The sequence below is a fragment of the Lepidochelys olivacea genome (assembly GCF_965140295.1).
Source record: "Lepidochelys olivacea isolate rLepOli2 genome assembly, chromosome: 10".
NCBI lineage: Eukaryota > Metazoa > Chordata > Testudines > Cheloniidae > Lepidochelys > Lepidochelys olivacea.
In genome coordinates this window covers 67,279,109-67,423,287 of record NC_140420.1, presented here as the reverse complement: position 1 = coordinate 67,423,287, position 144,179 = coordinate 67,279,109, and the positions used below count along the sequence as shown (strand labels likewise).

The following is a 144,179-nucleotide window of genomic DNA, read 5'->3' as shown; positions in this document are numbered from 1 at the left end:
CAGGAAAACTACAGTATAGCCAAGCTTTAAGTTTGAACAGCTTATCTGCTTAGAGGACAGCGTTGTTGGTTTTTTGGTTTTTTTGTTTTTTTGGGGGGGGGGGAGGACTAAATAGTGTCTGATGTCTAGTAGGTGTAGTTGTGACAAAGTGTGCACTCTAATATACACAGGAGTATACTGCAAAAGGCCTTTCTGGAGTAAGTGGGCCTGATCCCCTGTTGGTGTAGACTGATGTAGTTCCACTGAAGTTACCCCAAGGATTCAGCCCAGCCGTACTACTTTATGTACTATGACAAGAACTGCAGCAAACCTCAGGCCACTGAGGATGGATTTATGGTGGATTTATCTTTCCTGAGTCTTCAATGCAGTTACAGTGATGTAAAACTGGTTGCGTGGTGTGGAGTGGAGAAGCGGGCCCTGAAGCAGGGGCATACCGAGAACTTTCCTAAGGAGGAGACCCAGATTCAGGGGACCTGGAACAATGTGTATGGGGGAAAGGTGCTGAGAGCCATTGAACCAAACTGTAAGCCCTGCATATGATGGAAACCACTTCAAGACGGGATTTGGCAGCACCCCCAGTTCCAGCACCTATGCCCAGATTACCTGCCAAATAGCAGAGGTGTATGAGGAGATTAGTCCCAGCTGAAGTGGTGACCTGGGGGTAGTAGGGGAGCTGGAAGGAAAATAAGTGCAGTGGAGGAGCTAGGTTCTCTGCCTCCCCCCATCATGCCCCTGCCTATTAGCCTCCTTGCATTGATGTAAGAGCCTAAAAAACACTTAAAATTGCATCAGCAGGGCCATGTAAATGTACTAAGAGACCTTCAAAATCTGGGTTGGTTCACAGTTAACTCCTGTCCCACCAGTAGGAATGGCCTGAATTGCAAAATTAGTTTCAACGCAGCCTACCCCCATTTGAGGTGTACACATTCAGAGTTGTAATTTGATCTACTAAAGAGGGAAGCACTGTTTGCAACAATCAAATGTGGGTTTGGGTCTGAAAATCAGAGAGAAGCCAACAGTTTAAGAGGGGAAGGGAGGCTGGATCAAGGAGTTTGTGGAGAAAAGCAAGACAAAGGCTATGTTTGGAGGCATACTAGGGGAAGAGTCCGTTTGGGAGGGAGAGTTCGCAGGTATGATTATGGAGGTTGGGGGATGGGGCAGTGATGTAAAGTGTGGTGACTTTCAGTTCCGTTAGTCCCAGCTTTAGTCTTTGAAGATACTGTAAACTCTTTCAAATGGTCCATTGTTGCACTCAGGTTTCTCTAACCTAATGGCAGTCCAATGGCAGACTTCGGCTTTTAATTCTTCTTTTGCCATTTCCTTTTCCTTAGACTAGTAGATTTGCTAACTTGCAGAAGTGCCTTTAAAACCCCATCTTTGTTGAGCTCTAAGCGTGTCAGCCCAGTAAAGTCCTTACAAGTTTGTTTGTTCTTTAAAGCCGATGGCTTGTTTAAAACAATCTGTATTCCTGGCGGGCAATGCTGATTCAGTAAAGATCTTAGCTAACTAATTCTGCATCAATTTATGGCCCTGGAGATGCACACAGACAGGTGAGAATTGGTTACAGTGTGCCTCAGTAGACAAACAGACTGTGGTCTGAATGATACCGCTTTCTGAAGAAGCGTGTATGCTCTTCAGCTGCTGCAGGCAGCTACATAGGTGTGTGTCACTTGCATAGTACTTGATCCTGTCCCCAGGGCTGGCCCTAAGTGTTTTATTGCAAAGGGCACAGGGGGAACAATATAGCTCCTCCCAAGATGTTGATTTGGCACCAGTGGCTGCCACCCAGATCGCTGGCCCTGCCTGCCCCCCACTGATACATTAATAACAAAATTCTCTTACTGGCTTCAGTGGGAGCAGGTTGGTCCATACTATGCCATTAATATCTGTCCGCAATTCTTATTTAGCTTCTCATTTGTAATAAATTAAGTCCCCATCCTGCTTCCACTCACATCATGTCAAATGGGAGCAAGGTCTTTAGATGGGAACTCTTAAATGTTAAGTCAGTTATCTCCTCATTTTATGGCTTCTACTTTTGTCTCCTGTGTAGTTTCTGTTACTATTGCTCCCAGCCCTCATTATCATCCTTTATTTTTAACTTCACAAATGTAGGTACATTTTTTAAATGTCCAATTGAGCAACATAGAGCAACAGTCCAATGGCCGTACAAAGTGTCAGGGCGGGGTTACAGCACTGAGTCACAACTCTGAGTAAGTAATTGCATGTTAGTACATTGCCTGAGCAGGAAACCCAGGAGGCATTGTGCTTTAGAGAGAACTCCTCAGGGCAGTGGGGGGAGGGAGTAAATTACTTCAGGCCGAATCTAAAGTACATTTGAGTCAATAGGAGTCTTTGACTATAGTGAGCTATGGAGGCCTTACATCCTTTTTGGGGTGGACCATGCTTCCTGCCCTTATCTCAACATCTAGTCAGCCATATCCCTTCCAAATCACTTCCAGGCCTTTGCTCTCCCTCCTGTGCTCAGAGTCACAATCCAGGTAACAGTAATGCTACCGTGTTGCGGGGTGGGAGACTTAGCCCCCTTCCCCCACTTCTCTATGCAGCCACTTTGGATCAGGGCACAAGCTAGTCCAAACTAATTAATTAACCTACAGAATTGCTGGGCAGTAGGTATTAGCCTAACTTTCCATACGAGACAGAGGTTCATAAGCTGTACCTGGAGTACGGTATGGCTAGTGCCTACCAAACAGCCCATATTGTACACCTTCACTTCCTGTGGGTTAGTAAAACTCTGCTTAGCGTTCTGGCTGTGACTTGCCACCTATATCTCAAAATGATGATGATGATTTTTAAATGATAGCTATTCAAATAAAACAATTAAAGCTTTATAATTTTTTTTCCTTTTTTCTGTTCCTTTGGGACCAAAGTTATTTTGTTAGGGTTTTAACTGAAATTGTCAGCTTTTATAAATGATAGCATTGTTCCACACTAGAAATTAGTTTCATGTTTATGCCCAGTATCTATATATGTGCATATATTACACAAATATTCACAAGATTTTTAGCACATAGATTTACTACAGATATGAATGGCTGGTTACACACATTGAGCTCCATTCTGCTCTCTGTTACACTGGTGTAAATTAAGAGTAACTATTCTGAAGTCAGTAGAGTCATACTTGTGTTTTTGTTTGTTTTTGTTTTTTAAACAAAGGGCAAATGTGATCAGAAGCAGGCCTCTGGGGATTGTTTAGTTTCTCACTCTAAATAGAAGAATGTTCATACTAGCCCAAAACACTAGCCCAGTCAAGCGGGTGACAAATAACATTTTGAAAGTGCAATTAAGTTCTACTGTGATATCTTTTTTTCCCACATATAAAAGCTGGTTTAGGGCTAGATCTTCCCATGGCCCATGCACTAAAATGCCTAGCAACTGCCACTACTACAAGAAATGGCTTGAGATCCTGAACAAAAGCCAAAACCACCCTTCTGACAGGATGTCATGGGGTAGATTAGGTATTAGTGGGCATAGCGGCTGTGAATTCAACAAAGCTGTGCCAGTTTACACCAGCTAGAGATCTGGCCCCATTTTTCTTATATTAAAATGGTCTCCAGCCAAAGATCTTCAAAACAATCCTCACAGAGTACAAGCCTGAGAGTGTAGGGCCTGTGGAAATATAGGAGAATTGGCAGCTGCCAAAATGACTTCAGAGGAGACTGTAGGAAAACAACATAACTTACTAGAGAAGAGACAAGTTATTGCTGCTCTGGGAAGCAGACATCTGCTTGGCAAGGGATGATCTAAACCTTACCATGGATTCCTGAGCATAGAGGGGTCATCTGCAAACAACGGGTGTGTATAGACCTGTCATACAGCAAGCAGCTTGGATGAGCCCTCTCCAGTGTTACAGGTATCCTTGCCCCTACATAGCCTGGCGCAGGACTCCATAACTGCGTCCGCAAACTTTCTTCTCTCTCCTCAGTGGATGCTTAAACCAGGCTGACAACTCTAGGGGGTTTCCTATATTGTGGTTTTCACACCCTACTATAGGTCTGAGGGAAGAACCTGTGGAAATCACCCTCCAGTTCACTCCCTTCCCCACTCCCCAGCCTCCTGGCAAGGGGCAGCCAGTCAGAGCTGCTCCATATGCTGAAGGCATTTCTTCCTCTTTCAGCATACGAAGCAGGCCGAGCTGCTTCTCCTAAAGGCTACTAGAGCTACAGGAGTAGTTCAGCCCTGTTCCTCTGTTGGCTCTGCAGCTCCTCCTCTCCTGCAGCTCCCAGCACTGGGCCTCCTGACTCCTCCCAGGAGCATGTGTTTGAAGAAACTCCAGACTGGCCCCACTTCTCCTCAGCCTAGTCCAGTACCAGCAGGGGAGTGAGGAAGAGGAGCCACAGCTGGAGATGAAGTTGAGGCCCAGCATTCTGGGGAACAGCAGCAGTTGAAGGCTTGTGTGGGGCACACAGGTATTAATAGGGGAGTGGGATCTGTGTGGAAATCTGTGTGAGAGTGGCACCAGCAAAACTGGGTGGGGGGTGGGGATTTGTGTGTGCAGGGGTAGTATTAATTAGTCAGTCATAGCATATCAGGGTTGTAAGGGACCTCAGGAGGTCATCTAGTCCAACCCCCTGCTCAAAGCAGGACTAATCCCCAATTTTTGCCCCAGATCCCTAAATGTGGTGCTTTCAGGGGAAATTACTCTACTGGGAAAACTAAAAGCAAGAGTGAATGTTTGATCTTAGCTTCCCATCCCATCCCATCCCACCATAGAGTGATTGGGGGGCAAAGCAATCATTGTTAAACTTACATTTAAATAGTTTTGTCATGTCACATTTTTACTAGCCAGGAATTGGTACAGTTTGTTAATCTTTCTTCTGTGTCTACAATAGTGTAATGATCTGGGCACGTGTGTGTTTGTGCGCGTGCTGCCCTCTATTGGGTAGTATCAGAGCTGGCCACATCAGGCTGTACATTGCTTAACTAATAGAGATTCTCTTTTCCATGACCGTGTTCTTGGAGAAGAAAGATCTAAATTCTATTACCATGTTGAGGTGAAGTTCATATGAAAGACCCCTGTGTAGTGCCTACACGGCTATGGATTTGTTACAGTACAGTGTGTTTTCTGTTACTGGATTTGTTGGTCATTTTTAAACAAACCAACCCAAACATGCAGCACAGATGAATGTAGCTTAGAGCTGCATCAGGAAAATAAATAAATAAATGTGCAATGTACTGATTAGCAGTGTGTTACAGAGTTCAAGTATTGCACATCTGGTACAACCCAGACAAAGACAATACTCATACAAGATAAAGGAAAGTGGAATCATTTCCAGGTCAGTAATAACAACTGTTAACAACACCCAGGGGCAATCAGGCATGTGCGTTTGCATTCAAATACATACTGCAAACCTCAAGCAGTCTGCATAGCCTTTTACTAAAACATGCCAAAGTCAATTTGAAATGCTGTGTTTTAATAACATTGTAAATACGTATTGAAGATAGCTGCTAAGGGTAAAAGCTCACGAGCACATACACCATTAACAACTTGTGCCTTCTCTAACATAGAACCAGTGTGCGTACAAGTGCCCATCTGAACCTTTACAGCACATGCCTGAGCAGAACAGACCATTACAATTGTCTAGTCTGGTATCCAGCTGATAATCACAGATTCTTTAAAGGAAAATCAAACACCCTACAATGCACCTGGCCATTGCACAGGGGGAGAGCAAGAGAATCCTATTCTGATCTTCAGTCAGCTTCCCCTTTTGTACTTACAATCTAAATTCTAATAGTCAATAAATTGCAGTCATTAGCCACAGGTATTTCTCAAGTGCAAAAATTATTTGTATTGCAGCTGCTGTCATTCCTCTAAAAAAATTAGCTCCACAAACTTATAAAGAGAGTGAGCAAGAGTGCACTCATGACAACATGAAAGGAGAGTCTCAAGGCATTTCAAATAAAGATAAAAGTGTTTAATCCAATATACAAAAAGTATCCTCAAGTGAAACAAGCATACTAAAGAGAAAACTCCCCAATGTTCCGGCCCAGCAGCCTCTCAAAGGCCAGAGTGCTGAGCACTGGGTCACAAATAGAATTGATAGTACCTTCTTGAATCTTATTTTACTGGTCCAAAATGATTGTCTGCTGCCCTGTTAAGTGGGAACATTACTGTATGGAAGACACACCCAGAGATAGTCAGATATACAAGGCACGTGAATGTTTCAATACATGAATCAACACTCATTATTAGATCAGAAGAAATGTTCAGATCAGTATGTTTCCCTCTAAATAATAAAATGACTGACTCCTATACTCCTTCTTTCTCCTCTTCACCAGCCCTCTCTAGCTACAGTCAGTATAAGTGACCTCACATGAACACGCATGAACAAAGCAAGACGGATACATTTCAGGCCTTAATTCCAAATGGTGGAAGAGAGTTTTCCCAGAGCATTGCGCCCTGGGCAGTTATCTTCCTTTGCCTCATCTTTGTTTTTCTATACATAAGTACATTCTTATCTGTTACAAATGGCCGTATTTTAGACTCCCTTTATTACTGTATTTTGCAATCAGATACCATAGTGATGAGCGTGGTATGAAAATCAGATAGATAATAATATAATTCATTGTGATTATATGGTCCCATTACCATGGTATCTGATCCCTCTTGCAGAGAATCCCAGACATTTACCTTCATCATAAAGGTTTACACTGCCCTGAAAATCTCTGTATTTCCTATCCACGACCTCTGTAATCTTCAGTAAATTCGACGCTCTTCAGGAGGAAGCTCCAGCTTTTCTCTCAAAGCTGAAAAAATAATGTCTCACAGCAATGGTGATTAATTTTGGACTGAATTCTCTGAAAAGAAATACTTTTAAGTCCGAATAAAGGTGCTGCCATTGTCTGTGGAAAAATACCTACCAGTTAGGCACAGCTCTCCAGCTTGTGTCACGTCACAGTTCCATTGACTTCTGATGATTTACACCAGAGGAGGATCTGCCCCAAACACTTTTAATAAAATAGCATGTCTAATTCCAGGGTCTCAGAGTACTTTACAAAGGTGGGGAGCCTGAGGAATAAATTTCTGGGTATTCATATATGAAAGTGGAGTCTGCACAATGAGTATAAACAAACACATAAAGTAAGAGTCAAAGGCAAAGTAAGAAACGGAACTCGGGTCTTATGACTTCCGGAGGCCTACCTGAACCATCGTAAATAGAAATTTTATCTTAAACTCCAGACTCTTTTTTTCAGGGGATCCCCACATTTTTCTCCATTTGTTTACTATCCCTTTTTATTTTGATTTACTTATTGCTGTAAAGAGCAACAGAAATCCACCTAATGACCCCGTGCTGGTGACCCTGGGAGCAGCCCACGTGAATAAACATTTACAGGCAAATCCTGCCCTGTCTTCCCTGCACCAGCTAGTGAAGTTGAGCACATCTTCCCTGCAGATTAGGGAGTACCTCGAAACATTGTGTCTCTCAGAGCACTCCCACTAGGGTGTTGTGGGGTGGCTCAGCATTACACACACACACACACCCCGGTTGTACCTAAAGGTAAGATCTGTCCTAAATAAGGCAGCCACTACTGATGCTAAGTTTCAGAGTAACAGCCGTGTTAGTCTGTATTCGCAAAAAGAAAAAGGAGTACTTGTGGCACCTTAGAGACTAACCAATTTATTTGAGCATAAGCTCACGAAAGTTTATGCTCAAATAAATTGGTTAGTCTCTAAGGTGCCACAAGTACTCCTTTTTCTTTTTACTAATGCTAAGGGATCGTGTTGATTCCCAATAAGACAAAGTGGGCAAATGAGAGGATACTTTGGTTTCTCCAGGGCTGTGTGGCGTTTAGTGGCCTGTGATATACAGGAAGTCAAACAAGATGATCCAGTGGTTTCTTCTGGCCATAAACTTTCTCACTCTAATGCCCACATTCCCCAGAGCATATACTATGTATTCATAGGGCTGTCTGAGTGTCACTTTATGGAGGGATGATGCAGTCATGTGACACCCATATGGTTTGAATTAGCTGGCTTTTTTTCAGTTTGCATCTCAGCTTTTAAAGGTATCAACAAATAGGCTAATCCTATTGGATCGTACCGTGGAAACTATCAGGGTAGATATATTCATTCAGGAAAATGTTTTATGAATTGTTCTATTGTGTAAAGAAATTATCTATCTATAGATATATCTGGGGATTTTTAAAGTGTGTATCTTCTCAATTTGCTGTATATGACCATTGCAAACAGGTATTGTCTCTTAAATTAATCCTGCTCTCATGCACATGCACCAAATTAGCAAGCAAAAAATTTTTCAGCAGGAAAACGGTTTCTTTTTTTTTTTCCTCATTCTGTGTTGCAGATTTTCAGTTTAAAAGAAAAATTGCTGGCCAGAGGTTTTAGAAGTAGATAAAAGCATTTAAACCCGAAATTGGAGTTGCAGCCACTTACACTGGGTATCATCTTAGATCTGCTTTAGCATGTGTATAGCACCTTAGCACCTTTTATTTAAGAATCACAAAGTACTCAAACATTAATAGGAAGCAATATAACTATCTTTATACTTATTTTCTAGCTAGGTCAACTAAAGAAGCGAGAGGCTGGATGAGTTGTCCAAGGTCACAAAGAGAGTACACAGAATAGAACCCAGGAGTCCGGGGGCATGATTTTTAAAGAGATTTAAATGTTTAAAGTTGCAGATAAGCACCTAATGGGCTTTTCAAAAGCAGCCTAAATCAATGGGAGTTAGGCATCTGGACATCTTGAAAACCCCATTGGGCGTTTATCTGCATCTTTAGGCACCTAAATCTGATCCCTGTAACTAGTCCTATGTTCTAATTAGTAGCCATTACTACCTCTCTACCCCAATGTGTATTTTCTGAACTATAATTTGCTTAAAAGGAAAGAGAAAATTATCCTGCTCTTCGTATGTCACATTTCAAAGGTTCGTAGGTTCCAAGCCAGAAGGGACCATTGTGATCATCCAGTCTGATCTCTATAGCACAGACTAGTGAACTTCCCCAAAATAATTTTGTGAGCGGAGCTTTTAGAAAACATCCAATCTTGATTTAAAACTGGCCAGTATTGAGAATCCACCACAACCCTTGGTAAATTGTTCCAAAGGTTAATTACTCTCAATGTTAAAAATGTACACATTATTTCTGGTCTCAATTTATCTAGCTTCAACTTCCAGCCATGGTATACCTTTGTCTGGTAGACTGAAGAGCCCATTATTAAATATTTGTTCCCCAAGTAAGTACTTAGAGACTGAAATCAAGTTTCCCCTTAGCCTTCTCTTTTTTAGGCTGAATAAATTGCACTACTTGTGTTTATCACTATAGGACATGTTTTCTAACCCTTTACTCATTCTTGTGGCTCTTCTCTGAAATCTCTCCACTTTATTCCTCTTGAAGCGTGGACCTCAGAAGTGGACACAGTATTCCAGCAGTGGTCGCACCAGTGAAAGTATGAGAACTTTTCCAGAGCCTGCTGTAAAGGGGGATTCAAAGTGAGGAAACTGACACACCCAAAGCAATGTTAGTGTGACTGGCACCCTCGCAATATTTACAGTGCAGAGTGTTACCATATCACATACATAATTTAAGCAAATAGGCTTGCAAGGACTACAATATGCCGCGTAATATTCCTCCACCCCAAAATTTGATTACACTGAAAAATTCAAATAATTATCATTACATTTGCTATTAATGTTGTTTAGAAACTATTGACTTTGACCAAGCATTCATAGTGCCAAAACCTGGCCAGGTGTGGCAAACTCTTCCCGATGCATGGGATCCTTAGTCAAGCCAAGTAGACTACGGTATGGATAAAGATACTCACAAGTGCAGGATCAAGCCCTATAAATTTTCCATAAGCCCCTTGCTCTGAAAATCTAACTGTCCTATTTTTAAAGTATTAATTTTGAGTAGCTTTAGAGACATAAAAATAAAACTATCTGTGCAACTTTATCCATGCACAAAATTACAGTGACTGCTGGTATGATACCATCTAATCTGTTGCAAACCATGAATACACACCTGCATGTAACTGAATTAATCTCACTCACAGATTTGTAAAACAGCTAAGTAATAGCAGGATTACAACAAATCTGTGACAGGTGCAAAACAGAAAGGCCTTCTTTCCCTACAAGTTTTGAAGTACTGAAAAGCTTTAATGTCCATAGCTCTAAAAATTCTGACCAGGGGATTATCTTGACTCATGACTTACCCCTTTCTCCACATTGGTCGGCAACGTTCCTCTGAGAGTTTGGCTTTTTGTAATGTACAGTTTAATATTCAGGATCACATTCCAAACTCAAAAGTCAGGATCCTGTATGACTGGGAATTTCTGCTTCTGAATCCTTTCAGTGCCAGCTTCTCCTCTCACATAACTCCTGCAGCCCTGCTGACATCATTTCCTAGGGAGAATCCAATTTTCAGAGATTTTTTTTCCAGCCAATAGGGAGCCCTATTATCGATAGAAGAGCCCTCTTGCCCCAACACGACTATACAGTGGCTGTTAAGTAACAGTCCACCTTTTCAGAGAAGGGCTACACACTAATGCTTGGGATCATTCTAATTGCATGCCAGAACTGCTCCAGGGAAGCTAGGAGAGCCCAGGCCAGAACAGGACCTGCACCTCCCTTTTACAGGGCGTTTCATGCTTTCCCCTTCTTAAGGCTATTATAGAGAGGACCCTGCCTCACCCATTCCCCATGGTGAGTCTAGTGCTGCTGGTGGGGTGTACCTCTCCCAGTTTGAGCACAAAGACAGTAACTGTGATTAAGCCCTCCATAGGGACAAAAGAGAAAGGGTCTTTATACTTCCATCCCTCTCCTGGTCCGGTCCAAAGGTAGGTTGGCATAGGCAAGTGGTCTGGACAGTGGGTGTTACCATATCTGCCTTCTCATGAGAATTTTTTTCTCTTGCCCCCATCTTTCTGTAGCACCCTGCATGCTCTCTACTCCTGTTTTCACCCTTTCTTTCCCTTCCTGTGTCCTGTCTCCTCTTTTCTTCATCTGTTCTGTGGATCACAAACCAATAGTGTTTCTGTTCAAGCCAAACCTTCAAACCACAATACTGTGTTGAGATTGAAATCAGACAGAACAAATTTAACTGTAGAAATGCAAGCAAAGAAAGGCCAAACGTGACAACGGTACCTTTGACTTAGAAGCACAAGGACATTTTCCCTGCCCCTTCTTGAACCTTTGCAAAGTGTGAGCCTACTGAGCAAGCGTGACCTCAGCCTCTTGAGTCATCTTGTCCTTTGGGAAGACACAGGGTCATGCAGAAAGATTCTTTTGAAACGATAAGAACCTCAGCCTAGCAAGCAGGAAGGATCAGATGAGCAAATGTATCTACAGATGTTTCTATGGTGCTCACAAGAGTTGATGAAATAGCCCTCACAACACCCCTGCCAGCTACTGTTATGCTGGGGGTTGGCCAAAACCTCCTTGAAGCTGGTGGGTGTCACAGCTGCACTTCATTCAAGATAAATGTAAAAAGCTCCTTGATGGACCAAAGAGCTGCAACAATAGGAGTCTCCACCCAAAACACAGGCCCCATGCAAGGCTGGAGAAGGAGCTGGGGCATGTGACCCAAAGAGTTCCCACCCTGGGTCTAATAAATGCAGGGGGATTGAACGGTTTGCAGCCGTGTAGGAGAGAGAGCAAAACACCAGAGACAGACACAGAGAAGGCCGCAAACAACCAAGGACAGCCAGGGAAGAATTTGTAGATAGAGCTGGTCATAAATTTTTGGACAAAAAATAAGGTTTTTCTGGTCATAAAATGGTGATTCACTGAACCTGAAATGTTTTATGAAAACAATTTGGGTCCAAATGCTGGCAGGGAACTGCCCTAAGTTGGGACCCCAGGCTTCTAGAGTTACTTACTATGGAGCCGGAAGCCCTGACTTTAGTTGGGTCTTTCTGGGTTTTTCCCATGGTCCCTGTTAGGGAGCTGGGGTCTGGAAGCTCTGGGAGCACTGGATCCCAGATTCCTGGCTCAGCCCTGAAAGCTGTGTGGCAGGGAACCTGGCATCCCTGAAAGCTGAGAGCCCCAACGTGATCTGGGGATCTCAGGGTTTCCAGGTTCCTTGCACCTAGAAGACTCCTGTACCAGCTGGCTCTTTGGGTTGCTGGTTCCCCATACTGTGGGAGTCACCACACCAGACTGCAGCCAAGTGTACATAGCCAGCAAAGGGCTTGGCACTGAGAGAATAAATCTCTTTCCGTGGGGGAGGGGAAAGGTCTCTACCCGACCCTACAGACGTTATCTGAGCTGTCAGTGATGAAGGTAGAAGCCTCCATTTCAAAGTTATTAAGGTTTCTCAGCAGATCAGGATAGGATCAGACAGAGAGGAATAACTGTGTAATAATCTGTGTTTTCAGAGTCCCTCCCAATCACTCTGTGAAGTAGATTAATAAATAGAATTTTATAGATGGGTAAACTGAGGCACAAATCAAATCATTTGCTCATAGCCAGACAACAAGCCAGGATTAGAATTAAGGAGTTCACCCTCCCACCTTGCAGGGTCCCAGAGCCCGGGATCCAGACAGAGCCCCAAGGTCAACACAGCAATGAAACAGTCCAAACCCTGCAAGCCCAAATTGTCTGGCACGGGCCAGCTGCAGGTGTCTAGTTGCTGTGTAGACATACCTTCATGTCACTGTTTCTCAGCAGCTGCCTCCAATCCCAGTTGTGGGGTTTTGCTTCTACTCTGAGAAGGAGGGAATAGTTTATTTTCCTTTGAAGAAAAGAACCTGTTTGCTTTACAGCAAGGAGGAGTGTGCTCTTTACAATTTAACCCTTTCTGGAACCTAAAAATAGCTACCACAAGAGTGCTTTTAAACCCCAGCCTGCTTGTTGTGTATTGTTTTCTGCAGATGCGATAGCACCTGTGCCCTAACTCCTTGCCCAAACCTAGACACACAGTCATTCTGAAATGCGTCTATCCCGAATGAGGGATGTCACAGTAGATGTGACATGGAACTGTTAATTATCTCCTAGCAGGATGGCTTCTGGCTTTAAACTACTAGCATCTACAGTCATGGAATCATGTTTTTACTTCTCCCAGTAAATTATGTTCAGCTCACAGAAGCTGCTTAACCTGGTCAGAGGGACTAAGTGTGATTTAACAGGATTTTTGCCCATCTTGTGCGTGCTGTTTCCAACTAGTCTTTAATTCTTAGTAGGCAGAGACCTCTGCTGGAAACAGTGAGGTACTACAAGAAACTTTAGATACCTGTTAACAATTACAGTGGAGCTGTGAAAAGAACAGGAGTACTTGTGACACCTTAGAGACTAACGAATTTATTTGAGCATAAGCTTTCATGAGCTACAGCTCACTTCATCGGATGCATGCAGTGGGGAGACTTTATATACACAGAGAACATGAAACAATGGGTGTTACCATATACACTGTAACGAGAGTGATCAGGTAAGGTGAGCTATTACCAGCAGGCGAGAAAAAAAACCTTTTGTAGTGATAATCAAGGTGGGCCATTTCTAGCAGTTGACAAGAACGTGTGAGGAACCGTGTGGGGAGGGAAATAAACATGGGGAAATAGTTTTACTTTGTGTAATGACACATCTACTCCCAGTCTTTATTCAAGCCTAAGTTAATTGTGTCCTGTTTGCAAATTAATTCCAATTCAGCAGTCTCTCATTACAGTCTGTTTTTGAAGTTTTTTTGTTGAAGAATTGCCACTTTTAGGTCTGTAATTGAGTGGAGCTGTAAGGGCTTGGAACCCCACCTGGGGAGCAAGGGCACAAGCCTAGGGAGGGTTACATTAAAGACAATAGAGACTGTCTTCATGTGGCTTTCTCTGTCTCTCTGCTGTCAGGGTTCAAGCTGCACTTTTCAGAGAGTAAATACTCCAGTTTGGACTGGATTGACTTTATCTTTTGCATTTCACTGTTACCCTACACTTGAATCAACCAATGGCAATAGAAACCACATACCTGCCTCTGGGCAAAAACTCACACATCACAAGCCAGTGGTGTGCTAGTGAGCCACCCTGTGTGTGTGGCATACATCCCCCCATAGCACATAATAGTACCAGGGAAGTAAGGCTGGCCACTGCTCTAGAGGACAGAGCATAGCCCCCAGGGCACGTGGTTAACTGGGAGAAGGGTGAGTCCAGCCCTCCAGCTGGCTAGTACATTACGTTGCTATCAGCAGAATGTGCTAGGTGGTTTCAGAACTATGAATGGCAGTAACTAGTGATTAATATGCTGCAATCACCCTCTCTGAGCCATTGTGCACTGCAAAGCAGGATGCCTCCTTATTCTTATTTCTGATTCTGTTTGCTAGTTCATTCAGTGCCTTTTGTTTCAGATGCATGACTGGCAACGTGCCACCAGCCTCTCATCAGTGCAAGCTGTGTCAGGTGAGAGCAGGGTTTGGCCTGTTGGGTTTTCCCATTGGGTTACAAAACAGGGGAACTACTGCATTGTTTTAAAATCTCTTTCTGAAGTAGTCCTTGCTCATAAGAGAGAAGCACGTTCTGCTCCTGGGCAGCAGCATCAGGAGCTCCTGGGGTTTATTTAATGTTCAGTAGGTATAGTCTTAAAGAGTCTTATATTTGTCTCATGACAATAGGATTCAGGTGGCTCCACTTGGAAGTAATGATGGGTGCATTTCATTATTTTCCCCAAATGTTCATGATAATTGAGGTGTCTGGATCAGACCCAAACAGCATCACCAGTGGCTGTAGTAAAGTAAGACTTCCCAAATAATTTTCAGCCCATATAGTAAATGACATTTTAACACATTCTCCCAATCTGGGCATCACATCTACTCATTACCCCAGAGCAGCTCTCCACAGTGTTAAATGAACCATAAGCAGAACATGCTGGTGGCTATGTGTATAAAGAATAATCATTAGAGTTTCAGTGAGATTGATAGAGTGGGACAGACTTCTTTTGAAGTGGGGATGTTAGCCTTAAAGCAAAGTTTGGTTGGTTGGTTAATCTGTCTATGATAGTTTGAAACATGTACATAATGAAAGAGGCGGAAAGCAGTACGCTGATGGACAGTGATGATCCAGTATCACAGCAGTGGTTAGAAACATGCTCATTTTATTTATATGCAACAGGAAATAACATTTGTGGAATGCTAAATGTATTAGACTGATCAGTTTTGGCACATGACGGAAACTGATCTCTGTGAGCGGTATTGTACTTTTAAAATAGTCCCCTGTCCTATGGCCATAAATTCCGGTTCGTCCAGAATAATCATGATCTTAGTCTTCATCCAGAAAAATCAGAGTCAGGACATTGGGAAGGAGGATTCTATGCAGGATAGGAATTTTTCCACTCCCATGTGTGTCTATATGAGCACTAACTGAAAGGAGAATTAGTATAGCCACAAAATACTACTGAGCAAGGACTTAAAAATAAGGCTTCTGGTTTGGGGATTAACTAGAACTTTTTGGAATCATAGAAATGTAGAGAGGTCATCTAGCCCAGCCGCCTGTGCTTGGAGACTCTGCCACTTCATTACTCTTGGAAATGAAAATTAAATGAAATTGTCTGTGGTTTGCACATTTAGGGGCCATCCTCTAAACAAGAAACAGAGGAACTGCCAGTCTGGATCAGGCCAGTGGTTCATCAAATCTAGTATTCTGGCTCTAACAATGGTCAGTATGACATGCTTGTCAGGGGAAGTTGCCAGAAACACCATAGTTTTCAATTATGGAATAATCAGCCTTCAGGGGAAGTTTCTTCCTCACCCCCATCAGTTAGTGGCTGGCTTGTACCCTGAAGCATGAGGGTTTATATTCCTTTTTTTAAAATGTGACTGCTCTTTCCTGAAGCTGTGGATATTCCTATTATCCAGATCAATGGCTAATCCTTTTTTGCATCCTTGTAAATTCTTGTTTTCAGTGATGTACTGGGACAGTGAGTTCCATAGGTTAATTGTGCATTATGTAAAAGTACCCCAGAAGGAAATGCTAATGTGGAGAGAGGCCACATGTATGCAAGCAATATAAACCAACTCAACTACTTGCACGTACACAACTTACAAGATGTGTGAGACTTGTCTTTCAAAAGGATGTAAAGTGGGCATATTTTCTGCTGCTGACAGGTGCATAGAGCAGTTTTTGCTTCAAGGTGCCAGAGAAGTCCTAGGCTGTACTAGACTCACCCCTCTGCTCAAACTGGAAGCAGATGAGGTGGGATAATTCATTTGTATGGGTGACACATTAATAGGTGCAGCATTTGTTATCTCTGTGCTACACCTCCAGTTCCTGTTACTCACCCCAGTAGAAATTTGCAGTGGACCCTTTTGCACTGTGCGTAACCAAAACCTCTGTTCTGTTCTGTGTGGGCAGCATGTGGCGCATGTCAATAGGAGTTGCATTCCTATGGAAGAGAGACCATCAGCTTCTATTTTAGCCTGCATAGGATCAGATTCTGCAAGGTGTTTCAACTCCCATGGACTTGCAGGTGCAGGACAGTAAATAACAAATTAAGATGTGTACTGGAATAGCATGCAGTAGGCTTAAGATACCTACAAATATTGAACCGAATCCTGAACTCTTTACTCAGTGTCTAGCTTGGCAAAATTCTCACTGAAGACTTCAATGGGAGTTTTGCCTAAGTAAGGCCTACAGGATTCGGTCCAATAGGAAGGTGCAGTTTATAGATGCCAGCCTAGTACAGGCCTGTCATTGCCAATTCTATCTGACTTTTCATCTCATAATATTCTCTTTGACGTTCTTAATACTAACCAGACTAAATATTTTATATACATTCCTTGCAGCCTCTTGCTAAGCCCTTTGCTCCCACTCACTGTGAAGATGGGTATTGCATTGCTGCTTATTCTGAAACATTACAGCCCTGTGAACTTTTTTTGTAAAGGTTTGAGCTGATATTTATTTTTGATAAGCAAGGATCCACTTAATCAGAAACAAAACCACCACCAAGGAAGAAAAAAGAAGCCAAACAAGTGATCCACAGCTAACAACAAGCTGTGTCCTCATCAACTCATTATAGTCTAATTAAAAAGTAATGCCATCACTTCTCTGGTAACGTCTACAATTCCTGCTTGTAATAGTGTGTCTGAAAAATTTATTCAAATGTGTATGTATTATTTAGTAACATTTTTATTCTAACAGCTCAATAAGTTACAAAAGTGGTTTTAGGGGGTTGTTTCACTTCACACTGATGTAAATCAGGAGTAACTTCATTGTGTCCAAAGGAGTTAAACTGATGTAACCAAGAAGAGCATTGGGCTCATTAGCCTCCCAGGGCTTGGTGTATATTGGCTGTTTGTTCGTAAGTGCAGTGACCCTGATTTATTATTATTACTGTTATTTATTATTTATGATTGTGTAACTTTCCAAACATCAACAAAAAAACAATCACTGCCCTGAAGAGTGTACAAGTGTAGAAAGACAATGTCAGATTCTGGGTGAGGGAAAGGGATTCAGCATACAGAAAAGTGATCAGGGAGCTGATAGATACATATCATATTAGTTATATGTTTGTAGTAATTGTTATTAGCAATATGCACTAATTTCCCCTCCTTCCATCCACCATTGCCCATTCATCACCCTTGTCTCCCTGCCCCATTATCCTCCAGCTCTCATTCCAGTCTCCTTACGCCCCTTACCTACCAACACTTAAACCCTGGATAAGTAGACAACTTAGCCATCTCTTATGGGTGTCATGAAAGAACCATGTCTTTGAGAGGGATTTAAGAGACGATAAGGTGATGATTTTGAGGAGCAGCTCAAGAAGGACATTCTATGAGTAGAGGGGTGATGGTGTGGAAGAAAATACTGAGATGGTTCTGGGAGAAATGGATAAATAGGATGTTGAGTCTGTCATTGCTGGTGAAGAGGAAAACACCATGCGGCTGCAACATGATAAGAGACAAGGTTAGATAAGCAGGAAGTGGTGAAGATATGTAGGGCCTTGCAAAGCATCACAAGAAGCTTGACTTTGATGTAGTGGTTATGGGGGAGCTAGGGGAGGGATTCCAAGAAGACTATCATGGTCAGAACAATGGGCGATGATCTCAGCAACCGTGGTTTGTGTGAACTACAGAGAGGCCATGTGAATATTAGAGAGGAGGAGGTTATAGTACTCACAATGGGGAATAAGGGCCAGATGGAGAAAAAGGTTGGATCTCTAAAATGTTTTGAGAGAAAGAGAAGCAAGATTTGGGCAAGGCCTGGATGTGTGAGGCCAGGGGGAGGGAGGAATGGAGGATGACATCCTGGTGACAGGCTTGAGTTACTGAAAGGTGGGATGGTGTTCTTGTCTGCAACAATAGAGAATAGGGGCTTGGAGAAGATTTGAAAGGAAAGATTGGGATGAAATCCAAGCCCTACTGAAGTCAAGGGGGCCAGGATTTCACTCCAGGAGTTCAGTTTTGGCCATGTTAAAATTTTGCTTATGACATGAGATTAAGGAGCAGGTAGCAGATAGGATTATTATTAATAATAATATAATTTAGCATTTATATTGTGGCAGTTCCTGAAGTCCATAACTAGCTTGAATTAGGTGCTGTACAAATGATGAGATGCAGAACTGGATGAAGGATGCTGCAGATCTAGGAATGGATGTAGGTAAACTAGATTCAAATCCCAGACCATTATTTCTGAACATGGTATTATGGTCTAAGTGAGACAAAGACAATCCAAGGGGCTACCTGTGTAACCCTTCTGCCCGTCAGAGTTGGCAGCAACAAGGGCCGGGTTCAATATCTAGGGGTTCCATTCCAATAACACAATGCAAACCGGCTCGAGCCCCCACCCAGTGACCTGGGACAAATATATACCACCCCCGCTGGGCGCCTCCAAGAGGCAATACTTCCCCTCTCGCAAGCACATAGTTTGAGTGTAGCAAAAGTCTTTTAATAACAGAGAGAAACAATGTGGCATTATGTTGGGGAAACACCACCAACCGGATTCATAACACAACCCATGAGCAAAAACAACCCCACCCCAGGCAAATTGGGGCATGCCCTTTTCCCTTTGGTTCTTGAGTCCAGCAACCCCAAAAGTCCAATGCCCCAAAAGTCTCTGTCCCTGGTCAGGGCAGCCCCAGAGTTCGAAAGTTTATCGGCGGAGCTTTACCTCCCAACCTGGGTGGAAATGGGACAGGGGTAAGAGGCACCTTACGTGATCTGAAGCTGACCGCCCCATAGCTCCATAGCGGCGCTCCGCTCCGCCAGCCGCCCCACAAAACTCCTTCGCGCAGCTGCACTCCGCTCCACCAGCCGCCCCACGAACTCCTTCGCTCAGCTGCGCTCCGCTCCGCCAGCCGCCCCACGAACTCCTTCGCTCAGCTGCGCTCCGCTCCGCCAGCCGCCCCACGAACTCCTTCACTCAGCTCCACGGCCCACAAGCAGCTCCTGCCATCCACACACTGCTCCATGTCGAACTGCTTCACCAGCCGTCCCGCAAACTGCTCCACAATATATCTTCAGGCTCCCCCACTACTTAACACAACACTCAGTGATTTCAGCTCTTAGGTGAATTCAGCTTATAGTAGGGGAGCCCCAGTGCTGGTGCACTGTCAGCCCAAAGTGAGCTCAGCAGCCTATAACTAGACTTCTAATGAAATCAAAATTAGCTCTGATATTTCACAGTGGAGAGAGGAGGAAGTGCAATCAGCATGTAAGGCCCTCACCAAGGGGCCCATGCCACCAAGTATTAATACTTGTCCCCAGCCTCTCTCCCTTCACACAGTTTTGGAACCCATGACCCTTGCCTAGCGAGTGCTACTTAGATGATGGTGAATCCCTCCATCGTAACAAAAGGCCACGTACAGTTCCAAGCACAGTTCCCATAATCAGGGTAATAACAATTTATTCTTCCTGCCCCAATAACAGAGACACTGGGGATCCCACAGCAGCCAAAGTGACCATTTGGGCAGCTATGGTCTCATTCTAGGCGTGGTGGGTGTGCCTATGCAAATGAGATCGGCCCCTGAAGTTCTTTTCCACAACTTGCCACACCTCACCACCAGATGTCAGGGTGGAGCTCATCCTGACACTGCTTACATCCTCCCCCCAGCCGAGACTTTGTCGTCCCGACAAATCACACTCCCTTTATACCAACTCATTGGTTTCCTCCAAAGGGCCTCAGGAAGCCCACTTTAGCTTCCACAAGCCTGTGTGCTAAATGTATTGGCTCCTCACTAGTCACCCCAGGTGCATCATAAGTTAACCGTTTCACTGGTCTTATCACCCTGTCTCGTCTATTGAGAATCTCTGTTGCCGAAGTAAGGGGAACATCCTCTTGAGTGACGGATGGAGAGGCTTCCCTGGAGGGTCCCTCGGCTACTGGCGTAGGCCCCTGCACTCCTAGTTCTAACGCTGGAGGGTCCAAGGTGCCCAGGACATCCTCTACCTGTCTGTCCCCATTGTCCAATAACCTGTGTGTGTCATCACAGGGGGGTCTCATCAGCAGCACCGGGGTATCAGAAAGGGGCCTAAATAGTTCCGCCATTGGGTTTAGGGCGGAAGAGGGAAAACTCTCGTTTGGTTCAGCTGATCGAGACTGAAATCTTGTCTCCATCCCAGGATACACCAGGGTTGTGTCTTCCTCCTCAGACTCACTCTCAGATGTGCAGAATAGGGGTAAGTTAGCTGCAGGGGGCCCACTGTCTGTGTTGGATGGCGGCTTTGGTCTAGCACCTCTGTTCTGCCCGGCGGCCCTGCCGTGGCCCATCTCACAAGGGGTGCTTACCAATTCCCCCCCAGGGAGCAAAAGGTTTCTATGCACCGTCTTTATTTGCCCTGGACCGTCTTCAGGTTTGATCTTGTAGACCGGCAGATCTCCCAGCTTTTCCATCACCAGGTAAGGTATTGCCTTCCATCTGTCAGCTATCTTGTGTTTGCCAGCAATACCCAAATTTCGCAGCAGGACTCTGTCCCCCAGCTGGAGCTCCTGCGAACGCACTCTAGCATCATATCGATGTTTGTTGCGGTCTGCGTTCTTCCGAGCCGCAGCGGTAGCTAAGCGATAAGCATCCCGCAGCTTTTCTCTTAGTCGGGATACATATTGCTGATGAGTTTCATAGCTATCTCCATCCTCTGATACACCAAAGCACAAGTCTATGGGTAATCTTGGTTCTCGCCCAAACATCAAGAGATATGGGGTGACTCCCGTAGCATCGTTCTTTGTGGCATTGTAGGCATGCACCAGAAATGCGACATGCTGGCTCCAGGTTGCCTTCTGCTCTGGTCGCAAAGTTCCCAACATATCTAATAGGGTTCGATTGAACCTCTCTGGCTGAGGATCACCTTGGGGGTGATAAGGCGTTGTCCTAGACTTTTTAATTCCTGCTATCTTCAGCACCTCCTTCAGAAGGTGACTCTCAAAATCCCGCCCCTGATCAGAGTGTATCCGAGCCGGGAATCCATAGACTGAGAAATATTTGTCCCACAATACTCGAGCAACGGTGGTGGCCCTCTGATCACGTGTGGGATATGCTTGTGCATACCGTGTAAAATGGTCAGTCACTACTAGAATGTTTCCAACATTCCTCTTGTCTACCTCTACAGACAAGAAATCAATGCATACCAACTCCAAAGGTTTGTTGCTGGTGATGTTCTTGAGATATGCAGCCCTCGTGGGCAGAGTTTTCCTTTGAACACATCGAGCGCAAGTCTCACATTTCCTGCGAACATCTTCAGCCATTCGGGGCCAATAGAACCTACTACGAATAAGTTCCAGGGTCCTCTCCATCCCTAAATGCCCAAAGTCATCATGCAGGGCCCTCATGGCCAGGGCTCTGTACTTTTTTGGCAGTACTAGTTGTGCTCGTTGTTTTTGTAAAGGGTCAGTGGTCATTCGGTGTAGCACTCCCTGAATCAGTTTTAGTTTGGTCCATTCTCTCAATAGTAGTTTACCCTCCGGGTTAGGTGGGACAACCGCAGTTGGGCTTCGCCCCTCCCTTTTGGCAAGTAGTGTATCACGAATGTCAATATCTTGCCGCTGGGCTTCTTGCCAGTCAGCCGCATTGAGCATGGGCAAAGGAGATTGATCTAATGCAATATAGTTCACCGAAGCAGAAGGCATGCATTCAGGGGGCAGGCCCAAAGCTTCTGCAACACATCCCTGAAAGTCTTCACGGGCCTCTGGCTCTCGGCGACTCACACTGCAAATAGCTCTCACTCCATCTGTGGGTATCACAGCAACTTCTGGAGCCTGCGGACGCCTGGACAATGCATCTGCATCTACATTGCTTCTCCCTGATCGGTACTGAATGCTGAACTCATAGCTAGCCAAGGCGGCCACCCATCTCTGCCCTGTAGCATCCAGCTTAGCACTTGTTAACACATAAGTCAGTGGATTGTTGTCTGTCCACACCTGGAACTGAGCACCATACAAGTAGTCTCGAAATTTCTCAGTGATGGCCCATTTCAAGGCCAAAAACTCCAGCTTGTGGGTGGGATAGCGAGTTTCACTATCAGACAATCCTCGGCTGGCAAAGGCTACAGGTTTACATTTGCCTTCCACTTCCTGGTACAGGACTGCTCCCAGACCCTCCAAACTGGCATCAGTATGCAGGATAAATGGTTTGCTTGGGTCAGCAAAAACTAGGACTGGAGCATGAGTTAGGCAAGTAATGATTTCTTGAAAAGCCCTTTCACATCTCTCATCCCACCGTGGCCCAAATGGTGCAAAGGGGCCATTGTGTCTCTGCACAGGAGGCTTTGGGGACCTCCCCTTATTCTTGGACTTAGATTTGTTCTTGCTGGACTGATGTCCCCTGGTAAGATCATTCAGAGGCTTTACAATCGTAGCATAGTTTTTCACAAATCTGCGGTAGTAGCCACTAAATCCAAGGAAGGTCTTGAGTTCTCTGTAGTTACTTGGACGTGGCCATGTAGTGAGTGCTTCTATTTTATCAGGATCAGTACTCACACCTTCTTGGGACACAATGTGACCCACATACTTCACTGAGGTTCTGCAGAACTGGCATTTGTCAATTGAAAGCTTCAGACCATAATCCTCCAACCTATCAAGCACTTTAAGAAGTCTTTCTTCATGCTCCTCTAAGGTTCTTCCAAACACAATCAGGTCATCCAAATAAACTAACACTTGCAGTAAATTCATGTCTCCCACAACTTTCTCCATGAGACGTTGAAAGGTGGCAGGTGCTCCAGAAATCCCTTGGGGCATGCGTTCGAACTGATAAAACCCTAATGGGCAGATGAAGGCTGTCTTCTCCTTATCTTCTTCTCCCAGAGGGATCTGGTAGTATCCACTTCGAAGATCCAACACAGAGAACCACTGGCTTCCCAGCAAACAGTCTAAGGCGTCTTGCACTCGAGGCATAGTGTACTGGTCGACCACCGTACGGCTGTTTAGGGTGCGGTAGTCAATACACATCCGGATTTTCCCATTCTTTTTGCGGACTACCACAATGGGTGAGGCGTATGGGCTGCGGGACTCTGTAATGATGCCATTCGCAGCCAGCTCCTGAAGATGATGTCGCACATCTTCCATCTCAGAGAGAGCAATCTTCCTAGATCTCTCCCTGAAAGGTCGAGAGTCATGTAGTCTGATATTGTGCTCTACTCCTTTTGCACATCCCACATCCCACTCATGCAGTGAGAACACCTTGGATCTTTCACAAAGTTTCTTCCTCAGGCGATCTTTCCAGTCCTCGGACACTGGTGAATCTCCAAAGTCAAACTTTGCTGGGTCTATTGCCGGAACTGGAGTTTCATACTGGGGTTTTACAATCGACTCAGGCTCAAAGAGGTCTGCTATCTTTTGTCCTTGCTTCACAAAATTATCACGACTCGTTTCATTAACAATCAGTATAGTCACCCTTTCCTGGGCTTCAGCAGGTAGGGTTATGACTCCACTGGGGACCAGCACTCCTTCAGGGAGCTCTCCTCCCATCGGCTGCTCTATCATTGCTAACGTCCCTTTACTGCCTTTCAGACAGGTACTCATGACAAGCACTTCTTGCTCCGTCCTTGCAGGCACTACTAAGGGGGTTGTGCCCGCGTACTTCAGTGCCCCAAGCGGTAGCTCAGATGTGTCCCTTTTAGCGCTCTCAATTTTCCTATAGGCTTCAGCACAAAGCGTATGGATCATCAGGGTATTCAGGTACTGGTCCCCAGCCCGCCTTCTGCAGTAATCCGCGAGTACCTTGAAGAGACTGGAGTTGGTCCCTATCAGCACAGACACATCAGAAGTCCCTTTAGGGTCAGGGCATATTAAGGCAGCTGTGTCTACCTCTTCTCTTACCCCAGCAACCTCCTCTGGGAATTCCAGGTGCACTATGACATACCCTTGATAGGGGTATTCATCCATGCTGAGGCCACATAGGCCAAGGCCAGTCAGTGGCTGTATAGGCAGGTGCCTAAGCATCTGTTGGTAGAATGACTGAAATATAATAGTCACTTGAGATCCAGTGTCAAGCACTGCTTTACACTCCACCCCTTCGATCCTCACCATGACCTCTGCTCGAGGCCCTATCAGTCCTGCAGGGATCCCAGCTGGACAGTCTTTTCTGGGGGAATCTTCAAATCCTGCAGACCTGGGGGGTCCCCGTCCCCAGACCCTCTGGCAGCTACCGGATCTCTCCCAACTGATCCTCAGCTTTCCATACACTAAGGAGGGGTTTTCTTCATTACGGCACTTGGCAGCACTGTGTCCATCCTGACCACATCGGTAGCAGAAGAATTGACCTTTCCCCCTTCGCCTGGGGGGGATGGTGGCTCTAAGTGCGGGCTTCTCAATCGCCACAGTTTGAGGCTTCTTATTCCTAGAAGTCTTAACTCGGTCAACGGTACTTTGCAGCTCAGCTATCCGTTCCGTCAGGACCTGCATTTGTTGGGCAAGTTCCTCTCTGGTGCTCACCATCAGTACACTGGCCATTTGCAGTGGTGTTGTGCTGGCTGGCTCCGATGTTTGGGCTTCCCAAAACTCACTGGCAGCCTGCCTTTCTTCCTCCTCTCGGACCTCTTTTATCAGCTGGGAGTAACTTGGGGGATGTTCCCGTCGTTCTCTTAGCCGGAGATGAAGTAGAATCGGGTTCTGATACTGAGTTCCTCTTACAATTTGAGCCAGTCTGGTCTGATCCATCTGCTCAGCAGTCACTGCTCCCCTCATGACAGCTCTCTGAAGCAGTCTCTCCAGTCTCTGTATGTAGGCTGAAGCCTTCTCGCCCTTTTGTTGTCAGGAATTAAGGAACTTACAGTAGCTGTCTTCAGGGCCCTCTACGCTCCCAAAGTTGTGTTCAAGGGCCTCTAGGCAGTCCTTCACACTGACCCCAGGGTCAATGAGCTTCAGGGTGCGAATCACATCTAATGCTGGGCCGCCAAGGCTCTCTATAAGGCATCTTCGCTTTTCTGCATCTGGTACGGCCCACTCTTGCAGCATTTCAGTGGTATGCTCTAACCAGGGTTCAAACTCCTCCTCCCCAGCAAATAATCTTAACTTACGACAAGAGTCTGACTCAGCATGGGGCAGCACAACCTTTTCCAATATTTGCCCCAGAGCTTTTGTCCAATCATCAGCCGAGGCTGCAGCCTCCGAGCTAGAAGCTGCTGAGCCAGGGTCCAACAAACCTGACATATTAGCCATTATACAAACAGTAATTTCCTCAAAATATAAGCACAAACAAAAAAATATATAAATTGTTTCCCAATGTAGTGGATCACTCAACAGGTGCTTGCGAGGGGTACTGACCCAGGCAAATCCCGGACAAGCCCCCAAAAATGTAACCCTTCTGCCCGTCAGAGTTGGCAGCAACAAGGGCCGGGTTCAATATCTAGGGGTTCCATTCCAATAACACAATGCAAACCGGCTCGAGCCCCCACCCAGTGACCTGGGACAAATATATACCACCCCCGCTGGGCGCCTCCAAGAGGCAATACTTCCCCTCTCGCAAGCACATAGTTTGAGTGTAGCAAAAGTCTTTTAATAACAGAGAGAAACAATGTGGCATTATGTTGGGGAAACACCACCAACCGGATTCATAACACAACCCATGAGCAAAAACAACCCCACCCCAGGCAAATTGGGGCATGCCCTTTTCCCTTTGGTTCTTGAGTCCAGCAACCCCAAAAGTCCAATGCCCCAAAAGTCTCTGTCCCTGGTCAGGGCAGCCCCAGAGTTCGAAAGTTTATCGGCGGAGCTTTACCTCCCAACCTGGGTGGAAATGGGACAGGGGTAAGAGGCACCTTACGTGATCTGAAGCTGACCGCCCCATAGCTCCATAGCGGCGCTCCGCTCCGCCAGCCGCCCCACAAAACTCCTTCGCGCAGCTGCACTCCGCTCCACCAGCCGCCCCACGAACTCCTTCGCTCAGCTGCGCTCCGCTCCGCCAGCCGCCCCACGAACTCCTTCGCTCAGCTGCGCTCCGCTCCGCCAGCCGCCCCACGAACTCCTTCACTCAGCTCCACGGCCCACAAGCAGCTCCTGCCATCCACACACTGCTCCATGTCGAACTGCTTCACCAGCCGTCCCGCAAACTGCTCCACAATATATCTTCAGGCTCCCCCACTACTTAACACAACACTCAGTGATTTCAGCTCTTAGGTGAATTCAGCTTATAGTAGGGGAGCCCCAGTGCTGGTGCACTGTCAGCCCAAAGTGAGCTCAGCAGCCTATAACTAGATTTCTAATGAAATCAAAATTAGCTCTGATATTTCACAGTGGAGAGAGGAGGAAGTGCAATCAGCATGTAAGGCCCTCACCAAGGGGCCCATGCCACCAAGTATTAATACTTGTCCCCAGCCTCTCTCCCTTCACACAGTTTTGGAACCCATGACCCTTGCCTAGCGAGTGCTACTTAGATGATGGTGAATCCCTCCATCGTAACAAAAGGCCACGTACAGTTCCAAGCACAGTTCCCATAATCAGGGTAATAACAATTTATTCTTCCTGCCCCAATAACAGAGACACTGGGGATCCCACAGCAGCCAAAGTGACCATTTGGGCAGCTATGGTCTCATTCTAGGCGTGGTGGGTGTGCCTATGCAAATGAGATCGGCCCCTGAAGTTCTTTTCCACAACTTGCCACACCTCACCACCAGATGTCAGGGTGGAGCTCATCCTGACACTGCTTACACCTGCAAATCACATAATTTCTTCCTATTCCCCATCTTCTGGTATGATCATTCAGGTGACATAAAAGTAAAGTTACAGCACTTCTTAAATATGTACTGCTGTCCACTTCAGGACATAATTACTGTACTCATTAAGTCACATTTAAAAAAGCACCTTGATGAATTTACCATAGGATGTGTAGAGGAATGCTTTCCTCCAGTATTTATGAGAGGAACATATGATGGGGTGAGAGTCATTAATGTGGTACTAAATTACTGTTCCCATCAGCTCTCAATGTATTTCTCACCCAGTACATTTCCATAGCTTTAGATGACACATTTAAAAAATTCTTCTTCTGAAGAGAAACATCTATTGCAGTTTTTCTTTCCTAGGCACTATGTCTTTGTAACTTTAGGGGTGGAGTGTCACATGGCTGTAAGTGGGACTGCTTTAAGAGCCATATAACCGTGCCTCCGTGGGTCACAACTGAGAAGACCAAATTCAGGACAAACTGCTGATAAACAGGGCAGACACACTGCAAAACTGGTGGTTATTCTCCCATAAGGTATACCAAAACAGCAACAAAGGTAAACTTCTGTTTCACCATGCTGGCTAACAAGAAGTCAGAAAAGCAGTCTCCTTAGGCTTTCCAGTCTGGATTCAACACCCAGACACTAGACTTAATGATGAGTGGTTATTTAAAACCAATTTCATCAAACAAAAGGTTCTTCTGATTCCAAAGGACCAGCCACACACCCAGGTCAATATATAACTCAGATCTTACCCAATAATCATGCTGTTGCCAGTCCTTTAGTATCTAAAATCTAAAGGTTTATTTGTAAAAAGAAAGGTGAGAGTTAAAATTGGTTAAAGGAATCAAAAACATACAGTAATTGCAAAGTTCTTGGATCAGGCTTGTAGCAGTGATGGAATAAACTGCTGGCTTGTTAAGTCTCTGGTTGTTTCCAAATTATTGGACAGTCCTCAGTCCCTTGGTTAGAATGCTCCCATTAGTGTAATTCATAGAGGTTTGAGCAGGAAAGAGGCAAAATGGAGATGTTTCCAGAGCCTTTTATAGCTTCTGCCGTGTGGAGGGAAATCCATGGTTTCAAACTAAGTCCTCAGCACACCTAGTGGAAAATTACAGGTTGCAAGATGGTGTTTGGAGTCATATGGGCAAGTCACATGTCCATACATGATTTCGCTTAGTCACAGCAGAGGTCATTACCTATACTTCAAATGGAACATTCATAGGGAAAGTCCATTCAGTGTAGATGGGTGTCTTCCATTGTGAGTTAAGAGTTCTTTTGATGGGCCACTTAACTTGAAGAGTCCCTTCAAGATGTGCAGGCTAAATACTTTGTGGGCATTACCACAGGAGCAAACATTTGAAATACAGGTTTAGAGCCAATGCTCACTACTTCAAATACAAAAATTGATACATGCATACAGATAGCATAATCATATTCAGCAAATCATAACCTTTCATAGACACCTTACGTGACATAATTTGTACACGATTTGTTGCAATTATATAACAGTGGTAGCAACAATGATCTACATGGTCATATTTTATCAGATAATGTCACAAGGCGTTTTATAGATTGGCATAGCAAAGGATGAGAATCCTTAATTTAATGAACAATGCTTCTACCAAACAGAAAGTTAAAAGCAAGGGAGCAGGGATGTTAAAGGAAATGGCTGTACAAAATCTATCCTACAAGATAATCCCAGTAGCACAGGTGACTACATTTAGGGTATGTTAGCGGAAGCTACCAGTTTGTGATATGTGCTTCTCAACATATTTATAGTGATAATGACATACTGAAATCTATTGCATTCAGAAAAAATTGCATTAAAAGAACATTAACTTCACAAAGTCAAGTACTCAGAAGTTATGAAATGCTAGAATTAATGTTGGCTCTGCAACTTTAATTCAGTCCCTTTGTGCATATGCATTATGATGCATAATTTAATTACATGATCACATACTGCTTTTTCCACAGAACCCTTGCCTCAGTCAGTACGGAGACGGTTGTTTAGGACCCCTGTTCATTTGTTGCAGATGTTGGAACGTGTGTAACGAATAAGGCATGGGACTGCAGGGAGAGAAAGATCATGGTCTCATGATTAAGGTAGTGGAATACTGCCCTGGAGAACTGGATTCTATCCCTGCCACAGAGTTCTTATGTGGTGCTGGCCAAGTCACTTAAACCAAACTTTTCACAGGTGTCACTAATTGTGTGTTCCTCATGTTCTGAGTGCCCTAACTTGAGACCCTGGGTCTGATTTGCAGACATGCTGAGCACGCACAGCTGAAAATGAATTCAGTGGGAGCTGTGCTTTGAACATAATGCTAAATACTCTGAAAAAATCAAGCCATAGGCATTGCAAATTGAGCATCCAAAATTAGTGGACACTTTTGACCTTAATCTCTGTGTGCCTCAGTTTGCCATCTGTAAAATGGGGATAATACCCCCTCACCTCACAGAGGTATTGTGAAGATACATTTGTGAAGAGTAAGAAGCACTTGGCTATGATCGTGATAAGCATAATAGAAAAGCCCATGAGGAAATTCTGAATTCAGTGCAGGGTTTGGAGTGTGTGCAGTAAATAATGCATGGGGGCCACATGCTGACTGATGAGGATAAAAAGAGCTATGGAATACCTGCTCATTCAGTGAGCACTCAGCCATCTTGTGCTCTGAATGAGGAAGGGGGTGTGTGTGGACAAAATCAGGCATAATCATGTAATTAAAGACTGCACCATATGCATGCTCACAAGGGGATGACGTAATGTTGTGTAGGCAACCTTCATCCAGGCATTTCCTAACTTCTGAGTGCTTGACTTTGCTACCTTAACATTCTCTTCACATAGCTTTTTTTCAATGTATTTTCCTAGGTTTTAAAAAAAGCGAATTGGGAAACCCAGAAATTCCCTTGTGTGTAGCCATACTGATTCCCACACGAGTCATAGGCAGGACTGGAACCTTTAGATCCACTGCCACTTGAGCTAATGGATAAGTCTAAGCAGAATAGTAGGCAGCTATCCTCTGTGCAAAGCAGCCACTAAACAAGAATGAGATGTGCACTTTGCCAGTGGGCTTCACAGATATTTGCTAGACAGCAAAGAAATGTTTAGACCTAGGAATCCTGGATTGTATTCTAGGTTCTGAAAGACAGTGTGTTGCTGTAGTTACAGCCCCTTCTGCTTCTATCTACCCTTTCCTGCCCCTGTCCCCTAGCCTGATCCTCTCTGCCTGTCCTCTTCTGTTCCGATTCCCCCTGTTCCTATCCCGCTCTGCTCTTGTCCCCCCGATGGTACCACGGGCAATGGAAAGCCGTGGCACGTGCTAGCCAAGCCGAGCACAACCTGCCAGAACCCCCAGGGTATAGACATGGCATAGCTAGCGCATGCCACCACTGTGATGTTACTGGGGCTGTACTACTATTTTTAGTGCACTAGCCCTCATTGAATAGCATGAATATGGGAATCCTGTCCCCAGCTCCTAGTGCAGACATAGCCACACACACACAATTTGTAACATGCAACGTAACCACTATCATCAACCTGTAGGGTACCTAGTAGATTGCATTAGTAACATAAGGAGGTGCCTGAGTCTATGTAGTTTGCACCTGCTGTGATATGCACCCTCTTCACTCCCAAGCTTATGAAAGAGAATATTTGAGATCCCCTGGCGAACTTCCTCTCCCCAGTAATTAAGGGTATCCTAATGGGTATGGTAAGTGCCTTTCTGGGCATGTTGGGATGGACATATAACATCATGAACTCTTTCTGCCTGACAGGAAGTAGTTCTGTAATTGCAAATAGTGCTTTCAGACTTGCCTCGCACAAGGGAATGCTACAATTGTGGTCCAGAACAATTTCCTATTAAAATATTTATCAGACAATCAGTAACTTATTGTGGACATAAGCAAAATACTAAACATTGCAATCTGTGTCATTGCAGACATATATTTTCCTGCAGGAAAAGGAGGTGCAGAGGTTAATTAAACCTGGTCCCTGCCCTACAGTTTACAGCATAATTTCAGAAAGGATTCAAGGGGGAAACAGAAAAGTGGTAGCAAACCACTAGAGATGGCTAAAGACAGAATTTCAGGGAAGAATATAACAATAATTTTTATAACTTTTTAGTCCTGGGGGAATTCTGTATCACTGCATGTGTGCAGAATTCATGTCCCCTGCAGATTTTTTTGCTTCCCTGCAGAAAAATGACTTCTGATGGGGAAGCAAAGGGAAGACACAAGAGTGGTCATGTGCCCCTCCCCAGCAGTGCAAGCAGGTCAGTTCAGGTGCCCAGAGCAGCCAGTAGAGACATAAATCACCACCAGGAGGAGGAGACTGGGCAGTGGTGTGTGAGAGAGAGACACTCTGTTCCTCTCACTCGCTATTGCAGCACACTCGGCATGGAGGGGCAAGGCTTCAGGGTGTTTCTGAAGAGGTAGACGTGGGGCAGGCCTTGTCCCCTCAGGCTGAGGAGAATGTAGCAGCCTGCCTGCATAGTGAATTGTTCCCATTGTCTTTGTGAATTCCCCCAGGAATATAAAAAAAGTGTAAAGTTTTAAGGCTTCTTTATATTGCCAGAGTGGTGTAAAGGACAGTATGGCCTTATAAATACTTATAGTGCTTTAGTGATTAGAATTAGTCTAAATTTTTGGACTGAAAACATTTCCTATCAAAATGTGCTCCATGAACTGTTCGCTACTGACCTTTTTGGAGATGGTCAGTAGCCAATATAAATTGTGAGTTTGATTTCCCAGCCCTCAGTTGCTCTTCAGTTGACTATGAAGTAACACTGAGCATATGGCTGTATATATTTGTTGACTAATAACTAGAAATAAAGGGTCAAACCTAGCTACATTACTATTAGACAGAGGGGGGCTTTGGCATTTCCTCCAATGCTCTCCACTTCCATTCTCCATCCATTGTATGGTAGTTTAAATAAATTACCAAAATAATTGAAACCAGCATGATTATATTGCATTACTTTGACAAATAAAATATGCGGAATTTTGCAGAATTTTAAAATATCATGTTCAGAATTTTTAATTTTTGGTGCAGAATTTCCCCAGGAGTTGCTACTCACCAACTTTCACAAAATGATCATATTTACTGACATGCTTATGCTATATTGGAACTTGGGCTCCCAGGTTATGTAGTTCCATGTCACAATAGCAGCCACCTAGTTTGTATGCAGTATCCAAGTTGTATGTGATAAAACTTGATCATCGAATGTTTCATGCACAAAAAATCTGTGTGCTTAAAGCTACAGTCATGACTTCAGACACTGCTTTTGATAGGCCTTTTATGTCCATACACTTTTCTCTTAAGGTTGATCCAAAGCCTACCGAAGTCAACTGGAGTCTTTCTTAATGAAAATGTCGACCCAGCTATAGGGCCAAATTCTCTGCAGGTGCAAATGGGTGAGGCTCCATTAACTTCAAAGGACTTGAGGTCATGCTAGAGCATTAGCACGTGCACCTTCCTAGCACACTTATGATCCTACCCTGCTCCTTACACCCTTCACTCTCCTTCCCACTCTTGCTTGTGCACTGGCAGGAGCAAATAAAGTCCCCTTAGTAACAGCATAAGAGAAATAAATTCAATATATGATATAGCAGCAGAATTGTCTCTAAGCAGAATGTTTTGCAAATTTCTCTAGGTGGTGTCAGTGGCCTACGATACATCTTATGTTATTATACAAACTAAGGAGTTGCTAAACACACAGAGCTTCTTTTCTGTTTATGCTGGGTTTTCCATGCATCAGCAGAAATATTTGTGCTGATGCATGGTTATTACTGAATATTACTGAATGGTTTGTCTGTTTTTTTGTTATCAGAAGTGCCTTCCTTCCTTTTCTTCCTATCCTAACCCACATTCTTAATAATGTGTTGAAAGAGGCCTTGCTTACGAAGATAGGTTTTCAAAGTTTTTAGAATTGTTCTGAGTTAATTAAGGTTAGTAGAGTTCTTAAATTGGTGGCAATTCCACCTGTTTCAGTAAATATGAAAGCAGATCAGGGCTACATCTTCTCATCAGATCCAAATAGCTCAAATAAAGGATTATCGTCACTCCACTGCAGAAACATTTATCCACCTGATGCTTCCTATACCTCCTGCACACACCTGCAGTGGCACGCATGGATCTCCAAAAGGGGTGTATTTTGGTGAGAGATGTTTGTCAAATATTTCAGATTCTGCTGTCCTAACACTGGCTGCACAATAAGGCATTGCAGGCAAAATACACCTGTATATTTAGATTTTCCTCCTTGTGGGAAACTGACATGCATCCTCGTCCGCCTCTGATATGGGATCACTAGACAGGACTGCACAGATGTATAAACAATTGTCATTGCAAATAGGCTAGTCCCAGGGCAAAGAACATAAAATACAATGTGGGCCACTTGGGGCAGTTATGATCCAGCATGTATTTGTTTCACATTACCTCAAAGCAAACTGTACTCATTCTCCTCAGACTGACTCACTAAGCTATCAGTGATAATAGCTACTGTAATTGTCCAGCAAGCATAAACTCAGAAATCTAGAACAAAATCCATTTGGCCTCAGCTGGTGAAATTGCAGGCTTGTAGGATAAGCCTAATGGGCACAGCTTTTGTATTTTTGATAGCCAGAGGTGAGAGTCACTCCGAGTCTGCGATAACGTCCTGTCCCAGGTCCCTCAGCAGCAGGTGCCCACCTGGAAGGGGATCTGCAGTAGTTTCTGTAAACCTCCCTGCCTGGGTTCTGGGAGACCCAAGAATGTGTGAAGCTGGCTAGTCAGGAAGGAGGTGTGACAGGAGCAGCCAGGGATGTGATAATTCAGTGCTTCCCTTGGTAGCCTCCACAAGCAGGACTCCTGCGTAGACCTTATCTGAGATGAAATCCACTCTCCCCTAACAGAAATGCTACAAAAAGGCAGATGGTGAGACCACTGCCTGCCCTCCCTTGGGTGAATGCCCTATAAGGCACAGTGGGCCGGACCGGCACAAGGAGGTGCAATTCCCATTCCACTGCTTCAGAAGAGTGAGTCTGGCCCTTTGTATGACACGAAACTGCAGAAGAGGGAAAAAGTCATCAATACAGTGTGTGAGAAGGCTTCAGCCTTTTGTGCCATGGTTCATGCATGTCTGGGAACTGACAGGCATGTCACACATCTGCTTCTTGGCTGTGCTATGTCACAAGACAGCAGTGACACAGCCCAGCCTAGGAAACATGTCACAGTCAAAGAGCAGGTGTGTGGCCTTCACTCAGTCACATGCATGCAACATGACACACAATGCTGCAGACCTTTTTGCTTTCTCTGGGATCACAGTGAGCATGGCTCTATGAAGGGTCCAGGATAGGAAGTATACAGTCTTTGGCCTGCTGTGATACAAAGCATTTGGGGTGGGGAGGAGTATTTTCTGGTGTCATCCAGCAGCTTAATCCCAATTCAGTAGCAGAATATATGTGTAGACATGATAAACACAACTACTTTCAAAAAAGAACTAGATAAATTCATGGAAGATAGCTCCATCAGTGGCTATTAGCCAGGATGGCAGGGATGGTGTCCCTAGCCTCTGTTTGCTAGAAGCTAGGAATGGGCGACAGGGGATGGATCACTTGATGATTACCTGTTCGGTTCATTCCCTCTGGGGCACCTGGCATTGGCCACTGTCAGAAGACCGGATACTGGGCTAGATCAGTGGTTCCCAAACTAGAAGCGCCACTCGTTCAGGGAAAGCCCCTGGTGGGCCGGGCCGGTTTGTTTACCTGCCGCGTCTGCAGGTTCAGCTGATCGTGGCTCCCACTGGCCACGGTTCACCGTTCTCGGCCAATGGGGTCTGTGGGAAGCTGCGCGGGGCAAGGGATGTGCTGGCCGCCCTTCCCGCAGCCCCCATTGGCTTGGAGCGGTGAACCGCGGCCAGTGGGAGCTGCAGTCAGCTGAACCTGCGGACACAGCAGGTAAACAAACCAGCCCAGCCCACCAGGGGCTTTCCCTGAACAAGCGGCGCCCCTAGTTTGGGAACCACTGAGCTAAATGGACCTTTGGTCTGACCCAGCATTGCCATTCTTATGTACTACTGCACACCTTTCCTATAAAGCTTTATAACAGTGGTTATTATACCTGTTCTATAGATGGAAAAAGGAAGCAGCAAGAGACTAAAATGAGTTGGCAGGTGTCATGCTGTCAGGAGTAACTCACAACTGTGAGTACCTAACTCAGACAGCATGACAGTTGGCATAGTTGTGACAGGATTCAAACGCCACAGGTCAATTGAGATTAAAGATCATAACCCAATGCTGTCAAAAGTTTAAATTTGATATTGAGAGTCTTAAGGGTTAACCATTAGTCACAATGAGTGTCTCACAGTCATATGAGGATCTTGACACACAAGACCTTGAAAAATTATGTAAAAATAGAGGACTATCCCGTAAAAAGAAAGCCCAAGATCAGGAACTGAGAGCTTTGCTCATAGACTTTGACCAAAGAGCAGGATCTGAGCATCCCCATACCCAAGGTGCCACAAAGACCACTGCATCAAAACTAGTTCATCTGAGGCTCCTGGAAGGCAAGAAAGAACGTGAGCATGAAAAAAGGATGGTGGAATTCTGGAACAAGGAGAAGAAAGAAGCTGAGGTGAGAGCATACCAAAGACACAAAGCCGACGCTAAAACTGAGGAGAAATTCCACCAAAGATGCATGGAGCAGCTCAGGAGAGAACTCATGTATAGCAGCTTAAGGTCTTGGAGCAGCAAAAGGAACCGCCTCAGACTGTGAGTACATCTCCTCTCAACAGCCAGGAGTGGGAGAAAGCCTGCCCAATTTATAAACAGACTGACTGCATTGAGGAGTTCCTGTCCAATTTTGAAAGACAGTGTGGGATCCATAAGATTCCAGAGGATAAATGGATGCCTATCCTCAGAACCAGGCTGATTGGGAAAGCCAGACAAGTTTTTGATGATCTGGAGGTGGATGAAGCTATGGTGTATAAGAAATGTAAAGAATATATATTGGAGAGGTTTAAGATCACCCCTGGTCCTATTGAAGTACAGAAATCTTAAAATGTTTGGCAATGTCACTCATGTGGAATTGGTGCATAAAATGTAAAATTATATGAAAAATAAGTAGTGGGGCAGGGGCTGAAAGTACCTATGACAAGCTGTTTGATTTGGTGGCACAGGAGCAGTTATTGTGAACGGTCACTGATGAGGTAAAAGCGGCCACCTGTGACAAAAAACCTTCCATAGCTTTGGAGGCAGCAGAAATTGCTGATGAATATATTGTGTCAAGAGCTCATGATGGACACAAACCCCAGTGGAAAGATAATCCCTCTGCTCTCCAGGTTAAAAGAGATGAGGAGGTCTAGGAATAAACCTAACCCCAACTTTGTTTAAAAACCTCAAGGAAGCCTGAGATTTTAAAACCTCTTACCCGGAAGGAAGACAGGCAGTCTGCCATCACTGTGGGGCTCCTGCTCATAAAAAACCAAATTGCCCAAAACTTAAGGTCACCCCACAATCTACACCCACAACCCCCACCATGAGTATCAGTGCTACCGCCTTGATTCCAGAGGAAATTGTGGAGGAGGAGAATGGCCTCCTAAACAATTTTAGGATTGAGTCTTGGGAAGTAGTGAAGAATTTATCAAGACTGTGAGAGTGAATGGCATTGAATGTACAGAGTGGAGAGAGTGCATCACTTTAGTTACAGAAAGTTTGGTAAGGGAAGAGGACAGACTTCCTGGCAAAAGTCTAAATGTTTTAGCTTTTGCTGAATTTTCTGTCACTGTACCTCTAGCTAAAGTCCACCTTAAGTGGGAAGGTTTTAAGGGTGATGTTATGGTTGGCATCAGGAATTTACTGCCTGCTGATCTTTTACTAGGTAATAACATTTTAGCCATGACTAGGCATATTGTTATAACTAGGTCCCAGGGAGAGTATGGATCTGATTCACCTGCTTGGTCTGTGGTCAGCAGGGAAGGCTGTGAAGGGGAGGGGAAATGCCCTTCAGTAGCAGCTTGCCTTCTGGGGAGGAATTTGCAAAGTCTTCTGTCATGCCAGAGTCTGCTCTGAGCTTAAGTGAAATGCAAAAGGAGTTTGTGACTGCCCCAGAAGCTGACTGTCTTCTCTGGAGCAAGAGAGGGTTGCAGCTGAGAATAATGCCCCAGCTGGGGAAGGAAAGGGTAGATTTATTTATTTATTTATTTTTGTAGAAGGATTGTTGTATAGAGAGGCTCCTAGAGGTGTCCTCATGAGGTTTGCAAGCAGGTAGCTGTGCCTGAGAAATACAGGAGAGAATTGTTCCAAGTAGCTCATGATTGTCCATTTGCAGGGCATTTAAGAGTGGGAAAAAAACTGTAACAGAGTGAAACAGAATTTCTATTGGCCTTGCACGTTTGAGACAGTAAAAGATTACTGGAAGAGTTGTGACTTTTGTCAGAAGCATAAGGGATTAAAGGGACCTTGCAAAGCACCATTGAAGCCTTTGCTCATTATTAAAGAGGCATTTGCCAGAGTGTCTGTACATATTATGGGACCTCTCACTAAATCTTTCAGGACTGGAAAGAGAGATATGCTTGCCTCCAGGTACCCTGAAGCCACAGCCTGGTCTAATATTGAAGATGAGACCATGGCTACAGCTTTATTCACCATTTTCAGCAGAGCAGGTTTTCCCAGAGAAATCTTGACAGACTGTGGTGCAAATTTCATCTGTAGTCTTTAAAAAGTTATGGGAATTATCTGGAGTGAAGTATATAAAGGCTGCTCCCCGTCACCCATGGGCTTGTGGAAAGATTTAATGGAACTTTAAAGGCTATTGTAAGAATATATGTCTCTAGGCGTGTGAATGACTGGGACATGTTACTCCCTTATTTTCTATGTGTGTACAGAAGTATTCCCTAATAGTCTACTGGCTTTCCCCCCTTTGATCTGTCGTATGGGAGACAAGAGAGGGGACCCCTAGATTTGATCTGAGACTCTTGGGTGGGCAGTACTGAGGAAGCAGGACAGCTGGAAGGGCAGTATGTCATTCATATTAAGTTTGGTATGATCAGCATACTGAAGAAAGATCATTTGATATTGGTGTTAGTTCTGATCCGTGTAAGGAAAAACAAAATGCAGGATTATTGGGAAGGACCTTTTGAGGTGATTGAAAGAGTGAATAAAGTTACACGATGTAAGGAAGCCCAATAGCACAGGAGCTGTGCAAACCATGCAAATCAATAGATTAAAAGCTTACCATGAAAGGGAGATGGCAGAAAACATTTGTTATCCTGATGAGGAAACATTCTCCACCCTTTTAATTGATTTGGTCAAAGAGAGCAGGGAAGAAACTTGTCTGGGAATCATTGAGTTTGGGGAGGGTTTAAATCCTACCCAAAAGCAAGAAATGCTGGCCCTTTTAAAGCACCACAAACAGGTATTTTACAACTGGCCAGGTTTAACTAACAAGATTGTAGACTCCATTCAAACTTCCCCCCAGCTCCTAGCAGAGCATACTGGGCTAAAGGGGAAATGCAGAAGCAAATCCAGGAGGAGGTAGAGAGCATGCTTGAAATGGAGGTAATCACTAAGTCAAAAAGCCCCTTGGCATCTCCTGTTATAACGGTAGCCAGAAAGTACAAAACCATGAGATTTTGTTGGATTACAGGAAACTAAATGCTATCACCCAGTCTGGCCCGTACTCCACACCCCGACTAGAGGACTTATTGGACCTTACTGGATGCTAAGGGAACCAATTCTAAATTACTTTGTTGGAATCTAGCCCTACAAGAATTTGACAGAAATAATTCATATCAAGGGAAAGGAGAATGTAGTGGCTGATGCCTTATAGAGAAAAATGTCAGTAACACTCCTTCATACACCAGTTTTGCATTGTGGGTGTGACACTGGCAGACCAGGTGCCAGCTCATGCCAAAGCCCCAGGCTAATTCACTTGTGTATTAATATAGATCAAAATGATTGTTAAATGTATAAGAATGTAGTTGGTGTTTAAACTTCATGAAAACTAATGGGATGTTACCTGAATTGTTTTCACTTATCTGTATCTTGTTACAATGTAGTAGCAAACATTTACATTGTGTATACCCTTGTAACTAAATAACCCATCAAAGGAGAAAGAAGCCGTGTGGAATGCAAATGAAGAACTTTAACAAAAGCATGCAAACTTCAAAGCAAGTGGTCATTGTGTGTGATGATCAGAGGTCAAAGACTCAAAATGCATTCCTCACTCTGTCCTCAAAGGAAAAGCCCATGTGGGTAGTGACACTCTCCGCTTGTTTTCTTTGAGAAGAAGCTATAAGTATGGATTGAAGGAAGGATTCTGGCTCTCTGGACTGTTTGGACTCTCACAGGGAAGTGTACCAGATGCAAAGCGGAGATCCCCAGAGACAATCTGGGTAGCTGAAAAGACTTTTTTGGGAAACTAGCAGTTTATTACATCACTTGCCACCATTTAGAATTACAAACTGTGACTCACCTGCACATATATTTTACTTGCTTTAACTTCTCAATATCTCTCACTTCCTTTTCTTAGCTAATAAACATTTACTTAGTTTACTATAATATTGGCTATCAGCATTGTCTCTGGTGTAAGATCTAGAGTACCAGTTGGTCAGGGATAAGTGACTGGTCTCTTGGGACTGGGAGCAATCTGATGTTGTGTGATTTTTGGTTTGTGACCTTTTATCACAAAGTCCGGGTGGCAAGATAGAGTGGAGAGTCTACGGGGACTCTGTGAGACCATGGTAGTGATCCAGGAGTTCACATTTGTCACTGGCTCGGTGAAATCCAATGATAGTACATACCACCAGTGTGGGGTGTCTGCCCTTTTTTCTGACAGTCTGCCCTTAGGTTGGTCTTCACAGTTGTGAGCCCTACAGTGTGTCAGCAGGGTCAGTCAGGAAGCCAATAGCAGAGCCTGGAGAAGAACCTGGTGTGACATTGCACCCCCTAAGGCTTTATGGAAATATGCTTAGAAATGTATATATGACATAACTGGAATATGTTTTATGCTACATATGCCATGTAACATATCTCTGTAAAGGTTATGATCCACTGAATCTATTCCTCTTATATGTATGCATGTATCATTTTTGTGTTCGAAGTTATGAATATTGGCTGTGTACTTGCTTGATTTCTAAATAGCTTTAGTAAAGCATTTGGTCAGCTTCTTGAGAAAGGAATGTGCAAGTTAATTGCCCAATCAAGAAATACTTAATGGACAATGGATCTTGGAAGGCTCCAATCCACATAAGAAGTCTACTTGAGGATGTGCAAGGTAGCATGTGAACCATGGCTGCTACCTGTAAATTCTGAGTCAGGCATGGACATGTGACTTCCCCATGTGACTCCAAAACTCCATCTTGTAGCTGGGATTCTACGCAGGGGGAGGGAGGGGTGTCCACCCACAAGAGAAAGTCTATTTAAACCCTAGGGAGACCCCTCCATTTTGTCTTCAGCTGGCTCAAGACATAGCCTCTCCACCCCAAAGGATACCTGAAAGAAACTGGAACAAAGGATAGTAGCCACAGGGGGTGAGTGATTGCTGGACCCAGACTAGAAGGAGACTAGTCTGTAAAAGGAAGCTTACTGGAACACCCCTGAGGGTGAGGTTTTATCTGTATTTAGTTTTCTTACTGTATTAGGCAGAGACTTGCGTGTTTTATTTTATTTTGCTTGGTAATTCACTTTGTTCTGCTACTACTTGGAACCACTTAAATCCTACTTTCTGTATTTAATAAAATCACTTTTTACTTATTATTCAACCCAGAGTATGTATTAATACTGGGGGGAGGGGGGGGAACAGCTGTGCATATCTCTTTATCAGTGTTATAGAGCGTGAACAATTTATGAGTTTACTCTGCATAAGCTTTATACAGGGCAAAATGGATTTATTTGGGGTTTGGACCCCATTGGGAGTTGGCCATCTGAGTGTTAAAGACAGGAACACTTCTTAAGCTGCTTTCAGTTAAGCTTGCAGTTTGTGGGACGTGGTTCAGACCTGGGTCTGTGTTTGTGGTCGGCAAGCGTGTCTGGCACGACCAGGCAGTGCTCTGGAGTCCCAAGCCGACGGGAAAGCAGGGGCTTGGCACATCAGTTGGCAACACCAAGGGGGTTTCTGTGATCCAACCCGTCACAGTGGCATAATCGGCAGGATCTGTGCACAGCTGATTGCTTTGAGATACCGGTAGTGATTTTAACTGAGTTTTGGGTGTGGTGGCTGGTGAACAGACAAAGTGGTTACTGGTTTGTTATTTTCTGTTTGCTTATTTTGGGGAAGGGAATAGAGGCAGGAAAATCAGCAACATGAGTGAGAGCAAGGCTCAGAAAAAGCTAGAACTGCACAGGTTGCAAATGGCAGAGAAAGAAAATTAACATAAAAGACTGATGCAATTAAAACAAATGGAAATTAATGCAGAAACAGCCAGGGAGGAGGCTGCCCACAAGAGAGCTATGGAGGCAGAAGCAGCCAGGGGCAAAAGAGCCCTGGAGTTAAGATACAAAGAACTACAGGCCCAGATTGAAGCCCAGAAGCATGAACTGGCTGTTATGGAGTGGAAGAGACAAACCCCCCCCATCTGCTGGCTCCACTTCCTCAGAAATCCACAAATGGGAGAGACTGTATCCACAGTATGATGAATCCAGCGATATTGCTGAGTATTTCATCACCTTTGAGAGACTGTACACCCTCGATGCAATTCCTGAAGATCAAAAGATGACCACATTGATAGCAAAATTGACTGGCAGAGCTCTGGACATATTCAATAAGATGTCTATTGATGCTTCAAACTATGGTACATTTAAGGAACTGGTTTTGATACAGTTTCAGATTACACCTGAAATTTACAGGGTTAAATTCGGGAGTTTTAAGAGGGGATCTGGATTCAGTAATGTGGCTTATGTAATGAAATGAGAGATTTGGTAGATAAGGGGGTGAGGGGGAAAGGCATTACAAGCTTGGAAGAAATGTGTGATTTGGTTACTCAGGAATTATCCCTGAATATGTGCAGTGATGATGTAAAACCGTATTTGTGGGACAAAAAGGTGAATGCAGTGGGTGAATTAGCTGGGTTTGCAGACTCTTATGAGCAAGCACAAGCTGCAATTAAACATAAACCATTGGAAGAGGGGTACGGGGTTGGGGGAAAGCAAAATCACCGTTTTACCCCTGGGAAAAAGGAGGTGGGGCATTCGTCTCCCCATTCCCCTGTTACTCGTCCCAAATCTCCTGTACAAGCAGGGGAGCCCAAGAGGTGCTATAATTGTAAGTCCACTGGGCACCAGAGGAATAAGTGTCCCTTGCTGAGTGGAAACAGGCAGCAAGTAACACATGAAGCTGCTGCTTCTCAGAGGCCAGCTGCTGCCTCTTTCCACTCAGCAAGGGACATTTATTCCTCAGGTACCCAGTGGACTTCCCAGAATCCTATCAAACAATCTGTGCTTGTCATAAATCTAAAGGGAAGGGTAAATACCTTTAAATCCCTCCTGGCCAGAGGAAAATCCCTTTCACCTGTAAAGGGTTAAGAAGCTAAGATAACCTTGCTGGCACCTGACCAAAATGACCAATGAGGAGACAAGATATTTTCAAAGCTGGAGGGGGGGGGACAAAGTGTTCTCTCTGTCTGTGTTGCTTTTGCCGGGACCAGAGCAGGAATGCAGGTCAGAACTCCTGTAAAAAGTCAGTAAGCAATCTAGTTAGATATGTGTTAGATTCTGTTTTGTTTCAGTGGCTGATAAAATAAGTTGTGCTGAATGGAATGTATATTCCTGTTTTTGTGTCTTTTTGTAACTTAAGGTTTTGCCTGGAGGGATTCTCTATGTTTTGAATCTGATTACCCTGTAAGGTATTTACCATCCTGATTTTAAAGAGGTGATACTTTTACTTTAATTAAAATTCTTCTTTTAAGAACCTGATTACTTTTTCATTGTTCTTAAGATCCAAGGGTTGGGGTCTGTGTTCACCTACGCAAATTGATGAGGATTTTTATCAAGCCTTCCCCAGGAAAGGGGGTGTAGGTTTTGGGGGGATTTTGGGGGAAAGACTTTTCCAAGTGGGCTCTTTCCCTGTTATATTTGTTAGATGCTTGGTGGTGGCAGCAATAAGGTCCAGGGACAAAAGGTAAAATAGTTTGTACCCTGGGGAAGTTTTAACCTAAAGCTGGTAAAAATAAGCTTAGTGGGGTTTTCATGCAGGTCCCCACATCTGTACCCTAGAGTTCAGAGTGAGGAAGGAACCTTGACATGGTGGCAGAGCAGTGGGATTAACTTGAAATCATTTTGAGATTTTTTTGAACCAGAAGCACAGATTTTAAAAGGAATTTTTTTTTCCCTTTGGGCTGCTGGAAAGCAGGTTTTAAGCTGAAAGCAGTTAGAGGGGTTTTTTTTGTCTCTGCTTGGGGGCCAGAGCAGAAACAAAAGGGAATTGTCTTTTGTGAGCTGGAGTTTTCTCTACCTAAAGGCAGGATAGTTAACCTCCTGCAGGGAAATTTACAAGTCTTCACAGACTTGAAGAGGTGGGTTGTTTTTTTTTAGCTAAGAGCAACTAGAGGATTTTTCTGTCTATTTGCCTGGAGACAGAGGTGTTAGGGGTTTTCTTAAAGGATTTTTCTGTAGGCTGACAATCACTATCAGAGAACATAGGTATCCGTTTACAGCACAATCTGTTTTTGGGGTTTTTTTTGGACAAGCCAAGTTGTTTGTTTGTTTTGTTTTTATTTCTAACTCTCGGGTGTAAGGTTAGTTAAAAACAGAGAGGCAAACATGACAGAAACCAAGGAAAAAGCCCAAGAGGCTGCCCACAGGAGAGCTGTTGAGGCAAAGGAAAAAGAATGGAAGCCATGCTCAGGAGGAAAGGAAGGCTGATCACAGGAGAGCTATGGAGGCAAGGGAAAAAGAAATGGAGGAAAAGGAAAAAAGAGGAAGCATGCTGAGGTGAAGAGGGAAAAGGCAAAGGCTGAGCGGAATCTACTGGATAACCCTAACCATCCTTCCCCAACAATCCACAAATGGGAGCGACTATGTCCACAGTATGACGAATCCAGTGATATTGCTGAATATTTTCTCACCTTTGAGAGACTGTGCACTCTCCATAAAATTCCTGAAGCTCACAGGATGACCACATTGGTCGCAAAATTAACTGGAAGAGCTCTGGACATATTCAATGAGATGCCTATTGATGAGGCTTCTGACTATAATAAGTTCAAGGATTTGGTTTTAAAGCAATTTCAAATTACATCTGAAAAGTACAGAGTAAAATTTCCAACCCTTAAGAGAGCGCCTGGACTAAGTAATGTGGCTTATCTAAACCAGATGAAGGATCTGTTAGATAAATGGGTCCAAAGAAGGGGTGTCACTAGCTTTGATGGAATGTGTGATTTGATAGCTCAGGAGCAATTCCTGAATATGTCCAAGGAGGAAATAAAACAGTGCTTATGGGATAAGGAAATGGACTCAGCAGAAAGTCTTGCTTCTTATGCTGATCGATACGAGCAGTCCCAGACCCCCAGAGAGGCGGGGCAAGCCGGAACAAAACGGGTGGAGAGAGGAGAAAGGAACAACCCTGGTCGCAGTTGGAGCGCATACCAGAAGGGACACCCTCAGATCACACCCCACTACCGGGGGCAGCCCAAGGCCCCAACTACACACCAAGGAATACTCCAGACACCTTATCGTCCTGCCACACCATTCTCCAGCAACCCACCTCGCCCCAGTGACCCGTCAGCTGGATGATGTTTTAAATGTAACAAGCCGGGGCATGTAAAGGCCAACTGCCCCAAGAACCCCAACCGATTACAGTTCATTGTACCGGAATCACAGCAGAGGTCCTCACGCCCAGATACCTCCCAGATACTCTCGGAGAGGAAGGAAACTGTGAGTGTGAGCGGGAAGAAGGTCACCACATGGAGGGACACTGGAGCACAAGTGTTGGCTATCCATGCTTCCTTAGTGGACCCCAATTTAATCAACTCAGAGATCCAAGTGATGATTCAACCCTTCAAGTCCAACTCTTTCAATTTGCCTACAGCCAAGTTGCCTGTCCAGTACAAGGGCTGGTCAGGAACGTGGACTTTTGCAGTATATGATGATTATCTCATCCCCATGCTGTTGGGAGAAGACTTGGCCAATCATGTGAAGCTAGCCAAGAGGGTGGGAATGGTCACCTGCAGCCAGACTAAGCAAGCCGTCGTGCCCAGCTCTGTTCCGGAAACTTCTACCAGGACCCGGTCAGAGGTGATGGACCCGGACCCCATGCCAACGTCTGCAACAGCAGTAGTGGATCCAGTCCCAGAGACCCAGACAGAGCCAGTCCCAGAACTGGAACCAGCGGAACAACCAGCACCAGACCCATTGCCAGCACTGAATCCAGTACTTGCAACCCCAACACCAGAGGCCCCACCAAACCTGAACCGGCAGCAGCTGATAACCCTATGCAAGAGGTTCAGCTGGAGCCTAAACCCCAACATAGTGCACCAGTGGAGAGCGGTTCACAGCCAACGGAAACAGCCCCATCCCCTACATCACTTCCAGAGGGACCAAGCCTAGGTCCACAATCCAATAAGGAACTGATGTCTCCAGCATCAAGGGAACAGTTCCAGATCGAACAGGAAGCAGATGAAAGCCTCCAGAGAGCTTGGACAGTGGCACGGAGCAACCCACCACTTCTCAGCTCTTCTAATCGATCCAGGTTTGTTGTAGAAAGAAGACTTTTATACAAGGAAACTCTTTCTGGTGGACACCTGGAAGACTGGCATCCTCAGAGACAGTTGGTAGTTCCAACTCAGTACTGGGTAAAGCTCTTGAACTTAGCCCACGATCATCCTAGTGACCATGCTGTGGTGAACAGGACCAAAGACCGTTTGGGGAGGTCATTCTACTGGGAGGGAATGGGCAAGGATGTTCTACCTATGTCCGGTCTTGTGAGGTATGCCGAAGAGTGGGAAAACCCCAAGACCAGGTCAAAGCCCCTCTCCAGCCACTCCCCATCATTGAGGTTCCATTTCAGCGAGTAGCTGTGGATATTCTGGGTCCTTTTCCGAAAAAGACAGCCAGAGGAAAGCAGTACATACTGACTTTCATGGATTTTGCCACCCGATGGCCGGAAGCAGTAGCTCTAAGCAACACCAGGGCTAAAAGTGTGTGCCAGGCACTAGCAGACATTTTTGCCAGGGTAGGTTGGCCCTCCGACATCCTCACAGATGCAGGAACCAATTTCCTGGCAGGAACTATGGAATGCCTTTGGGAAGCTCATGGGGTGAATCACTTGGTTGCCACCCCTTACCATCATCAAACAAATGGCCTGGTGGAGAAATTTAATGGAACTTTGGGGGCCATGATATGTAAATTCATAAATGAGCACTCCAATGATTGGGACCTAGTGTTGCAGCAGTTGCTTTTTGCCTACAGAGCTGTACCACACTCCCGTTTAGGGTTTTCACCATTTGAACTTGTATATGGCCGCGAGGTTAAGGGGCCATTACAGTTGGTAAAGCAGCAATGGGAGGGATTTATACCTTCTCCAGGAACTAACATTCTGGACTTCGTAACCAACCTACAAAACACCCTCCAAACCTCTTTAGCCCTTGCTAAAGAAAACCTAAAGGATGCTCAAAAAAGCAAAAAGCCTGGTATGATAAACATGCCAGAGAGCGTTCCTTCAAAGTAGGGGACCAGGTCATGGTCTTAAAGGCGCTCCAGGCCCATAAAATGGAAGCGTCGTGGGAAGGGCCATTCGCGGTCCAGGAGCGCGTGGGAGCTATTAATTATCTCATAGCATTCCCCACCTCCAACTGAAAGCCTAAGGTGTACCATATTAATTCTCTAAAGCCCTTTTATTCCAGAGAATTAAAGGTTTGTCAGTTTACAGCCCAGGGAGGAGATGACACTGAGTGGCTTGAAGGTGTCTACTACGAAGGGAAAAGTGCTGGTGTCATGGAAGAGGTGAACCTCTCCATGACCCTTGGGCGTACGCGGCGACAGGAGATCAAGAAGCTGTGCACTAGCTACGCGCTGACGTTCTCTGCCACCCCAGGACTGACTGAACGAGCATACCACTCCATTGACACAGGTAATGCTCACCCAATTTAAAGTCCAACCTTACTGGGTGTCTCCTCAAGCTAAAACTGCTATAGAATGGAAGATCCAGGATATGCTACAGATGGGTGTAATCCACCCCTCTGGCAGTGCATGGGCATCTCCAGTGGTTCTAGTTCCCAAACCAGATGGGGAGATACGTTTTTGCGTGGACTACCGTAAGCTAAATGCTGTAACTCGCCCAGACAAATATCCAATGCCACGCACAGATGAACTATTAGAGAAACTGGGATGGGCCCAGTTCATCTCTACCTTGGACTTAACCAAGGGGTACTGGCAGGTACCACTAGATGAATCCGCCAAGGAAAGGTCAGCCTTCACCACACATGTCGGGCTGTACGAACTTAATGTACTCCCTTTCGGGCTTCGGAATGCACCCGCCACTTTCCAAAGACTTGTAGATGGTCTCGTAGCGGGATTAGGAGAATATGCAGTCACCTACCTTGACGATGTGGCCATATTTTTGGATTCCTGGGCAGAACACCTGGAACATCTAAAAAAAGTCTTCGAGCGCATAAGGGAGGCAGGACTAATGGTTAAGGTTAAGAAGTGTCAAATAGGCCTAAACAGAGTGACTTACCTTGGACACAAGGTGGGTCAAGGAACTATCAACCCCCTACAGGCCAAAGTGGATGCTATCCAAAAGTGGCCTGTCCCAAGGTCAAAGAAACAGGTTCAATCCTTCTTAGGCTTGGCCGGATATTACAGGCGATTTGTACCACAATACAGACAAATCGCCGCCCCACTGACAGACCTAACCAAAAAGAAACTGCCAAATGCCATTCAGTGAACCGAAGAGCGTCATGGAATCATAGAATATCAGGGTTGGAAGGGACCTCAGGAGGTCATCTAGTCCAACCCCCTGCTCAAAGCAGGACCGATCCCCAATTAAATCATCCCAGCCAGGGCTTTGCCAAGCCTGATCTTAAAAACTTCTAAGGAAGGAGATTCCACCACCTCCCTAGGTAACGCATTCCAGTGTTTCACCAACCTCTTCGTGAAAAAGTTTTTCCTAATATCCAACCTAAATCTCCCCCACTGCAACTTGAGACCATTACTCCTTGTTCTGTCATCTGCTACCACTGAGAACAGTCTAGAGCCATCCTCTTTGGAAACCCCTTTCAGGTAGTTGAAAGCAGCTATCAAATCCCCCCTCATTCTTCTCTTCCACAGACTAAATATTCCCAGTTCCCTCAGCCTCTCCTCATAAGTCATGTGTTCCAGTCCCCTAATCATTTTTGTTGCCCTCCGCTGGACTCTTTCCAATTTTTCCACATCCTTCTTGTAGTGTGGGGCCCAAAACTGGACACAGTACTCCAGATGAGGCCTCACCAGTGTTGAATAGAGGGGAACGATCACATCCCTCGATCTGCTGGCAATGCCCCTATGTATACATCCCAAAATGCCATTGGCCTTCTTGGCAACAAGGGCACACTGTTGACTCATATCCAGCTTCTCGTCCACTGTAACCCCTAGGTACTTTTCTGCAGAACTGCTGCCGAGCCATTCGGTCCCTAGTCTGTAGTGGTGCATTGAATTCTTCCATCCTAAGTGCAGGACTCTGCCCTTGTCCTTGTTGAACCTCATCAGATTTCTTTTGGCCCAATCCTCCAATTTGTCTAGGGCCCTCTGTATCCTATCCCTACCCTCCAGCGTATCAACCTCTCCTCCCAGTTTAGTGTCATCTGCAAACTTGCTGAGGGTGGAATCCACACCATCCTCCAGATCATTTATGAAGATATTGAACAAAACCGGCCCCAGGACCGACCCTTGGGGCACTCCACTTGATACAGGCTGCCAACTAGACATGAAGCCATTGATCACTACCCGTTGAGCCCGACAATCTAGCCAGCTTTCTATCCATCTTATAGTCCATTCATCCAGCCCATTCTTTAACTTGCTGGCAAGAATACTGTGGGCGACAGTGTCAAAAGCTTTGCTAAAGTCAAGGAACAACACATCCACGCCTTGTGAGAAGGCCTTTAACCAGCTTAAAGCGACACTCATGTCTGACCCTGTGCTAAGGGCCCCAGACTTAGACAAACTGTTCCTAGTGACCACAGATGCGTCCGAGTGTGGTGTGGGAGCAGTTTTAATGCAGGAAGGACCGGATCAAGAATTCCACCCTGTAGTGTTTCTCAGCGAGCTGTCTGAGAGGGAAAGCAACTGGTCAATCAGTGAAAAAGAATGTTACGCCATTGTCTAAGCTCTGGAAAAGCTACGCCCATATGTTTGGGGACGGCGTTTCCACCTGCAAACCGGCCATGCTGCGCTACAGTGGCTTCATACCGCCATGGGAAATAACAAAAAACTTCTTCGGTGGAGTTTAGCGCTCCAAGATTTTGATTTCGACATCCGACACATCTCAGGAGCTTCTAACAAAGTGGCTGATGCACTCTCCCGTGAAAGTTTCCCAGAATCAACTGGTTAAAATCATCCTTGAGATGTGAAAAATATTGTTAGTCTTTTTATATACTTGGTAGTATATTTAGAGGTGCATGTGTCTTATTAACTCGGTTTTCTCCTAGAGTTCCAGGAAGAAATCACAGCCAGCGTTTCACCCTATCTGTGATTTGGGGGGGGGCATGTCATAAATATAAAGGGAAGGGTAAACACCTTTAAATCCCTCCTGGCCAGAGGAAAAACCCTTTCACCTGTAAAGGGTTAAGAAGCTAAGATAACCTCGCTGGCACCTGACCAAAATGACCAATGAGGAGATTAGATACTTTCAAAGCTGGAGGGGGCGGGGAAACAAAGGGTTCTCTTTGTCTGTGTTGCTTTTGTCAGGACCAGAGCAGGAATGCAGGTCAGAACTCCTGTAAAAAGTCAGTAAGCAATCTAGCTAGATATGCGTTAGATTCTGTTTTGTTTCAGTGGCTGATAATATAAGCTGTGCTGAATGGAATGTATAGTCCTGTTTTTGTGTCTTTTTGTAACTTAAGGTTTTGCCTAGAGAGAGTCTCTATGTTTTGAATCTGATTACCCTGTAAGGTATTTACCATCCTGATTTTAAAGAGGTGATACTTTTACTTTAATTAAAATTCTTCTTTTAAGAATCTGATTGCTTTTTCATTGTTCTTAAGATCCAAGGGTTGGGGTCTGTGTTCACCTATGCAAATTGGTGAGGATTTTTATCAAGCCTTCCCCAGGAAAGGGGGTGTAGGTTTTGGGGGGATTTTGGGGGGAAAGACGTTTCCAAGTGGGTTCTTTCCCTGTTATATTTGTTGGACGTTTGGTGGTGGCAGCAATAAGGTCCAGGGACAAAAGGTAAAATAGTTTGTACCTTGGGGGAGTTTTAACCTAAGCTGGTAAAAATAAGCTTAGTGGGGTTTTCATGCAGGTCCCCACATCTGTACCCTAGAGTTCAGAGTGGGGAAGGAACCTTGACATGTATCAAACAATCTGTGCTATAACCACTAGTCAGCATTACTGCCTCCCCTACCACATCCTCACCCATAGCTTGGAGAAGGCTGACCAAGATGTAAGCATGCACAGCTTCTGATGGATAAAATATTCTCCATATCACAACCGTAACACTACCCCCTAGAGATGCCAGTCGCCCATTGTCCTCTTTAACTGCCGTCCTGCAGGTACCCCTTTAACAAATTATTTTTCCCCAACACTTGTAGTTGTAATTTAGCAAACGGGTTTGTGCAAATGGGTGAAAGGGTGCAGAGTTTATATTGTGGTGAGGTTTGTGGTGTATGGTAGTTGCAATAATGATAAGGGGTGGGCTCATAGATGGAATAGTAGAGGATACGCTTTGTTGCGTGGCTTAACTTTTCACTTTCCATGCTTTTCTGGGTTTGTGTTGGGAAGATTTTGTATAAAATCATCGAAATGTAAGGCTGGAAGGGACCTCAAGAGATCATCTAGTCCTTCCCCCTGCACTGAGGCATCTATGTAGCAACCTTCACTGCTTCACAGTGAAGATTTCTGCATATTAGTTTCCATGGGTTTTTAAGGCTTAATTAGTCCTGGAGTTGGCCAAGTGGGGTATAGAAATTCAAGTGCTGATGGACAATAGTTTAGGGTGAACAATGACTTTCAATTACCCTACCTCTAATATTTAAAAACAACCCGAAACTACTTGTTGCACCAGCTCTACTCAAGCTCACCTCTCTACCAAGTGTTGCGTAGTCATTAGACAATGATTTTTAGGAGACACTGGACTTCAGTAACTCAGTCAGAGGTTAGGGGTCTATTATAGAAGTGCGTGGGTGAGGTTCTGTGGCCTGCCATGTGTAGGAGGTTAGACTAGATGATCATGATGATCCCTTCTGATTTTAAAGTTTAGGAGTCTATAAAGAAAAGTGGTACTGCCAAGAACAAATTCCAGCCCGAGGCCAAATTCAGAGACTTCCTGTTAAATAGTTTTGAAGAGAAATGACACAAAAAACATGTAGAAAATTCAAAGGGCCTAAAAACAAAGGTTGTGTGAAACTTTGCACTGACTGGCCACCTATTTTTAGAAGGCCAGCAATTCATGCCCATTTTAAGCTCATTTAATGCAACATCTTACTGTAGATTCTCAAGCAGGCACCATCACAATATAAATAATAATCAAGTGGAAGTGGAATTTCTGCAAATTGCTACTTAGCTCATAGACTTTTGGGGTAAAAAAAAACTTGCAGGATCCAGGTGCTGGATTGGTGATCTTGGGATACTGCCATGTCAGTTTGCAATAGGGTCTGGAATTTTTTTAGTGTTAGGAGCTGGTGCATTGTGCATCTATTTATAGAGCAGAATGTAGGATATTGCAGTTAAAAATTAGCAGGATCCATCAGGATCCATGTCCCAATCTGGGTCGTTGCATCACTAGGACATGCTGGTGTCCAGAACTTCATAGTGAAGTAGGAGCAGCTGGTTTGTTCTGTATTCAGACAGTAGAATTTGGGGGTCTGAGCACAAAAATCTGCAAGATCCAGCAGGATCCCAGAGCAGGTCTCTGTAGCATCAAGATGCTAGACAGTTAGAATAATCTATTCTAGAATTTTTGTGTGTGCCCTAATAGGGGTTGGATGTGTTTTGTAGTAAGGTTATGGGGCTTTGGGGGCTTTGGTGCAAATGGGGAAGAATCCACCAAGACTCCATGTCCCAGATCTAGGCCTGGGTAGTGCTATTGTGCTGGGACATCTGGGGGTCTGGAATTTTTTGGTGCACTAGAATGGGTTGGATTTCTTGTGAATGTCGGCTGTTGTTTTGGGGAGCAGGAGTGCCATACTCCATGTTCTGGATCCAGGCTTTTGCAGCGCTGAGATGCGCTGCAGTCGTGACATTTTGGTGCAGTAGGAGTGTGGCTGCATGTGTTCTATACTTGGGAGGTGGAATTTGGGGGTTCAGGCCCAACCACCAACAAGCTCCATTTCCTAGATCCAGGTCTTTGTGGCAGGAGGGCACACGGGGGGGGAGGGGGTCCAGATTATTTTAGTGCAGTAGGAAAGGCTTGGACGTGTTTTGTATTTAAGTGGTGGAATTTGGGGAGGAGGAGGGTTGGCTGCAAGGATCCGGCAGGATCCACTTAGATCCGGCTTTTCCCTTTTTCCTCAACCCCCCGTGGAAACGGTGCATAAAGAGAGAGCCCCGCGCCTCAACCGGGGAGGCCACCAGCGAGCAGACTGAGCCGCTCTGAACTCTGCTGTTTTTCCTAGAAACGGATCCGTGCACCTAGAAAATAACAGGAAGGGAAAGCAGGGAAAAAAAAAATCACCACCCGAAGATCCTGTTGTTTTCGGTCGCTGCCCGAGGAATAATTTGGAGGAGAAGGATCCATATTTCTGCGGCTGCCGAGGCTGCGGCGCCGGGGATGGAGCGCGGGGCGCGGGCCGTGTAGCGGGCTCGCCCGGGGGCTGCCTTTCGGCCAGGCTCGCTCCGCCCGCAGGGCGATTCCAGCCTCGGCCCGGGCCCTGCCGCGGCGGCAGCGGGATCCCAGCCATTGGGGGCCGGTGGGGTTGAGTCCAAGGCCTCCCCCCTCCCCCGCTACACACACACACACACGCCCCCCCACCTCTGCCGCCGCCGGGGACAGAGGCTGGTGCCGGGGGCCCGACCCTGCTGCGGCTGCCGCTGCCTGGGCGGATCGCACCCCGCGAGGGGCGGCCGGGTGCAGGGGGGCGCGGGGCGGGCGGCGGAGGGAAGCTCCCGATGGCGCGTCCGAGGCCCCGCGAGTACAAGGCGGGAGACCTGGTGTTCGCCAAGATGAAAGGTTACCCGCACTGGCCGGCCAGGGTGAGTGAGGGCCGGGGCCGCGGCCCGGGGGCTGGGTGGGGGGCAATGCAGGGAGCCCGATCCCCCTCCCCTCCTCCCAGCGCAGCGCCCGGCCCGGCCCCACCATTTCCCCGCTGCTTCTCCTCTGCCTCTCCCGGGGCGTGTGGCGGCGGCGGCTGCTGGGTCCATTGCAAGCCCAGCCGCAGACACAGACCACCCCCCCCCAGCCCCAGCCCTCCATGCCTGCCGCGGCGGGGAGCGACAGGGGAGCGGGTGTCTGTTCCCCGCTGGATTATTGTGCATCTTTGCTTGAATGTGCAGATTTCTCCGCACCCCAGTCCCGGGAGAAGGGGAGGGGGCGTGTGGGGATTGTACCTAAATTATTATTATGGGGAGTTGGCAGCTCTGCATGATAATGATGCCATTTATTATACGCCCTCCCCTCTCACAGTTCCCCCCCTCCCCACTAGTGAGGGCTCCCGCCAGCCTTCCCACATGCACATTTCCAGGCAGTTGCAGAAAAGCTGCCTTTGCCCACAATATGAAGCCACAGAGGGAGAGAGAAAGAGACAAACAGGCATAGCCATCAGGAGGCCAGATCTGTCTCTCTCTCAGCCCAGGAAGTGTCCACTGCATGGGAAACACACATGGGAGGAGAGCAAGGCCTAGAATTTAGGCAACAACTCTTTGCAGGGTGCTTGATGCACGGAATACACCATATTTGGGGCTGCAGGGGGCGGAGGAGGCATGGTCTACTACAAAGAGATTAGTGGTAAACATGGACACAATCCGGAAGGATGCAACTTATTAATTGAGAGGAGGAGTTGCTCTACATGGCCTCCATTTTTTCCACGCACCCCTCCAAATGCAGGCTCATTGGGGAGCTGATCATGTGGAGAAGTTCTGGGCTTGTGAGGCAGTGGCTGGTTTTATTTTGTGAAAAGAAAAGGAGGACTTGTGGCACCTTAGAGACTAACCAATTTATTTGAGCATAAGCTTTCCTGAGCTACAGCTCACTTCATTGGATGCATTCAGTGGAAAATACAGTGAGGAGCTTATGCTCAAATAATCAATCTCTTTGGTCACTCGATTTCTGACCTAAAAGTGGCTATTCTTCAACAAAAAGACTTCAGAAACAGACTCCAACGAGAGACTGCTGAATTGGAATTAATTTGCAAATTGGATACAACTAACTTAGGCTTGAATAGAGACTGGGAGTGGTTGAGTCATTACACAAAGTAAAACTATTTCCCCTTGTTTATTCTCTCCGCCACCCCCCCCCCCCCCCGCCCTCCTCAGATGTTCTTGTTAACTGCTGGAAATGGCCCATCTTGATTATCACTACAAAGGGTTTTCTCTCCCCCCCCCCTCCCGCTGGTAATGGCTCATCTTAAGTGATCAGTCTCCTTACAGTGTGCATGATAAACACCCATTTTTTCATGTTCTGTGTGAAAATAAATAGGGGGAGGGATCGCTCAGTGGTTTGAGCATTGGCCTGCTAAACCCAGGGTTGTGAGTTCAATACTTGAGGGGGCCATTTAGGGATTGGGGCAAAAATTGGGGATTGGTCCTGCTTTGAGCAGGGGATTGGACTAGATGACCTCCTGAGGTCCCTTCCAACCCTGATATTCTATGATTCTATGAAATCTCCTCACTGTATTTTCCACTGAATGCATTCGATGAAGTGAGCTATAGCTCACAAAAGCTTATGCTCAAATAAATTGGTTAGTCTCTAAGGTGCCACAAGTACTCGTTTTCTTTTTGGGATTACAGACTAACACGGCTGCTACTCTGAAACCTTTTATTTTGTGGTGGTTTGGGGTTGTGAATTTTTTATTTTATTATTCCTTTCCCATCTTTGATTATAAACTGGTTTGAAATAACTGAGTTGGAAAAGCATCATGGGCATTTGGCAACCAAATAAGCATCCCACTGTATATTTAATGTCCATATTCAGGAGAGCCACAAAACAGAGCAGGGCATTCCCAGGGGCGATCTGATACTATGGCATACTTACAGCCTTCTCTTCCCCCTTTTTTGGTCACCATGGTGTACTTTGTTATGTTAGCTGCATTCTGTTTTCATTCACAAGTAAAAGAAAGTTGTTGGTGTTTATGATCTGCAAGAGCTTGAACTTTATAAAAGGTTAAGCATCAGAGGGGTAGCCGTGTGAGTCTGGATCTGTAAAAGCGGCAAAGAGTCCTGTGGCACCTTATAGACTAACAGACGTATTGGAGCAAAAGCTTTCGTGGGTAAATACCCACTTTGTAGGATGCATTATAAAGGGTTGTACACATCGTGCAGGAAAGTACAGGAGAGTAGGGTCAAGGTAGCATGGACTTTACCAATGCCCTTGAGAAAACATGGTGAAAAGTGAAGCAAGGGTCATTATGAGTGTGACTGAGAGTGCGAGTTGAGTGTAGACACAGTACAAGGAGGGAAAACCAGTATCGGAGGCTTAAATGAAGGTTGATAGAGAAGGGAAAAATCAGAGGATGCTAAATGTTAAAGGGAACAGAAATAAGGAAGCACACCCAATTGCTTTGGCAGAGCGGGCTGAAATTCATTCGTGAATAGGCATAATAACATAGAACTTAAGAATGGCCATACTGGGTCAGAGTAAAGGTCCATCTAGCCCAATATCCTGTCTTCAGATAGTGGCCGGTGCAGGTGCTTCAGAGGGAATGGACAGAACAGGTAATTATCAAGTGATCCGTGTCTAAACTTCACATTGTATTTGTAATTAATGTCTCTGATCAGCATTTATATTCTTATATCTGCTTGTGATGGCCAACAGCATGCTAACGGTGATGGAGTCTATTTTAAATCAATTTCTTTCTTACTTCAATAATGGTTTAATTTAATCTGAAAATGGAGTAGCAAGTGACTTTAACAACTCAGATAATTCCAGCTTTGGGTTTGATCCTGCTCCCATTGCAGTCAATGGCAAAACTCCCATTGACTTTACTAAGAAAAGCTGTAGTCTTCTCCTCACTTGAATGCAACAACATTCTCCTTGGAGTACAGTGAAGACTAGCCCTGTGGCCTTGTCCTCATGTGTAAAGAGGGTGTGTTGTTAACTTGTGTTAGCTAACAAATGGTAACTAATTGAAGTAAATGGAAAACAGGATAGGGCTCTTTGTTGCAGCAAACTTTTCTTTATTTTTTTATCATACACTGAGCACAGATGGGCACATCTTTGATTGTGTGTCCAGCAGGCTAGTCAAAGGTTTGTCCCTCAGGATACATCTTCACTAGGAAAAAAGGTGTGTTGTTAACTTGTGTTGTTAAGTGAAGACCCCAGTGAAGACAAAGTCATCTATGGTTTTAACATGAGGTTTTGCAGGTTGAGGTAAAGGCTATGAGACTGCTTTGTCTTCAGTAGGATTTTACTTTGTGTTAGGTACCATGTGTTAGCGAACACAAGTTAACAACACACCTTTTTTCCATGTGAAGCTAAGGCCACAGGGTTTACACTAATCTTCACTGTGCTCCAAGGAGACTGTTGTGTCATGCAAGTGAGGAGAGAAGTAGAGATTTTTGCAGGTGAGACAGCAAGTCAGCTCCCCTGATTAACTGAACCCCAGTTATCAAGAGGTTTTGCTTAAGCCGAAGATTTTTGTATAATCAAAGTTCAGATTTGTATATACTGCAGTATAACATTTATAAACCATTTGTATGCTTGATCCTTAAACTCACATATAAAAAAGCTACATATTTTATTTTAAAAATACTGGTTTAGTAATCCAAAGGGTTTGTTATTTATTGCTGTATTTAAATAATTTCTAGTTGCAATGGCCCCTCTCAGAGGCCGTGTTGAGACTCGGTGGTCCTTGGCAGGAAGTGCTATAGAAGGGCAAAATAGTTACCTGTATTTAGTGAAGTGGAGCAGTATTAAAGCAGGACAGAAAGTGAGTAGCCAGCTTTGACACTAAGCCAGCCTCTTACCAATATGAATCTGCCGTTTAACTCTATTGGCTTCAGCAGGAAGAAGATCAAGATGTGTGGGCAAGAGCAACATTCTGCACAGTGAGAGAAGAGGTAGAAGTGGCTGATGTGTAGAGAAACCAATAGGGAGCTCTGCTTAAAAACGGATGGCACGCTGTGACTCTTGAGTTTCACTAGCTTATGATATTGAGCATCATCTCACAAATTAATAACTTGCAAAGGGCCAAATCCTGCAGTCCTTAGTCAAAACTCCAATTGACAGTCACTCAGGTCGTTCCATGCTCTGTTGTAAAGTCTCGCTTTACAAAACCCATCTTTGTAAGGCACTTTTGGATACTTGGAATATGAAAGATGCCACTGAAGTCATATTGACTTCTCTCTGTTTTGATCTTGCAGTCTTTACTCAAAGACAAAACTCTCATTAACCTACATTGGGGCCAGTGAATAGGGATGGCAGGAATTGGGCCAAAGTCTGTAAGTTTGGTATCTAAAGTGACTTATGTGAGTGGATTAAGTCCAATCTTGTATTAAAAAGAAGAGTAGCAGTTTGGTGTAATAAGATGTGTGTAGCACTTACAGCCATGAGATAAATACTAAGCGGCTAGAGCCCCTGCTGATGTAAACATGTGAAGTTCCATTGATGTGAATGGAACTATGCAGATTTACTCCAGCTGAGGATCCAGCCCTGACAGTACATTGATTACATAGGCGGAAGAGGCATTTAGTATGCATGGAGGAAGCATGCTCGGATGGTTGAGGTACTAGGCCGAGATTTAGGAAATACAGGTTTGGTTCCCAGCTATGCTATTGGCTACCTGTGCAACCTTGGGTTATGCAGTCTCTCTGGGCCGCCGTTCACTGTCTGTAAAATAGGAACAACACCACTTCCCTACCTAACAAGGGTGTTGTGTCAATAAAGTCATTAACGTTTGTGACTTGCTCAGCTACTACCAAGATGGGGGCCATATCATTACTAGACACATAGAAAAATATCCATTGCACCTTCCAGATATATTCTTCTAGTTTGTTGAAAGGGTGAATATTGGCCATTGGTTAGCCATTTAAGATTAAATGAAAGGAAGAATACAAAAAATCAATAATTGTGTTCATTTCATCAGTGGCCCTGAAGAAATAATAAGCAATTAGATGACACAATATGAGGGTGATTAAAAAATAAGGAGACCATTAATGCAAATGTAAAGAGAGGAACAAAATTCTGAATGACCTGAATAATGTAGGAGTTTGCCCAGGTAAGTGACTTATGCAGTTCATTGAACTAAATGTAAAATAATGTGGCTCAGGATAAGAGAACGAGATTTGGGTAGACTCAGATAGCTTGTGCAAGGATGGTTAAGTTGGTTTGGAACAGTACAAAAGAGATCTAAAGAGGTATTGCAGTAAACTTTAATTTGCCACACACAGAAGGTTTAGATGCTTTTCACTTCTCAATTAGGCGAAAGTATGTCCCTTAGAGTGATGATGTTACACTAACTAATCTAAAGTTTGCAGTCTCTTGGGAATCTGAATTTCTTCTCTTCTAGACCCACATCTCTCTCCTTCTCCTTATAATTTCTTGCTGTTGCTTTATATTGATAGTGCCTTGTATATCATATTTGTTAGATATGTTTGACAGCACATGTGATGCTGCCTGGTACATGTACAAGAGTCACGCTTAAAGAAGATAGGTTTTCTGAGGTATTTATACATTTTAGGGAATCTGTGTTTGATCGATACCTCTTGCCAGTAACTGTTAGTAAACTCTGGCATTGTAATGGGGACCACTGTCTGTGATATGTTCAGCTGCAGAAATTATTTTAATAAAATACAAGGGTAGGCTGGTAATTTCCAGCCCAACACATTTAAAAATTATTGTTAACTATGACCCAATCCAAAAACCCCCGTAAAACATGTTTAACTTTAAGCACTGAGTAATCCTAATGTGGCACTTAAGTTAAAGTTAAGCATGTGCTTTGTTGGATTGTTGCCTAGAAGAGTAACACCGTTAATACTATGGTATTAAAGAACCTAAAAAGATAAACTACCAGAGGGTGAAATAATTCCAGCAGTCTTAATTTTCACTCTTCAATAAAACAGTGAAGAACAGTGTGGAAAAATGCATTTAAGACACATGCAAAGAAATTTTAGAAACAAACTATGGCCCTGATGTTGAAGTAGAAGTCCACATTAGTGGATCCCACAGGACTGTGCATGGTCACAGTGTCTTCACTGATGGATTCTAGGGCAGGACCAGGGCCCTGGTTTTGACACATTGAGTTAATATGCTAGATACCTAACTAACAACAACTTACTAACTACAGTTTGTATGTATGGCATCTTGGAAATATCATCAATCCCTCAAACAATCATGGAAGTACAGTTCTACATTTTAAAGTGTTTGATATTTTAAAGAGACCATTTGTTTTCTTATTGGACAAAGGACAAGAGAAGGTAGGGTTTCCCTGGCAGAGTTTATCCTGTTTGGCAAAGAATGACAGACAAAAATCAGTTAGATCCAGAAAACTTCAAAGAGCCCATCAAAAACAGACAACAGATCTTTCTCTATATTTTAATGCCAAAACCAGTTACAATCTATGAGCTTTTCTCTTTGGCCATTTGGGACCTGTCCAGTCCTTTCCTATTTGCTTAAAGATCACTCTGTGCTTTTTCTCCAGCCTCCCCTTGTTGTTGCTCTGGTCTTCTGCTATCACTTTTTGCCCTGCTGCTCAATCTGAGTCTCTTATATCTCCTCCTTCTTCATCACTCTCAGCCTAGTCCTACTTTTCCTCCCTCTCATTATCTATCTGTCACAGGGCACCACTGTCGCTACCCAGTGTATTCCACTGCCTGGCCAGCTTGCATGGTGTCACGGTCACAAACACACAGCAGGTTGTTACCTTTTCACCAAGGTGGGTGTTTGTTCTTTTCTTACAAAGTAACAAGTGTAATGCAGGCATGCAGCAATGGGAGACTTCCATGCCACCTTCTTTCCGCAGCCCAGGCTCACCTTCTGAGCGGAGCCTTGCTTCCTGTTCATCCCACTTACATCCTCCCAAATTGCCTCATTAGCACAGTGATTACCATTCAGTTGCTCAGTCCCCCAACACAGTGTATATTTAGCTTCAATTCAGCCTGTACTCTTCCCAGTGCTGCAGCAAACCCAGTGACCAGAGTGTACTAGTTGTGCCCTGTCTCACACCTTCCCACTTATTTCTCCTGAGGCCTTTTCTTGCCTCTGGAAGAGGTCTTCTTTGCTGCCCGTGCCCCACCCTCTTTCTGGGGCTGGGGTTCTACTAGAGGTTCCTGTTCCTTTTGCAGCTGGCCTTCCATGGACTACTGGTGATGGTCTCCTGCCTTCCACCAACAAAAAGTTTATTTTGAGGGTGGAGGTTTTCCCCACATCTCCACCTCGGCCCATAGGTCATTGCACCAGTCACACCTCACTGATCTCTCCTCCAGTTTACTTGGCTCATGGTTTATATCTACCTGCATGAATTGTCCCTCTAGAGCCACATTTTCGGGATCCCTGTCTTCCCCTGACTTACCTTGGTCCTGGTTTGGGCCTATCGGGGTAGGTTCACCCACCAAGGCTTCCTTGTCGCGACCCACCTCTCTCTTCAGCTTGTTCTCCATCCTGAGCCTTGCCCAGGACTTATTCCTCCTGGGAGTTGGCTGAGCCTCCATCCTCCTTCTCTAGGTGTCCCTGATCTAGCATTCCTGGCTTCACTTTCCCCTTCTCAACTTTTCCTCCTCCTTCCCTCAAGTCTTCCAGTGTGTTTCATCTTTCTAAGCTTGTTACCATCTGTCTGTTGTCACATACTGGACCTGGAAGGATCGACACTCGTGAGCTTTTTGCACAGATCCATCGGTTGGGGTCCCTCCCCCCATCATCAACCCTTTTTACATAAAGCGAATGGAGTCCAGTCTGTTGTTAACTTTACCAACTAATGCAAAGACTTTATTAGCCCTACTCACTGCCATCTACACTTTTCTTCTACTTCCAATGGGATAACCGCCATGGGATAAGGGCTCTCTTCCCCACGTATATAATAAATAGTTATCATTGACCCCTCTTGTCGTTACTGCAGCTTAACCAAGGTGTTCCATATGAGGGAACTCATTGCCGCTGAATTCATAGCACCCCTTGTCGTTCTTCAGCCTACTTCAACCAGAACTGTTCTTATCTCAGGTCCCCTTTCTAGGCCTGTCCACCCAGAGAACTCCACAAACTCACAGTTCATGCAGGGGCAGTCTCTCTTTATGTGTCCTTGGCCCTTGTACTGGTAGTGGGCGGCTGGGCCATCATTGTTTGCCCCTTGCATCCCCTTCCCAGGCTTTGCTGTATGAGGTTCTTCAACCTTCCCCTCACCCTTGATTATAAGGGTACGGAGCTCTTTCCATGGAAAGTTTGCCTCCACAGACTCCTCTGTTAATTTTTCTGCCACCACTAATGATTCTGGCTGGTTCCTCCAAATTCAGACCCATGTAGTTGCAGGGAGGCGCTGTTTAAATTGCTCCAGAATAATGGAGTCCATTGGGGCCTTGGTGCTGTCTATCCAGCTGTATGCAACCATCAGGTGGCCTAGTCTGATCATTTCTGTGCAAAGGCCCTGGGACATATCCTGCCGTTCCAGCTGGCTGCCCTGAATTTTTGGCATATTTGTCAATATTTGGTGGTATTCAGACAGGCCGACTCTGTCTGAAATAGCAGTCCTCAGCGTATCCTAGTCTTTGGTCTAGTGTATTTGCTCAGGGCAATATAGGTTACCTGATCCTCACTTCCCAGACAAGGGGTTGGCCTAAGTGCTAGTAGCCACCTGTGCAAAGGGTAGTAAAAAGGCATCAGAGTCATCCCCCGGGGCCATCTTACACAGAACCAGGCCCACATTTCAATTTCCAGTCCCCTCACTGGAGCTCACCAGCCTCTAAAGGAGCTGTTCCTGTCCCCGGGCCTGCTCCTTGATGAATGCTAGCAACGTTTTCTGGGGCTGCACTTGCCAACGCAGAAGTGCTTGCATCCCTGTCTGCTGGGTCTTCTGCATCTCCTTTTGTTCCGCTAGCCAGCGCTGTGTCTTGTCCATGGTGCCTGGATCTTCTGCCTTCGCACAGGTCCCCTTCAAGTCTCCTTCTCAGCTAAGGGAGTTACTAATCCTGGAGAAGCCCCCACGTGTCACAGGGCGCCTCTGCCACTACCCAGCGTACTCCACTGCCTGTCCAATTTGCATGGACTCACGGTCACAAACGCACACCAGGTTGTCATCTTTTCACCAACGTGTATGTGTGTATTCTTTTCTTACAAAGTAAGACCATGTAATGCAGGTATACAGCAAGGAGAGGCGTCCATGCCTCCTTCACTCCTCAGCCTAGGCTCACTTTCTGAGCTGCCCCTTGCTTCCTGTTCCTCCCACTTATATCCTGATCCTTCCAAATACTTCATTAGCTCAGTGATGATCACCTAGGTGCTCACAATCCCTCAACAGAAAGTGTATTAATGGCTTCAACTAAGCTTGTACTCTTCCCTGTGCTGCAGCAAACCCAGTGACCAGGGTGCTGCTAATAGTATCCTGTCACACTATCTTACACCTTTGTCACTATCAGAATTGTGCAAACGATACTCCCTGGTAGGCTTTCTTCATTATTTTGTCATATTGGATCAATCTGTGCCATGATTTCATGATCAGCTACTAAGCTCCTGCATTATAAGGGGTTCTGCATGCAAAACTCCTGTGGCTACACCTGATGTTCTACGTGTCAAATGTAGTGAGATAAGCCCTTTATGGAACCCTTTCTTACCTTCAAGACTTTTTGCACATTTTGCTTAGATAATCTGAATTTAAGCCTTATTTTCAGATATTGGAGCAGATGTAAGAGGATGCTCTTTTATTGACGTCAGTGGTTCATTGTATTTATAGTTAATATTGTTAGCTGAATATAATGAGAAATGTAAATGTAAATTTCCCTGTATTTGGGAGTTGTGGGATCTCCTCTAATTTCACGCTCTTTGTCTTGTGCTCTGTTTTGAAGCATGCTTTAAAACAGAATTTATTTGAGGGTCATGGCAGGGAAGAGTAATGACTGCTATAATTAGGGTTTAATGTAACTTTCTTGAAAAAACACCTTTTCAAATTGCTCTTAACTTTTGACAAACAAATTCCCTTTTGGACAGAAATGTTCCATGGTTGGACTCAGTCCAGACATAACTGTTCAAGGGAAATTTCGGCAAAATTCATCTTTTTTTTTAAAAAATTCAATGGCTTGTTGTTGTTTTAAATAACCATCTCCAAGTGCTCAGGTGAGAGTTTTGTACACAAATAACGGTAGCTGAATCTATTTTGTTTAACCATGGCATGTTTTTTTGTAAATCTGAGTGAACTCAAGGAATAGGCAAGAATGAAGGATATTGGTTCAATAATTTTGAAGCTATGAGTATTGAAAGTTTTTTGCACATGAGCACTAAGTTTTCTGTTGGACTCCTTTTTTCCCCTCATAACTTTAACACTACTGAGCTGATGTTCATCAATCATTACTTGTTTTGTGGATTTCAGGTTAAAGCCATTATAGTTGTAAGTGGACGCAATTGCATGGAAAGCTTGCTTATGCTAGTGGTTAATCTGTCTCCTGAGTGAAATTTGTAGTGAATCAGATTCTCAAAACTGTATGTACTAAATTGTAACTCACTCCAGAGAGGTATAAAAATTGCTAGTTTATATTATAATTGACACATGCTCTGTTAATTGACAAATAATGTATGATGATACTGGCAGAGTATAAATTCCTCTTCTTATTATATCTTATTTGCATTAAAGTAACTTTTAGAGGCTCCAACTGAGATTAGCCTCTGTGGTGCTAAGTGCTGTACAAACTAATGTAAATGTAGGCAACAACGCTAAGGTTTGTGCTTTCAACTTCAACTTTGCATTTCCTGCTAGTGAGTGCTTGATTTCCCAACCTTAATGTTGTGTTACACTAAATGTAGAAAGAAGAGTGTTAACATATAGAAACATATGTTTATAATAGCTTGCAACAGTATGACTGGGGATAAAAAACACTTTCAAATGATATATGATTGTCCTTTGAGGAAAGATCAAGAGGGCTTCCTGACAGTGATATGGATTAATCAGTGATGGAGAAGCAACTCGCTTTGGAGATTTAAATCTTAATTTGAACTGTAAACCCTTTTGTGGCAGAGACCTTTTCTACATGTGGGCTAGCGTAGTAGCCTCTAAGTGCTACTTGAATATGCATAATAAATGGTAACAACAACTAGAAAATACACCATAAGGAACAATCCTTCACTGGCCAAATGTTGACTAGGGACCATATTTTTAAAGATATTTACATGCCTAACGATGCAGATAGGCACCTAGTGAGATTTTTCAAAAGTGCCTGGAAGCCTGTTTGCATCTCTAGGCACCAAAATACCTTTACAGATCTAGCCCTAGATGACTTAATGAGTCCTTTAAATCTCTAACCTCTATGAGTCTGTGAAAAATATTTTAGTGACATATACCAGAGACAGAAGCCTAAAATCTAGGTGGTGCACATTGCAATGAAAGCACACCATTTAACTGTGCACTCTGACGGAGGCAGCATCAACAAAAAAGGCTCCAGTAGTTTGGATGATTCACAAGAGGAGCAACTAGAATAAACAGTATTTTAAAGGAGTCCAAGAAATACTTGGCAGAAGAGGTAGTTTCATGAGGCAAACCTTCTAAAACTTAAAGGAGGAAATCGATCCAGTCTCCCCTCATTTCCTACTCTCAGAAAAGGCTCTTCATTACTGGCTTTGGGTTTTTCAGAGTGTTTTACATAATTTTTTGTAACTGTTATTTCTAAACCTGATACAGAAATTGGAAATAAAGTGCAGATTCATTTCCAGTCTTGCTTTGTTTTTTCTCTTACTGTCTGACATGGAAGCTGAAGGACCCACATAAACCTGTAGTTTTTTTTCTTGTGCTGAAAACAAACAAAAAGAAAGTAACTAATTAGAATAAATACTACAGCAACATAAAATAGCAGACTTCCATGGCTATGTTGTAACTCCCATTTCTCCATTCCAAAGTCCCACATACTCCAGATGATCCTGGGTCAACCCATATATTATCTTTTGCATCACTGCTGATCCCAAAAGACACGGAATGTTCTTGGATTTCAGCAAGATTTAATACTCATCTCCCAGCCTTTAGTAAGACCTCCCTAAAGTCTACAAATGCCTTCAGAAGTCAGCATAAAAGATTGGACACAACGTGCTGCAGTGTTATGTGCAATACAAACCCCCCAGGTTGAAGGGGTATAAGTCTGGAGAATATGTTTATGAAAATGCATTATATCCCTAAATCCCTTTAAATAGCCTCTTACACCAGCGTGGAGAGATAATTAGCGTACAGCTGCAGCCCTAAAAATACAGACTGGAAACAACAGGTTATTTTGCCTTGCAGCAGCATGTAAAAGCCTAGAGAGAAGCTAACTGCCAGCTTCGTTTAGCAGCTTGAACTGAAGGCACCATATAACACCAGAGAGAAAAAGCCAAGCCATGAATGTTATATACACCAAGGAATTTCCTTAAGACCATAAGTTAACAAAGCAATGTGTGTATATATAACACCCAGCCAAAGTGAGTGAGCAGTGAGGGAAGAAAGGGAAAAAAGACAGATGAACCATGAGATGGAGAAAAGGTACCAGACTGCACTGAACTGGTTGGGACTGCTGGGAAGGCAGTGATGCTAATCATAAAAGGATGTTCGAGCCCAGGAAGCTAATACACTTGCCTTCGCTCTTAGGACCCCGTAATGCGCGCCTACTTACAAATGCGATTGCATGGGAACACATCAGCAACTGTCAGACTCAGATACCATGTTATGGGGCAGAGGAGACTCAGCTTACCAAAAGGCACAGCTAATTTCCAGCTTGCACCAGTGTAGCTAGTTAAACGGAAAAGCATGCAAGGGATACAAAAGGAACAATCTCAGTAGGTAAAACTCTTCCTTCAGTTCCCCCGCCTCCTCCATGAAGTGCCAGTGAAGTCAATGAGATAGCACAGGTAGCTTCTGGCCTGAAGACTGGTGTTCTTAGACTGTCTCTTCTACAAATTCCCATCTATCTATAACCAAGACCAGTTTCTACATTTTTTTCCTTTCAGAGAGATCCCAGAGGATGGTGTTGGGGCAATTGCACATTTGCCTCATAGACTCTCCTGTGATGAGTTCCACCTGGGTTCTTTTCTGTCCCCACGCCTGCTCTACTCAAGAGGCCAGCTGGCAAAGCAGTGAGAAAATTTGGGCTACCAGATCCATCCATATTTGCAAGGCTACCAGCTTTTGATGCCTTTGAATCACAGCAGGACAGCGCAGTCAGTCTGCTTTCAGTCACTCACCGACAGAGGGCCTTAAATGAGAACAAGTGGGCTGAAAGGCTCCATTCAGAAAAGACAGAAGAGATGCAAATGGGCTGAGTATCAGAGTCCATTATTGAGGAGATCCACACACTGGCCCTGATTAATTGGGAGGCTCTGGGAGTTTTGCATTGTTCTGTGACACACAGCAGCCATCGCTTAGCTTAGCTGGCCAGGTAAGTCAGGTTTGCAGCTGTTCTATGTCACTGAAGCAGCACAAAGTATGCGGAGTGAACCATGGACACCTTTGTTTTTCTAAAAAAAGTCACAACCTGGGTGTGACAGGTTCCCCCCGGGATGCCACCTGGAACTGGGGTACCACTGAGCCCGCCTGACCTACCAGTCTGGGCTCTCTTTACACTATACTGCTGCAGGACCTCAAGCCCCCGCCAGCACACATACAGGCAGGGACGCACCCAGCTGCAGCTACATACAGACGCTGAGAGCTCTACATAGAAAGGCTTCAGCTAAGGAACTGCCCAGCTACTCAAGTGCACATCCCCCTCTGGAGGGTAAACTCAAAATTATACCGTCTTACACTGCACAGAGATCTGTACAGCGTAAGCTCATGAAATTTGCCCCCTCCCTCAATGGGGAGAGGAAATGTACAACAGCTTTTTGCCCCAAGTTATGACTCCCACACTCACTGGTTTTAGCCAAGGCAAAAATAAATCTATTAACTACAAAATATAGATTTTAAGTGATTATAAGGGATAGCAAACAGATCAAAGCAGATTACCTAGCAAATAAACAAATACACAACCTAAGCTTAATATACTAAAGAGATTGGATATGAGTAATAAATTCGCACCCTAAATGATAATTTAAGCTAGCTGCAGGCTCTTAAGGGGAAAGCTGCACTTGTTTGCAGCTTAAAACCCCAGGTATTCCCTTCACAGGCTAGAAATCCCTCTAGCCTGGGTCCAGCACTTCCCCTGCAGTTCCGTCCTTGTTCCTCAGGTCTTTCCAAGAGTCTCCTTTGGGTGGAGAGTCAGTGAAGAACCATGATGATTTCACTCCCCTGCCTTAAATAGCTTTTGCATATGGTGGGAACCCTTTGACTCCAAGCTTGGTTCCCATGCCCAGTCAGTGGAAAAACACTGGTATTCCAAGATGGAGTCCAGTACCAGGTGATCTGGTCACATGCCCCTGTAGTGTCATAGCAGCCATGACTTGGAGGCTGTTTGTAGCATCCTCAGGAAGGATCCCCAGTGGGAGATTAGCTTTTTCTAAGGCCTGTTGTTTTTTCTAATGGCCTTTCCCAGCCAGCCATCTAGACTGAGTGCATTCTGGCTGGTGGGCGTTCCCCAGGTGTAAACATATTTGTGATACAAATACACAGTCAATATTCCTAACTCCAGATACAAAAATGGTACACGCATACGAATAGGATAATCAGAGTCAGCAAATCATAACCTTTTCAATGATCTCTCACATGCCCTACATTGCATAAAATACATCAAAATTATACCATACTCATATCATCATAATATTATATGAAGAATATGGAGTGTTGTGTCACACTGGGATTGTGCCTGGGTCTCTGGCTACTCATGGACTGGACAACAGTGGGCACTATTGCATTTTGACACCTTTGACACCATTTTGACACCTTTTGTTTTCATGAATCCCTCTAGTGCTGCAGTTTGTGGGATGGGTTTTCAAGGTCTCTCTTATTACTAGCCAGGATACTGTATAGCTCCCCAAGTATAAATAGCATGGGTATTGTTTTGAGAGAAAAATCCAGTCATAAATATGTATGACTCCTAACCCAAAATGGAAGTTCAAGTGTGAAAGTACTTTGAGTCAGACATACCTTAGTCTGATTAAATGGGACCCTGCGCAGGTGGGTTCTGTGCAAGGCTGGAGATAGTTATAAGCTAAGAAAAGAAGTAAATCCCGGCAGGGGTGGTGGTTTGCAAATGGACCTTGAGGAGCTAGGAGAATATGTTAGACCTAATGTTACCTATACATTGGTTTGTTAGGACGCTTGGGGAAAACTAGACATAGGGACGATGCTCCCAGGAAGTTTTGGTCTCTGCTTTTCATGGGAGGTATATGATTTATGCCCTCCCCTCCCTCCAGTTTATACCATGAGACCACCCGAGTTCTGCTGCCAAGGAAGCCTCCATGGCTATGAAAGCAGAGGTGCAGTTTGCCCCCAAGAGCGGAAGTGATGCAGACAGCTGTATGTGGTCCCTCTGCACTGGGATAACAATCACCCTTAATCATTACTTGTTTATCCAGCCCCTGCATTGCTTTTGCTGCTTCTCTGTAAATTCTTTTCACTTTATTGTGGTGCACAGAGCTGGAGCAGTGTACTAGGTGTGGTCACAGCAGGGCAACAGAGAGCGTAACTGTCACCTCCCTGCTGGGAACAGCCTGTGTGCCCCAGGCTGGCAGTACCACTTAGTGGTGAGTGTCCGGGGCCGCTTGCCTAGCAGCTACAGCTCACGGTAACATCACCCAACAGTGAGAGTCCAGGGCTGCTCTGCCTAGGGGCTATTGTCCCAAGCGGGGTGGAACCCGGGCCCACCCTACTCCACCAGATTTCGACCCCAGGGTGCTACAAAGCAGTAGGCCATATACATGGCATAGGGTCTGGTACCCTTACTCACGCTCCCTGGGTCACTTCCTACCCCTGTTTTCTGTACCTCCATTGATGTCACGGCTTGGTCTCGGGATCCCACCTGGCTCTCTCCCTGGTTCGTCTCTGGAGCCCCTTTCCCAGGCGATAGCGAGTCGTCGCCCTTGGCTTCGTCGTCGGTAGGCTTCCAGCAATTTGGTGGGAGGCTCAGTCCCAGCAGCTTGGAATCTTGGTGGCATCTCAGCAGGAGGCTGCTGAACCCAACTGCTCTCCTTAGTCAGCCCAGACTGAGCTGAGCTGCTCCCTTTTGAATGCTCCAGCTACTTGGAGCATGCCCAGCAGAGGTGAGGGGGCATGGCTTCCTTCGTCCAGGGCAGCTCCTTAATCCTTGCCTCACCAGTGTGGGGTTGATACACCCCGTCACACTCCCTGCTCTGTGACAGGCTGTGTATCTGGCCAAGAAGCCCAGATTGCGCTGACCTCTTTGTAGCCATATCACATTGCCAGTTCATGTCTAACCTGCACACCGCTATCTTCGCTAGGCCCCTTTCAGCATTGCTGCTTCCCAGATATCTCCCTCGCATGGTGTCTGATTGCCTTCACTTTCACTTTTCCAAACAAAATTTCTGTTTTGTTATTTTCAGCCCACAGTTCAGGTTGGTCAAGGGCCCTCAGTCTACTCTCACACTGTTGTTAATGCCATTGGCCTCAGTGGAGTTTCTCCATGTTTATGCTGGTGTGAGAGCTGAATCAAATCTTTGTCCTCACTGGTGTTTGCAAACTTTCCCAGTGTACTATCACTTCCTCCCTCTTCCAGAACCGAGTGAAGCTATTAAAGGAGGCTGGTCCTATTAGTGAACCCACTCAAAGTAGACACCTCCTCTGAGTAATTTATGATTTTATTTTTTATCATTATCATTTGCTTAAATCAATCAGTTATTAGTCAGTTTTCAGTCCAGATGCCACTGTTTCTATCTGAGCCAATGTGAATTCATTTTTCACTAAGGATTTTATGAGGTGCTGTTATCTAAAGTCAAATTAGATTACATCTATTCATGGATTACTCATATGTGGAAGTGTTTGCAATATCAGGGGCTCATGTTTGTCTTGCTTTTCATAATCCCATGCTTCCTATTACTCGTTTTTCCATTATCCTACCAGATGTTTGCTGATTTTTTTTTTTTACCTCTCCCATTATTTTACTCAGCCCTTCATGCATGCATAGCGGTCAGTCAGTGCAGATCAGTTTGCAGGAGAGGTGCCCTGGTGCGCTAGGCACTGTGAGCCATATGGAGGAAGGAGCACAGTACTTATCCCAGGGAATTTATAGTCTAAGGACCTGATCCTGCAATGCTGCCTGTGGAATCAGACTGCCCTGCCTGTATAAAGCTCCATTGAAGTCAATGGAGCTGCATGCAGGTGCCAGGCTCTGCATCTGTATTGCAAAGCTGGAGTCTAAAATGCACCCACTCTTCTTTCCTTTCATGAAAATCAGTATGACATTTGCTTATTCCAGTACCTCTCCAACTACCCATGATTTTTCAAAAGTAATTGTCAGTGGTCCAGCAAACTCAATAGACAGTGGTTCCCTTTGTGTATCATCTGGACCAACTGATTCACGCATGTTCGCATTGTTCAAGTATTCCCTTCCCAGCTCTTTAACTATAGCTATTTTTTCAGGGTCTTCCTTCTTTACCAGTGTTCACACTTCTTATCTCTATTTGCCCTGTTGATGACAAATGCAAACATTTCTTTGCCACATGTTTACAGCTTGAAGAAAGTTAGTAAGCCTTGTGGTTGAAAACTGAGAAATGGCAATTATGTAGCGCTGATAACAAGCTTCTTTTGTAGGTTAAAAGATTTGGATTTCCCTGCATTTGTTCGAATGAGTCTGTCCTGGAGCTTTTGTTTTTCTGGAGGATTTGGGTCAGGTTTCTGAAGGAGTTTTTTTTAAATTGGTGCTTCTGTCAAAATGACAAAAATTCCTATATTAAGAGGTGAAAACATTAGAAAGGTTGTATTTATCAGACATCGGCTCCTCATTAAAACACTGTTAACATTTTGTACCAATATTTTGCGAGGCCTCTTATACAATATCGTGCCTTATGAATGAATCCATTCTCTTGCTATGATTGCCACATTATTATTCTGGAGGGGATCTGATCCTGCAAATACTTACTACCAGTTTGGTGCATACTGTGAAGCCCTGTGCTCAGCAGTGCTTGTAAAGATTTTGAAAGGCAAGACCATAAATATTTTAGGGATAATATATTGTGAGGAGTTCCTGATCCATGATTGGGGCTCTTAGGAACTACAGTAATGCAAATAAATAGTAATAATAATAATAATAATATGCTGGATAGGAAGACCCCAAACTAGATGGATGGATGTTATACAATAGGATCTGATTTGCTGTGGATTTTCCAAGGAATTTCTTCAAAACAGAGAAGGACTCAAAGAGCCAACCCCATATCGATGGGACTTAGGCTAGAAGATGATGGTGATGATGAGAGGTCAGTCTCTTTAGAGAGATGAACCACTGTGACATTGCTCGACTTATATCTCATCTTCCAGAGTGGCAATACCCTTAGAGGTATTGAAAGAGTTGATTCAATTGGAAGTTAGCTTCTATGGCAGTTGCAGCTAGATGATGATTGTTGTTATTGTTAGTTACCTGTCATGCACCAACAATAGGGTTGGCCTTGTACATGACACAAATTTCAATATAATTTCTGTCCCAAAGTTTATAGTCTGGAAGACCAACATAATGAGATGGTTGCCATCTTGTCCAACACTTGAAGAATTGAACTGGGGACAGCCAGAGCTAAAAAGCATAGTTTGTTACAGCTTGAGCTAACGTGCCCCTGGCTCTATATACTCGCTGTAAAGGCACAGGGGAGGACCTGTAACACACACTCACCAGTGGGTTACAGTAGCAAAATGAGAGACCCTGGGGATTAAAATGGTGAAAGCAGACGTACAGGCACACATCTGAACTCCATAGAGATGCATGAGGTCTAATTCAGCACAGTATTTGGATCCCAGCATGAATTATATACGTTTAGTGTTCCCTGATGTTCTTATCAGCTCCAAACATATATCTTAGTAACCATGCCTTCTTCTCTATGTAATTGCCTTTGCCTAGTCATTTGCACAAGATGAGTCAGTGTAATATGCTGTTTCTTCACAGCTGCTGTATGAAACGAAATAGTAAACTGATGTAAAACATGTTTTTGATCACCTACTGTGGTAGCAGCATGGTGAAAACCAAGTTCTCTTGCATACTATGTATGTCATTTCTGTTTTAAAGGAAAAACAATTATAATATTTAATATTAACATGCATGGAAAAACAACAAATTAGATTAAGTTAAGGCTGTCTAAAGTCAGGTTGCATAAATGTAACATAACATGTATTTTATATAGGAAAATACAAAATATATTAACATTTTTGGAGGGGAGGGGGACTGCAAATTAAGGCCCCAATCCTGCAAACCATTAAGCGTGTGCTTAATTTTACCACTCGAGTTTACTGGGAGGCTAACAAGGAATCATTCAATCTAAGCTAAACACAGTCACACTTCATTTAAAGTTGTGCAATGCTCCACTATTATGTTGTTTGGCTGCCTGCTTTCTCCACAGCTGGCAGCCTCTCTACTCCCCCTCCCCACAGCGCCTCCCACCCGTTGGCAGACCCCACGGATCAGCGCCTTCCTCCTCCTCCTCCGCCTGCCTCCTGCCCGCAGCAATCAGCTGGCTTGTGGCGTTTCGGAGTCAGGAGGGAGTGGGGAGAAGCAAGGACTCAGCGCGCTGGCTCCCCCTCTCTCCCCTGCCTCCTCAACACCGCAAACCAGCTGATTGCCCTGGTCAGGAGGCGGGGTAGGGAGAGGGAGCATGCGTGCCAAGTCGTCGCTCCTCCCTCCTGCCTCCTAAATGCTGCAAGCCAGCTGAGTGCCATGGGCAGGAGGGAGGGGGGAGGAGCAAGGACTCAGCGCGCCTCCCCCTTCCCTCCCCTGCCTCCTGCCCACAGCAATCAGCTGGCTTTCCGTGTTCAGAAGGGAGGGGAGGGAGGGAGGAGGAGCGAGGACACAGCATGCAAAATAAAGGGGGAGGAGGTGGGGAGGGAGAAGAGGCGGGTCAAGGGTGGGGGCTTGGGAGAGGGGGTGAAGTGGGCGGGCTGAGGGTTAAGTGATGTCGATCCTGACAGCTCCAAAGTGATTAGGGGAGTTGGTCATCTAATGACTTGCTATAAAGAAATTTACCAAGAAAAAAAAAGTAAAGCAAAACAACAATCTCTAGATGTGTTTTTTCGAGTTCCAAAAGTTCAGCAAGAGGAGCAGCCAGACAATCCACTCTCTGACTCCACCACCTCAACCAAGCTTCATACTCAGCAATGATGATTGTAGTATTAAATGGCTTGTTTAAAATTGTTTAAAACTTATACCTGTATTAAATTGCTTGTTTAAAATTATTTAAAATGTACATAATGCCTTTTGTCTGGCAAAAAAAAAAATTTCCTTGGAACCTAACCCCTCCTATTTACATTAATTCTTATGGGGAAATTGGATTCGCTTAACATCGTTTCACTTAAAGTTGCATTTTTCAGGAACATAACTACAACGTTAAGTGAGGAGTTACTGTACTTGCAAATAAACAAGAGTAACTGGGCTTTATGGAGAGACTTTAGTTTGGGAGGCAAAATCCATTCTGGAACTCCCCAGGCTAGAACGCAAGACTACAGTACATAGCTCCTCCCTCCCCTGGAGTCACCACTCCAACCTTTGGGCTGGAATAACAGTTGCAGGCCATCCACACTGGACACTAGGACCATGAGAGCCACGTCATCATGAATCCTGTGGCCCCTCCTCCAGCCTGTCTTCAACACAAGTCTGTATGGGGCCAGTGCAAAGACTTTCTCCATAACATCCAGGGGCTGCAGAAGCCACCCCTTTACGTGGCCACTCGACTGATACTGCACTAGTGCATCTGTTGCAGAGTGCCTTTGTCTCCAGAGTGAATTTCACCCTTGGCTACTAACACCTTTATTCCGTGAAAGGTATTACACAAATTAGTAAATAAGAGTATAAAGAATGTGACCCAAGTGACTGAACTGTGAAACTAACAATAGCCCAGATCTTGCAAACAGCTACATTGGTGTGGACGTTTGCACCTGTGCTTTTAAATAAGTAGGCTCTGCACCGGCCCTTGCAAAACACTGCTACCCATCATGTGTCTGTTAGGTGTCTGTCCATTCCTGTGGGAATGACAAATACACCCCTGGCATACACTGTAGTGTTGAAGTAGAATTGATATCAAAACAGTATTGTGTTGCAAGGCACTAACAATGTTGTAATCCATTGTCATCTTATTGGATCAGAGCTCGTCAAGGCAATTTGTGGTAGACTCATTAGCGAAGTACACAGGCCTCAGCCCACTATCAGATCTGGTCAGAGGGCAGTGGTCAGTGATGTGAGACAATGACTGCCTTTGGCCATAGCCGCATGTGGGATCTTCTTGTTGGCCTCGTGTGAAGACTGCCTGCACACTGACCCTGGCCCGTTCAAAATCCATTCAGAAGGGCCCAGGAGCATCATGGCAAATCAAAGCCTGGCACATGCATGGTTGAGTCAGTTATAAGAAACTGGTTTCTGACATCAGCTGCAGACCATTCTTCTTGCCACATTGATGTCACAGAGAAATCTGGGCAGGGCAAGTAGGCCCACAATAGGTGCCTCGATGACAAGTGTGCTTTTGGGTGATAGAAGAGGTCTGTGTATCGTAGTAGGCTTGAGTTTGGCCTGAACATCTCAGCTATTCTGGCTGTAGCATCTTCATGGCGGACGTGTGGGGGAGTGATGTTGCTTGACATTGAGAGCCACAGGACTGGTGTGGGTCGAATTGTCCCAGTTTTGATGCTCATAGTTGAATATAGTTGTGCGTCAATCAACTTGATGTGAGAAGAATGGAACCAGAATGGAGCACAGTATTCTGCTGCAGAGTAACAGAAGGCTAAACTGGATACTTGGAGAGTTTGAGCAATTGCTTCCCATGAAGTGCTGGCCAATTTGCTTAGAAGTTTGTTATGAAACCTCACCTTAGCCGCAGTTTTCCTCAGGTGGTTAAACATGTAAGAGATCTATCTAGGGGTTGGTCTGTGTTAAACTGGGTGGGATTCGTGTTTCAAGTGATGTCCATTGAGAACGATGTCCAATTCTTGGGCTGCTCTGGAGTTGTAAAGGTGGAACACACTCAAAACTGTCTTGGTTATACTTGGTTGTAAATGCCACTGACTACAGAATTCAGCCATCTTAATGAAGTAAGCGTTTAAGGCATCTTCAAGTTCTGGGCGTGACGGTGCTTGGTCACCTAAGGCAAATACCATCTGTGTACATGAACTTGCGGGACTCAGTAAGTGGAAGGTTGTTTGTGTACAGGCTGAAAGTTGTCAGTGGCAGCACAGAGCACTGAGGTAGACCATTGGTTTGTCTTCTCCATGCACTAAATCTGTCTCCTGTGTGCACTCAGAAATGTCTGTTGCAGAGAAGGTCAATGACTTCCCATGCTAGGAGTGCTCTTGACAATTTGACTAAGAGCCCCATGTGCCAAACTCTTATATGCTGTTGTCGGGTCCAGAAATATGGCTCCCATCTTCAGATTTTTCTGAAAGCCATTTTCGATTAATGTTGTCAAAGTTAGCACTTGATCTTAGGTGCTCCAACCTCTCAGAAAGTCTGGTTGCTCAACGCTGAGTATTGAATCCACTTCTAGGGAGATGCACTGAAGAATGAAACGCTCCATCACCGTGAAAGGCACAGACAAAAGAGATATCGGTCGACAGCTTGCAACATTGTGGGTCTTGTAATCAGTGCTTTTGAGGGACAGAAATTGTATGTTCTTTTTCAAGGTAGGAGTATTTTCACTGCTTGCAATTCAAGAAAAAGAGTGTTTCAGTAATCCCAGCATACTCTGTAGCTATAAGGCATGCACTAACAACCCAGGCAAGTGAGGGGCAAGCAGGCATATTTTGTGTTACACCTTCCTTAAGGAATAAAATTAAGTGTGTGACCAAAGCCCCAAATAGCATCTGATACAAGAGTGTCAAACTGGGAGCCACTCTGGATGGAGCCTGGGGGCTGCATTTAATTTGCAGAAGATGGAGCAGATTGCACCCTCCCTCATCTTTAGTATGTTTGTGTCCATTCACAACGAAGTGGAGCATCACATTAGAATCATAGAGCAATAGGGTTAGAAGGGATGTTATGAGTCATCTAGTCCAACTCCCTGCCAAGATGCAGGATTTGTTGTATCTAAACCATCCAAGACTGATGGCTATCCAGCCTCTTTTTGAAAACCTCCAGTGAAGCAGCATCCACAACCTCCCTAGGCAGTCTGTTCCATTGTCCAGCTGTTCTTACAGTTCGGAAGTTTTTCCTGAGATTTAATCTAAATCTGCTATGCTGTAGTTTGAACCTATTTTCTCTTGTCCTGCCCGGCAAGAGAGAACAATTTTTCTCCATCTTTTTTATAGCAGCCTTTCAAGTATTTGAAGAGGGCTACCATGTCCCTTCTTACTCGCCTTTTTCCCCAACTAAACATCCCCAGTTCCTTCAGCCTTTGCTCATATGGTTTGCATTTCATCCCTTTGGTCATCTTTGTCGCTCACCTCTGGATCCTTTCCAGTTTCTCTGCATCCTTTCTAATATAGCAGTGATCAGAATTGGACACAGCACTCCAACTGAGGCCCAACGAGCACCGAATAGTGCGGTACTATCGCCTCCCATGACTTGCATGCTATGCCTCTGTTAATGCAACCTAAAATTGCATTTGCTTTTTTTGCAGCAGCATCACGTTGTTGACTCATGTTGAGGTTGTGATCCACCACAACTCCCAGATCCTTTTCAGCCGTGCTTCCAGCAGCAAGCCAGTTATCTCCCATTCTGTATTTGCGCATTTGGTTTTTCTGCCCTAAATGTAGCACCTTTTCTTTGTCTTTGTTGAATTTCATTTTGTTGTGGATAGCCCGGTTCTCCAGTTTATTCAGATCCCTTTGAATTTTAGCTCTATTCTCCAAAGTGTTTGCAACCCCCCCTCCCCCCCCCGCCAGCTTTGTGTCATCTGCAGATTTGATCAGTATGCTCTCTATTTGTACATCCAGGTCATTAATAAAGACGTTAAATAACACCGGACGCAGAACACACCCCTGTGGAACCCCACTTGAGACCTCCTTTCAATCTGACATCATTCTATTAATAGTTACTCTTTGTTTGCAGTTGTTTAACCAATTATGTATCCATTTAATGATAGTTCTACCAAGCCTGCATTTCCCCAACTTACTTATGAGAATGTCATGTGGGACTGTCAAAATCCTTGCCAAAGTCCAGGTATATTATGTCCACCATATTCCCCCTATCCACCAAACCAGTTACCTTGTCAGAGAGGGAAATCAAGTTGGTTTGGCGTAGTCAGGGCTGGCCTTACCATGAGGCAAACTGAGGAGGGGGGCACCACTAGGACCCAGAGCGTAGAAAATTGTGTCTACTGCTGGTGCATATGTATTCTCTCTGCTCTAGATGCACAGAGATGGTGGAGTGCCGTGCTGGAGGAAGGAGGGCACAAGAGACATAACAGGCAGGCAGGGAAAAGGTGAGAGGGAACAACAGAAAACAGTAGGAGCTGCAGGGAGAGAGAGGAGGAGGAACCCCTTATGTTCCTACTCAACGGGTAGTGATCAATGGCTCCATGTCTAGTTGGCAGCCGGTATCAAGTGGAGTGCCCCAAGGGTCGGTCCTGGGGCCGGTTTTATTCAATATCTTCATAAATGATCTGGAGGATGGTGTGGATTGCACTCTCAGCAAATTTGCAGATGATACTAAACTGGGAGGAGTGGTAGATACGCTGGAGGGGAGGGATAGGATACAGAAGGACCTAGACAAATTGGAAGATTGGGCCAAAAGGAATCTGATGAGGCTCAATAAGGATAAGTGCAGGGTCCTGCACTTAGGACGGAAGAACCCAATGCACAGCTACAGACTAGGGACCGAATGGCTAGGCAGCAGTTCTGCGGAAAAGGACCTAGGGGTGACAGTGGACGAGAAGCTGGATATGAGTCAGCAGTGTGCCCTTGTTGCCAAGAAGGCCAATGGTATTTTGGGATGTATAAGTAGGGGCATAGCGAGCAGATCGAGGGACGTGATCGTTCCCCTCTATTCGACATTGGTGAGGCCTCATCTGGAGTACTGTGTCCAGTTTTGGGCCCCACACTACAAGAAGGATGTGGAAAAATTGGAGAGAGTCCAGCGAAGGGCAACAAAAATGATTAGGGGACTGGAACACATGAGTTATGAGGAGAGGCTGAGGGAGCTGGGATTGTTTAGCCTGCAGAAGAGAAGAATGAGGGGGGATTTGATAGCTGCTTTCAACTACCTGAAAGGGGGTTCCAAAGAGGATGGCTCTAGACTGTTCTCAATGGTAGCAGATGACAGAACGAGGAGTAATGGTCTCAAGTTGCAGTGGGGGAGGTTTAGATTGGATATTAGGAAAAACTTTTTCACTAAGAGGGTGGTGAAACACTGGAATGTGTTACCTAGGGAGGTGGTAGAATCTCCTTCCTTAGAGGTTTTTAAGGTCAGGCTTGACAAAGCCCTGGCTGGGATGATTTAACTGGGAATTGGTCCTGCTTTGAGCAGGGGGTTGGACTAGATGACCTTCTGGGGTCCCTTCCAACCCTGATATTCTATGATTCTATGTACCTCTCTAGCACCCCCAGGAGCCTGGACTGATTAACACCAGCTCCTCAGGGAGCTTCCTGTTTCCTGCTGCTTCCCTGAACCCACTTGAGGAGAACAGGCAGTCAACTGAAGTAGCAGGAGCCAGTTAGGCCCTTAAGATGCTGATATCTTCCCTCACTCAGGCCCTGCTACCAGCCTGCTTATTTGTCCCCTTCAGTTGAGTGTTGAGGGCCTCTATAGCTGGCACAGAACAGCAGTCATGAGTGAAAGAAGAAAACGCCCCTCTGGGGCAGCATTCAGAAAAAGAGAGAAAGCAAAGGAAGCTTTTCTATCTAAGCAGGAAGGAGCTCTCCTGAGATACATAGACACAGATGTTCACAGTGAGCCTTCCGGCCCCTGTGAGGAGGTGCCTGATGTTCTAGTTAGTCAGAGTGCGAGTAACCTGGCAGCTACTGCAGCATCCATATCTCCATCTCAAATGGATGTAACCATGCACATTCCTGAAGAAAAGTGTAGATCAGAGAAGAGAGTGGTGGAGGGGCAAGAAACAGCTGTTGCTGAGTTTAGTTCCTTAAGTCTAGATGATCCAGGACTGTGGACCCACTCGAGCAGTATCCTGAGGGACTTCCTTGTACTGCATGGGCCACAGCAAGTGAAAAACTTCATGTTCCCCAAAGACAATGAAAATAGAAGTTTCCATCCAACACATTACTGGTGTGAAATCCCCAATGGTGACAAAGTGGAGAGGCCATGGCTTATATACTCAAAAACCCAGAATGCTGCATACTGTTTTTGTTGCAAACTCTTCCAGTCTAATGTTCCAGCCACATTGGGTTCTACAGGAACAAAGGACTGGAAAAATCTGGCTAGAAATCTGGCATGCCATGAGAAGGCAGCAAATCACCAGAGAGCATTCCATAGGTGGAAAGAGCTTCAGATGAGACTAAGGTTAAAGGCCACCATAGATGATGAGCATCAAGAGAAGATTGCATCAGAGTCTCTTTACTTGCAAAATGTTCTGAAAAGGCTCATTGCCCTTGTGAGAATGCTTGCTACCCAAAACCTAGCGTAGTGTGACACTTCAGATCAGCTGTATGTGCCAAACAATGGAAACTTCCTTAAAATTGTGGAGCTGATGGCTGAGTTTGGTGCTGTACTCCAGGAGCATCTAAGAAGAGTCACCACCCAAGAAATGTACACACACAACTACCTTGGAAAAACAATTCAAAATGAGATCATACAGTTACTGGCAACAAAAGTCAAACAGAAGATTGTGGCAGATCTGAAGTCAGCAAGATATTACTCTGTTATTCTGGACTGCACACCTGACATCAGCCATACGGAACAAATGACTTTAATGGTACATTTTGTAACAACAACAGAACCTAGTGAAAATGTCCCTGCAATGGTGACTGTCAGAGAGCATTTTCTAAAATATATTGACATTGATGATACTACAGGAGCTGGTATGACAAATGTGCTTCTTAAAAAGCTGGAAGATACGGGAATTGCAATAGCTGACATGAGAGGTCAGAGCTACGATAATGGTGCCCATGAGAGGAAAGAACAGAGGAGTGCAGAAACGGATCCAAGAGTTAAACGCTCAAGCTTTTTTTGTCCCATGCAGTTCTCATTCACTGAACTTGGTGGTCAGTGATGCAGCATCAGCTTCTAGTGAGGCTGCTGAATTTTTTAATGTAATTCAAAGCATCTATGTATTTTTCTCTGCATCAACTCATCGATGGCAAATTTTGAAGCAACATCTGGGAACATCCTCTCTGACACTGAAACCACTGAGTGCCACATGATGGGAAAGTCAAGTGGAGGCAATAAAGCCTATCAAACACCAAATTGGGAAGATAGATGATGCCATAGTTGCCATTATGGAGGATAATGCTATGACAGGAACTGTTCGTGGGAGAACAGTGGCAGAGGGAAATGGAATCACCAGAAATATACATAACTTCAAATTTCTGTGTGGCTTAGTGTTGTGGCATGACATACTGTTTGAAATAAATGTTGTAAGCAAGAGACTCCAAGGTGTTGACCTTGATATATCTGGAACAATGGAACAACTGGACAAAGCAAAGTCATACTGACAGTCTTACCAGTCAGATGAGGGATTTCAAAACGTTCTGAAGAGTGCGCAGAAGCTGGCAGAGGAACTTCACACTGAAGCTATTTTCCCACCCATTCAAGAATACAAGAGTCACCAAAGAAGAAGAAAACATTTTGATTACGAGACACGGGATAATCCCATAAAAGACCCCACACAACAATTCAAAGCTGAATTCTTTAACCAGGTGCTAGATTGTGCAATACAAGCAGTTGAACGTTTCATGTAGCTCAAGGAACACAGCAGTATATTTGGGATGTTGTATGATATTCCCAAACTCCTCACTATACCTGAAGAAGACCTACACCAGCAATGCAGGGCACTAGAGACAGTGTTGACACATGATGACATGCGTGATATTGATGCGAGTGATTTAGGTGATGAACTGAAAGCCCTTTCAAGATACATTTTAGCAGGATCAACTCCAAAGGCTGTTCTGGAATATATGTGCACAAATAAGATGACCACCCTCTTTCCAAATGCTTTTGTTGCTCTGCGCATACTTCTGACACTTCCTTTAACAGTTGCCAGTGGAGAACGCAGCTTCTCCAAGCTGAAGTTAATAAAAACATCAAGGACATTGCTCCACAATGACACAGGAGAGGCTGGTCGGCCTTGCAACCATCTCAGTAGAGCATGAGCTGGCCCAGACTGTGGACTTTCAGGAAGCAGTTCACGTCTTTGCACAGGAAGCACCACTTTGATTATTCAAACAGATAAAAATGCCAGTGTTTACTATGCAGACAAGAAAAGTTACATTTGCTGTTCAGGCCTTTGAAAGTTAAGTATTACTTCAAATTTTGGAACAAGGCATTTTAAGTTGTTCCCCTTTATTGGGGTAGGTAACAGAGCAGTACCATGAGAGGAGTAGAACAGGAAGAAGGCAGAATTGAGACCTTTCAAAGTTTTGGCCCAAGCAAGGGGGCATGGGGGCGTCATTTGAGCTCCCCGCCTCAGGTGCCGAAATGTTGTGGGCTGGCCCTGGGCGTGGTTGGTTCTTAGTAAGTGCATGATCAACCCTTCATCCTCCAGGTATTTGCAAATTGAATGTTTTATACATTGCTCGAGTAGCTTCCCAGATATCGAAGTCAGGCGACTGGTCTATAGGTCCCCAGCTCCTCCTTTTCTCCTTTTTTTTAAAGATGGGCACCATGTTAGCCCTTCTCCAGTGTTCTGGGACTTCTCCTGTCATCCAGGAGTTTGCAAGTATTATAGCCAATGGTGCAATATCTTCAGCTAATTCCTTCAGCACCTGGGGTGAGTAGCATCAAGCCCTGCTGACTTGAATTCATTCAAATTAGTCAGGAGATCTCTGACTTATTCTTTACTTATCCTGATCTGCATCCCTTCCCCTTTATTGTCTATGGTAACTGCGCTAGTCATCCAGTCACATGTTATTTTTTGTGAGAAGACTGAAGCAAGGTGGGCATTGAGCATCTCTGCCTTCCTATCATCTTCTGTTATCAGCTCACCACCTCCATTGAGCAGCGGACCCGCACCATCCTTGATCTTTCTTTTTTGTCAGACATATTTGTAGAACCCCTTCCTGTTGTCTCTAACCTTTCTTGCTAGCTGTAACTTATTCTTTGACTTGGCTTTCCTGATTTTTGTCCCTGCACTCTCGTGCTATTCCCGTGTAAACTTCCTTGATGACATGCCCCTCCTTCCATTTCCTGTATGTATCCCTTCTGGTTTTTAGATCGCTAAAAAGCTCCCTGTTCAACCATATTGTTCTCCTGTGGCTCTTCTTATCTCCCCTCTGCGTCACAATAGCTTGATGTTGAGCTTCTAGTATTACATCTTTTAGGATCTGCCAGCTCCCTTCGGCATTCTGATACCTGCAGTCTCCCTAGGTCCCATTGCCTTTTCAAATAGGGCTGGTCCTGGGCCACATAATATACAAGACTTTGTGTATTCTGCAGTAAGCTGGACTGAAACTCTGCAGCAAGACTCCTGACATCAGCTGTGGCAGATTGGAAATGGTGTGGCAAGCCCATATTAAAAAATGGAGGGATTTTTAAAAATTAATTAAATCTGAAAATGATTAGTAAAAGTCAGTCCGCAGACCACAGGAGTCAGCACAGGAGCTGTTTACATTTTTGAGGTTACCCTCACCATGGTAAGGGCTAGCAACTTTTTTTTTGTTTTGGGTTTTTTTTTTTTTAATGAAAGTTGGATTCTGGAGCACAGGGGTGTGGAATGCATGAGGCTCTGGTTAAAGAATTTGGTTTTATGTGTTTGGCCAAAGGTCCACACTCAAAGCACTCTTCATGTAGATGAAAGAATTATGATCCAGTGGACAAGCCCAAATATTTGATTCAGCCCTGATTTGACATTTCCCACTTTATCCCTGCCCCCCAGTAAAGTAATAAAATCGCAGTTTCAACACTGTAAAACCCAACAATAACAAACCCAGTATTGTGAATGAGCATATCATGCCTTCAGGCCACCCTTCCCGACAGCTATGGGCAGACAGGATGTAGAACGTGGCAGAATTTTTGATCTCTGAGCATAGCAGAGAGCAGGACTTTTGTCAGTTTTAATCTCCCACTGGCTCATGAGAATGAAGCTGGCAGGAGAGAATGGAGGTATTTGTGCTCATGCAGCCTGTAAAATTTGTCATTTGTTGTTGTTTCAACAACTTAGCTACCTTGGTTTTTATTTTCAAGCTCGTTTATTCTTTACTCAGGATTCACAAACCTTTATATCTTAGGGGTAAGACCACAAACCAGGGTGGCCAAATTTTGCCCACTCAAGGACTGTCCTGTTTTGGCAACATGTGAAGCTTGGTTTGCTTGGGTGCATATAACCTGCAGGCAACGTCTCTGCATCAGAAGCGATTCAGTCGGACAGAGAAATTCAGGCACAACAAACTCTACTCTGCTTACTTGTTGTTTTAACCAACCTCCAAAGTTAGCAACAAGATTTCTCTCAACTCAACTCCTATACCTTCAAAGAAACAGACCTAGCAATTGCGCCACCTGGTGGCTAACAGTAATATTGCAAAAACATCATTGAGAGCTTGCTGGGGATACACTTTGTTAGCAGAAAATGGAGCAATTTGCAGCTGCCTTCATGTGACCATCTGGATCAAGGTGGAACATTGCATTCTGGGAAGGGTAGGTCCTGATCCAGACAAAAAATTAAGCATGTGCATAATTTTAAGCACATAAATAGTCTTGTTGGCTTCGAAGTTATGTAGATGCTTAAGTGGTTTGTTGGATCAGAGTCATAAGCTCCTGGGTCCCAGCTTCATATTGAAGATTAAGGCAACGCAGCCATTAATAAATTTTAACTATCGGGTTTTTTGTAAATATGGTGCTAATTAGAGATGCATTCAACTGCAGGACTGCTGCTTCTGCTTAGCAAGGCCATGCCCGCCTGGATTATTTGGGCTTCAGTTAACTCTTCATTGTCTTCTTTAAATCTTGTTGTGGTCCTGAGCATGCACAGAAGCAAAGGAAGGATTGATGCCTTTATATTGTCATTTCTTGCTGTGCGTACAGTAATCTTCAGTCACTTCCAGCAGCAGAGATGCCATTTTGCTCTTTTTTCTTTTTTTTTTGCTGATTCTACTTTCACATGCCTAGAGTCTTTTCTTTTTTTCACTTTTAGAGTGGAGTAATTATTTTTTATTGTTAGATTCTGTTTGTAGTCCCACCCTTTTGTGAAGTTTTTTTTTTTTTTAAAAGCCGGTGAAAAATGCACTGCCCACTTGTAGTTTTAGGGTATGATCCACAGCAGAGGAAGAATTATGCTTTGGTTAAAGTGATATGCAGTCTTGAAAATCGAGGGCCAAATTTTGCAGTTCTTAGGCAATTTCTATGGAAGTTTGGCTTGATTTAAGTACCACAGAATTAGGATAATAGAAACTAGTGATGGAAAACATTTGTTGGACCAGAGTTTCAAATAATGGAGGTGAAGGTCTACATGCAAAGTATGCTGCATGGAAATTATATCCATGCACATCTGGTATTTGCCTGATTACTTAGACCTGCCCTCCATAGCACAAGGTGCAAGGAAGACTACATTTGGTGAAGCTGTGATGGTGATTGCATTTCACTAAAGCAATATGTTCATAATTTGTGAAGTACTTTGGGTTCCTCTGGGAAGAAAGACATGATATTAGACATTTGTTGAAAGATGTATTATTTTAAATAATTGCTGAAAAAAGGATCTGTTCATTCTGGTGGCTCCCAGTAGCTTACACTACTCTATTTAAAAAACATGTATTTTCCTTCTTTAGCTGAAATGGGTAAATTGATGGAGATAAAAACGCCAGCATGGTGGAAAGCGAGTAATCTGTTCCACCAATAGATTCTGAATAAGGTTGCTTTTAGCCATTCTTTCTGTTAATTAGCTAATTGCAGAATATCAAGATGCTTTGTCTTTGTTGGTAATAATGAGCAACTTTAACCAGTTTGCAGTTTGACTTGATTGCTGTACTCTGACTCCAGAAATTTCAGTGGGAGATTTGGATTTCTGCAGTGCTTCTGTGTGCTTTTTCCAGTCAAAGGCACTTACTGCATATCATAAGTCAGTGGTTACTGCTCTGCAATTTAAATGCCCTGTTTTTGTGGTTTCTACATCCACATATGTATCTGTGCACAGTCAAGTTAATCTTTCCTGTTTGCGTCACGTTTTCGTGATAGCAAAATACGTTTGCCATATAGAATACCTTGTCAAACATAATGGGCCAGCTTCTGCTCTGATGGCACCAAGCAGCCAGAAAACCATCTCAGCTGATTGCTTCCCCCTACATGGGGTGATTGCCACACCGCCAAGAGCCAGAGCCGTGGCTGCGTACCGTGCTACCTCCCAGCACAGGAGGCCTTCCTAAGGGAAAGAGGATGTGGCTGGGATGACTATGTGCTGCGACTGCCTGTATAGACCCTTGGTGGCCAGGTGTAAGTTAGTGGGGCTCTAGGAAATGTTCCATTATTCCAAATGTAGAGCCAAAATCTGCTGTTTTCTCCCTTGGGTAGCTGTGCAAGCACTGCTGATAGTAACAGCCCCTGAGCTCCAGGGACCGTAGGGCCTGCTGGGAAGCTGAACACCCGAAAAGGGGGGCAGGGAGGAAGAGGAGGGGTCATGGCCCCCCCCACTCTGCACTAGCCTGCACAGTGGGGCATCACACAAAAGGGAACAATCTCTTCTATCCTAGTGGATGGAACAGGCTGCATCTCCCCCATGTGCAAGAAGCAGCTCTATGAAGGTTTGGGCTTCTCTGGAGCACAGTCTCGCCAGTGCTTCTCCTAGGAACGCGGAGCTCGGCACCACCCCCAGACAGGACTGTGGTTTAATCGCCACAGTGTAGCCCAGAGAGTTAGTACCTCACTCTCCAAACAGTCTCCTTGCTTCCAGTGGAGCTACTTGTGGCTTAAATGCTACGAAACCCAGCCTTCAGGAATGAGTTGGGAATACTACATGAGGAGCCAGCTAGTACGCTGCAAGGCTGGGCCCTTATTGAGGTTGTTTACAAACTAAAAGGATTTGTGCATGAAAAATTATGGCAAAATTGTCCTTTATGTGGTTTTGCAGTTTCAGGACAACTGCACCTGTGTTCTTCCTCCATGGCCCACCAAGGGCACCCACTGGGCCTTCTTGCTCCCAGCAGTCACCTCTCCTCTGGGTGGAGACTCACGTTTCATTCCCTCCTGACCAGGGATTTTAAGGCTGCACAGCTCCCTGCTCGACACTGTGATATCCCCAGCAAGCCAGACTGCCTAAACAGGCCAGTGTCTGCACTTCGCTTTCACTCTGAAGGCGATGAACAGTGTATTGCCAAGAGTGATAAGTTACCACCCAGCTCCTTTTAAGCAAGCACACTGATTCTTAAGGTGAAACCGCTTTAGAGAAAACATTAAGACAAGAAAAGCACCTATACACATGCTAAAAGGCTTACCCCAGAGGTCACCCCAACTCCAACCTAGGACTCTGGTAGGTTTTAGTGCTTCAAACCCCACAACGAGGTTTTTTCCTTGGTTACAAGTTCATCCATCTTTGCTTCAGAACCAAGGCTGGGCAGATCAGCCATTTCTTCATACAGCTCGGGCCTCTGCTCTTGGCCTTCTGTAACAGGTAATCACCAGACAATGACCCTTTCTTGAGGGCATAGTGTCAAATGACTCGGTTTTTGCATTAACCTCTCCATATGGATTTCCCGGGAAATCCACTTAACACTTATTTTCCCAAAAATCCATACTGGTCTGGCACATTCTTAGTATTATCTAGACCAGGGTGGGCAAACTTTTTGGCCTGAAGGCTACATCAGGTTTTGGAAATTGTATGGAGGGCTGGATAGGGGAGGCTGTGCCTCCCCAAACAGCCAGGCGTGGCTTGGCCCCCATCCCCTATCCCCTGCTTCTCACCCCCTGATGCCTCCCCCCCCCGGGACTCCTGCCCCATCCAACCCCCCGTTCCCTGATGGCCCCCCGGGACTCCTGCCCCATCCACTCACACCCCCGCTCCCTGTCCCCTGACTGTCCCCAGAACCCCACCCCTGACTGCCCCCTGCCGCCCCATCCAACCCCTCCTCTCATTCCTGCCTGCCCCCCGGGACCCCTGCCCCATCCAACCACCCCTTCTCCCTGTCCCCTGACTGCCCCCATTCAACCCCCCTGCTCCCCGCCTTCTGACTGCCCTGAGCTCATCCACACCCCCGCCCCCTGACCACACCCCCAAACTCCCCTGCCTTCTATCCAACCCCCTCCCCCCCCGCTCCCTGCCCCCTTACCACACTGCCTGGAGCACCGGTGGCCGGCGGCACGGCTGCACCAGAACAGGCAGCCGCACCGCTCAGCCGAAGCCGGCCACGCACCGCATAGCACTGAGCACTGGGCTCTGCGGCTGGACTGCCCCGGGAGCTCGCAGCCCTGCTGCCCAGAGCATTGCACTGGCGGCGGAGCGAGCTGAGGCTGCGGGGGATGGGGAACAGCAGGGAGGGGCCGGGGGCTAGCCTCCTGGGCCAGGAGCTCAGGAGCCGGGCAGGAGGGTCCCGCGGGCCAGATGTGGCCCGTAGTTTGCCCACCTCTGGTCTAGTCAGTATAGTCTGTCCCATCTGCCCCCACAGAAGTTACGTACAATCCCAGCCCACAATCATATATAAACTGAATACAATAAGGTCTTTCAAGGAGATTGCAGAAATTGTCTGATCTGTTACTCATGTTTGTTGACCTTAGCAACATGCTTTTCTAAAACCCCTGCGCCAACTAGTGCTGTGGGGGGTGCATGTACCACTCAATGTGGGGAGTGCATGTTCCACTTGCAGACCTGCACCTCGCACGTTGCATTTAATTACCACAAGCCTAGTAAAAGGGCTCCAAAGTTGGGCCATTTGGCGAGCAACCAAATGCTGGGAGGCGCTACTGTGCTAAGCTTGTTTAGAAAGAAAGCTGTTGTTATTCATTAAGCAGCTGAAAGCAACAGAAGTAAAGGAGAGAAAACTGGAAATCTGAAACCACCTGCTTTATTTTAGGGGTAATTGAACTAAATGATTATGATGTGGTCAATGCACAGATCAGATTCATGCACAGCGTGGCTCAAGAGTCAGTGCACCGTCTGTTTTGCTTCAGAAAAAAACAACCCCCTCCAATTTGATTGCAGGTTATACCAGGCACTTTAAAATCTGTCTGTTTCCTTCCAGAAGCAAAACAAAGCAGCAGTTAGGCGGTGTAGTAGACAGTTGCTCCTTTCATTCACTATGTTTCTGTGACTACAGCACACTGTCTTAACATGGGTGCACTTATCTCTTTTGTTCCCGGTTTGAGCAATTCAGGGTTTTTCCCCCCTTGCATTGATCTTGCTGGCATTGAGGGAAATAGCAGATCCAAATCTTAGTGGATTTAATCAAAACATCCTGGACGATGGCAGTGATTTGGGGCTGAGCTCAGCAGCAGGGAGCTGGCAGCGTGGCTGCTGTCCTCCTAAGTATCCCTTTGTGGAAAATAGTAGTCGTTTTCAAGGAGTGCTGAAGTTATTCAGTTAGTTAAATAAGAGGCATTTGTAACTTCAGCAGTCAATCAAAAGGGGCCCGTCATGTTTCTCTTTTGTATGGCAGGTCATGCAGGTTTTCCCCTAATAGTCTCACGTGGGCAGGCTGCACAGAGTCTTATCAAACCGCAAAAGAACAGAGAACCTTCTGTATTACTGAGTTCTGTTTCCCCCTAAACTCAATGAAAATTTTGCCTTTGAGTTCAACAGTAACTGGATGGGGTCCTGCATGACACTAAGGACATGCCTATTTTGCAATAAAAGACCCATGGGATGGCCACGACTGACTCCAGTCAGCTGACTCAGGTCGCCAGGCTCGGGCTGTGTGGCTATAAAATTGAACTGTAGACGTTCAGCCTTGGTAGGGTGACCAGATGTCCTGATTTTATAGGGACAGTCCCAATATTTGGGGCTTTTTCTTATATAGGCTCCTATTACCCTCCACCCCGTCCCGATTTTTCACACTTGCTGTCTGGTCACCCTAAGGCTTGGGCCAGAGCCTGGGCTCTGAGACCTTCACCCCTTGTGTGGTCTCAGAGCTCGGGCTCCAACCCAAGCCTAGATGTCCACCCTGCAATTTTGTAGCCCTGCAATCTGAACCCTGCGAGCCCAAGTCACCTGAGCCGGGCTCTGAAACTCAGTGCCGCAGGTTTTTTATCACAGTGTAGACATACCCTTAGAGATGGACTCCACCCCCATATAGTATCTAGAGACCTTAATCTGAAGGGTGTAGGTCACAGCCCTGTCAGTGAAGGTAGGAAATGTCTGGTCCTCGGCAACACAACGGGAGGTTGGAGTGTACATGTAAGGCAGTGGGAGCTTTACAAGCTCATCCTGGAGCTGTCCAGTGCAGATTTACGTTTAATAACTTTTGGAAAGATTGTGGTGTGCACAATTTTCTAGAACAGTGAAAAGCTCTTTGATGACTGCCTAAGATGACACAAAGGCAGTGGGGTGGTCAGTCAATGGATGAACGTACTGAGGAATAGAGAACAGGTGAGCAGCAAGACCGAGAGAGAACTCAACACCTCCCTTCCCCATACCTCCTCGTTGCTGCTCATAGCTGGCAACAGAAGCTGCCAGGGAATGTGGCAAGTGGTCTGGCTGCACTGCAGACAGTGCTCGGGATAGGATCCTCACTCCTGCAGAGTCCAGAACATCATCTGATATAACACCCCATCCCCCTGTCTCAGGGTCATGTGAATATCCTTCCTTGGGACTCTGTGTAAGAAAAGTTCCTCCTGATCAGCATTCAACGCTAAGCGTGTCTTCACTCTTCAGTATCAGTCTTCACTCCTCAGATGATTTGCAGCTGTTAGTTTTATTCCAGGAAAAACTCCACTGGCATTGTACGCCACATCTTTCTACAATGCAGTCCATGGCTGACTTCAAATTTAACATGGAGATGTAGCTGCAGAGACTGCCACTGTGATCCCATGTGCAGTGCTCCTTTTAGCCACATTGTCTGGCCCATTCTGGACCTAGTTTCTCTCCTGTTCATACTGAAGATGAGGGGTGACTGCAAATTGGGTGCATCCCCCAGGCTCCTGGTAAATTATCATCGTAGACCTTGTTAGTATGAAGTTTAGACACTTCTAGCTTTAAGTAGCATAATATTTGTTGCAATCTGAAAGCCATGGAAACCCTGACTGGCTACCAATCTGCATTTGTAAGTGAGTGGCAGGGTTTGAATGTTTCCCTTCACATTCTTTTTCCTGCAGTTACAGTCTGGTACCTGTATTTAAAATAGGAATTAACCAGGAAATAATCTGATTGGTGGGCCCTCATTTAAACAGGTTATGAATGTCAGTGAAAACCGGGGCTTAGGTAACGTCCTGGACATCTGTTTCTGGTATTGAAGAATGCACAGAATAGCTGTGAAGTTCTTGCCAGCGGCCATACTGAGGTCAGCTAAGGACTTGCTACTAGTCTGAACCCCCAGTCACTCTTTGCTCTTCCTTTATATGAGTTTAAATAAGATCCCTAACACTTACATTCGCGTAGACAAAATTTTGAAAAGTTTTCATGAAATGTCTTAGAAGGTCAGGTTCCTTGCTGGCTCAGAAGCTAGATCATCAGCTGATGTAATGTGGCACCACCAGGCTTAAGTCACTGCAGCTACTCTGATTTACATCCGCTGAGGATCTGGCCCTAGTTCTGTATTGAAAGTTGTTGCCCTATGTCTGTTTGGTGACGAGTGTGACATGAGCTTGGTGGTCTCTGTCCAGTTCTTGGGAGATAAGTACACACCTCACAAAAACCCACAGCACAAGGAGCATTCCTTCGTAGCCTTGTTAGTAGCCTCAGCAGAGACCATGGACCAAATGGGGTATGGAGATGAAGTTATCATTCCTAGTCCAATAGAACAGGAGATGTGACTTCTCTGGAAGAGGGTTGAGAGGAAGGTTGGTCCGGTGGTTAGGGTGCTAGCTTAGAACTCAGGAGACCTATGTGCAAGTCCCTCCACTGCCATAAATTTCCTGTGTGACCTCAGGCATGTCATTTAGTCTGTCTGGTCCTCATCTGTAAAATGGGGATAATGATGCTTCCCTACCTCACAGGGGTGTTGTGGGGAAAAATACATTAAAGATCGTGAGGCCCTCAGATACTGTGGTTATGGGAGCCATATAAGTACCATCGATAGATACATAGGTAGTGCAGGGTGGTAGAAGGTTGCCATATGGCTGCCCCAGTGTCCCTGTTCTGTGGCTAAATTGAGGAATTGACTCTTCAGTTTTGCCACTGAGGTGCTTCGCAGACACATACACTTGTTATAAAATATAAACTAATTAAAATAAACAAGCCCCAAGCACAGAATGGGACCTCCAAGAAGTTGTGAAATCTCCAATCACACCTTTGTGGTTTGTCTGGCTTCTGAGATTGGATGGAACATGGTAACAGTCCGGTGTCCCTTTCTATCCCACAGATTGATGAACTCCCTGAGGGAGCTGTGAAGCCTCCAGCAAATAAGTACCCTATCTTCTTTTTTGGGACTCATGAAACGTAAGTGAATGAACATGGTAGTTTCTTTTGAAATGTGTGGGCCTGAATCTCCTTTCACTCAAACTGTTCTTATTCCTGTGTCTCTCCATTAACATTAATGGAGTAAATCTTGATTGAAACCAGTGTGAGACTAGAGGTAGATACTATGGGCCTGAATCTGGCATTGGTAGTGTAAAAGAGCCTTAACGTGGGTGTGATTGTGAATGCCATCCTACAGGGCCAGGGTGGTGCATCGGGGCCTGCATGTCAATGGGAATCAGGGCCCAGGTTTCTTTCATGTACACATTTTGACATGACTGTTAATGGATCACCGGGAGCTAGATCTATGATAAAAGTACATTGTACTTGAGGTAACCAAGATGAATGTATTGTATTCAAACACCTTTTTGGGCACAGTCCGATCCCATTGAAGCTGGTACCAAAACTCCCGTTGACTTCACTGGGATCAGAATTTGTCCCTTCAGCAATAAAGAGTGGTTTAGAAAGTGTTTTTTCTTAATTGAAACTTGAGTGTCTCTAATTTTGAGCTCAAGTTAATATTAATTTGGGGGAAGTAACTGACTCAAAGTCAGTGAAAGAGCAAGGATTTTCTGTTGACTATGGACCAGATTTTCAAAGGTATTTAGGCACCTGGTGGGATTTTCAAAAGCCCTTTGGCACCTAAAATGCATTGAAATCAGTGGGATCTTAGGCACCTGGGTGCACTTTAAAATCCTGTGAAATACCTAAGTACTTTTAATAATCTGGCCCTGTACACTTGTATTTCTACATAAACATAGAACAGGATAGGGTGAGAAGATTGGTGGTGGGCAAATGGAAAAAGAGCAAAGCTGAAACAGGAGTCTCACGCTATTTCCACTTAGTGCTTAAAATAAATATTCTTCTGTGTTGTGGGGTGGAGGAAGGTGGAACAGAAGGGAGGGTGGAAGAACTGAGCTGGGTGGGGCCATGGGGGGGGGAAATGAGGAGGGGTAAAGAGTCGCTAAATAATTAATTACCACATCTTAGAATAAGAATAATATTAATTAGATGTTGCTTACTGTTAACTCTGCAGAGGCTTAATTTTGGGCTAATGACTTAGTTTGCCTCAAAGTTATTATTAGCCTGTGATCTGGTTTTTACCTCAGGAATAGAAACGTATTGTGCAATTATCTCCATATTTTAGAAAGAATAACTAATAATAAACTGCAGAGTGCGTCTCGTTAGCTCTGTTATGGCAGAGCAGTGAAAACTATCCTCCTCCACGAAGGACAATGGAAAGGTCTCAAACCCAGTTTGGGATGATTTTTATTTTTTACCTTGTGTGTAAAAACTGAACTAAAATTTCCATATGTTATGGATGAGATAAATTCAGGTGTGTCAGGGTGAGTTTCACATGATCCGCTGTAATTGTTTTCCCTATAACTTTGGTGTGAGCCCTTGGCCATATGAAGAGAGATCTCTCAGTAGCAGCAAAATTAGGGAACACTTTAGAGATAAAGGAAAGTTAACTTCTTGGGGTTCTTTGCTCTGATGTCACTTTTATCATGTATGTTGGGAGATTACTCGTTAGCTTTTTAAGTAAATGTACATACTCCACATTAGTATTATTATTGTACAAGTGTGGATTTCTCAAAGGCCACATTAGATCCAGGTGCCATTGTGCTAGATGCTCTACAGACACATAGTAAGAGCAGATCCTTGCCCCAAAGAGCCTACAGTTTAAGGCCTCAGTACAGCAGCTCTCTCCATGCTGTCAGGCCCCTGAGGGAATGGGACCACTCATGAATAAAGTTACTCACATGCATAAATGCAAAAAGGATCAAGGCCTAGTTCAACTGAAGCTGCACAAGTGGGAAGAAGGATGGCCCAACGGTCAAGGTGCGAGCATGGGATGATGAAGATCTTTGTTTAATTCCTTTCTCTGTCACTGACCTCCTCTGTCACCTTAGCCAAGTCTTTTAGTCTCTCTCTACCTCAGTTCCCCATCTGTGAAATGGGGATATTAGCCCTACCTTACCTCACAGGGGTGTTGTGGGGATAAACACATGAAAGACTGTGAAGCTCTGAGACTCTACAGTGATGGGGGCCATAAAAGTGCGTAGGAGGTAGGAAAAGGGTTACAGTAAAAGATAAAGTGGTTAGGTAGCTATGAGCTTATTTTGATGGGCAGAAGGTTCTCCAATGGGAATGAAGTGGATTTTTTCCCTCCATCATGCTTGATACAAATTATGACTGGCCATGGAAGTGTAAAAATACTAGTCTTTGAGAAATAGTAAGCGAAGAAGAAATGATGGGTTTTTTTAGGTTTTATGTATGAAATTATTGGTATATTTTCCAAAGTTTCTTTATGCCAGGAATTGCCTAGAATGTGAGTAGGATTTTATAATCCAATGATAGCCATGGGTTTTGTAGGTAAATTCTTGCTAATTTTATTTCTTCCTCCCTGCATCGTGATGTCCATTTTTGGGATGGGTTGACCTGCGGCAGAAAGGGCATAGTGCTAAGTCTTTTAGCTGTGATGCCTACAAAATAACTTGGCAATAATTAGGCACCAGGTGTGTTGATAGCACTGCTAGTAATGCCGACCAATATCGTCCCATTGTTTTCTTGTATCCCCTATCAGTTGTCTCTTGTTATACTTAGTTGTAAGCGTTTGTGAGCACAATCCATCTTTTTATTCAGTGTTTGTACAGCGCCTAGCACATTGGGGCCCCTAAGGTAATAATAATAAATACGACAGCCGTTATGGCCACATAACCAAGGGGTAAGTTGTGGCGCATGGGTTCTAGCAGTTCTCCATGCACTTTAATTTTTTATACAGTATTATTTTTAGTCTGTTCCCGATTTGCAGAATTCTCAGCAGTAATTAATATAATACATGAGACTAAGTAATCATTGTTTGTAGAGATGCACAGCATGATTTCGTAACATCAAAAGCTGAGGTCCTGAATTCAGATTCACAGCACTAACACAAAACCAGCCAGAGTGTAATGATTTACTGTGATGAACAAAAGAATAGGCATCACATCTGCAATATGGGTTTAACTTACAGGGAAAAAAATCCTAACAATAGTTTTTGAATGTCAATTTTGTTAAAATGCAGTGCGTTTCTGGGGCCCAAAGACCTCTTCCCATATAAAGAATATAAAGATAAGTTTGGGAAGTCGAACAAACGAAAAGGATTTAACGAAGGACTGTGGGAAATAGAAAACAACCCTGGAGTCAAGTTTACTGGATACCAGGTAAATGACAGCTTCCCTTCCATTCCTCCTTATCTTACTTATATTCCTTTTGAGGGTGTCTTATCCGTGTAACTACTGGGTGGCTGGTGCTAGAAGGCCGTGGTTTGGATAGTATTGAGGGGTTTCTGAGCTGGTGATGGGAATGTAATTGCATAACATAAAGATAAGCATGGTCCCGTACTCTATGACAAATGGGATCTTAATTGTACAGCACAGCCCCTCGGTCTGTGCAGTAGTCTGGAAAATTCTGCAGCAGGTATAGGTGAATTAAAATATAGAGGCTGTTTATTGAATTCTATGTAAATATGGTGACCAGTTCCTTTTGTTGTTTATTTTTGTAGCACTGTGCTGCCCTCTAACTTGACATTGTCAATGGGCTGAGGATTTTTGCATTGACAATGCATAAAGCATTATAGAAATTTGGGGAGGGGAGAAGGCAGAGCAGGAGGTTTTGATAGGAGCAGTGACTGCATTTAACAGTTGTCCCTGTCATATGTTAGGGACAGAGTCAGTCAGCCAGAGAGGAACAGTCAAGGGGCTATAGAAACCCAGATTATCTTCTATGGTCCTTCAAGAGCATAAACCACCTCCAAAAGATGGAGGACAACTGTTATCCAATGAGCACTTTCCAAAGTATGGAACGTCTGCAGCTGATCCTGCTATCCTGTATTCCTGTCCCTCATTCTCAGTCATGCAGAAGATGATCTGAATGTTGATAGGGGTGGTATTCAGGGGCGCCTCTGGACTGCTGGAGGAGGACAGGGTGAGAGTTCTCCACCTCCTGGTCAGATCTGAAATTTCCCTCTAGGGAGATGTTGGTTTTTTGGGCTGTTACCCTTTCTACTGATTGGGTCACTTTCCCATACAGCCAAGATCTCTGAGTTTGCATTGCCCAGCACAAACCAGAAAATGACAGATAGATCCTATTGGACTGAGTCATTGGTTTTCCACTCTGCCGACTGCCGTCACCAGCACTTCGGTTTTTCTGTAAACTAGGGCTGTCGATTAATTGTAGTTAACTCACCTGATTAACTCAAAAAATTAATTGCGATTAACCACAGTTTTAATCACACCATGAAACAATAGAATACCAATTGAATTTTATTAGATATTTTGGATGTTTTTCTACATTTTCATATATCTTGTATTCTGTTTTGTAACTGAAATCAACGTGTATATTATTTTTATTACAAATATTTGCCCTGTAAAAATGATAAACAAGAGAAATAGTATTTTTCAGTTCACCTAATACAAGTACTGTAGTGCAATCTCTTTGTCATGAAAGTGCACCTTACAAATTAAAGTAGTTCAGGACACTGAGGTCAATGGTAATTGGGACAAAATACAATTGGCTTTACAAAAGGTAGATAGCGTCAAACCAGCCTGATCTCCTTTGAGAAGGTAACAGATTTTTTAAACAAAGGAAACGCAGTGGATCTAATTTACCTCGATTTCAGTAAGGCATTTGATAACGGTTGCACATGGAGAATTAAGAGCTAAATTAGAAAAGATGGGGATCAATATGAAAATTGAAAGGTGGATAAGGAATTAGTTAAAGAGAGACTACAGCAGGTCACACTGAAAGGTGAACTGTCAGGCTGGAAGGAGGTTACTAGTGGAGTTCCTCAGGGATTAGTTTGGGGACCAATCTTATTTAATCTTTTTATTACTGACCTTGGCACAAAAAGCGGGAATGTGCTAATAAAGTTTGTGGATGACCCAAAGCTGGGAGGTGTTGCCATACAGAGAAGGACCGGGATATCATACAGGAAAATCTGGATGACCTTGTAAACTGGAGTAATAGTAATAGGATGAAATTTAATAGTGAAAAGTGCAAGATCATGCATTTTATGGATTCATAGCAAGAATTTCTGTTATAAACTGGGGACGCATCACTTGGAAGTAACAGAGGAGAGAAGGACCTCGGAATATTGGTTGATCCCAGGATGAATATAACCCGCCAATGTGATATGCCCATGAAAAAAGCTAATGCCGTCTTGGGATGTATCAGGCAAGGTATTTCCAGTGGAGATAAGGAGGTATTAGTACCATTATACAAGGCACTGGTGAGACCTCATCTGGAATATTGTGTGCAGTTCTGGTCGCCCATGTTTAAGAAGGATGAATTCAAACTGGAACAGGTACAGAGAAGGGCTACTAGGATGATCTGAAGAAAACCTGCCTTATGAAAGGAGACTCAAAGAGCTTGGCTTGTTTAGCCTAACCAGAAGAAGACTGAGAGGAGATATGATTGCTATCTATAAATATACCAGAGGGATAAATACCACGGAGGGAGAAGAATTATTTAAGCTCAGTACAAATGTGGACACAAGAACAAATGGATATAAACTGGCCACCAGGAAGTTTAGACTTGAAATTAGATGACGGTTTCTAACCATTAGAGGAGTGAAGTTCTGGAACAGCCTTCCAAGGGGAGCAGTGGGGGCAAAAGACATATCTGGCTTCAAGTCTAAGATTGATAAGTTTATGAAGGGGATGATATGATGGGATGGCCTAATTTTGGCAATTAATTGATCTTCAATTATTAGCAGTAAATATGCCCAATGGCCTGTGATGGGATGTTAGATGGGGTGGGATCCGAGTTACTACAGAGAATTCTTTCTTGGGTGTCTGGCTAGTGAGTCTTGCCCACATGCTGAGGGTTTAGCTGATTGCCATATTTGGGGTCAGGAAGGAATTTTCCTCCAGGGCAGATAGGTAGAGCCCCTGGGGGTTTTTTCACCTTCCTCTGCAGCGTGGGGCACGGGTCACTTGCTGGAGGATTCTCTGCACCTTGAAGTCTTTAAACCACGATTTGAGGACTTCAGTAGCTCAGACATAAGTTAGGGGTTTGTTACAGCAGTGGGTGGGTGAGATTCTGTGGCCTGCGTTGTGCAGGAGGTCAGACTAGACAATCATAATGGTCCCTTCTGACCTTAAAGTCTATGATTCTAAATGTAGATTTTTTTTGTTACATAACTGCACTCAAAAGCAAAACAATATAAAACTTCAGAGCCTACATGTCCACTCAGTCCTACTTCTCGTTCTGCCAATCACTAAGAGAAACAAGTTTGTTTACATTTACAGGAGATAATGCCACCCTCTTCTTATTTACAATGTCACCAGAAAGAGAATAGGCATTTGTATGGCACTTTTCTAGCCGGCATTGCAAGGTATTTACGTGCCAGATATGCTAAATATTCGTATGCCCCTTCATGCTTCAGCCACCATTCTAAAGGACATGCTTCCATGCTGATGATGCTCGTTAAAAAAATAATACGTTAATTAAATTTGTGACTGAATTCCTTGGGGGAGAATTCTATGTCCCCTGCTCGGTTTTACCTGCATTCTGCCATATATTTCATGTTATAGCAGTCTCGGATGATGACCCCAGGACATGTTGTTCATTTTAAGAACGCTTTCACTGTAGATTTAACAAAACACAAAGAAGGTACCAATATGAGATTTCTAAAGATAGCTACAGCACTCGACCCAAGGTTTAAGAATCTGAAGTGCCTTCCAAAATCTGAGAGGGATGGGGTGCGGAGCATGCTTTCAGAAGTCTTAAAAGAGCAACACTCCAATGCAGAAACTACAGAACCCGAACCACCAAAGAAGAAAATCAACCTTCTGTTGTGGCATCTGACTCAGATAATGAAAATGAACATGCGTCGGTCCACACTGCTTTGGATTGTCATCTAGCAGAACCAGTCATCAGCATGGACGCATGTCCCCGGGAATGGTGGTTGAAGCATGAAGGGACATACGAATCTTTAGCTCATCTGGCATGTGAATATCTTGCGATGCCGGCTGCAACAGTGCCATGAGAATGCCTGTTCTCACTTTCCTGTGACACTGTAAACAAGAAGCAGGCATCATTATCGCCTGCAAATGTAAACAAACTTGTTTGTCTGAGCGATTGGCTGAACAAGAAGTAGGACTGAGTGGACTTGCAGGCTCTAAAATTTTACATTGTTTTATTTTTGAATGAAGGTTGGGGTTTTTTTACAAAATTCTACATTTGTAAGTTCAACTTGCATGATAAAGAGATTGCACTGCAGTACTTGTATTAGGTGAATTGAAAAATATTATTTCTTTTGTTTTTTTACAGTGAAAATACTTGTAAACAAAAATAAATATAAAGTGAGCACTGTAGACTTTATATTCTGTGTTGTAATTGAAATCAATATATTTGAACATGTAGAAAACATCATCACAAATATATAAATAAATGGTATTCTGTTATTATTTAACAGTGCGATTAATCATGATTAATTTTTTTAATTGCTTGACAGCCGTACTGTAAACCTTTCTGAGCGTGTCATCTCAGAATATGCATCTGATAACTGTTTTCAAGTGGCTACTGAAGAAATTGCCTCTGCCAGCCCTCTATTTTGATGGTTGTAAGATCAGGCTGATTTGTTCCTGAGTAAAATGATTGAAGTGCAAGCTCTCTCTTCTTAGGATCTCCCTGTGCAATATGGGACATGGCAAAAATTAATTATTTGGGAGAAGTTTTAGTTAATTATTATTATTATTTATTATTTCAAAGGCAATCCAGCAACAGAGCTCTTCAGAAACTGAGGGAGAAGGAGGAAATACGGCCGATGCAAGCAGTGAGGAGGAAGGTGATCGGGTAGAAGAGGATGGAAAAGGCAAAAGAAAGAATGAAAAAGCAGGCTCAAAACGAAAAAAATCTTACACTTCAAAGGTGATCCAGAAGCTTTTCCATTGTCACTTGTGCATTGTAATGGCAGTTTAGCCCGGCCTTCTGCAGGTCTAGATTTCTGACCAAAATAGTGGGGTTTATTGAACTAGAGAGAAAAGCTGGTCTTGTGGTTAGGGCTCTAACCTGGTATTTGGGAGACCTGGGTTCAATTTCCTGCTCTGCCACAGACTTAATATATTACTTTGGGCAAGTCACTTGGTCTCTCTGCATCTCACTTCCCCATCTGTAAAATGGGGTTATTAGCATTTCCCTACCTCACAGGGGTATTGGGAGGATAAATACATTAAAGCTTGCCAGGGGCTCAGGCACTGTGGTAATGGGAGCCACGTAAGTATTTGAGATCATTATTCATTTTCATATTTGTCTGTCTGTCTGTCAGCACAGTAGCACTGGTGTTCTATTCAGTGGGCCAGATTGTCAGCTGGTTTAACTCAACACAGCTCCATGGAAGCCAACAGAGCAATGCCAGTTTACACCAACTGTGGATCTGCCCCAACATATTTTACACACTTCCCGGATTATCATTTTTATTAGATCAGAGAAATTGGTGGTGGTGAAGGGAAGCTGGATGGTTGGCAGCTGTGTAATGGGTATTTCTGGCATTAGTAGCTGAGTGGGGACCAAGGCAGCTGGGGTTGTGGGACAAGCACATTTAAATAAGGTAAATATAAATATAGATGAGGGAAACATTTAACAAGGTCAACATTTGAATTCTCATCTTCAGTTTTCAGAACTAACTCTGTACTGGGATGAATGAGGCAGTTCACCCCTCTCTGAGCTCTTATTTTAAGCTGTCTGGAAACTATGCTTTAATTTACACCCAGTTCACATTTCAAGGTTATTTTCACAACCATAAGAACTAGAAACATAGGGCCGTATCATGCCATTGGTTTTAAGCAGAGCTCCCAGAGAGTTAAAAACTGGTAGCACAATATGGCCCATATTTTTCTTTTAACGAAATATTGAGTTCTGTAGTATGAGTCTGCAACAAGGGGTGGATTCCACAGCAAAAATCTATGACTGTAGAATTGAGGAATACATGGGCACTGATTATAATCGAGTGTATGATGAAACTGCCAGAACAGTCATGTTTTGATTAATGTGCTCTCAAGAACAGCTCAAGATGGCTTTGCTCTTCTTTTTCGTTTCTTTTTTAAACCTGGTTTAACCATGAGCCTGATCTGAAGCCCATTGAAATCAAGGGAAAAAATCCCCTATAAGAATTAGTGCTTGATTTATTTTGTCTTATTAATCTGGCCTCTTACAATGTCACTGAAAAATATTCCATTAATTATTTCAGGACTAGTTTCAGATTTGCTGAGCTTTGCATGAGAGATGGGCCAGGATCTGAACAAAAACCTTAGATCTCAGCACTCAGGAACTTGTAGGTTTAAAAAAAAATACATAAAAAGATTTTTTTCCCCTGTGTGTGTTTCACATTAGAAATTCAGGTCCTGTCTACCCCTTTTTTTTCTGGAAGACTCTGCACAAATGGAGAATTAGTAAAGCCACGGTCTAGCCCTTTGTGCTGGAGAATTGCATAACATAAAGGGAAGAAGAATGATGTATGGTTCCGTATGGCTTTAATGTTCATATATTAAAACTGACAGCACCAAGAAAGTATGGAAAGCAGCTCTGTCAATTCTGCTCTCGTTTTGCACCTCTGTGTTTAATCAAAACTTTTGTCAGTCTGGCACCATCATTTCATTAACTAACCAAACCTACAGATGACCCTTCTCCTGTTATCATCTCTACCACTGATTAGCAATGCTACCCACCTATGTCAGCTGTTAATTTCTCCTCGTTTCATCGGTTGCTGTAACTCTGAACGTTGAAACCAATCTATGCTTTCCACTCCCATTGACTGTATCTAGGAAGAGCTTCAAACAGGGGCCCATGAGCTAGGACAAGAAGAATGGACTTGCACGCACATTGTAAAACACAGGCTATGTCTTTCTCACCCTGAAGTTTGATTTTTGTTTGTTAACTGTGTTGTTGATCTGTTTAGAAATCCTCCAAGCAGTCACGGAAATCTCCCGGAGATGAAGATGATAAGGACTGCAAAGAGGAAGAAAATAAGAGCGGCTCTGATGCGGGAGACGCAGGCAATGACACAAGAAACACTTCTTCAGATTTGCAGAAAACCAGCGAAGGGGTAATCTTCCGTTCACATTCCCTTTGTGTGCAGTTTGTTACCACTGATCCTCAGACTCAGCCCCTCAGTGGTGAAGTGCACCCTGTGCAGAGGCCTATACACACTGCAGAAGTCCTGCTCAACTCCTGCTTTGAGGGTGTAAGTGGCATTAGACCTGAACAGGAATGAATGTCAACCTAGATGAGTGAGCAAGCCTTAGCAAACACTCTGGGTATGATTTCTCCTCTCGCTGTAAATCAGGAGTAGCTCCAGTGAAGTTGCGCTGTTACAAAACTGAGGCGAGAGCAGAATCAGGGCCTGGGCATGCTGTACTGTGACGTACTAAATGCAGTGGGCTTGCTTGTTCGCTCACATGATTTACACCTACATAATTCTGCCAGTTTCTTTGGAGCCGCTTCTGATTCAGACAGGCTTAAGTCAGAGGAGAATCAGGCCTTGTGCATGCAGGTTTCTGGGCTGATCCTGCTCTGGGTTTCACTGTGCTGAAGGGGGCATGTAATGGCATTGTGCCCCAGAGCAGCAGGGCAGCTGGCACAAAGAAGTAACCTGCACATGCCTCACAAGCTTGATCCACATATACTTGTCCCCACTGCACTCCCTGGCACTGTTACTATGAGCCCAGCAACAGACAAGGAGAGTGTTGGTCAGGAGAACTGATGTGTCTTGATGTGTTTAGATCGTATCCTGGCCTGTCCCAATGGGCAAACGGCAGCCACCTTTAAAAAAACAATTACTCCTGCTCTGTATTGTCCTACTCTGTTCACACTGCACAGATAACAGGCCGGGTTGTGGGGAATGATGCAGTGGGACACCGCACACTCAAATGTATCTTCCGACCTCCCCTTCAGAGCTCTTTATGATTGAGGAGGGTTTGTCATGATTATACCCCTTTAACTGCTGGGCATGCTCTCCAGTATACTGGGAGCTGGCTCTGGTACTGGCATACAGAACACTAAGTAAGCACTGATCCTAGGGGTGGGGATTGGTGCAAAGTGTATGCCAGATGCTTGGGTCAGACTCCCAGACACATACCTGTGGGAGTAACATGGCGGTAGGCTACATCTCAGGTGACCAGACAGCAAGTGTGAAAAATCGGGACGGGGGTGGGAGTAATAGGAGCCTATGTAAGAAAAAGACCCAAAAATCGGGACACTCCCTATAAAATTGGGACATCTGGTCACCCTAGCTACATCCCATGTTCAGCGTATGGTCAGAAGGTACTACCATGCATGGAGTTTTGCCTGCTCGTAGTAATAAGACCGGATAACTTTTCAAAGTTCAGGATTCGGTACCTAGTCTCTTAGTCAGGTTTGAAATGCTTAATGACCAGTTTCAGTGAGTAACTATGGCATCAAATGTGTGAGAGAGTTATAACTACATGGAGGTTGGAGTGGGATGGAATCCACTGCCCTAACCCACACACAGGGAGAGGCACTGTCCTGCAGCACTTCCAAGCCCTGTGCTGGAAGGGGGTCCACAATCCCTGCACAGTTCCTCCATGGGGATTTATAAGCACTGTACTCACTCACTCAGAGCCATGTCCCCAGGCCACTACAGACATTGCCATGCCACAGTTTCTGAGGGGCTGATAAAGAGCACTGGGGGCATGATGTCCCGAGTCATGCTTATTTAGTGGTGGCCCATCTCGTATGTAGTGGAACCACTGTGGTTCTGCTGTGCTAAAGGACTTCTGCGCCCCTGTACACTGGGTAAATTTCACCCTCAGTCCTCCTCGGGATTTCTCTTTGGAGCTTTCCAGTAGCTCTTAAAGTTCTGTTTCAAGGAAGGGATGGAGTCTTCATCTCTTGATGTCTTCAGATCAAGACTGGATGCCTTTCTAGAAGATGTACTTTAGTCAAACACACGTTATGGAGCTCAAGACACGGGAACTGGTACATCACAGACCAAAGAATTTCACCCAGAGGTGACACTAGCTGATCTAATGGTCCCGTCTGGCCTTACAATCTATGAAAGAGCAGTTGAACAGTAATGCACAACTTGAACAGAGTGGGCCTGCTCCTCTTCTCACTTACCCCAATGCAACTCTCTTTACCTCAGTGAAGTTAGACCTGGTTTATGTGGGGAGGAAAATCAAGCTCTGTGGGTTTATCTGGTCATAAGAAGGTGCCAGGAACATAATACAAAAATATACCTTAGGCTGCTCTTTCCATGTTAGGGAAGCTCAGGTTTCATCAGGTTCCTGTGCAAGACTGGAATTAGAAAATTAGTTGTTTTGTTACAGTTTTCAGTGTGGAAAAGATGCTGACTTTGGCACCTCTAATTATATATAACAAACGGCCTCTTTAAGCTGCTCTCTGGAATGTGCTTGGTCAGCCCCACCATTTTGGTATGGTGCTGAACCATGCAAGGATCACTGCCTAGCCGCGTGGCCTCCCAAGCCGTGGAAGGCCATGGAAACCTGCTAGAATGATGGGAGGCCTACAAACATTCATCTTAACTGCAGTGCTGCCCAGAGGAGGAGAGCTCTTGCAGATGAGACTCCATGTCTCTGGTGCTCCCAGCATGCATCCTCCTGTGGCCATGCATGAGTTACCCAGAGGACACAGACTGCTTTTTGTCTTAATAATATCACAGTAGTCACTCCATTTATATAGTGCCTGGATGCTTTTCCAGTGTGCTGAAGGCACCTCTCCCATCTTCAAAGGGGACAGGGTTTGTCTTTTAATCATCATTGCTTTGACTGAGAGGTAGGAGATCAACATGTGCCCTTGGGTCATAGCGCCCCTTAAAAACCTTCGCCATCTGACTGATCTTTGTTTAGCCAGAGAACACCACCTTGATATTAGATCATAAGCCAGGCTTGCTGGCTATCACACCAGCCCACAGGTTCAGCTCCTCTTGTAGGCTTGCTGCTAAATTCATACTAGCCTCCCAGCTATTCCCAGGATCCTCTGTCTCCCCTCCCTTGCTGCTGCTGTTAGCATGGCTGCCTCTCCAAAATGATACCGCAGAATTACTGCATCTTGTACCTGAACCTCAAAAGTCTGTTGGCTAATAAGAATCTTAACAGGGCGTCTATAAGCTAGCAGCCACTGAGACTGCTTGCCCATTGGATAGAATCCTTTGCTGCGTACCTATGCTTAGGCTTCCTCAAAATACCTTCTAAGCAGAATATTCCAGTGTAACATTTCTCATTTCTAATTTCATTTAGCTTTTACAGTATAAAACTACAATAACAACTTTGCGTCGCAGCATGTTTAGTAAAGGTTGGATTCTGCAATCATTGTGACCTCAGAATTAATGCCCGATTAATTGTCACGTGTATGAAGAAGGTAAACAAATATCACTATTCCCATCTTACAAGTAGAGAAACTAAGGCATAGGGAGATTAAGTGAATTGCCTAACACCACACAGGGAGGAAGTGTCAGCACTAGGATTTGAACTTGGCAGTAGTCCCTACGCCCAGGCCACTAGCTCCTCTCTGACTGGATCCTCTGTTCTTCTGCCGTACTTCCATGTGCAGCTTTCCTGACTCCACACACATTTTTTACCTACAGGAGGCCAGATTCTCTTGTGCCCAGTTTCCGGTAGGTGCAACAGGGATGGTGGGGCAGCAGGGAGCTGGTTTCAGGTCCCTGATTTTCAGGCCAGTTTTGTTTGCTTCAGTGCCAGGGTGGTTTTGCACTGTACTAGCAAGATGAGTGATTGACTCAAAGCAACGCAAATAAAGGCACTCAAAGTTGTAGCTGTCATTGCGTGGACACCGTCGTGTTGAAACCCTCACTGATCTGGGGCAGGGTGGGCACCAGGGTAGGTTAGCAGGGGGATAGCCATCCTCCCAGCATCATAATCCTCTGTCCATCAGTTCCATGGGGATGAGGCTCTCTGATCAGACCTGTGGTGCTGGCTGCTCCCTGCAGCATCATGCCCACCACTACCCCACAAGCCCCACAGGTAGGGCCCTGCCAAATTCACGATCCATTTTGGTCAATTTCACAGTCATAGGATTTTTAAAATCATAAATTCCATAATTTCAATTTGTCTCAGATTTCACAGTTTTGTAATTGTAGGGGTCCTGAGCCAAAAAAGGAGTTGTGGGGGGGGGGCGACAAGTTTACGTGGGGGGGTTGCTGTTCTGCTACCCTTACTTCTGCGCGGCTGCTGGCCGGGAGCCCAGCTCTGAAGGCAGAGCCGCCGCCTGCAGCAGCGCAGAAGTACGGGTGGCCTGGTCTGGTACTGCCACCCTTCCTTCTGCGCTGCGGCTGGCGGGGCACTGTCTTCAGAGCTGGGCATCTGGCCAACAACCACCGCTCTCTGGCCGTCCAGCTCTGAAGGCAGCGCAGAAGGAAGGGTGGCAAGACCACGACCCCCTAAAATAACATTGCAATCTCCGTGCAACTCCCTTTTGGGTCAGGACCCCCAATTTGAGAAACGCTGGTCTCCCATGTGAAATCTGTATAGTATTGGGTAAAGGCGCACAAACAACCAGATTTCACAGGGGGAGACCAGATTTCATGGTCCATGACGTGTTTTTCATGGCCGTGAATTTGGTAGGGCCCTACATTTCGGACGTTAGCAAGTATGTAAACACTGCTAGGGTCAGCATTAACGAAACCTCTGCCCCATCCATGCAGTGGAGCGGCTCTGGAAGGCAGATTCTGGGGCAGCAGCCAGTGGGGGAGCCTGGCAGCATGGCTTCAGCAGGAGCAGTGGGTAGATCAAGGAGCCTGAGCAGAGGCACAGATTTCCAGAGGGCAGTGTGGGCCATCAGGGGAGCTGCGGGCTTGGGGGCCAAACCCCCTGCTACATTTGTGAGTAGGCAAGACATGCCCTGTGATGGGCGGGGGGTGTGGGCGGTATCAGACTGAATTTCTGTCACCTGTGCAGCAGCAGCCATGTTGGGGAGGATCTGACCCCTTCGTCTTTATCCTATCTCATGTGCTAAGCTATGGCCCAGCACTTAAGTCATAATTCTGAGCCGTGAGGAGGAGTTGCAGCGTTAACGTGCGACTGAGTCCGAGCAAATAGTTGCGGCCACCACTACCCCCTCAGTTCAACCCCATGGGCACATTATCGTTGGCAAGAGCAAAGCCTTAACACTATGGTGGGATAGCTTTGTATATTTCATGTAACGTTTTCATTGTAGGGACTGACTAGTGCAGCCCCTGCCTCTCTCGTTAATGCAGGAGAACGACCATGTCAGTAGGGATTTGTAGTAAAAGGCAACCGGGATTTGGTTGACTAATCGGTCTGTAATTGTTTTAACGGGTGTCTGCACCTCCCTCCGGAAGGAAGCACAACAACAGTGAGAGCATCTTCAGGCAAAGGCTCTGACACACCTGTAAGTATAACCTTAGCGAGCGACACATAAACAGGAGAGAGAAGAAAGTTAGTGTGGGAGCTCTGGAGAGCAAAGCATCACTGGCCTGGGAAATGGAGGGGGAAGGGCCGTGAAGAACATTGCGCATGTGGTATGGGACATATTTTGTAAGAATCCCTACCAGGGATAGGGGACAGAAAGCAGGAAGAAAAGCACAGACCTCTACTAATTAGATTGGTATTGCAGAGTGCCTAGGAGCCCTGGTCACAGACCAAGCCCTCACCGTGCCAGCTGTCGTATAAATCAGAACAAAAAGGCGGTCCCTGTGCCAGAGAGCCATAAGCAGCTATAGGCTACAGCCAGACTGGGGGCCCATTGTGCTAGTGAGCTCCCTTAGCTGGCAGCAGTAGTCAGCTGAACCGCTTGGTTCAGAGAGACATGCTCACCCACAGCCATGGTGTGATTGATGAATAACACTGCCGCAAGGGCTTGTACAGGGCGGGAGCTGCTCTTGCTACAGTGTTAAAATGTTTTCTTTTTCCTGTTCTCTTCCAGATCCTGTGTAAAATGAAAACCGCACCATTCCCTGTGGATTCACCCTCTGGCCCCCTTTTTCCTGATGTTGATTTTTTCAGAATGAACAAAAACAAATATATTGTTGATTGCTTCACGTTGGCTGTGTGTGGTGTGGTTCTTTCCTTCAATAATTTGTGTGTAGGTAGATAGGTCAGGTAACATTCCGAATCCTTTCTTTACAAGTGATTTCTAGAACAGTTCCCAAAGGGAAGCCCTGCCTGAGTGTGCAGTACTCATATAGCATCTCCCATGAGAGAGACAAAAATTAATGGATCCCTGTGAGGTAGGTAGGTATCACTAGGTCCATTTTACATGGAGAAACTGAGACATGAAGACAAGAGACTTGCTATGACCACACAGAAAGGGACTGATTCTCTTCCTATTAATGATAATGGGCACAAGAGCTGGCCTTGACTCAATAGTAACATGGGAGTTTCTCCCGCCTATGTTTTTCATCCCACAGAGCGCTCCAAGCCAGGCTATATCTTCAGGAATAACATACACACCCCTCAGTTTTTGTATTTCTTTCATTGTGGGCAAGTGTTCATTTGCTTGAGCAGAACACACAGCCATTTCTAGTGACTTCTTGCAAGGCCCAGGAGCTCCTGTGGACAGAGCAGTGATCTAACCTTTTGTGTGATGCATACCAAGGGTTTGATGAAACAGAAAACTACAGAACTTGGTTGTGTTTGGTGTATCCTGCACCTTTCATAATGAAATTATGGGGGCAGGGAGACAAAATCCACCAACATAAATGGAACAAAGATTTTTATTTGAATAAAGTCCGAAATGCTCAAGCCAGGTTCTTTAATATTTTGTCATAATGTGTGTTTTTGACGCAACACAAACTGTTTCCTTAAAAATAATCTTGCTATTGCCATGTATCATGCAGTGAGTGTAACTGTGACTCTGAAATGTAAAGATAAGGCATTCATTTGAATCTTGTTCTCTGCAGCTTGATGCATTAAATCTTACATTAAATACATTTTTTCCTCTCTTTCAGACTTAACCAACATATTGACTGCTGCACATGAAGGGAAAACACAAGAAGGTTACGTGTTTGGTTGTCTAATATTCTTGGATTTGATATGAGTCAGCACATCTATTCATTGGTATCATCAACAGCATCCCAGTTTGTATGCACATTATTCACATTCCTATCTGTTGTGTTTGCAGAAATGACATTTTACCCTTTTTCTAAGGGATATCTTTTGATTTTCATATTATTTGGTTGCATGGAGTTGCCTTTTTCCAGTGACTGAGGTTTATGGAGATGTTGCAGAGTTGTACATGTGGTAGAAGCCTTTTCTAAAGAGAAGAGGCAGAAACTCCAAATTAAATAGTTCAAAATCTGCATTTTTGTAAAACAAGCAAACCGTAGGAGTTAATCCCCTACATACAAGACCACAAGAATCTATTCCACCTACAAACATAACTTTAAATTACACTGTATCCATCCTTTCTTGTTTTTTGATCCGTTTACAAAATGAAAGAAAAATTCTTCTTCAGCTGAGATCATTGCAACGGTCAATACTGTAATAAAATATCTTTCCTTATTAGAAATACCTAGCTAGTTATACTCGTTAATATTTCTCAAAATCACGATGTAATGTACACTATCTGGCTTAGTACCTATATGTGGAGTTAGTGAAAGTCTTTTTGTGTTTCTTTAGATTAATACAAGGATTTTTTCCAATGCCAACACAATTTGAGCTCATTCATTTGGATGTTTTCCATTTCTAAGCTTATTGTGATACAGAAACCTTATGAAACCAAACCAAAACATCGAATTTTCAGTATTGAAAGGCTTAAAAAAGGATCCTGTCATTCTTCTGTTTTTGGTTTTTGGTTTTTGTTTTTAATTTTGGAAATAGATCTAGACTAGGAAGTAAGCATTCCAAAACCATTATTCTGTGTACATTATTGTTGCTATTGTGATAATAGAGAATTTTATTTATTTTTATGCCAGCTTTTATTGTGAAAACATATTTAGTCTGGTTTTATCAATCCTTGTTATGCTTGTCCTTGGAACATCTTTTGCGTATTCAAGGTTTGTAGTTGACAAGTTTACTGTAAAAAACAAAACAAAAAAAACAAAAACAAAAAATGTATTGTTTTTACAGAATAAATTTATTGGAATGTGTATTGGGAGTAAGGTTTGAGGTTGTAAGCAACTAAGTTAGCGTCATATTTGGCTTCATACGTGTAATAATGTGAGGTATTAATGTAACTCAAGTATTAAAGCAAAACATTCTGTTAACACTGAGTTGACAATAATAGATACAAGTCCAGGTGAGATCTTTTTTTTTCTGTACATTGCTTTTTTTTTCTGGATAACAAGAGGTTATTAAATTCACCTTGACCATATTCAAAGTTTCTTTGAAAGCACTAGAGGAAACATTGGGGGCGTGATACCTATTTGTGAGACAGTAAATCCTGCAACGGCTGAACAGCTCTTGTTTTGTTTTCCTGGGGAGAATGTGCTGGGATGGAGCTGAATTCAAATATATAAGGGAGGACTCTACACCCAGGAAGGTTTGGATCCTGGAGGAAATAAATGTTATGAGCTCCTTTCTGCCGGTCAAACATTGACTGACGTGTGCTACGGTAGAGACAAAGTGGCTGGGGTAATATCTTTTATTGGACCAGCTTCTATTGGTGAAAGAGACAAGCTTTGAAGCTCCACAGAGCTTCTCACCCATCTTGTCTCTCTCATACCCTGGGACCAACACGGCTACAACAAAACTGCAACCAACACATGCTCTGGGAGTCTTGAATCCTGCCCTTTTGGCTAGAGTTGTAAAGCGTAGACACCCTCTTCTGACCACTGCTGTGAACTTCCCCTCAGGGTTTGACATTCTCCAGTTAAAGTATGTAAGTCCCCCCGTATAGGTTGAAACATGCACATGGATGAGCCAACACTGTGTTTAGACTATAAAAAAGAAAAAAAGAACTCTCCAAATTTAGAAATTCTAGAATACCCAAGCATGAAATGTTTCCCGTTAAGTTTATCCTCTATTTTCATCCATAAATGAGACAGAAATGTACTATTTTTAGTATATATTCTGATGTAATAGAAATACTTCTAACTGCAAATAGAAACGTACGCTCCACCAGCCAAGGCCTTACTAAATTCTATATTAGCTGCTGCCTGTTTATGGCAAAATACCAGGAGCAAAAGCAGCTGTGTAGAGAAGTGCAGTGGAAAAACTCTGTTCTGAAAACACCTGGAAATGTTTAAGACCTGGATTCTCCGAAGTGCTGAGCCCTCTGACGCCCCCTTCACCAATGCAGTTAACCATGTGCTTAAAGTTAAACATGTGAATAGTCCTGTCAATTTCAATGATTAAGCATGTGCATAGATGCTTAGCTGGATGAGACCTGGAGTGCTCACCACTTGAGCAAGACTGAATGCTTAAACAGCATTTCCAGAACCATATGATTTGCTTTTCGCATGTAGAGTCTTCTTTAAGAGATTTCTCAGGATTTTTAACAGGGCTGATCTGCAAGAAATGCTTTTTGATCAATAAAACATGTTCGTAACCATGTTATGTATGGTAATTGTTCATACTTCCAAATATTAACCAAAACAATCCACCATAGTTTTATGAGAATTGGTAATGCTGAAACAATCCAGTCTGTTACTGCTGGGGGAATTCTGCACCAACAAATTAAAAATTCTGCAAATTTGTCAAAATAATACTATATAATCATGCCAGTTTCAATTATTTTGGTAATTTATTTCAAAATACTTGTCAGCAAGTATGTCTGTAATAGGAGTAGAGAATTAAAGAAATCCCTATGACAACTCAGTTCCTGTTACTTTGCCCCCAGAGCCCAACTGGGGGAACCAAACACACCCTCCCTGCCCCCCCACCCCAGAGCCCAGCCATGCCTCCCCAGTCTAGACACTCTCCCCCACAGAGCCTAGCCATGGACCCCCCCTGGCCCAGACACGCACACCCTCTACCCCCTAGAGCCCAGGAATCCGAGGGAGAAACAGCTTGATGCTGGGTCCCGGTCTTGCACAGAGTTTCCTGCATGCTACTGCCTCTTTTCTTCAGGGCATGCTGGGAATTGCAGCTGCTGGGAACCCTCCAGTTCCCTCCCTCTCCCGCAGCCTTGTCTTCTGTTTGCAAGCTGGGCTCTGCCAGGTCTAGCGGACCCTAGTAACGGCCAACAGCTCTGCAGCCCATTTCTGTGGGGAAGAAAGGAAATTCTGCGTGCACAACATTAATTTCTGCAAAATTCTGCATTGCGTAGAATTCTCCCAGGAGTAGTCTGTGCGGGCAGAACATTGAAATAATTATTACTTAGCTCCATGTGGTATTAATAATAAAACTCAAACTGCTTACTTACTCAAGGATAGCTTTAGAAATTATCTCCATGACAGAGTAAAAGCAAAATGTTGAGAAGTGTTAACTGAAGGCAGTTCCCTTTATTTTCTCTCTTTACAGTAATGATACACAAAGCGGACTGGGCAATCTTACACATTTTTGATAAACCACATGTCATTTGGATTCTATAAGAGAGTCCAGTTACCTCAAAAACCAATTATATACATAGCAAAAAAGAAGAGGTGGAAGCAATCTTTCTATTGAGCTTTTTCTTCTTCTTTTGCTTTCATAAAAAACTCTGGTTTGTTGACACACCTATAAGCCAGCAGTTGGGGAAGGATTCCATACACTATGTTCAGTACTAGAAAATAGAATTTTGCCTCTTCGGGGACTCTGTAGATGTAAGGTGTTCGAGCATGAAGAGAAGCACCAATATGGGAAAACTGAGCCTGTGGCAGATACATATATATATATAAAAGAATGGGTAAGCATGATGTACATTTTGGAATGACAGCATAATCTGCATTACTATATTCACATGCACGCATTACCAATAACATTTTTTGTGCAGCCCACTTTATGCCTGAATCCCAATTCTCCATCATTCTTTTGGACTGCAGTATAAAAATACTCTCTGATCTGGACATCATTCTGGCCTTGATATAATACAAATAAATGGTACCTCCCATGTGATAGTAGCAGCTGTATTTTGTGAACAAATTCAGTATTCTCTACCGCTCTCCCATACGTCTTAGGCCCTATTCATACAGGAGGGGCCACTAACGTGGACCCATGCAATGTGCCAGTGAAGTCCTCATGGACACAGAGTCTGCGCTAATAGATCCCAATGCAGTAGCAAGTCTATAGATTTTGCCTAACACCCACAGGAATCAATGGTAATATTGCTGTTGACACCAATTTGTGTGGGATCTGACCCTTAGTTTGTATTAAAATGTTAGAAAATAGGAAAACTAAGGAGCTAATTAAGTCTCACTAAAATATGTTTTGCCCCAGTCCTGTACACCTGACTTTGGTAAAACTCCTGTTGACTTCTGTAGGAGTTCTGCAAAATCGGGCCCGGAAGGGCTAGTGAGCTGGGAGTTGTTGGAATATAGGTTAATTGTACAGCTAAGGTTATATCTAGAGGAGAGCTCACGGCACTGAAACATATTTTTAGCATAAATAAACATTTATAGATAGAAGCACTCAGGATACTTGCTGTCTTTTGTCTCCATCTGTTATCTACTATATCAAGCAACATCTCACTTAAATTAACTATCATCTGCCCAAATTGATGGTTTGGCAGCAGGAGGAACAAGGGAAGATAAACATCAGCTTGATTTTGAGGGGACAGTGAGGGAAAGGAACACTGGAACTTAATGCAGTATTAGACTATGGGCCAAACCCTGCTCTCAGCTGGTGTCAGCAGGAGTTATCCAGGAGTCCGAAAGCAGAGAATTTTGCCTTTGCCTAGCAAAGCAGAAAGGTGCAAGATGCATACAGTCTATGTGCTTGTTCTAATACATCATCTTCTGCAAGGAGGTTCCATAGAGAATGTGCATTAAAACAGAAAAGGTACTAGTGGTTTCAGTATATTTAACCACCCCAGCTGACAGGGGAGAGCTGCTCTGGAAAGCCCTAGTCAGGAAGCAGAGTAATCAAAGAAATCAAATGCAAACCCATGTTAGCAGAGTGGCTCTTGGTATTTCCCTAAGTATCTGTTACCAAGCAAGCCTCACTCAGGGGCACTCCATATATTGCATTTTTTTAATAACCTAGCAACTCAGTCTGTCTCATCCACATTCCTAGCTCCCACCTCTGGCAGCTCACCACTGCTGGGAACATGGCTCAACCTCCCATTGTTCCTGGGGCCCCCACCCCACTCCCTACTTCACACTGGGAACTGCACTGGGGCAGGCAGCTCAGAGAGCCAGCAAAGGCCAGGGGCAAGGTGCTGAAAACATCAGCAGCAGGGGTAAGGAGCAGAAGGCTCTTTGCTGTCTAATGTGGGCCTGTCTGTCTAGGCACTTATGGCCACCCTGAAGTATCTAGGGGACCAGAGAAGAACATTCCTCTTCATCTCAAGCAGTGAGAGCTTGACACATAAGGGTTTATAACCCATCTACATTTTTATCTGAGCTTAATGAAACTGGCTATTTTTATTATTCACAAAAATAGAATTTGGATCCTATCTTTGGCCTTATTTCTATCTCCATGGACTGAGTTTCACTGACTAATTATGCATCATGTAAAATGAATTATTTCTATCAGTCTTAGGTTTGTGGTCTTTCAGTTTCATTGTGGCTCCTCTGTTTCTTGTATTAGCAGCGAGGATCAACAGGCACACCCGACAGATCTGCTCTCCTTATTACTCTGTGTGCCTCCACTGTGTCACTTACTCATCTTCCTCTCAGCCTTTATACTCTCTCCTCGTCTGGAAGCTGTCTCATGCCGCTAATCATTTGCATTGATCTGCTCTGGGCCTTTTCTATTGCTGCTATCAATTCAGATAATGGAATTCTCCTTTAAAAAAAAAATCAAATCGCTTTATCTGCCTGTCAGTCACCAAGAGCCTGACCTAGCTGTAATTATAGGCAATAAGCAGAATCACATTCATTTCAATTGGGAGCCAGATTAGGGCTCAAATGGCAAGGAATGTGTCAGTCCACATTTGTGCATCTTTTTGCAGACGCCCAGTTTGCAGGAAGGGAGATTTCACTCCACTGGGATCCAGAGTTCACCCATGCTCTCTAACTAGAAACAGGGGCAGGAGGTGGGGCATAAAATACACATTGACAACTGCATTAGCACCAAGCTGGCAAGAAAATCTAGGGCTGCTTGGTCCAGATTTCCATTTATGGCTAAGGGTTTTCATATAATGCTGGCAAATGTATGCCACATAAGGTGAAGGTTCTGTGGAGGGGTGGGTCATAGAGGAATTGTGAGTGACTGGATGGGGAAAAATCCTTTAGATGGGGAAGGGATTTGGACAAGTGAGACGGAGCGGGGGGGGGGGGGGGCGATTGTGTAAATTTAAGAGTGCCAGTGTGCCATGTCCCATTTTTTATGCAATACACTCATGCACACAAAGGATTTTCCCTCATGAACATGTAATGTTCCCGTAGAGGGTAATAACATGTCCTTTTTGTGTGTAGGATGTATTTCCAATAGATGATGAAAATTTAGCTCTCCCCTTGTACGCAGTGCATTAGCAGGGACATCCAGAAGATGTGCATGTCTTGCCAATGGGCTGGCACTCATATAACTGAGAGCAAGATCTGCCTTGCTGTGTAGGATTTCTATAATCATACGTCATCAGGGAATAAGCCATTCCTAGGAACCCTCTTATATCAGACCTTTAGAATGGGGAATGTAGGGGTTTAACATGGAGACCCCTTTAGAGCTGAAGCCCAGGCTGGACCATTAGGGTGCCCAGACAGGAAGTGCGAAAAATCAGGGTGGGAGTGGGGGTAATAGGCACCTATATAAGAAAAAGTCCCAAATGTTGGGACTGTCCCTATAAAATCGGGACATCTGGTCACCCTGCCAGCAAGAGGGCCATATCTCAGCCTTTACTAATCTGCTGGTCATTGAAGCTCACAGCAACTTCTGAGCTGCTAAATGCCAGGGGTGCAGGTGGCAGTTTGCAGGTGGCAGTCACAAATAAAGCGTCTCATCTACAGAAAATGTTTTTTCACCCACATTTTGGCTGCAGACCTATTACGAATGCTGTTTGGCGGGTGTCTTGGTGTTTGTATTGTTCTGCAACCAACAAAGCAGGCTGAGACAGGAAAAGAGGGCTGGGCTGGACAAGGGGAAGGGGCAGGTCTCCCGCCATCCTGGACCTGATCTAAAGCCAACTGAAATCAGTGAAACACTGTCACTGATTTCCAAGGGGGTTGCATCAGGCTCTTTGAGCTCTGTAAGGCCAAGGAAAGTCAGCAGGGAAAGACAGGGGATATGTGGCAACCAAGCAAACCCTTCTGAGCACTGTGTGTTCTCATTTAGATAAGAGCCTGCAGACTAGCCACTGAAGCAGCGGGGGTTGAGTGGGCCAGGTTTTTCTATGTCTCAGTGGCCTAGACAGGCTGAGGGAGGAAGGAGGATGTGGCCTGGCCTCTATACTCCACAGCTGGGCCTGATTAGCAACCTGTAGAGAAACTTCCTGCTGCTCAGATCTGGGAAGGGAGAATTACTTGGGCTATGTCTGTATGGGGTGGGGAGGGGAACTGTTTTGCTGCAGCACAGGAGCTGAACCTTTCATCACTTGACATGTAAGTCCTGTCTTCAGTTTCTCATATAGATAACTGTTCGTTTTAGTGAGGTCTTAGAGGATAACTAAAGTCTTTGTAAAATCAAGGCTCCTAAAGTGCTACTCTTGTGATTGTTAAGTAGCGTCACAAGATCAGTGACCCCAGAAGGTCATAACCCATATTTGGAGTCTCAGTGAACTGACACTGCAGTGTAATTCAAACTGCGGCCCATTACGTAACTTTTAAAATGACAGGGTTCTGAGAAAGATGTCTCCTCTCCCATGCTAATGGCTTGGCCCTTTCAGGTGTTTTTTTTTAACCTAGGAGACACTATTCTGAGATTTACATTTGCAAAAACACATAAATTGCAAAAGGACAGAAACAAAAAAGTCTCCCACTTAGTAGCAGTGTGTGAGCTCTCACCAGGGAGATTCCCATGGGATAAAATGCTTTGGCTTTCCATCTTTAGTTTTCTACTTTTTTGGGGGGGGTGGCTCTTTGTCCGTAACAGAACACAAACCATAAGTTTTAATTAATAATTACAAGTGTTTTAAAATTTAGCAAATACAATTCTTGAAATAGTGTCACTTGTATTAAAAAGACCAAAAAAAGATGGAAAATGACACCCCCTCCCCCCAACTTCCTTTAAAACACAACCTGTCTCCCTCATTTTCTTCCTGAGTAATTAACAGGTATGGGCTCTAGACCAAATCAGTGTAATCGCTTTTAGTTGGACAATTATTTCAGTTCACTCTGCAGTGCACTAAACCATTTAGAGGAAATGCCTTTGCATATTGGTAACTGCAAACTACTGCTTAAATGTTGAGCAAGCTGGTACATGTGTTCTCGTTCTTGGGTAGGGAAAGGAAGAGTTGGGAGTTATGCTACAATGTGTATCACTTTTGACAAATGGTTTAGCTACTGCTATCAATCAGCAGAATTTTTGCTTGGGTCCCAGATTTGCTTAAATGACTAAAAAGGAAATCTATAAGCCTCACTTCTGCATTGCAAGTGGCTTTCCCTCTCCTTCCTCCTTTTTTAAATCAGCAGTGTCCTTTAGCCAGACCACAAACGAGATCAAACAATGTTCTTCGGCCTTCAGCAAGAAAATGTTGCACATGACTTAATAACCCAGATGCATACAGAAGTTATGAATATTTGCTGTGAGAAACATATGGTGAGAAAAGTTTTCAGTCTGATGTCTGCACATGAAGTTTATGGAGCTATGACAGAAAGACACAACATGTGTTTTGACTTTTGATTTCATTTTCCTCATGGTAAATAAGGTTTGAAGAAGTTGTTTCTTCCCCAAGAATGAGTGAAACCTGAGTAATCTGTTAAAAGATGTGGTTTACTGATATGCTTTTGCTGGACATGTTGACACTGGCTTGCCTATATTAGCTTGTTTGCATTGTGCCAGTTCAAGCATATAACATCAATTCTGATATCTTTTGACGCTCTGGTTCTTTCCATTTACAAATCTTGCCAAATTCCACTCTGATATGTGAGTTATGATATACGTGGCTATCATATATCTCTGGGAATAAGCAGGAAGAACTCGAAATGCTAGTAAATAAACACGACTATGACATAATTGGCATCACAGAGACTTGGTGGGATAATATACAACTGGAATATTGGTATAGAAGGGTACAGCTTACTCAGGAAGGACCAGCAGGGAAAAACGGGAGGAGGTGTTGCCTTATATATTAAAAATGTACACACTTGGACTGAGGTTGAGATGGAAATAAGAGACAGACTCTGGATAAGGATAAAAGGGGTAAAAAACAAGGGTGATGTCATGGTAGGGGTCTACTACAGACCACCTAACCAGGACAGGAGTGGCAGGTTTGTGTAATTTTTGGTGGTGCCCAGAACAGGTCCAAGTCTCTCCCCCCTCTCCGCTCCCTTCCGACCTAAGGCTCTGGGAGGGAGTTTGGGTGCGGGAGGGGGTTTGGGTGCTGGGTGCAGGCTCTGGACTGGGATAGAGGGCTGGGGTGCAGGAGGGGGTTTGGGTGCTGGGGATGAGGAGTTTGGGGTACAGCAGGTAGGCTGCCCTGGGGCTGGGGTGGGGGGCCAAAGAGGACTCCCCCCCCAGCCCTTTCCCTGTCGGCAACAGGGAGCTCTGTGGGAGGGGGGACCCTTCCTGGTCCCCCCAGCATGACACTCACCCAAGCCCCCCCCAGGCTGCTGCTCAGGAGGTCCAGCCAGGATGAGTCCCGTCCCCCCGCTCAGAGTCGCCTGCTGTGGGAGGGCTGCCATGCACCTCCTCCCTCTGCAGGTGCAGCAGCTGCCTTAGCCTGCCCTCAGCGCTGCTCCCTTGTAGCCGGAAGCGGCCGGCAAGGGAGTGCAGTGTGGAGCTGCAGGGGGCAGCCGCCCGCTGCCTAGGGCAGGCAGGGACGCTCGGGGGAGGCGCATGGGGGCGGCAGGTGGGGCCGGGGGACACTCCGAGGGAAGCGCGCGGGGGCGGCAGGCAGGGCAGAGGGAGAGATCCGGCCCCGAACATTGGCGGAGCCGGGCCCCCTGGGCCCTGAATTTGCTGGAGCCCAGGCACTATGGGCCCATACAACTCACTGCCCCAAACCAGGAAAAAGAGGTGGATGAGGCTTTTTTTCAACAACAAACAAATCGTCCAAAGCACAGGACTTGGTAGATAAAATCCCATGGGAAGCAAGTCTAAGGGGAAAAGCAATTGAAGACAGTTGGCAGTTTTTCTAAGAGACATTATTAAGGACACAAGAGCAAACGATCCCACTGCGTAGGAAAGACAGGAAGTATGGCAAGAGACTACCCTGGCTTAAGCAGGAGATCTTCAATGATCTAAAAATTAAAGAAAAGTCCTACAAAAAGTGGAAACTAAGTGCAATTACAAAGGATGAATATAAACAAATAACACAAGTATGTAGGGACAAAATTAGAAAGGCCAAGGCACAAAATGAGATCAAACTAGCTTGAGACATCCTTTGAGACATAAAGGATAATAAGAAAATATTCTACAAATACATTAGAAGCAAGAGGAAGACCAAGCACAGGGTAGGCCCATTACTCAATGCGGGGGAGGAGGGACAATAACAGAAAATGTGGAAATGGCAGAGGTGCTTAATGACTTCTTTGTTTCAGTTTTCATCAAGAAGGTTGGTGGTGATTGGACGTCTAACATAGTGAATACAAGTGAAAATGAGGTAGGATCAGAAGAGGCTAAAATAGGAAAAGAACAAGTTAAAAATTACTTAGACAAATTAGATGTCTTCAAGCCACCAGGGCCTCATGAAATGCATCCTAGAATACTCAAGGAGCTGACTGAGGAGATATCTGAACCATCAGCGATTATATTTGAAAAGCATGGAAGACGGGAGAGATTCCAGAAGACTAGAAAAAGGCAACTATAGTGCCAATCTATAAAACGGGAAATAAGGACAACCTGGGGAATTACAGACCAGTCATCTTAACTTCTGTACCCGGAAAGATAATGGAGCAAATAATTAAACAATCAGTTTGCAAACATCTAGAAGATAATAAGGTGAACAGTAACAGTCAGCATGGATTTGTCAAGAACAAATCATGTCAAACCAACCTGATCGCTTTCTTTGACAGGGTAACAAGCCTTGTGGATAGGGAAAAAGCGTTAGACATGGTATATCTTGATTTTAGTAAAGCTTTTGATACTGTCTCGCATTACCTTCTCATAAACAAACTAGTGAAATGGAACCTAGATGGAGCTACTAGAAGGTGGGTGCAAAACTGGTTGGAAAACTGTTCCCAGAAAGTAGTTATCTGTAGTTCAGTCATGCTGGAATGACATACGAGTGGGGTCCTGCAGGGTTGGTTCTGGGTCCAGTTCTGATCAAAATCTTCATCAATGATTTAGATAATGGCATAGACAGTACACATAAAGTTTGCGGATGATACCAAGCTGGGAGGGGTTGCAAGTGCTTTGGAGGATAGGATTAAAATTCAAAATGATCTGGACAAACTGAAGAAATGGTCTAAAGTAAATAGGATGAAATTCAATAAGGACAAATGCAAAGTACTCCATTTAGAAAGGATCAGTCAGTTGCACACATACAAGATGGGAAATGATTGCCTAGGAAGGAATATTGAGGAAAGGAATCTGGGGGTCATAGTGGATCACAAGCTAAATATGAGTCAACAGTGTAATGCTGTTGCAAAAAAAGGAAACAACATTCTGGGATTTATTAGCAGGAGTGTTGTAAGCAAGACACGAGAAGTAATTTTTCCACTCTACTCTGAGCTGATTAGGCCTCAACTGGAGTACTGTGTCCAGTTCTGGGCACCACTTTTCAGGAAGGATGTGGACAAATTGAGAGACTCCAGAGAAGAGCAATAAAAATTATTAAAGGTCTACAAAACATGACCTATGAGCAGGGCCGGATTAATGCAGGGGCTTTAGGGGCTGCAGCCCAGGGCTAAGGGTGCCCCGGCGCAGCAGGGCTCAGGCAGGCTGCCTGCATGCCGTGGCCATACTGGAACTGGCCAATGGGAGCTGCAGGGGCAGCATTTGCGGACACAGGTGGTGCACGGAGACATGCTGTCCCCCTCCCTCCTGGGGCAGGCAGAGACGTGCCAGCAGCCGTCCGCTTCTGGGAGCAGCAGAGGCCACGGCATGGAGGCAGGCAGCCTGCCTGAGCCCTGCTGTGCCGCTGGCCGGGAGCTGCCTGTGGTAAGCATCTCCCGGCCAGAGCCTGCACCTTGCACCCACTCCTGTACCCCAACCCCCGCCACTGGTCAGAATCCCCTCCTGCACCCAAACTCCCTCCAAGACTCTGCACCCCCTCCTGCACCGCAACCCCCTGCCCCAGGTCAATCCCCTCCTGCACCAGACTACCCCCCAGAGCCCGCATCCCCTCCTGCACTCAAACTCTCTCCCAGAAAGAAACTAATATAACAGCTGTTCTAAGGTAAGAAGTAGGCTATTTTAAATTAAATTAACTATATTCTACATGTTTTAAGACTGAAATGTAACCACAGAATGGCTTTTTGTTAATTAAAAGGCAAGTTTAGTATAGCATTAATAGCCTCGATGCCATAATTGTGATAATTTTGTTTTAAATTAGGAAAAAGACTTGTATACCGGGGCCCCACAAAATCTAATAGCCCCGGGCCCACAGGAGAGTTAATCTGGCCCTGCCTATGGGGGAAGATTGAAAAAATTGGGTTTGTTTAGTCTGGAAAAGAGAAGACTGAGAGGGGACATAACAGTTTTCAAGTATGTAAAAAGTTTTTACAAGGAGCAAGGAGAAAAACTGTTTTTCTTAACCTCTGAGGCTAGGACAAGAAGCAATGGGCTTAAATTGCAGCAAGGGAGGTTTATGTTGGACATTAGGAAAAACTTCTTAACTGTCAAGGTGATCAAGCACTGGAATAAATTGCCTAGGGAGGTTGTGGAATCTCCATCATTGGAGATTTTTAAGAGCAGGTTAGACAAACACCTGTCAGGAATTATCTTGATAATACTTAGTCCTGCCATGAGTGCAGGGGACTGGACTAGATGACCTCTCAAGGTTCCTTCTAGTCCCATGATTCTATGCTATCTCCATGCTGGGAAAAATTGGCAATCTTGGACTGTATACTAACAGCTTGTAGTTGAGACAAAGTCTTACTACTCGGTTGCTAAAGACAATTCTTATCACCGTATTGGGTAGTTAAATTGTGTTGTAAGCATGTATAATCTAACCATGTAATCACAGATATTCATCTATGGCCCAGATGCACCAGTGCATTCAAGAATCTCAATTAGCCCAACAGCATGACAATTACCTTTGTATCCTTGTGTTCTAGCACTATCCTCGAGTTGTTGTGACAGCTTCAGGCCCAAATTTTCTCCATCCTCTAAATATTATGGGGTCCTTCATTTTGCCACATATAAGGCAAATCAATTAGATGTGTTATACCGGACTTTTTATAAGTGTCCTGTCTCAAATGGTAAATAGCTCTGTATGTGTACTCTAGGCCAGGTCAATTTACCTGTGTGGAATTTTTTTTTTGACAAATTATTTTGTCTTATGGTTTGTGTCACCAATTATTGCACATTATATAAGTCACCATTTAATCATAAACATTTATTTAACAAAATCAGGATGGAATGAGTTGAGCAAGTGTGGGTCTTGGGAAGAACATGAAATTTTTTGGAGATGAACGTGAATATATGTTAGAAATGACACTGGAAGCTCCCCTGTGCTGTAGAAGTAGCTGTAGTGCTAAGAAAATAGCTGATATTGTCCACCGTGCAACTAACAGCTATTCTCACCAATGAGACTCTTTTTAAACCATTCACTTGACCAAAACATTGAGTGTCTCAATGAGAATATTTAACTATCTTTTTAAAAAGTGGGTAGATGTTATGGCTTAACACCCCCCACCCCATCCTACCCCAAATATTTGGTTTCTTTAGGGAAATGTACAGCATTTAATAAGGCTTAAATAATACAAACAAGCCAGATAAAAATATGCAGCTAAAGAAAAAACTGTCTTCCAAGGCAATGATGTCACACCTGAGATGCACCTATTGAGCCTGATTCTCTACTCCCTGATGGTGGTTTTATGCTGGTGTAATTGTTGAAGTCATCTGAATTACTTTGGCATAAAACCAGCATAAGGTTGTGAATTGGTGCTCCTTACCTATGTGAGATTTCTCTAGTTACAGCATTATCAACTAGAAATTCACCAATGAATATCTTTACAAAGAAATAACTATAATACCTGGGCTAGTCCTCCAGCATGTATAAGGGTTAAGTCAGGCATCCAAGAACAACCAGGCACCAGTAGGCCATACAGTGCGATCATATAATAAGGCACAGAGTAGAACATGTATGTCAGCATCTGCATTTTAAACAGAAACATGAGCTGTTTTGTGTTTTCAGAGAGAGGTCTATTTAGGAATCAGCCGATTGCTGACAGAGAAATTGGAATATTCCAAGATTATGTTCTCTAGAGGATGTTTGCAGATGATGAAAGATATCCCTGTAGATAAACAGAACACTCCACAAAGATTCTCCAAATAATGAAATCATAATACTCCAGAACCCCACCACTTTCCAGAGTGAAGCTTCTTCATTCAGCTTGTTGCCAGAATGGATTTCTAACAGAAAAGGCAAATCCTTCATTTGAGGTTTACTCATTTGGTTGCCTCCCTATAAATGACACTATGCATCTCAGTGTTTGTCATTTTTAAAAATAGAAGTATTGTGGGTATTAAGAACCCTCAGGTCAACCCTCATGCGATGATCAAGTAAACAGGCTTGGCAAAGGATGCTGTGTGGTTTTACAGGAAAGAGGAATGTGTCAGTGGTGATACAGAAGAGAAAGGGTAAATATAGGGCTAGATTTCCTATCTACACCACCCTTTTACCTGTTTAGGTTGCTATTACATTAGGGCAGTGGTTCCCAAACTTGTTCCACCGCTTGTGCAGGGAAAGCCCCTGGCGGGCCGGGCTGGTTTGTTTACCTGCCGCGTCCGCAGGTTCAGCTGATCGCGGCTTCCAGTGGCCGTGGTTCGCTGATCCAGGCCAATGGGAGCTGCTGGAAGCAGCAACCAGCACATCCCTTGGCCCGTGCTGCTTCCAGCAGCTCCCATTGGCCTGGAGCAGCGAACCACAGCCACTGGGAGCCATGATTGGCCGATCCTGCGGATGTGGCAGGTAAACAAACCGGCCCAGCCCGCCAGGGACTTTCCCCGCACAAGCGGCAGAACAAGTTTGGGAACCACTGCACTAGGGAAATCCTCATTTGGTGCCTTAAAGGCAACTTTAAGTCCACTTTGCACATGCAGAGCAGCACAAAGGGGACTAAAGAGGGGCTAAGGATCTGGCCTGGGGAATATATTAAAAGGGACTGGGTGGTCAAATGATAAAATACGTAACCCATCACTGCTAGGTCCCCAGTCTGAATCCAACCCAGCTCAATGATAAACAAATGTTATCTTGTCATGGCTGTTCAGAGGCCGATGTGAAATGCACAATGGTCTCAGTCTCACTCCCAGTGGGCAGATGCCACATCACAGTTAGCACCCTCATTGGTAAGCCCAGTGAAACCTGTTGCTTCATATTTGTGCCTGTTCACCCATAATTTTAGAACATCCCATACATAATAGTTAGTTCTTTACCTGAAGTTTAGGATAAGCAGCAGGATCCTTGATATAGGGCTCGTGAAGTTGAATATATGACCGGCAGAGTTCAGCAGGGCAATCCAAAGCAATCTACAGAGATGTTAAAAATTGCATGTGATCAAAGAAGTCACTCTAAACCAAACTAACCTCACCCTTACTATTGTGGGCCCTACAACTGTGCTCGCGGTTGCCACACAGAAGGCTTGCTTACAGGCCAGAAGGGACTGGGTCCTTTGCCAAGGTGATCCACTTGGTCACCATCACAGAAATGGGCTGACGTCACTGTTGAAATCTAGTCTTCCCTTTGCCTGCCTCACAGGTCCCTTGAATGGTTCATAGAGCAAAAAAAATGCTATATAACAGTTAGATAGTATAGTCATCAGTAGATCTCAAAGGCACTTTTATAAAGGAAGGTGAGCATCATTGTCCCCATTTTACAAATGAGGAGACTGGGACACAGAGAGGGGTAAGGACTTACCCAAGGTCACCCAGCAGATCAGTGACAGAGGCTGGAATAGAAGCTAGGACTTCTGAGTCCTAGTTTAGTGCTCTAGCTACTAGGACAGCATTAGTAGTCTTAGTTTTTCACTGGAAAGTATTTAAGCTAGTATACCAGGTATATGTGGTCCATAACATTATTTTATTTGTACTGACAACTAGGCTTTGACCCAATCCATAATGCCTAATGGAAATTCACCCAATAGTAGAAAAATCAGGTAAGCATATACTGTAGAGTTTATGTAGAGATTTAAACAAGAGCTGTGCTGCAATAAGGTAATAGTGGAGAATGATGCGAACTCCAAAACCAGCTACTATAAAAAACTGTAATGAGGAAAAAAGAGAGAGAGAAAATCCAACAAACTGTAAAGAACAAATTTGCCAAAAAACTCCATGGTGACCCAACTACTATGTCAAGGAGCTGAATTCATGAAAACAAGCAATGATTACAAAGTACTCAATACTTTTCTAAAATGATCCATCAGTTTCAACAGCAGCTTAATAAGAGCTTTCCCAGGAGACATTTCTGGTGTCTAAATTACTGACAAGGCCCAGCTGTGTGTATTGCAGCTGACAACTACACTGGCTTTTGTAAGTCTGGGTTTGGGAAAAATACAAAGATTCCCACTGTACATGCCAATGGCACATCTTGGAGAGGGAGACACATCTGAAAAACAGGTGTATGTCTGTACTGAGGAACCACAGTTTATTGGCCAATAACATATTGCCACAATTACTGGAGCTTAATAGAAAGCTGTTCATTCCATCCATGGCTGAGAAAGTGATGTCACTGAAACAGTTCCTACAATGGGAGAAGAACTGGGTAGTGAAATGGGATAGGAAAAGAAGCTCAGAAAAAATGAGGAAGTGGCATGGCAGCCTGTAGCTGGGTGCTTGGGCAAGAGATTACACTGTGAAAAATGTGTCATCTCTTTCCACATTGCTTTGTGTTTTATTCAGTTAGCCAGCACCAACAGAACTAGGGAGTGTCCTGAGCGGCAACAAATGAAGATGCCAGTAACAAGACAGAAGTAAACAAAAATTAAAAGATTTCTGAAGGCAAATTTTCTCAGAAATATGACCAGAGAGCAAAAGTAAAGCAATAATACAAGCCAGAAGAACTACAAAAGAGTGACATGCACTAAGTAGAACAAATTGCTGATAAAGTTACTTCTGATCACCTGATATATGAATTAAGGTCTAAACAGGGTCAGCGCAACCAAATATGCAGACCAGGCAGTTGTCTAGGGCACCAAAATGTTTAGTGATTGTTTACTCAGTGGTGTGCAATTTCCATTTTGCCTAGAGCAGCAAATACTTCAAAACTGACCCTAGGAGTAGGTTTACCACTGCTCCAAGAAGAAAGTATTTTAAATTCTGTGTGATTCCCTCTGAAATTTCAAAGCTATCAGATGTATTATAAATCCATAGACAAAGTTAATTTAAAACAATCTATACTTGATAGGCAAGAATGAGACATTTACAATTTCAGGAGACTTGGGATAAACCCAACATAGTTCTCAGATAAAAAGATTCTACTCTCTCACTCATAATGCAAGCTGCATGTTTTTCTATGTGAGTTTAGTTACGTGTCTATGTTTTAGAAAGACATGAATGCAGATTTAATTTAGCTTGTGTGCATCCATGGTATTGTTCATTAATATATTAACAGTAGACCACCAAAAAAAACCAATGAATGACATGCTTTTTAGGTCACTGTGAGCCACACTTGGGCTGTCGTTACTCTGTTGCTCTTTGGGGGTCATATAGCTAGTCTCTTTCAGAAAACCAATTTCACACAATGCAAATGGAGAGGCAAAGCTACAGTAATTACAATAATGCTACATGCAGTGTTGTAGCCGTGTCGGTCCCAGGATATTAGAGAGACAAGGTGGGTGAGGTAATATCTTTAATTGGACCAATTTCTGTTGGTGAGAGAGAGGAGCTTACAGAAGAGCTCTGTGTAAGCTCTAAAGCTTATCTCTTTCACCAACAGAAGTTGGACCAATAAAAGGTATTACCTCACCTACCTTGTCTCTCTAATAATGCCACAGACACTTCATTTCTCCTTCATATTCTTAGGGCCCAGTCCTGCTCCCACTGAGAAGTTTTCCATTTTGTTGGGAGCTAACTGGGCCCTTGGTTTGCATATAGTACATACGTTTTCTCACTTCCTTTTGAAGAGCAACAGATGTAAAAGCTTTGTGAATAAAACTTAAGAGATCCCAGGTTGTTATTGCCCCTTACACTTACCATGCCCCTAAATATGCAAAACCCAGTTGCTAGGATGAGATATATAGCCAACATTAGATCTAGTGGTCTTCTCAGTAGTCCTTTCTTCTGGACTTTCTGAATCACCTACAATACAATATAGGGTTAAGAGTAGATCACAAATTCTACATTAAATGTATTTCATTTCAAATCTGTCTCTAAAGAAAGTTAAGGTGGTGAAACACCCTGACAGGAGCCAAAGGGACAACATCTTCTCTCAGCTATTCTAGTGTAAATGCAGAGTCAGTCTATTGATTTGAGTGTATGAGGGGAAGCAGCAGCATTTCTGTATATAATGACAGGTTTCAGAGTAGCAGCCGTGTTAGTCTGTATCCGCAAAAAGAAAAGGAGTACTTGTTAGTCTCTAAGATGCCACAAGTACTCCGTTTCTTTTTGTATGTAATGAAGTACTGTAACAATGTTACAATGATATAACAGAAAGCAGAATCAGGCTCCTACCATTCAAAGTTAAAGCTAACCCACACTTTAAGAAGATTCTCTAATGGTCCACCTGAGTGAGGATCAGTGTCAATCTTCATGTTGAATGGCTTACCTTTCATCAGTCTGTGACACTTTACAAGATAATTTACACAAAGATAATAAAATGGCTTCCTCATACCCGCTCTTATTGTGCCACTGAGTATTTTACGTATGCCATTTTATTTCTAAAAACCATAGTGCATATCCACTTACGTGGGGTCATAAGAAAATGTATTATGTAATCATAAATCCATATCCAATATTTACTTATCGAAGGGCTGACCAGGAGAGGAAGGATGGCCCAGTGGCTAAAGTGGGAGCCTGGGACACCAGAGACCCAGTTTCACTTCCCTATTCTGACACAGACTTCCTACGAGATGTTAGGCAAGTTGCTTAGTTGTCATAAGTCTCTGGTCCCTTGCTGTAAAACTGAGATGATCCCTCCCTCAGAGGAATGTTGTGGGGGTAAATATGTGAGGCATGCTGATGTAATGGGAGCTATGTAAGTACCTCAGATAAAACCTGGTTTGGGGCAATCACGAGAGCTCACTCACTGCAGAGTTTTCATTCAAACTTTCATTCAAACCTTCAAGGATGCTTTTTTTTTTCTTCACCATTATGCACTCTTGCCCAACATGCACACACCAGATGCAATCTCCTTGCAATTGAGAGAACAAGCCATCTTCCTCATTTAAAAGCACTGCATTTATATGACTCACTCACTTCCACTTCCCTTTTGAACGATAATCCATGCATTGATATGCACACAACAAAAAGACCTCCTACAAAACGGATTTCCTTATTATACATGATTGCATTACTGTCTCAAAATATGTTGTACAATGACATAATCATAAACATTCATGTTCAAATGACAGAATGGAAGAAAATATTTGTCAGGCAAAACTCCAAAGCAAGGACTACAGAATTTGGCTCATAGTTTAACAAAAAATAAAAAACTTCCTATATGTAGGGCTGTTTACTTCATAAAATTGTTAAAACCAATGGTAAATTTTCAGAAACAGATCTCCGAGGCAGTTCTGCTGTGTCTTCTTCTTGCTTCCTCATGCTAGATCAATAGGTAGGCTCATGTGAGTAAGACAAGTATGATTTAGATCTGTGTTACTCTATAATATTTAGTATCCGAGGGGTAGCCATGTTAGTCTGGATCTGTAAAAGCGGCAAAGAGTCCTGTGGCACCTTATAGACTAACAGATGTATTGGAGCATAAGCTTTCATGGGTGAATACCCACTTTGTCAGATGCGACGAATATTTAAGGTATCAAAGCCTGCTGCTGTAGGAGTGTTTACAACATCATAGACAAAGAATGTGTTTAACCCAATAGTATTAACAGGAAAAACAAGGGCTTTAAAAGGAAGTAGTGTTACAAATACTTTTAAGATGGAACTATAAAAGAATAATTGTAAAGTCAATTGATTGTTTCCATTTTACGTTTGCGTGAAGGCTGAACTTTAACTGTATATATTACACCCTTTTCTAAAAGGAAACAGTAACCTGACATACATATTTATGAGTGACATGAAACCACAGCACTGTGTTATGTACAGAGCAGTTAGAATGATTAGCCAAGGTGACAATGAGGACAAACCTACCCAATAGAACTTGTCTGTTAAGTTACTGTAGGGATACAGAGAAGAGAACGCATGCCTTTTCTTTTCTGTATGTATATATTTACATAAAGGCAATGCAAATGTAAAGCTCTAAAGAAAGTAGAAAGATAGGCCAACACATTGTGCAAAGGCTTAGTGCTGGACTGAAATACCTTGTCTACTGAGTTATTGTGCCCATCTCTCTCTTTTTAATACAGCAAAGTCATACCAATGTACCCTGGCATGAATTAAACAACAGTTCCTGCCAGATCAAAGTTGATCCACTGCTGGCTTCCCTTCTGCTGAAAACAACAAACCAACTCCTCATAAGTCGTGCTCATGCTGCTGTTTTGTATGTCGGAAGGAAGTCTGCAGGTGCAATTAGAATTTTCTCCTAATTCCCTAATCCTTGCTGAGTGCCTTGTTTGGAGCACCTCCCAGGATCAAGCTTTAAGAGCTCAGAACAATCTACTAGTATCAACAGGCTGAATGCAACAAAACCAGTCCCACCAGAATTCGTGTGCAAAGCTGAATTTATGCTTTGCCCTCCAGCTCATTAACTTTTCCTGAACTTAAATTACTTGAGACCGTTCCCTGAGTTACTAGTACATTTATAGACCTATCCACCATGAGCTGTAAATACCATATTACAGCTCAGTTTGATTCTAAACTGTGGCATAACTCCCCTATGCTTCTACCTCTGCTTTGAGAACACCTGAAGCTTCTCTGTTATCCAAGTGTATGTATTTAACTGGTTTGTAGTAAGTCTGTAACAATAAATGGCTTACGCAGCAGTATATAAATTGATTCCAATCATGTTTTAATGTAAGTACTTTGTATATATTTGTACATTTTTAAGAACTATCATGCCATTTGTTTCCTAACTCCCTTATTGTCTCTGAATAATGCTAGTTCAAAAATTAAAATTGGATTTTCAAGCTGATTGTAAATACTTAAAAGATCTGCTGAAAAGGGGCCAAATCATTGTAGGATTTAGTGTGGTTAATTGTTAATTAAACAAATCAGTATTAATAACTCACAACTATTTTCTGAAAACTAGATTTCAGTTAGGATAGCCTAAAATATTACAATTGGTTTTATTTCATTTTCACAGAATTTTGAAGTATACAGTTACTAAACATAAGTATGTGTGCTAGGTTCTCAACTATTTTTGTCTTCTACAGATCATAAATTAGCTGTGAAGATGTAGTTCTATTTTCCCTCAGGAAAGGCAATTTCATGAAAAAAATCGAAAGCATGGATGAAAAGATTCTATATTTAGAATTACACTGAGGACTTACTATGACCTTCAGAGAATAGAAACTAAAAGGCTCAATTTTTACACACAAAAGAGCTGTTCAATAAAAACGTAAATTAAAAAAAGAAGTGTTTACAACACTTGCTTTCCATGCATTTGCCTTTTTTAAACAATTTTTTTTTTAAAGTTAAGCTTGATTGAAACATGCATCAATGTGACACATTAAATCCGGTTAACAAAGTAGTAGTAATTACCAATCTCATAAACATAAGAAGCTTGGCCATGCTTCTGCAAATGAGCTACCATATTTTACCATATAATAGGCAGCAATTTCTGTACAGTTCTTGGGGATAGGAAGAGGGCAAATCGAAACCTTTATCCACCTCTACATGAACACCATATTCACCTCACTAATGCATGTTGTTGCATAAGGAGCAACCATCAACATGACCAAACAGTGCTTTGGTCCATATAGCTTGACTCTATCCCATTTTTATGCCTTTCGTTAGATTTCTGAGCGTTCTGTTTACATATTACTCAAATCCTCTCTACAGTTGCAGTTTGGAAGGTTCACTGAGCTTTCCCCTATCTGGCTTCCATGGAAATGAATCCTAATTTATAATGATATTCAGAAGTGCCTCCTGGGACTCAGATTTAGGAGTTGTACCTGCTTCATTGCCCCAAAAATCCTTTACTGCATTATAACCATTATTGATGTGTCTTTCACAAGCTTCTTGAAAATCTTCCAGTGCATCATCTTCAACTAGTGTGTCCTGCAAGATCACCTGTACGCAGAGAGCCTGTTAGATTTCTGGTTTCAGAGTAGCAGCCGTGTTAGTCTGTATTCGCAAAAAGAAAAGGAGTACTTGTGGCACCTTAGAGACTAACACATTTATTTGAGCATAAGCTTTCATGAGCTACAGCTCACTTCATCAAATGCATCGAAAGCTTATGCTCAAATAAATGTGTTAATCTCTAAGGTGCCACAAGTACTCCTTTTCTTTTTGTTAGATTTCTTAATGTTCAGGGGTAGGACCTGTCTCCTATTATCCATATATACAGTGCCTACCACAAAATGGACCTGTCTGAGGCCTCAAGGTGTTTTTGTAATACAAATACCATTAATCCATTATATGTTGACACTCAAAATGGGTTTGGAATGTGCTCTGGCAGTAAGCCTGGCCACCTCTAGCCCGAAATAGAATCATAGAATCATAGAATATCAGGGTTGGAAGGGACCCCAGAAGGTCATCTAGTCCAACCCCCTGCTCGAAGCAGGACCAATTCCCAGTTAAATCATCCTAGCCAGGGCTTTGTCGAGCCTGACCTTAAAAACCTCTAAGGAAGGAGATTCTACCAACCCCTCTAGGTAACGCATTCCAGTGTTTCACCACCCTCTTAGTGAAAAAGTTTTTCCTAATATCCAATCTAAACCTCCCCCACTGCAACTTGAGACCATTACTCCTCGTTCTGTCATCTGCTACCATTGAGAACAGTCTAGAGCCATCCTCTTTGGAACCCCCTTTCAGGTAGTTGAAAGCAGCTATCAAATCCCCCCTCATTCTTCTCTTCTGCAGGCTAAACAATCCCAGCTCCCTCAGCCTCTCCTCATAAGTCATGTGTTCTAGACCCCTAATCATTTTTGTTGCCCTTCGCTGGACTCTCTCCAATTTATCCACATCCTTCTTGTAGTGTGGGGCCCAAAACTGGACACAGTACTCCAGATGAGGCGGGATAGCTAAGTGGTATGAGAGGGAGGGATAGCTAAGTGGTATGAGGGGGAGGGATAGCTAAGTGGTATGAGCACTGGCCTGCTAAACCCAGGGTTGTGAGTTCAATCCTTGAAGGGGCCATTTGGGATCTCGGGCAAAAATTGGGGATTGGTCCTGCTTTGAGCAGAGGGTTGGACTAGATGACCTCCTGAGGTCCATTCCAACCTGGTATTCTATGATTGCCAATCTTAAGCACTTTATGAGGCCTCACCAATGTCGAATAGTACTCCAGATGAGGCCTCACCAATGTCGAAATAGCTAAACATCATGTCATTCTTTGCTCTACTTTTCAGGTAACCATTTTTCTCAATGCATGAAATTGTGCATAAACAAATGTTGCATATTGTGACTGACCAGCTAATCCTATTGTTGCCCAATTACAGAGTCCTAGCTAGTTTGTGAGTAGATACCATCTCTGTAGATGAAGATGATTGTCAAAATGAGCTTTGGATAGGTATAAGGTGTTTAACACAAAATCACTTCCTTACTACCTAGCATGATAATATATTTCCGCTATAAAACCCAATAGCAAGCAATGCAAACATTTTAAAAAGCAAGCAGGTGTCCAATTATATGAAATCTCACAGTAATCTACATAATATTACTATCTGTAGTTATATAGCACCTTTATCTTAGTATCATAAGGAGCTTTACAAAGCTGGGGAAGTATCACTATCCCTGTTTTACAGATGGGGAAACTGAGGCACTGGGACTATAAAGGTCATAGATTGAGGCCAAGCCTATGTTAAAAATTTACATCAGTAAAACTATGTTAAAAAAAAAAATCCACACCCTTGAGCGATGCAGTTATACCTACCTAAAACCCTGGTGTGGACAGCACTATGTCAGCAGGTGGGCTTCTACTATTGACATAACTACTGTCTCTTGCAGAGGTGGATTAACTATACCAACAGGAGATGCTCTCCCACCAGCATAGTAGCATCTACTGTACACCACGGCAGTGTTTTAAGCGTAGATCTGCCCTGAGCAAATGGCAGTCAGGAACAGAATACACACATCCTCACCCCTAGTCCTTCATTCTAACCAGCGATCACCTTGCTTCCCTCTGCACTCCACAATGAAACTAACAAAACAACTAACTAAAATATTATCTCTATTACAAACATAATAAATCTTTACAGTGCACTCCACTAAAACTCTGCAGGAATAATGAGCAAGTTTTTAGTCTTTTTAATGCTATTAGTATAGTAGTTTACATTTAATATAGTAACATTACCTTGATGGGAGTATTGTAAGTCACTGAAGGATGATTATAGATTCTGAACCCAGCCCATATAGGAAGACAAATATACGGTACACTTAAGAAAGAAGCAGGACACATTCTTGCTCCATATTTACCTATTAAAAGAAATAATCATAAAACGTGAAAAATTTGTATACTAACTGTATATGCAGACAATTACAGCATATCCCATGGATCATCCACACCAAACAGTTACAATAATGCTGGATGTTAAAAGCTTTTTTAAATGCTTGCAACCCAGCATATAAATCTGATGGAAAAGCCTGTGCTGGCAAATGGAAGAGCCACATGCAAGCAGGTAACAACTAGATACAGTACAGCGTGTTTCAAAGATGAGATTTTCTGTTTGTGACAGTCAGCTGCCTCAGCTGACCTCTTTGCTACATACCCACAGGGATGGAAGAGCTCAGAAAGCTGTTAATACAACCTGCTCTAGATAAAGGCATCTTTCACAAAGGAAAAACTGACACTTTTAAGTCTGATATGCTCTGCTTACTAAATCTTGGTTTCTAATGCAGGGCAGTGACAATGCTTGGAAAAAGTGTCACAGAAAATTCTGGGCCAGATCCTCAGCTGCTATAAATCAGTGGAGACTGTGCCTTTTACATCAGCTGAGGATCTGGTCTGTATGTCAAAATCAGTGGCAGAGAGGACTCCCTGAAAATCAGAGATCTTGAGCTTGTATAGGAGAGAGGTGAAGAGCTTCTGTGGCATAGTAAACATGCAACATGTGTGTGGAGAGAGAGAGGCAATGGACTAATCAGGCTGAACCATGAATGCTCCATCCTAGCTATAAATACCTGGGCTGAGATTTTCAAAGCCAACTAGTGGTTGTAAACACATTAACATTCATTTATGGCAGTAGTGTGTCTAACCTCCCTCTCGCCCAAATCATCTTTGAAAAATCATAATGTTAGGCTTTTTGCAAGAAGGAAATCATTTATTTATGTAAGAAAAATTTAAAGCATTTCAAGTCAACAATTGTATGACATAAACATGATTTAATAATGATTTCTCAAGCCGCAGCAGCTGTGAATTCATTTGTCCAAAAGTGCCTATGGATGCCTTTTGCCTGACCCCTGACAACTGTATTGTAAAGCAACAAGTGCTCTTTATGCTAATCCATAAATGAACAATTTTTAAACACTATTAACAAACAGATATAGTTATTTTTTCATATCCCAAACTAAAGCACATTAATTCAATGAGAATCTTTCTATTGACTTGTGTGCTTTGGATCAGGGCCTTATTGCCGATAGCAAAATAAGATGATAAACTTTTTCTTGTCGCCATGGAATGAATGGTAAATCCACAAACTTCCCAAAGTAAAAAAATCCTTGGTATCTGGTTAACTGATCTGTTTATATTCCTGAAGTCCCTCCAAGGTTATATTAAAGTAAGGAGCAATATACTATATTTTGGTTATGAGATTAGGTAGCCTTATTTTTTATTAACCCAATATAGGAAGTAGAAAACAAAACAATGTTAATGCTTCACATGGCAAAGTTGGTTATATGAATAATCTCCTTACCCACAATAGTTCCAGGCATAAAGACAATAATGCTCATGACAATGGATCCTAACCAGTATAGGCCAATGGTTCTGTAACTTTCTCTGAAACAGAAATAATTGATTTAATGCACAATCCCTAGAACACTACTATCAAAAACTGTCCTCAGATTATACTGATTTCTGCTGATAGCATTTTAAGGGAGAAGGCTGAGATCCTCAAAGGTATTTAGATGCCTAGCACCCTTTAAAGACCTGGGCCTAATGTGGTGGTGAATGGTGGACACAGAGGTGTGATAGAAACAAACCTATGCGGGGACACTGCATTTTTGTGTATAAACAAGATAATTATATAAGCAATATGGGATTCTGTGTTTAATTACCTGTTTTGTGGGAGGTTTTACTCACAGAAGGGCTCAGTGGGCACCTGTTGTACAAGGCTTTGAAAATAATTTGCTTTAATGATTGTTACCAGAAGGTTGATGTTTCAAAACAGTATATTTTGAAATATTTTCCCCTGCAATGTGCATTTAAATCATTATTTTCTTTAACTCTTTCCACAAGAGTAAGCAACATAAGACTCTTATATTCCAGAAATTATTACTGCCTCTTTATTTAAACAGTACTTCCTGGTAGAAATGAAAGAAAGAAGACCATGTAGTCTTGACCAAGACACTGTTCTGCTCTCTTGAAATAATTATACCACGGAGTTGGAACATGCATTCTCTTTAGGATTTCCACTTTCTGGTTAGCTAATATAAATTGTACAAATGCACTGTGTTTTGTCCTGTACAGTAAATCGTCCAGATAAAAGTCATGGTAGAATTTTTATTCTGCTGCCTACATCAAGTTCAGCAATAATGATAATAATTAATAAAACCACCACCATCAACAAAACACTCATTAACCAAACTAATTAACTGTGTCCATTTTGAATTATAGTGCATAGGCAAGAGAACACAGGTTGTTTATTTGCTCCCCCTTGTGCATCTGAAACAAGAGGCCAAATCCAGTTGTGATCTAACTCTGCAGAGAGTAATGGAATTTCAGTAGGGCTTAATTTGGCCCAACAAAATTTACACAGTACAAAATAATATTTAAAAAACTCAAACATCTAAACATTGCATAGCCACAGGAAATTAATTTTGTTTGTGGCTTATACAGGGGTGTGGAAAGCTAAACAAATGTTACACAAACATCAGACTGACTTACTCCCACGCAATAGCTGCCACCATTAAGAGATACATCAGATAATGCACAGAGCCATCCCAATAGCAGATCACATGGCCATATGCAGTGTTCAGATGAGGCTCGCCCTAAAGAAAATGGATTTTAAAACAGTGCAATGGCAAAGGAAATTCAATAAACTTTAGAACTGTATTAAGAATAGCCGGTAAACAGGCTGGAATAAAGTGACTGGTGTTCATTCAGTCTAGGGATCCATTTTTTTCTGGCTGTCAACTCTCGTTTCAAGGCATCCATATCATTATCTGGGGTTAGGATGAAATAACTTCCATATAGACATACCTTTTAGAGTATAGTATTGCAAAAGTAAGTGCATTCTGGTGGGGAGGGGGTTATGCCTTGCTCTTATAGAATCATAGAATATTAGGGTTGGAAGAGACCTCAGGAGGTCATCTAGTTCAATCCCCTGCTCAAAGCAGGACCAACACCAACTAAATCAGTATCTGGGGATCCAGTACTGAAACAGCAATCATTGGTCTGCAACGTTATGGGAAATTCCTGTTTCTAAAAAAACTGATGTTCAAAAATCTGAAGTTATGACATATATATATCAGTGATGAAATGTAAAGACTGGTTGATTTAATTCAGCAAAGATATTTTTAACAATCTAGAGACCCAACAATAGTGTTGAGCACATTAATGATGGTAATATTTAAGCTCATAGGGCTGAACTAATTTCTCTGAAGTCTATAGAGTCTTTTCAATTACACCAGTGAATGTTGGATCGGACCCTCATTGTGCTATTTTTGGTGGACACTGAGATTCAGCAGGGAACAGATTCTGCCAACTTGGTATCTGGCACCATCAGGTTTTTCACTCCATTTTGGTCCCTTTTATTAAAAGGATTAAGCAAAAACACAAGATTCATTATTTTTCTTCTAGGCTAAGCTTACAGGTTTTGTAATATTTCACTTTCGCTCTCCATTAATGACTGCTGAATTTCTATGGAGTTCTGCAGAAATGCATGCTTTAACTAGTTCAGTAGAAATGTATGCATTAACTACACTGATGCCATAGAAGTCCCCTATGAACAGTATTATTGCAACTAAATGAAATAATATGCTGGGGCTTGAAGCCAATGAAAGTTTTGTCAGTGACTTTAATGAGAGTAAAATCAAACCCAAGAAGATTCTTTTGGACATATAAGTACTCTTATTTATATTATTAAGAGAAAAGCCAAATTGCAGTGGTAAATATACTTCATAGCCTATATGAAAACAAATAAATGACAGTATCTTCCTCTTCAATGTCCAAGGCATATGAAATAAATTATAATACTGAACTTCATATCCTGTTAACTTTCTAATGGCTTTTTTCTGCCTTGGGCATTTTTATAATAAAGATTTTATCCAATCATCAATAGTAAAGATTTTAAATTCATAAGATAAATGATTGTTTACCTCTTTCAAGTAGTAGGTCATGAATCCATCAATAATTCCATCCTGTTCAAGTCCTATTATAAGGTTCACTACACTGGTAAAAGCGAATACAGCATAAACTGTAGTAATATGAAAAGAAAAGAAATTAGTGTATATAAAAAGGCTTGCAAATCGCAGGTTGTCAGTACATAATCTGAAATATTAAACTGTTAAAAGATTAACATCTAATTGGGGGGAGATTTATCTGTTGTAAGGAAAACATCCAGACAGATATATAATGGACAATATAACTTGCTACCTAGCAATACCTAGTTTAAATACTTTAAGATACCAATATTTTGCCACAAGGTGTACTCTTCAAGATAGCTACACTTAATTACATGTACTCCATACATCCACATGCACAGCTCCTACTGACCTCAGTGGGTGATCAGCATCACATGAAGAGGACTGGGTAGCCCTTAGAAACTACCATATAATGTAGACAGCCTCAATTGCAAACATTTGGTCTTGCTTGAGGAAAACTGAACATTCCAGTTATACTCAGAAGAAAGAAGGGGAGGGGCTGGCAGAAAAGGAAAGGAAAATGTGACTTGCCCTTTCTGGGGTGGAGCAGGGCGAACCTGCTTTGCCATCATGAGCCATCACCACATAGGAAACCTAGTCTGAAAGGTGTTCAGTGACTCAATAGGGAGTGACTTTTATGAACTGAGAGTTGTCAGCACCACGCAACATATGCAGTACCTTGGAGGATAAAGGTGTATGGTTATGGGATGAGTAGCAGAGGGTAAAAATACATAGTAGGTCTGGGCTATGGGCTCTGCCTGCAAGGTGTGGAGGGGTCTAGGGCTGGAGCTTGAGGCAACTAAATGTGCCAGTAGTTTTTCCTGTAGGTTGCCATATGGTGCTCCAGAATCTAAGCTTTCACTAAAAAACAATTACATCTCCCCAGCCTTAAGGTAGTGACAATAACCTTCAAATATGAAAAGAGTATACTGATGCTGAGATGCTTGCCTGAGTCTGTGGACAGCCTAAAACGATAGCACTGAGAGGTGAGAACGACTCCGTTCATCACACTTTGGTGTTAACACTGAAGCCTAGTGATGGTTATTAGATATTATTAGTGGAATATTTATTGTGTAAGAATGAAGACAGATGATCAGATTATGACAATCTGTATCATCTAGGGGCAGCCAGCCCTATGGAGCCCAATTGGGAATCCAAACCCTCCTGAAGGGGCAAAAACCGCAAAAGAAGCCCACTGAGTCCATTAGGAGAATGGGTCCTAATGAGGAGGAGCCAGGCCTGATGTGTTCAATAAGCTCCACTGTGTCACCTGAGCTCCACCAAGGGGAACAAAACTGGATGGGCCCAGCAGAGCAGATTTTTAACTCTTCTACAGTCCACTGTGAGTATCTCATTTTGGCTTTCAAGTGGTGGAGTTGGTTTGTTGGCAGAGGCTGAAGATTAGCACTACCTTTCCCTCCACCCCCTATTTCAACCCCTGCTCAGCTCCTTCAACTTCCAGTGGAAGTTGAGATCCACTTAGCACCCTCCATCATCGGGCCCAAAGTTATTAAAAGGTTTCTATCAGGTTAAAGGCGTGTTACCCTTCTATAGACACAAATGGTAACAGCCATAAAGTATGTCCACATGAGATGTAACTTTCAAACCAATGAATAAATTCTTTGATTATATTAATACATACCATAAAACAGTGGGTCTTTTGGAGGTTTTCTTTTGACCAGAGTACGAGCTACTAGAGCAATGAAAATCAGAATCAGGGATCCAACTGCTACAATTGCCCAGGAACTGAAATTATTTTTAAAAACAGGGAATTAAAAACAAGCACCCATGTGCCCCCTTCAACTCTGCAGTTTTTCTTATCAGCTAACCTCAAAAGGATCACTTTTCAAAAGCAAAAGTGTACCCCCTTATTCTTAAATTAAATGCAATTACTAATGAAAAATTTTGCTTTTTAAAATCCTTGCAGAGTTTATAATATTATACATTTTTACTGTTTTTCAGAACTTCCATGCCTGCTTGTTACATGTCATCATCTATAACAAGTTGCATCTGAAAAAGTGGGGTTTTTACCCATGAAAGCTTATGCTCAAATAAATCTGTTAGTCTTTAAGGTGCCACCGGACTCCTTGTTGTTAAAATAGCTTGATAAACAACTAGTCCAGAAAGTTAGATTGTCAGACTAAATTCAGTTTCTATGCTGACATTAGCAAAAACTAGGACAAATAGGCTGTGAAAGTCATATATGCATAGATTTTTAGGTCAGAAAGGGCCATTATGAACATCTAGTTTAACTGCCACAGTAAAGTACCTAGCTGTGAAAGGAAATGTTTTCAAAGTAAAATTACAAAAAAACAAATTGATCAGCCTGGTGAACTGGGGGTAGCATTGTGCAGTGCCTCACGATAGCTCTGGGTTCAATTTCTGGCCTCCCTCTCCCAGGCCCTAGATTGCCAGGGGCAGGAAATGCTATAGAAGTGTTCTCAGGCGCTGGAGAGAAGTGCTATGTGTGACTCATGGTGAATGCTTTGCAAATAGAGTTGATGGGGTTCTGCAGGGAGGGCTTCCTTTTCCATAAGGATGGAGGCCATAATACAAGGCCTGGAGGATAAATGTCAGAGGCTGTGTAAAGTGCTGGTAGACAAATGATGGAAATACTCAAGACGCAGAGAGAAAAGAGAAAAACATTAGCTTCCCCAAGGAAAAAAAATTTTTCAATAGAATTCATTTAAAATCTATTTACATCTCTAGATTGGCAAATTGTTCTAAATTCACTTTAGGGCAGATTCTTGAGATCAATCCATCCCCTTTGTGCTTACATACAAAATAATATGGGGAGAATTAAGTAAACCATAAGGTTGTTCAAAAAACATATTCTGAATATTGGAGACATCAGGATATGGTTTCAGAAGATACACTAGTTACAAGTCTGATTTTTCTCCTCAAGAAAATAAATTAGAAAGTTATATTTAAACAATATGAAAACTGACAAGAAATTAAGAATGGTTTTACATTTCAGACTTGCTCCTTCAATCTTAATCCTGCTATTCAGCCTTAGTGGATCTTGCACTGGATCTATTTATTGAGTAAAGATTGAAGGATTGAGTACTTCAATTGAATAAAATGCAGACTTTCTGCACAGTGGTGAGTACCTACTAGAAAGAAATATTGGCAATGAATCAAACATGCACTAACTTTTTAGAAATCTGCACACTGAATATTACAAAAATATCTGAAGTACCTGGACCCTTCCAACCCAAACCAGCAACACAGTCTATTACATGCACTGACTTTTTGAAAAACTTTTAGGCAGTGGAGCATACTGACATGTCTGATGCTAACTGTGGCCCTATGCTCCATTAGTCCTGAAGTGTCTTAGGAGAAAGACTCTTGGGATCCTTTTCTACATTTTAAATCCAAAGTTTCTCTCAAGTTTTTGTAGAACTTTGTAGAACACTGGAAAATCTTCAGGGACATCTTGTAGGGCGCAGCTGAGGAAACTCTCCCTTGGATGCAGGGCTGGTGCAAGGATATTTTGCGCCTTAGGTGAAACTTCCCCCTTGCCCCCCCCCCCCCAACCTCCGAAAACTAGTAAACTTAGCATTATAAACAGCCTGTCAGAAGGGCTGTTGTAATGTTTCTTTTTTACCCTTAAGGCGTTTCAGTTGTTTGCCATTGCCTCTGATGGTGTCCCACTCAAAGTCTTACTATTGTGCAAAGCTAAATTGAGCCTTGCACTGCATCACCAGCCAGGTTAGGCAGGGTGACAAATCCCCCTTGCCCCAAAGGGCCATTATCCCCTGGTGACTAATTTCTACTCCAAGTCTGTAAAGCAGACTTTTAAGGTAAATACGTTATTCTTTCAATATTACCCATGCACACATCTCACAAAGATTCTCACTCTTGACAAGTTACCAGCCTTGTGTGGATCCCTTCCACATTCCTCTTTGTAGGTAGGTGCCCTGTAAGAAACGTGTGGGGTGCAGTGAGTTTGTCAGGCCTGCGATGACAGCTGTGAAGGTCAGGGGGCCCTTTGCCCAGGGGTGCTGGTGTAACAGTGAGCTTGGGGTGTCTGACAGTATGGGGCAGGGGACTGAGGCTGGTGGGGCAGATAACACTCTCTGGGCTGGGGGGCAGGTGGTACCAGGATGGGGCAGGGGCAGGGGCAGGTACCTGTCAGTCTCCAGCACTCGGGCAGCGCCAGGGCCAGCAGCCTCTTCACCTCAGAATCTCCGCCGCTTGCCTGGGGGTCACTCCTCCTCTCAGGCTTCCCGGTCGCGGCCGCCCGGGAGGACGCGGGTGGGGAGCGCCGCAGGAACCGGGCGCCCGTCAGGGGGAGCCGGGTGGCCCGAACCCAGGGCGCCTGTGCTCCCCGCCTGCCCCTGCTGCTGCGGAGGCTGCCGCCACACTGGGCTCGGGCCACCTGGCTCCTCCCGAGCGGCGCCCGGTTCCTGCTGCTCTCGGCCGCCAGGTGCGGGGCCCCAGCTGAGCCCGGCCCCTTGCGTCTCCTCCACCGCGGCGCCCCCGGCTCACGTCCTCCCGGGCGGCTGCGGCGGCAGCAGCCGGGAAGCCTGAGAGGAGGAGTGGCCCCCGGGCAAGCGGGGGAGACTCCGAGGTGAAGAGGCTGCTGGCCCTGGCAGGGCCCGAGCGCTGGAGACTGACAAGTACCTGCCCCTAAGCAATAGTGTAAAAAAAAAATTTGGGAGCACTGCTTTTTAGCGCCCCCAAATCTTGGCGCCCTGGTGGTTACACCGGCCCTGTTTGGAGGGTGAGGTACAGAAAAATTGAAACTACTCCCATGCAGTAAGACTTAGGGCCTGATTCTTCACCCACTGATGTCAATAGCAAAACCTTAAGTGACTTCTTTGGGGGCATGATGGTGACCTTAGGCTCTGATGACTCTGGAACTGACTATGAATGACCCAGTGATGTGGGGACTTCCACAGTTTTGAAAGGGAAAACCCTGAAGGATTTTTGTGGCTGGGCACAAAAACCCATTAAGAACTTATTGGGGCTGGGTTTGGATCTGCAGTTTCCAAAGGGAATTCCACCCACGATCTCTCCTCCACCCCTTTCCACAGCCAGGGTGCTGACAGGTGAGAACTTGATATAGGATCTCTATGTCCTTCCATGCCTCTTGTTTAATCTCATCGCTTTACCTGAGATATTTTGCCCCAACCCAGGACAACGCCTTGCTCCAGCACCCCAGCCCCACACCCTGGAGCCCGGCTCCAGTGTTCAGCTCCCCAAGCCCAGATCCCCGCTCTCAGCCTTTTGCGCCCATTTCCCGCCTAAATCACTTGGCGAGGTCCCCCCTTAACCCCACCCTCCACCCCCAAGCGCTCAGCCTCCAACCCTCCTGGCCTCCGCTCCCCCCCCCCCCGCGGGGCCTCAGCTCCCAGCCCCTGCGGCCTCGCCCGCCCACTCCCTTGGCGCTGGCTATTGTTGTACCTCTCTCGGGTCCACATTTGTCCTTCCCCTGCCCAGCTTCTAAAAATACGCTACGCAGTGAGCAGCCTGGGAGCGCGCCCTGCCCTGGCCCCCGCGGGCGCTCGGCTCCCCCTACCCAGCCCAGCCCGGGCGCAGGGGACCCCCGCCCCCCGGCTCACCTGCTGCTGGCGGCTAGGAAGTTGAAGAGGTACGTGACGGGGATGGCGGTGAGGGACAGGACGAAGACCCCGGTGGCAGCCGAGGCGCTCATCCCAGCAGCGGTCGCAGCTGCTCCGCTCACAGGGCGCTTGGCATGGTCGGAGACACTGGCCCGGCTCAGCGGTTCTCCCCGCCCGAGCGCCGCTCTCTGCCCCTTAGACCTGCCTTCCGCGGCTCAGCCCGGCTGCCGCGCTCATCCCCCGCGTCGCTGGCAGGCTGCGCGCCGCAAAGGTTAACGCGCCCCCCCCCCCGCGCTCCCTCCGCCCCCCCGCGGCAGAAACCGGAGCCCCCCGTTGTTCTTCCAGCAGCAGTGACGGGACTGACAACTGCGGCTGCCTCGCTTCATTCCACAGCCGCCCGCCCGGGACCTCTCCCCTCCCTCCGCCCGCAGCCAGCGGCATGAGAGCTATTGTGGCCTGGCTGGCCCGAGCGAGCCAAGAGCCAGTCATCACCCCCTGCGGCGGCACATGGTCCCAGAC

The 144,179-nt window shown here is 44.2% G+C and overlaps 2 protein-coding genes across 8 annotated transcripts; one reads left to right on the top strand and one right to left on the bottom strand.

Moving 5' to 3' along the window:
- Nucleotides 1–52,683: 52,683 nt before the first annotated feature.
- On the top strand, nucleotides 52,684–110,285 carry HDGFL3 (HDGF like 3). The gene is made up of 6 exons (XM_084640599.1): nucleotides 52,684–53,319; nucleotides 91,983–92,059; nucleotides 95,145–95,283; nucleotides 99,836–99,994; nucleotides 102,021–102,167; nucleotides 109,029–110,285. The coding sequence occupies exons 1-6, from the start codon at nucleotides 53,236–53,238 to the stop codon at nucleotides 109,032–109,034; spliced, it is 612 nt and encodes a 203-aa protein (XP_084496725.1). The 5' UTR covers nucleotides 52,684–53,235; the 3' UTR covers nucleotides 109,035–110,285.
- On the bottom strand, nucleotides 109,973–143,942 carry TM6SF1 (transmembrane 6 superfamily member 1). Of its 7 annotated transcripts, none has more exons than XM_084640594.1 (11): nucleotides 143,661–143,942; nucleotides 141,924–142,013; nucleotides 139,736–139,839; nucleotides 138,049–138,146; nucleotides 136,616–136,719; nucleotides 135,426–135,508; nucleotides 133,868–133,989; nucleotides 127,492–127,596; nucleotides 124,738–124,830; nucleotides 123,336–123,455; nucleotides 112,226–112,306 (listed from the first exon to the last, which is right to left on the bottom strand). In XM_084640594.1, exons 1-11 carry the CDS (start codon nucleotides 143,750–143,752, stop codon nucleotides 112,259–112,261), a joined length of 1,059 nt encoding a protein of 352 aa, XP_084496720.1. In that variant the 5' UTR covers nucleotides 143,753–143,942; the 3' UTR covers nucleotides 112,226–112,258. The 7 variants fall into 7 exon arrangements, with proteins under 7 accessions (XP_084496724.1, XP_084496720.1, XP_084496718.1 ...); XM_084640592.1 differs by lacking the exon at nucleotides 112,226–112,306 and adding an exon at nucleotides 112,432–112,811 and having other exon boundaries at nucleotides 143,661–143,939; XM_084640595.1 differs by lacking the exon at nucleotides 112,226–112,306 and adding an exon at nucleotides 112,432–112,811 and having other exon boundaries at nucleotides 141,967–142,013; nucleotides 143,661–143,933.
- Nucleotides 143,943–144,179: the final 237 nt, after the last annotated feature.

Excerpts from the sequence above, each read along its gene's own strand:
- HDGFL3 (XM_084640599.1), top strand. The coding sequence starts at position 53,236 with ATGGCGCGTCCGAGGCCCCGCGAGTACAAGGCGGGAGACCTGGTGTTC. Across the intron at positions 92,060-95,144 it reads TTTTTTGGGACTCATGAAAC|TGCGTTTCTGGGGCCCAAAG; the intron begins GTAAGTGAATGA and ends GTTAAAATGCAG. Across the intron at positions 99,995-102,020 it reads AAAAATCTTACACTTCAAAG|AAATCCTCCAAGCAGTCACG; the intron begins GTGATCCAGAAG and ends TGATCTGTTTAG.
- TM6SF1 (XM_084640598.1), bottom strand. The coding sequence starts at position 143,752 with ATGAGCGCCTCGGCTGCCACCGGGGTCTTCGTCCTGTCCCTCACCGCC. Across the intron at positions 139,840-143,660 it reads TTCCTAGCCGCCAGCAGCAG|TTCCTGGGCAATTGTAGCAG; the intron begins GTGAGCCGGGGG and ends AAATAATTTCAG. Across the intron at positions 127,597-133,867 it reads CTTACAATACTCCCATCAAG|GTGATTCAGAAAGTCCAGAA; the intron begins GTAATGTTACTA and ends ATTGTATTGTAG.